Source organism: Centruroides vittatus, unplaced genomic scaffold (genome assembly GCF_030686945.1).
Source record: "Centruroides vittatus isolate TY-2023 unplaced genomic scaffold, ASM3068694v2 contig_680, whole genome shotgun sequence".
NCBI classification, from domain to species: domain Eukaryota; kingdom Metazoa; phylum Arthropoda; class Arachnida; order Scorpiones; family Buthidae; genus Centruroides; species Centruroides vittatus.
The window spans coordinates 3,333,341-3,442,336 of record NW_027122427.1 but is presented as its reverse complement, the minus strand read 5'-3'; the positions used below and the strand labels follow the sequence as shown (position 1 = coordinate 3,442,336).

At 28.4% G+C, this 108,996-nt stretch overlaps 4 protein-coding genes across 9 annotated transcripts; 1 reads left to right on the top strand and 3 right to left on the bottom strand.

The window, feature by feature from the left end:
- Positions 1-21,684: 21,684 nt before the first annotated feature.
- LPCAT (lysophosphatidylcholine acyltransferase) lies at positions 21,685-96,356 on the bottom strand. Of its 6 annotated transcripts, XM_067276258.1 has the most exons (16): positions 96,226-96,336; positions 96,069-96,110; positions 95,790-95,909; positions 77,288-77,396; positions 70,693-70,838; positions 65,572-65,792; positions 60,661-60,834; positions 60,482-60,540; positions 55,705-55,739; positions 51,307-51,361; positions 48,871-48,953; positions 36,825-36,950; positions 35,884-36,034; positions 31,837-31,935; positions 31,573-31,711; positions 21,686-22,094 (listed from the first exon to the last, which is right to left on the bottom strand). In XM_067276258.1, the coding sequence occupies exons 4-16, from the start codon at positions 77,384-77,386 to the stop codon at positions 21,964-21,966; spliced, it is 1,518 nt and encodes a 505-aa protein (XP_067132359.1). In that variant the 5' UTR covers positions 77,387-77,396; positions 95,790-95,909; positions 96,069-96,110; positions 96,226-96,336; the 3' UTR covers positions 21,686-21,963. The 6 variants fall into 6 exon arrangements, with proteins under 6 accessions (XP_067132365.1, XP_067132359.1, XP_067132360.1 ...); XM_067276259.1 differs by lacking the exon at positions 96,069-96,110; XM_067276264.1 differs by lacking the exons at positions 95,790-95,909; positions 96,069-96,110 and having other exon boundaries at positions 21,685-22,094; positions 96,206-96,332.
- Positions 79,328-80,452, bottom strand: LOC136980235 (protein FAM200A-like). Its single transcript, XM_067276329.1, has 2 exons — positions 80,289-80,452; positions 79,328-79,667 (listed from the first exon to the last, which is right to left on the bottom strand). The coding sequence occupies exons 1-2, from the start codon at positions 80,450-80,452 to the stop codon at positions 79,328-79,330; spliced, it is 504 nt and encodes a 167-aa protein (XP_067132430.1).
- LOC136980234 (protein FAM200B-like) lies at positions 80,642-81,196 on the bottom strand. The gene has a single exon (XM_067276328.1). It carries the CDS (start codon positions 81,194-81,196, stop codon positions 80,642-80,644), a length of 555 nt encoding a protein of 184 aa, XP_067132429.1.
- Positions 96,150-108,783, top strand: LOC136980196 (uncharacterized). Its single transcript, XM_067276265.1, has 5 exons — positions 96,150-96,293; positions 100,529-100,670; positions 100,770-100,815; positions 104,867-104,953; positions 108,525-108,783. The coding sequence occupies exons 1-5, from the start codon at positions 96,150-96,152 to the stop codon at positions 108,622-108,624; spliced, it is 519 nt and encodes a 172-aa protein (XP_067132366.1). The 3' UTR covers positions 108,625-108,783.
- The last annotated feature ends 213 nt before the right edge of the window (positions 108,784-108,996 follow it).

Genomic DNA, 108,996 nt, shown 5'->3' with positions numbered 1-108,996 from the left:
AAAGGCAAAATTAAAGTTGGCCATACAGCCTATTATTTGATGGCATATGTTATAAATTTAAATTGGCAAGATGGTCGAACGTTAATGTCAAAGATCTGATTTCCTATAATACATGTATATACCTAATGTGGTCGGGGTATTATTTCTCACACGTTGCCCAAAGAGGATTACTCTTTGGGGCGTAATTGAGACGAGCACATACATCTTTAATATGATAATTATTCGCCTCAATCAATACGATCCAATTCTGATTCCATGTTAATTGGACATCTCTGAAATGCCGCTGAAAGAATTTAACAGTCTTTGAAATACCTAATTTTGTTGTGTCACGAATTTTTAGACCTGTCTTGATTTTTTAACCGAAAAGTAATAGGCATAATGAACAGGCCGTACTCGATAACTCGGAATACTAAGTAAGAAATTGGCTGGAAAACGAAGCTAAGAAGTGCTCTGAGTATCTTTGAACGGTTTGCTGAGTTAGCGAGTTGGATTGATCGTGTGTAAAAATGGCGGATAATATAATCATTATTTATATATATATATATTTAGTCCAGCTCTAGCAGCCTTTTTACAAATTGTAAGACGAGACAAAAATAATGATGTCACTAGTAGAAGATTAGCATAGACAAAACATGCGGGCTGAACTAGTTAGAATTCTAGCAGTGGGAAGAATCAAGAAGTAGTTAGAAACGAGTTCAGATATAAATTACACGAATTAATTTAATTTGATTTTATAGAACATTTAATAATACAGTCTAAGTTAGAGTATTAGTAATTGAACAATAATTTTTATATAGTTTTTCTTCAAATTTAAGAAAAAAAAACAGTCTTTCTAGCTAAATATAGATCATTTCTTTGATTTAAAGTAAAATAATCTGTAGTCATTTGGCAGAATATTTCTGTAGGAAAGAATATCAATTCTCGCAAACGCTTGCCTGTCAAAACATCTTTCTTTCACGTGAGCCTTGTTTTAAGCAAGCCCATTTTGGATTCCATGTCCACAATGGGACAGTCGGGTGGTGAAAGACTGGGCCCGACAAATCCGGAAGACCATCCCCGAAAAATTTCTGGGGTTTATTCACCAATCCAGATTCGAATCCGAGTCCCACAGAGCGGTAGGCTGCTACATTATCCGCTCGGTCACCCGGCCTTTATTTCATTACGTTAATTGCATGTTTCGGGACGTTTTCAATTTTTACGATAATAAACAACGTTGTTTAAACTAGAATATTGCTCAAAAATACAGAGAAAATATTTAACATCCCGGAAATATTCGAAATATTATCAACTTTCTTTCCAAAGCCACTACGGAATATGAAATGTTAATAACCTATTCAAAAGGATTTTCCTCAACCACGTAAATTCAATATAAATCTATTGAGTAATTCGATGATTTCAATTAAACTTAGTTTCTTCGAAATTAAAAGTAAAATGTAACGTGTGAATTACACAGAATTTAAGAACGGTTTCCGTAGAAATACCAAAATATGCAGAAAATTCTTCTTAGAAATCATCGATACATTTCCCAGTGTTGTTACCAATATGTTAATGCAACGATATCTATTGTTACATTCATCGTATCGAATTATGAATTGTTTCTTGAAATATTTTTCTCATTTTGCAACACAATTTCGACAATATTTATAAATGATTTCTTTTAAGCTTTAACAATAATATAAACATTTTGAAATAAATGTATACAAACATCTTATTATAGAGAACCATTGAAGACGTATTTACTACACGGGCCTAAGAAATGTATAGGGTCATATATAAAGGAATTTTCCTTTACATATGAATAAACAGTAAATAATTACAATTATACTTGTGTTTTTTTCTTATCAACGTTATAAAGAAACGACGTTAAGTGGGGATTTACTACATAGAATAGGTTTTGATCCCAGTTTAAATATCAAAAATAAACAATTAAAATAGAAACTTGTTAATATTTTTATGTAGAAGATAACTGAAACTTTAATGAACCTAATTGTATAAACAATGCTGAACTATAGGAAAAATTTAATTCGATAGATTCCATTACAAATAATTAAAAAATAAAATAAAAAAATGGAAGCTTAGAAATCTTGCCATAGTGGAGGATTGCTATCTGAAGTTTAAATTATCTGAAAACTTTTTTGTTTCCGATTAAAATTGCCATAAATTTTGATAATTTTGCACCTCTAAACAGCAACCCTTTTTCAGAAACTCTTAAAAAAAATGCATACAAAATAACCCCAAACAACGGCCATTTTTTACGTTCTCGTCAGTGGCAGTTTTTCAGATGTTTGACAGTGTTAATAAATACTCCTTATTTTAAAAAAAATAATAAGAAACAAAAAGAATTAATCTGTATTTAAAATTATTCTGTGCGGATTTTATATTTTGCTGGAACTATTTATTTAGTAACGCATTTTTTATTAATTATGCTATGCAATTAAATTGTGCATTGTAAGTAATTTATTCTAAAAATTGTATCTTATATTTAGAAGGAAATGGTAAATCTTTTAAGAAATGAGCACCAAACAATAAAATATACTTAACAAAAGAGTATAGAAAAAGACTTTTGAAGTCAAATTAGATATATTTTCTGATTTAGTTGCTTCTAATTTTTCTTACAAAACTTTTCGCATTAGTGGCCATTACCACAGTGGAAAACTACAGTTTTCATTTATTTTTTGTAAGCATCTACAATTTTAAATAAAATAACAGGCTGTTGTATGCCGGACCAATTCATCCTGCCTGTCACTTTGAATGTGCCTGCTATAATTTACCTTCTCCGGTGGTAAAGCACAGCAGGAACACATAAAGTGAAGGATTGATTATTCTTTTAAAACTTATTTTATAATAGGAAGTTAAAAACTTAAATCCTACATCTCTAAGATGTAAAATTATTTAGATACAGTATTTATCTCATTGATAAACAGGATAAATTAAAGTCGGTGGATTTATCTTTAAATGCCATTGTTTCTATACATTTCGTTACGAATTGCATGTATATTTTCAATAAATAATTTAATTAATAATATTTATATACACAATATATGAGTAAAACTAACAAATGTATCGCGTTAATAATATAGGGTTTATTTTAAATAGTTTTCGTTTATAAGATCAATGTACTGCGTTTATACGTCATTTCTCTCTTTTTTCTTTTCTTTTTCAGTGTCATTAAACTTTAGTCATGTATAAATCAATTAGGAAATTTATTATTTTTTCCTAGAAATTAATTTTTTAAAAGTATTTCTTTAAAACACGAAACAGATTGGATTGATGGAATAAGGCATGTTGGGGATTTACCAAAGGGCTTTCCAGAAGAACTTTTCGTGTGAAACTGGCCCCTATTTAGGTGTTAAAACTCGTGAGGAAAATCAGGAAACCAGAGTTAGATTTACGTATAAGTAAGCTATATGGAGCCTCCTATTACGAGGGGTCTCGTTCTATTCTCAAAGACAGTATACACACATTCCCACTATTATTTGAAGGAGGAAGTGAGGCTTGTACGCTGTAGGTTAGGGCTACAAGTCTAAATCCGACTCTGTGGAAAATTTTACGTGGCCAGCTTGATAATTAGGCTCAAATCCACGACCGACACAAAATGATGTATGAATATATAGACCTATACACATAAATATTGTTTTCCTTTTATTTTAAATCTTCTCTTTGGTGATTTCATCTCTTCGTGAATGTTTTGAGTAATCAATACGCATAAAGACGCTTGAATATAAATGACTACTGTATTATCAGGTCAAATTATGCATTTATACTACACATTTTTTGTAGGAATTGTAGATGTGGAATATTGGAAATTTACTATTGTTTTGAGAAAATTGAGTTTTTAATACAATTTTTCTTACGCCGTATCTTTGTTTATATTTTCTTTACTTTGATATTGCGAATGAGTTTCGTTTATATTTTAAAATTATTATGGCATTATATCTCGATGTAGTTTATATACAAATGCCAAAATTAAATCGTGCACTGCTGTGACCCGCAAGAAAAATCACTCCCAAATTTGATAATTTTAAAAAAATTTCTAATAAAATATAGCACTAAATACTAATTGAAAGGTAGAAATGTGGTATGTCCAATATCAAAAGTTATAAATTCCTATATTTGTATAAATTAAAATTATAATGACGTATTTTTTAACATTAATCAGACATCCAAATATAAATTGTGATTGTAAGTTAAATTAATAAACTAGATTACGTCAATAAAAGGACAATCATTATAATTAGGCTACCTAACTAGAATTTTATTTCTATCTATTTATTATATCATTTGTTTAATTATAATACAATTAAATAAACCGCCTGAATATAATTTACTTACCTGAAAATAATTAAATTCTATATCATTCCGATAAAATCCACTAATAATAATCTGTATACAAAAGTATTAAATATGTATTTTCACGGAGAGATAAGAATTCAGACTGTTAAATCGTTAAAGATGCCAGAGAAATGTTGTTTTAACTTAATTTTTTGGCATAACACCAAGATTTTATCGGTAGTAGGCCTAAATCCTCTATATAATTTATTTATACTAGTTTTTAAAATTAACATGCTTTTTTTTATTCTAAAAATTTAGTGATTTAACTTACTATGACTAATAAAGTCACACGACAGCGTGTATTTTTATTAATGAAAGTCAAATTTATGTAGAGAAATCGGGATATTTACCCGTGTTCTCGATTAGTTTGCGTATCAATAAAAATACGTAACGATTTATTGTAGTAGGGTGTCATTGGAATAAAACAATAGTTCAATGAAAGTGAATAAAGTAGAGATATTTCAGGAAGAATAACGGGAAATAAGTAAAATTGTAAGCTATATATTAGTGTCTGTAAAATTAAGAGAACTACAATTATTACAAAAAATCTTTAGAAAAGATTCCTCAAACTATATCAGAACTACAATTATTTAAATCTGTTCAGTAAATCAAACACAGAACTAGTATTTATACGTGGCTGATTTGAATCAAAATCCATTCTTGTCGACTTATTTACTGTAATCGTAATAAATGGCAAGACAATAAAAATTCCATTTTTGCATAGTATATAAAGACATTAATAGAAAATAGTTGCTTACAAACAGGGGCGAATCCTAACGAAAATTTTTTGGGCATGCTGAAAGCTATAATAAGAATAACAGGCACTAAACAATAGGCAGAAACGTTATTTGATGTGAATAAAAAAGTATGGACTAGTATAAAGCCCATTATACCTACACATGAAATATATTATAATGAAAAAGTATTAAAAATTTATGATAATAATTCAAATTTTGTGGGCCCTTGACGCTGAGGACCCAGGGCTTAAGCCCTATTAATCTCTATGTAGATCCACCCCTGTACACAATATATATACAGTAGACCCCTATAACACGGGTTCATATAACACGGATTCTTATAACACGGCGAAAAAATTGCTATCGTGTTCATATAACACGCTAAAAAGAGACTCGTATAACACGGTAAAACGTCATCGCCGACTCGTGTCGCGACAGGATTGGTCGAATCTGGACCAATAGCGGATATTGTACAAACCGTTGAGTTTAAACGAGCACTGGACCTACTAAAAAATATTTATTATTCAACGGCCATAAAAATTATATTTATATTAATGATGTCTCCAAAGTTAAGTTATTTTTCTGCGAAAAATTCGCTGATCAGGAAACACGCGCCCGCCGTTCGATGAGCCGCTCCGCGACGAAAATAAGCTTAAGCAATGGCGTCGTCGACGGTGCGCACTCGATAAGTAATCCTACAATTTTTTGTTTATAGCATAGTTTATATGGACTATTCCCAAAAAGTTATACGTGATTTGGAAATGTTGAGTCAAAGTAGTCTAGAATCGATTAACTTTATGGAAGAAAATTTTTCAAACAGCCGTAGCCCCTAACTGCACACGTGCCGGGTTGTGATTGGCTCATGTATTTAAGTGACTCGTACAACACGGAATATATCTACCGTGTTATAGGGGGGTCTACTGTATGCTGACTGGGTATCGCAAGCTTCCGATACAATCCGCCGTGTTAAATGCTTCGAATGACGTCATGCGCGCGCACTTGTTTGCCGCGGAAAATCTCCACACCAGCAAGCGATCGAGTTCTCGCAAGCATCGCACTGACTTAAAACGGCTAGCCGCTAGCTGCCAATGTGAAAGGAAACTCAAATGATAAAAGAGTTTACACATTAGAATAAATTATTATTGGTTCTCAAATAAAAAATATATTGACAGTCAAAACTTTCTCTTAAGCATGCCGCGCATGCTAAGCAAGCCCAGAGAATTCGCGACCTGCTTTATAAAAGTTTTAAAAGTTGTAATTTTTAGTTTTTGTTATTTGATTCTCCAGCATCTAAAATTCTTTCAAATACACGAGTAAAGCGGCTTTAATACAGCAGGGCAAACTGGAACAAAAGAAACTGGATACGTCATTGGTCTCCAACCAATGACGTATCCAGTTTATTTTGAAACGGGCTTTCATTAGCTTGTTGGGACCAATATAGAGCTGCAATTCTCTAATTGTAGACATATAGATTCTTATTTTGGTCGTCCGTCCTTCCTTAATCTCGAGAACGAGTTATACAGATAAACATCGAGACCAGATATGAAAAGCTTAAGGACCGGATGCCCGATTAACTATTTATGAACTTCCGGTCTAGACCAGAGGTCACGCGATTATTTCAAGTAAAATAATTAAAAGTTACAGCCCAGCATTATGACGATGTCACAATAAGTAATTAATTGTTCGTATTAGTACTAATTTTAGGACTAATCGTTAAAATTAAGAAGTAATCCTTTTTACGAATAATCCCGCGTAATTTATCAAATAATAATAATAATTAAACTGTATTATTATTATTATTTTAACTCTCTCCGCCCTGTGGGCACTAACAGGGTCTCTTTTAGCAAGCCCATTATGGGTTTGACCAGGCCCATAACGGGGCGGCCCGGTAGTGAAGGACGGGACTCTACATATCCAAAAAGACCACCCTCAAAAGATTCCTGGAGAATTTTCCGAAAAATTTTCGACAGTTAGGATTTGATTCCGGGACCCAAGAACGGCAGGCTGCCACTTGACCACTCGCCAGTTTAATTATTTTGGATACTTTAACTATATTTAAAATGATTGTTAAAACGTGTATGATGAATGAACAAAGTGTAATACTGTTTAAGGAAATTGATATTTGTTAATTCTTCCGTATAACAGCACAACTATTTCCGAAACAGTTTTATATCACGAGATACTAAATTACGAAAGAGACTTTGAATAGAAGAGGAAGTTCGTCAAACTATCAATAACAAGAACGAAAAATTGAAACGTATTGAAATTTCTCTACAATTTTTTCTATAATCGTTCGAGTGATATTCAAGAGAAAATTTTCAGAAAATAAATTAGACTATTGTAAAATAGGTTAATCAACGAATCAGAAGATACTACACAGAGTGGCTTTGACCTTAGATGCAACGTTCTTGGTGGCAACGACGGGTAATAGACTGCCACTTTACATTAAGTCGAAACCTTGAAGTCTATTTATCTCATCTACATCTAGATTATTTTATTAACCCATAAGTTTGATATTTAGGCCATTAGATAAGTGAAATAAATTCGTAATGAAACAATCTAGATTTATAATAGTTAAATAAAATCTAAAAAATAGCTAGAGAAGATCGCAGTTTAAAGTGGTAAGTGTAGTACTTAACTCTCAATACAGTGGCGTAGCTAAGAGGGTGCGGTAGGTGCGGTCGGCACCGGGCCCCTGGAAAGCGATAGGCCCATAGGGGCCCCAAAATCACAGGAAAAAAAGACCCAAAAAATTTTTCACGGCAATCAGAACAAAGCAAAATTTGGTATTTGGCTGCTCGAGTTGCTGGGGTCCCTATTACACAGGAGAACAAGAAACTCAACTCTAATCTAGTTATACACTACATAAAACATCACACAAAAATATTTTAGTCCGTTTACATAAACAAAACAAAAAAATACCTAACGTTGCTGTATCTTCGGAACTTAACCTGATTTGTCAAGTTGAACCAATGGAGCTTCTGAATTTTAATCATCGATACAAATTGATCGATTCGGTACCGAATATAGAAATCGGTCTCCGAATCTTCTTAACGATCGGAATTAGTGTTGCAATTTGTGAGAGAATCTTTTCCAAGCTGAAGCTAATTAAAAACTACTTTGTTTGTTTGTTTAGTTATGGCAACGCAACACTTGGGCGATCTGCCTTCCGGGAGGTCTTTTTAAGGGAAACCGGCCCTTATTTAGGCGTTACAGACGTGGAAAAAAACCCGGAAAACTCCACGTGGCCAGCCGGTCCGAGCGATGCGCGAACTACCAGTGTTCAGGGTACGAAGACCGCTTGGCCATTGGTGGGCCTTAAAAACTGCCTGAGATTGACGAACCTAACCATTTTATCCATTGAACATGAAGTTACCGATTTCATCGATTTCGATTCTGTTATTTCTGATTTTGCTAGTCAGAGAGCTCGTAAAGTAAGTTTTTAAAATTTAAATGTATCCTAATATTATTTGTTTTACCTCGCACAAAACGGAATAAATTCAAAAGCCGAAATTTACAGAAAAAATTACTTGTTTTTGTTTGGACGTTCCTGATTACCATTACGGAAAAAGGATACCCCTGCCGAAAATTTTTTTTCAGGGTCCCACAAATCTGGTTCCGCACCGGGCCTGGAAAACCCTAACTACTCCGCTGTCTCAATATAACAATATTTTTATAATTGAAGTTCGAGCCAGGTCTTGAAGAGCTTCTTTACTTTCAGCCAAATAATTATTTATAGTGTACTCAGGTCAGTCTGATCCTTACCATACATTGTCGATTTTTTTTCGGACATTATTTTTTGCAGAATATAATTAGTGTTTTTATTATACACCCATACCTCGCTTTACGGCCTAGATACGTTCCACGAAACTTGGCCGCAAAGCGAAAAGCCGTATAAGGAATCAATTATTCTAATACAAATTCATACAAATTCAATGGGATCGGTTCCAAATTTGTTAAATATATCACATGGTTTATCATTCAAAATGCATTTTATCTTTTTATTTCATTTAAATCAAAAATACATACATAACAAGTACATACATTTGTACATAAAATAATAACAGACTCCAAAAACCAACAATAATCTATAAACAAAAATGAAACAACTTCATGTTACATAAAATATGTGTATGTTTACATACATATTTTTTTAAAAAATGGCTTTAATCTGAAGACGATGAAGAAATGGTAACCTGCAGATCACTGTCGTCATCATTTTTCGCTGGTAAGGATGGGCCTGGCTTACAAAAATTGTCCAACGTTGTTTGTCTTGCCTTCTTGTCTATTTCGTTCTTCAGTGATTTATAACAGCTAATGGCTGAATTAATTCCTCGAGAAACTTTAGCGCTACGTTCGACGTCAGGATCGTTTTCAAGGAGGATGTTTATTCCTTGTTCGAAACTGGAAAAAGCTTTCGACAAATTTTTTGATGTTAGCTGTTTGGATACAACAGGCTCTGTCTCTTCATCAAATGCCGGTTCTGCTTGCAACTGAATGAGTTCCTCATATGAAAGGGGTTCCCTATCAGCTTCAAGTAGATCAAGCACATCACGTTCGTTCAAACCTTCAAAGCCGAGATCATGTGCTAGATTAAAAATTTTTAATTTGTACTTACATACATATGTACAGTACTTACGTACCAAAAATGTCCCTAATTGTTTCCAATTTTTCCAGTTAATGTGTAACAATCAGTAATAAATATGTATATGAAACACTCACAGACAAGTCTAAACCAGCCGCTTTATGAGCACACACTGAATAAGGCTCGTAAACAAGAGGAAATAGCAAAGAGTGTGCATCGAGATTGCGCTTGCGCAAGATTGGCAACATGTAGATATATCGACATCGAAAAAAAGTTTTTTTGCCGTTATAGCGAAACATTTTAGGCCGTAAATCGAAAACGTGCCTTAATTGAAGAGGGCCGTTATAGCGAAATGCCGTATAAAGAGCGGCCGTATAGCGAGGTATGGGTGTAGTTATAGTTTGTTTATGAAAATCTTTACAATGAAAAACCACATTTTGACTTTTGTCATGTTATGAACCACAATATTGAAGTTAAAATCCTTCTAAGAGGTAATAAGAAGCTAATAATTGTGGGAAATGGAAGCAGCGTTGCATTTGCCCATCAAAAATAGACAAAGAATACATGACAGTAAGGACAGAGATTGATATATAGAAACTACACCATTAGGATGTGTACAAATTGTGCTCTATATCCATCATTGTGGGTAAAAGAAAAGTATATTAAATCGAACTAATCCTTCGTTCGTTATGTTGTAGACAACTTTATACACTGAAGCCGTAAGTCCGAAGAAGGATTGGAAAATTACCAATCCGAAATGCATAATGTTAAATAGGCGAAATAAAGAGAACTGTTTTTATCTCGGTCTCTATTAATTGTGCATAATTAAGAAAGACGTGATAAATACTACTATTTTCATTATTAGAAGAAACGTTCATAAATTTTTATTTTTAATTATCATCGAATGGCAAAACACTTAATTTTGAGGGTAGTTGATGAGTTTAAAAAAAAATTGTAAATGTTAATAACGTATATCATCTTCATTAAGTCATACATCTTTCGAGATATGACACATGACAACCATCTATCTCCCCCACCCCTTTAATGTTAAGGAGCTATGATGCTATTAAGTAATAATAAGGAGCATCAAAGCTCCTTACACACAAGTTACCATGCAAAAATTTCGTTTCTTATTGACGCCAACACATACAGACAAGGAATATGTTTTTCTTTTTGCGTTCAGGAAATCTCAAAACGTGGAGATTTACAAAAAATTGAGGATCAAATTTGACACGATTCCAATGGTTTCCCTTGTTATGTATATATAACAACCGGGAAAGTAAAATTAAGAATGTTTAGAAATGCATTTAACTTATCGCTACAGAATATTTTGTCTTGTTTAGAAACGTTTAAATAAAGGGTTAAAGTAAAAAAAATGTCTTGTTATTTACTTTCAAAATTAAAAAAAATAATAGTAATAAGTAGGGTCATTTTGACTCGTACCATCTTAGTTAAGGGTTAAAACTCTTCCTTTACTTTACGCGTATTAGAATATTCTAACTCATCGCCTTTACACAACACAAATGCTCCTTGACTAAAAGGAAAATGGCGGACGTGTATTCAATTTTCCTCAAACACGGAATCGCTTCAGCCACTCTATGTACTATATTCTAGCTCGTTGACTACTTTTAATATTTTCTCAACGACAATATTAAAAAAATCCAGCAGAGTTGCTTAACTTTCCCGGCAACATTTAAAATTTTCGTAACAACATCTGCTACGATTATTTATTAAAAAACTATATAGTTTTAATTATTATGAAATGGCGAAAAGCTTAATTTTGAGAGTAAGAATGAGTTTTTTATAAAAAAAAATCGTAAATGATAACGAGCAAAATCTTTATTAAGTCCGATCTACCTCGAGATATGATATACGACACCCTCGATCATTAAGCACCGAGACTTAATGGCATAGTCCCCTAATACACAAATCCCCCTGCAAAATTTCAGAAGTTTTCGACAAAAAGCACAAGAGTTATTAAGCATCAAACAACACGAACAAAATCGTGTCCCCCCCCACACACTAATATCCATGCACACAAAAAACACTCGATTTTTTTTGCATTTCTGGACGTTTCTAGGAGTCCAAAAATGTAGAAATCGTGGGGGGGGGGGGCATTTTTGAGTAATCGCTCCTTGACTAAAAGGAAAATGGCGGACGTGTATTCAATTTTCCTATATTTATATCGCTATACTTTCCTTCTGTTATATATAAGAGCCAGGAAAGTAATAAACTGAATTTCAAATAAGGAACAAGTTCCAAAAATGGACTGGAATCTAATCTAAATTTCTGTTCCCATATTAGTGTGGAAGAGAATTAAGGCTAATGAGGGAAAAAATAAATAAATAAAATTATTTGCAACTCTTAAAAGTTATGTTCTGTGTATTGCTATAAGTACAGGAAGAATCAAGAAAGGAATATAAGTAACCTATTAGAACACTGGAGGCATTTGTGGCTATATATTCCTAGATAAAAATGGTTGGTTTTTGTATTCCTGACCTATCTGTTAAATTTGTCTAAGACCATTGGAATCATCCTGTAGATACTATTATTTTTTTCAGTGCATACCTGTGATTAAAATTACTTGAATATTTTTTAATTTTGTATTTTTGCATTAAATTTGTTATCATTTTGACAAATAAATAAAATTAAATTTCATAAATACTGTATTATGTGAAAATAGTTTAGTATATTAATCCTTTGGTTTCAAAAATAAAATTATTATAATACTGGGCAATGTAATGTGAAGAGCTGCAAATAAAACTATTAAAATAATATATGAAAAATTAATGAAAGTTCTGAAATCATTGTCTGTAAACTTATTTGATAGATTTGTGTAAATTAGACTAAATCCAAAAGAAATAACTTCATTTGTTGTCAATAATTTTCCTTTAATTTGGGCTGAATTTTACAGAGAATACATTTTCAAGTTTTTAATAAAACTTTTGAATATTCACATCAAAATGCCATATTTTTTAAATATATTTTCCATTATTTCCATAGTGTATTTACAAAAGTTGCATTTAGTTACAATTTCTGTAGTTACAAACAAAATAAATTCCTGTATAAAACTCTTACAGGTTTTTTTTTTTCCTTTTATTTTTAAAAAATCTTTAAGTATATTCTGAAAAATTGCAAGAATAAAATAAAGAGTTATACACATTTATAGTTTTAAGAGTTACCATACAATGGAGACAAATAATCAGATTTTCTTGTTTCTGAAGATTTTCCTATATAAATAGATACTTTATTTTTTGGTATTTTGTATTAAATATACAACAGTACTGAAGATATTTTTATAAATTTTTTCTATGCAAAAATTCTCCCAATATTTTGTTTTTAAATTGACAATTTTCTGTTTGTTTCCTAAACAGCAAATAATGTTAAGAATGATCATATTTTTATATCAAATAATTAATAATAATAACAATTCGCAAAATTACACATCTAAATTAAAAATAAACACTGCATTTTTGTATAAAATAATAAATACAAAATACACTTTACATTAATGCATTTAAAGTTCATAGAGCAACATATAAAATTTTTCCAAATTTTTTTTTTTATTTGAAATTAAAGATAGACATCAATTTCTCTAAATGACAAATTATAATTAATTTCTTTGATAAACTGTTTTCAAATACCCTACATAAATATTACCACTATAAAATTATATATTTTTAATAGTTAATTAATATCAGGAAAATAATAATGACTATTAAATGTAAAATATTCTGCAATTTATTTCAAGACATTTTAAATTTCCATAAAATTGTTTATATACTGTTTATTTATATATAATTAAACAATGAAATCTCAATTTAATGCTTCAGAAAGGAACATGCTTTTAATTACAGAGATGATAATTATAAAGATCCAAATACAATCAAACCTCTAAACAATGGACACTCACAAGAATATACAAAATGGCCATTGTTTAGAGGTTGTTTTGTATGAATTTTTGTCTTAAAAAAAATGCCGACAGTTTAGAGATGGTTGTTACTTAATTAAATAATACATTGACATGGAATTATATTTTTTATATTTGAAATTTAAAATGGTGACGTTATATTTTCAATCTTAATATGGGAGATTATTTTCATTCGAATTCTTCAATTTTATTTTTTTTCACATATTAGATATATATTATAGTGAAAAAACAAATGTCTTTAATCAAACGACAAAATATTAATCCAGTTTTTATCAATTTTTTTAAAAAGTAAAATTTATATATGTATAGAATTTACACTATTCACATGTAAAAATTTCCACATAGTTTACTTTGACACATTGTTTTAATAGCCGATAGAACATTTGAATAAAATATTCATTTTATAAATGGAATGATAAAAAAAGTAAAATAGTTGAAAATAAATACATAAAAATATCAAAATAAAACAACTAAATTGTCTAAATAAAACTATTATCAAAATAAAACATGTAAAAGTGAAAATATACAATCTTTAATAAGTACAATTGTGACCATATAAAACACATTTAAATAAATTACATAATTATATATTAGAAAATAGGAAAAATGCAATTATGCTAAATTGAGATTTCACTGTATTCTTTTATTATTACATTCCTAACATTTAAATCTTTTGCATTTATGAAGAAAGTGAATTATAAAATCATTGTCTAACTTCATTATATTAATGAATTAACATTTTGCCCAAAAATGAAATGCAATTTTTAATCATTATTGTTGAATAATACATCATCTAAATTTAATGGATTGCCATTCGGTGGACCAACTTTTATCCAAACACATTTTACAGGCTAATATGTAAAATCTAAAAAGCCTGTCAAACAATACTTGTAGAAAAATTTTCACTTTACCAAAATATCAAAAATAAAATGATTTGAGAAGTTAAATCTATAATACAAAGCAACATTACAAACATTTTAATTAAAATTTTATTATTTAGAACTCAAAATTGTAAAAACTTAATTTCTTCTGTTTTCCTGTTTGATAAATAAATAGATAAATTAAATAATATAAGTTTGAATTATTTGTTTTCAACCTTACAGAATTTAAAAAACGTTTGAGGAAAGTGTAGTTTATATTTTACAACACTTAGATTTTTAAATAAAATTTTGCAAATAAATATTTTATTTAACAAACATTTGTTTATCAGTCCATTAAACAAAAGATCTACATAAATATATTATAAATATGGACAATCGCTTTCTTTTAAATGTAAAACAAAACACATGACCTATGGTAGAACCATGCTTGAATTCAAACCTTAAAACAAATTTTTTTAAATGATTTGATCTGGACATATTGAGCTCTGTCCCTCATTGCCTGGCCACTTCCATTGTGAATCTGGCCAGTGATCAGAGTTGCCAATCTTAAGGGAGAAAATTATCTGAATGGACATTAACACATTCCTTTCTTTAAAAACCATACTTATTTCATATGCATAAACCCTTAGTTTTTCTAAATTTTTGTGACCGTGTAAAATGTTTAGTCCATCCCGAGTGATCGAGACCCCTAGTTTAAGAAGCACTGCTCTATGTCAAAAAAACCTCAATTCTAGACAGCTCACTAGATGGAAACTACTCTGTAATAAAATATATTAATGTAGTACCTATTTTCTGTACAAGTAGAGGCATAATAGCATTTCAACAAAACATTTATTTGTACAAATTTTCATTGCGCATCAATTTGAGCATTTTGTCAGTTGGTCTAAGAGCGGGTAGCAGTCTCGAAAAGTATGAAAAAGATGTGCCTTATAATTGAGAACGTACAGTAATAGCCAATTTAAGTAAACACCTCCGAAAATTTAGCAGGCTTCTAGCTGAGAAAAAAAGACATGCAATATCAATGAGAAGACAATACCTACAAAAATGGTGGTTACAGATTAAATTTTTTCAATAATCAACAATTATTTTGAGAGTAAGGCATAATTCTGAAATTATCATACAAAGCCTCATTACCATACAGGCATTATCATACATCCTACAGCACCTGAAATAATTTTACAAATACAATGATTATCATACAGATGGCAACCCTGTCTGTGATAGGCATAAAAAATAGCTTCTCAATACCTACAGGACAGTACTGTATTATTTATATTACTGCACCATGGATTCAATTTAAACTAAATTTTATTTATCTATAATGGAAATATTTATAAAAATATATTAAACTGGAATAACTAAACATTAAAATATTTTTAAAAAAATGTATATTTCATAAATGAAAAAATAGAGAGAAAAATCTCTAGAATATGTCTACAGAAAAAATTGTTTTTCCATTAAATAATAATATTTTCATTTTGGAAATGAATGAAGGGTGATATAATTCCAGAAATTAAAAATTACACCTAATTTCTACCTAGAAACAGATATATTATTTCAAAATAATTAAAATTTTCCTTTTTGAATTTTAATTAAGTATTGATATTCATACTTTTTATTTGCTTGCAAAATTATAAAATTTGACAATGATTTTATAATACAATTATCTTCATTTCTGAAACAATTTATTTGAATACAAAAACACATTTTCATTAACATTAATACATCTTAAAATGACTTCATACATGCAGAAAATTCATGAAAAAAAAAAAAGACTAATCACATATAATTATTTTATTACAGTGTACTTATTCAACTGTTCAGAAAATTCAGGTTTGTCAAGTATTGACTAAATAAATAACATAGACTGATTCTCAAAAATCCATATATTAGTGCATATTTCAATGGCAGTCATATTTCAGAGATTTGTCACAAATCCCTACTGATCTGAATCATGTTATTGTAAAATTTATTTGTCATAAATATACTTTTTCAGAAGATATAAATATATTATATAATCAACTTTTTCAAATGATCACTAGCATCAACGTATGTACAGTATAAGAAAATCAAACATCAAAGGCACCCTCAATTTCAAAGATAAACTAAATCAAGTCATTTTTTTCGGTTGTCTGAATTTTTGAGAATCAGTTAAATAATATGCTTTAGCAGCTTTCAAATGCATTACCTAAGTTTAAAAAACTGTTTGTATACTTTTAGTATGATGGTAATCCATACTAAAAGGCTGATAATAGCTGATAATAGCTATGATAATAGCTGGATGGTAATCCAGCTATTATCATATATTACCATATATGATAATAGCTACCAATGTTACATAGATTTCAATGTATGGAATCATGGTGATGATTAAATAAAAATTAATAAGTTCTTAGAATTACTATAAGTTTTGAATTTAACTTCCAATTCACATAATTGTTTTGGTTTGGCATGGTATTCATTGACATTTAAAAATAAAAAAAACATGAATTTTTAGGAAAATAAAACTGCGTCAGTGATAAAATTAGTAATCAAAATATATGACAATCATAAATTACAAAATAAAGTTTAACCATAATATCAATGGTCCAAATTTAAGACCACAGTCTACAAAATTCAACAATTCATAAACTAAAATCAAATATTTCATTGACCTTCAATTAATTTTCAGTAAACTCTAATGAACTTCCTGAAAATCAATCATTTTTATATCAATTGTAATTACCAGTTCAAATTTATTAACCCAAAAGTTAAAATATTTGGCATATTTAAATCCACACAATATTAACATTCAATAACTACACGCTTGAAGATTCCATAATTCATAACAAATTACTATAAATTCTGGAAACTATAAATTCAAATTCATGATTGTAACTTATTATTTTAGATTATAAATTTATAATCTATAAAACGTATTAATATTTAAAATTAATTTAAATAATTTCCATCCGAATATAAATTTTGCAATTAATGTGTTCTATGATTAGCAATGTTAATTTATTTTAGAAAATAGTTTATCATTATGTATTTTAGATCTAACTTATTTCTTAATTTTTAATCCATTCGTCCAATGTTACTTTTTATGTGAATATTATAAGTAATTTTCATTTAGATAGTTGTATAATCATATAATACTGAAAAATATCATTAAAAATCATTCATATTGTATTTCTAAAGCAATACAAAATATCATATGACTAGCTTTGTAAATGTTATCAATGATATTCTACCTCAAAGATAAACGGGAATAAGAACATAGTGCATAGTAACACTTAAAACTTTAAGAGCTGGAAAATTCTGAATATAAAAATTTTTAAATGCAGTAATTATATCGTCGTCGTAACTAATAACCAAAAATATTGTAGGTTTCAATTATCAAGTACATAATCACAATAATTCTTAAAAAATTATATATAATATATATATATTTTAAAAAAATTTAATTTGGCTTTTAAATAATGGCACAATCTTATAAGTTTTACATTATTTTTATCTCTGATCATTTTCTGTATACATATATATATATATATTATATAGAGTTAAAATTGGATAACTATTAATTAGAGTTATTTTTAGAACATTTTCACAGTTTTAATTTATGTTTTTACATTTCAAAAATATGATTTAATTTTAAAAATTATAAATTTCCAAAATAATCTATTTAAATAATATTACCGATCTTATCACAATGTAATTTTTATTTTGGGTTTTAAATACTGACACTTAATTTAATACTGTATTTTAATAAATTTTCGAGCCAATATAAAATATTAATTCACCTCCAAATATTTTAATTTTAACTTATTTTTATAATTTCAATTCTGTGTTTAATGAAAACAAATTAATTTTTGTATTATTGCTTAAATGTTTTTCGAATCTTTCTCAATCTACAGTAAGAAATCATTTGATATTTGAATTTACTTTTTAATTGTTTAAAATTGTTTCTTACTCTGGATCAGGCAAAATCCAAAAATTTAAAAGATAGATAAAAATTTATTATTGCAGTCAAAACTGAAAAATGAATATAAATTAAAATTTACTATTAGGAAGTTTTTTTTATTCTAAAACAAAGCATAAATCTAAAAACGAAGAGACGTGTTAATAATTAATATCGACTAGAATTCCATTGAAATATATAAATAACAATAATTATTTTATATACTCGTACATCAAATAATTAAAATAATAACGTTCATTTAGAGTAAATAAAAATAATACTGTCGTCTTTGAAAGGATAATTTATTTCCAATCACAGTTCTTATAAGGTTTGTTTGAAAATTATATAAAATTTTAAATTTTAAATATGAAATAAGATCATGTAGAATAAAAACCGTTCCTTTCTATATAATTTTTTAAAAGTAAAATCGAAACTTGGTAAATGTATTCCACTGTAATAATTTATTAAAAAAAAAATTGTAAATAGTTAAAAAATAATCAGCAAACATGTAATTATTATTATCCATTATGCTAAAAAAATCTTCAATCATTTCTAAAACAATATTGAGTACTATATATTTAAAAATAATACTAAAAGTAATAAATATTGTATAGTTATATTTTAAGTAAGAATAGTTTATAATTGAATAGTCTGAACTTTGGCACGTCGAGTGTTTAACTAAACATGAGATTCCATTACTAGTTATTCTAAGCTTTTAACTAATATGATTAGTATATATCAGTTTTTTTCAATCTTTAATGAGAATATTTTTAAATGAAATTGATGAATTTAAGTTAATAATGCTTCGAAAATGATATGGTTACTCTTATTTTAATAAGATTAAATCTATGGAAATTACATATAATGATGATGTATTCAAATTTAGTTTTCATAATATTAAAATAAATAAAAATATATTTTTATTCATATAAGTATTTTAGTATATTCTTGTGTATAAAGATATTTTCATATCACTATTTTAGCATATGCATTTGTGTAAGTATAGAGTAAAACTGTGAGGAGTAAATATATATATATTTTTGCCATTAATTGTATTTTTTCTTCTGTATTGAGTAATTATCAAGTTTCATTTTTGCTGTCAGTCATTTTTGTGTAAATTTTTATTTAAATTCATTCAAATAACAGAAATTTAATCCAACCTTTTTTTTTTTATTAAAAATAAATAAATAAAATATTCATTCCATATCTTTATACTATTCATTCATTCTCAAAAATAATTATCATCTTCAGAGCTTTACTACTATAATACAGTATTAATATTTGTACATTTCCAGAACTAACAAATAGCAATTATGAAAGTTTACAAAATTTGGCACTCTTCTAATAAGTTCAAATAAATAAATAAATAAGACTGTTATCAAAGTACCACAAGTCCTCACTTAATGTTGTTGATAGTTTCTTGGAAACTGAAGTGATAAAATGCACAATGAAACCAATTTTACCATAGACTAATTGATATAAATAAGATAAAATTTGGTTAATATTGTTCTAATTGGATCATGTTTGCAAACTCGTGCATTTATTTTCCACTCCATAGAATCAATTTTACTGTTTATAAAGAAAATCTAACGATGATTATTGTAAATGATTACAAATGTAGCTTTCCTCAATGATGTTGTAAACAACATTTAAATGAGGACTTGTTGAATATTTATTTATTTTTTTGATTTTAGATAATAACACTATTTTCCACTACTAGAATAAATCATTACTTGAACACAAACAATTTTCATGATTTAAATATGTATGCATTAATAAATGCAAAATAATTTTATATTTTGCATCTTTTTCTTAAGTATACAATTCAATATATAGACTAAATATACATGACTAAACATTTATGGTTAGTCGGTGATAATTCTAAAAATTTCAAATTCCGAACTTAAATTATCATTTTTAAAGTGGAGATTTTTAAGTAAGTTTATTTTGAATCACACTAATCAATATAAAATAATATCAATTCTATAAACTGTGTTAAATTTATGAAGTACCTTTCTTTTAAACAAACTTTGAGTGGAAAAAGTATGTTAGAAAAAATGATATGGATTCTAAAAATATAAGGTCAAGATAAGAAAACAGACAGAAACTAGAACCAGTAATGAAGAAAGCAACATTAGCAGATTATGCAATGAAAAATAAAGTCAAATACTCAGCTTAAAGATGTCAAATGTTTTTCCATCGTGAGATAAAAAAATTATAGAAATGGTGGCACTGGGAATCAATGAATCATCACAAAATCTTCAAACAAGTGGGCAAATATTTGAGAAGAGTATCAAGAATATAATTAAATAAAAAGGATGAAGATTCATCCTTCAGTACGAGGAAAGACTGCACAAAAACAATCATTAAAGATATATTAGCATATTATAATATTGTTCATATTTATATAATGATTATTATGGTAATGAAAAATGTTTGACACAATTAATAAATATAGAAATATTCAAATATAATATGGACTTTGAGAATGGATGAATAGTCTTGAAGGCACCTAGAACAAAATAAATTTTTTGCTCATTCAAGTACTGTATTTAAAACAAAATGAAAATAATTTGAAAAATTAATCAAAGCAAAATCACAACAAATCAAATACAATTTGTATTTTCTATAAGTACATTTCATAGAATTTAATATATTTTTACGAATCTTATGAAATAAATTATAGAAAATAATAATAAACAGAAATTAGGTACATTTTGAATCTAAGTAATAGTTTAAAAAGGATTTTATCAATTTTGTGCTTTTATTAAGTCTAATTTTTGGTATCTCTTGATTTTCCAAGTGTAAATCAATGATTTGGTGATATTATTTTTAAAAAATTTAATATTAAATATTCAATAAGAGTATAATAATCTTAAAGTTACATAGTACAAATCTGATGTTTGACAAATACAGAATTCAATAAGGCATTTTCAAAGATAAATTCTCTTAAAATTTTACTTAATATTTCAGAGAATCATCTTATTGTTTTCAAAATCTTTCGTGTATAAATATATATTTTATGATACTGTGTAACATTTACTTTAAAAATAAGAGTGATCATATCATTTTGGCTGCATCTCAAAAATGTCTTACAATAAAAATGCAATTTCAGGTTCCTTTTCAAAATTACTATTATATTTAAATTTATAAATCCTTAAATAATAATCATTTTCAAATTATACTCTAGTAAAATCATGAAATTATATTTTGAAATCAAATATAGACATTACCTATATTTACCTAATGAAAATAATTAAATTAATTTAATAATGTGCAGAAATATTTTTTGTTAAAATATTCATACGTTACTTTTCTAAAAAAATTGCAAACTGTAACCTTTTATGCAGATTTAATTATAACAAAACAAATTTCATTATTTGTTTTTACAACTATTTAATAATGTAAATATCAATCATGGAACTGTAATTGCTCATATTTTAACAGTTCATTAAAAATAAAACGGTTAATCTCTATTCTTTGGTTAGCTTTTATAGTACTTGTAAATGAGTCAAAATTCTTTCTTCGAAGTGATGACTAGTCGACTTTGGCTTTATTCAATACCGTATTGTTTGTACATTTATTTGATTCGTTTTCCTCCTTTTCGGCGTTGGTGGATACTTTATGTTGAAGATAGGATTCAGACAAATATAATTCAAATTCTTCTGAAACAGGAGGGAGCACACATCTGTCAAGATTTTGGATAATATTTAAAACTAAAAATGCTCACTGCTTTATGAATCAAATGCTTATCCTTAATAGGACAAACTCATTAAAATGAAGTTTAAAGGAGGTTATTTTATTTGTGATACCATCCTATATAATTTTTTAATTATAAGTATATATTAAAAAATCCTTAAATACTTTTCAAACATTTCTATTTTTCTTTCTATAAAGTTTCTTAAAAAAAAATATGACAAATATTGAATTAAGTATTTTTAAATGTGATGTCATATTTTTATTTTAATGTGCTATTTTTCGTGAAATAAAACAAAATATTAATAAATATGTAAAAAAATATATCATCTTATAAGTTGAAATATGTTGCAAAATTAAAGCTAAACAATTACCAAATTAGATTGGGCTGCGTTACTACTACTAATTATTAAATCCCGAGTAATTTGGCACTAAAGGTAGGTGTTAGGCACCACCTCCTATTAAATTTAATAATTATAATTAAATTAATGATATTATTAATATTTATATTAATAATATCATTTAATATATATATATTATAATATATATTAATAATATATATATTATTAATATTTAATAAATAATTTAGAAAATTCTGGAAGAAAAGAATCGGCCTAGAGTGGGATTCAAACCCCCAATTGCCACTTACACTACCCACATCTTTCATCTTTACTAAATTATTTAATAAATATTAATTTAGTTATTAAATTTAATAAGAGATGGTGCCTTATGCCCACCTCTACTGCCAAATTACTTGGGATTTAATAATTATTAATAGTGGTAATGTAGCCCGATTTAATCCAGTAATTGTCTGGCTTTAATATAATTTATTTACGTGAAATTTGCTTCTTAAATCAACTCTAAAAACTAAACCTTGTGAAAGACTGTAATGATTATTTCTGACAAAATAGTTGTATCGTATTAACAAAAACTTAAAATATTTGAAAAAAATGATTTATGAATTTTTAATTGCCATATGAAAAGTCAAGATTATACAAATGAATGTTAAATTCAATAACACTTCACAGATATTTTTGAATTCTTTGAGCTGATATTATTTATTATAGCTAGAAGAGAAAATGAAAGCTTTCTCTAATTAATAATTAGAGAAAGCTTTCATTAATTAAGAAGCTTCATTTACATTTACAGTATCCTTACTTGATACCGTTTTTGGTTAATGTTACCTATGGTTCCAAAATGACAACTCATCTCTGATTCTAGCAAATAGAAGAAAGGAAACAGTGGGGACGCACATTCTAACCTAACCATAATAATTTTGTTGGTATCATAATTATTAGAATAGGTTAGAACGTGCATCCCCACTGCTTCCTTTCTTCTATTTGCTGGAATCAGAGATGAGTCGCCATTTTGGAACCATAGGTAACATTAACCCAGTTTTTAAATCCATAAGAAACCCAAAGCTGGAACAATAATCAACACCTCAAATAAAACCTATGTACTTACTCCAGCATATGATTCAATAAATGCACAAATGTTTTTGGCCCCATTTAGGGCCTTTGTCAGTTAGTATAGCTATTTCATTAAACTCAATCAAATTTGTAAAAATTTAAAAAAACTTCTCAGATAGCATTCATTCTTCAACCTGAAACACCTAAGACCTGACCATGAAGACTGTTATAATATCAAACTGAACACAACAGGAGATGGCTAATGAATAATAATATCACTCTCATTAGAGCAGACAAATGTAAGACAATAATTGTTATGAAAAGATTGACATATGTCTCATTGCTTCCTAAACACATCAATGACATTCATTGTCAAGTTGCTAACAACAATTTCCTTGTGAAACTCCAAAGATTCAATCATATGGGCATTGCTGCAATTCTGGGTGTCAAAAATACAATGGTCAGCTTCCTGGATATCCCAAGGATATTTTTGTTTGAAAAGGTGCACAAACTGAACCAGCAATTATGCCTGTTATTGATAAAGCCAGATCCCCAATGTTCCTTATAGAAAGAAAAATCCATCACCTGGCTGACCACCTCAAATGGTACATCTACACGATAACTAACTCCATTGATATTATCTCCAAATTGCATGACATTACACTAACTGGTAAAAAACACATTATGGTACTTGACTTTAAATCGATGATCCCATCTATTTGTCTTGAGCCCTGTTTTTTGTGCATTATGGGATTTCCTCTTTCTAACATACAAAATGCATGAAAGTTTCACAAACAAATTATTGAGCTACACACTTGTGTTATACTTTATTTTTCTCCTTTGACAAACAAGTTTACATCTGAAAGCATGGGTATTAAGCCCTCTTTCTGGTGATTTATGTGAATTGGTTCTTCAACTTTTAAAGGGGCAGACCCTGAAAAGCCAAACCTAACATCCAAAACATTTTGGATGTTTTCAACAATGATTACGGCATGACTCTTAACTTAGTATAATATAACAACACAAGGGCACACTTTCTAGACATTGCTATTCAGCTTTCAAATGACAAGGTAACAACTCACACTTATCATAAACCCACTCACCAGTTTTTCTTTATACCATCCAACTTGTCTGATCCTCTGTACTATAAAACCATGGCCTTTAGGGCCCTAGTAAATTAAAATGAATTACACACATTGCATTATCACATGAATACAATCCTTCTCTTATTACTGCACTCAGGCCTGCCGTAAGCAGGCGCGCAAGGCGTGCACCGCACGCAGGCGGCACATTCAGGGGGTGGCAAATTGGTATTGCTGGCAAGCTCAGCGTAGATAGTTGTAGTTAAACAGGGGCAACATAATCGATATTGCACACGGGCGCTCAAACAGCTAGCGGCGCTGCTGACTGCACTCACATGAATTTATGAGTGTGGAACAGCCAATGAGGCACCAACAAATAGGAAGATTACAAATCATGCCATCCTTAATTATGATCATCTACTCCACTGGCTGTGTACCAAAATAGCAAGATTCAAAACTAGCTCTTGGGTATAAAAGAAGCCCACTGTATTATGATTGTTAACTAATGATAAAGATGCTGTAGATGATGAATGGGCCCTGTGTGTATCAAATCCCTTTAAATGATGGCAAGTTCAACAGGCATCTCATTTATATTGGCTCCACATATAGATCCCACGGGGCTAGGATTTGCAATCATGAGTATGACATCTCCAAAAACAGATGTGTCACTATGCTGGCCCAATTCACCTAAGAGCCAGGTATCCCCACATTGGTGAGATGCTAAACCATATAAAAGATCTTGGATCATTATGCACTTCAGATGGCTGAAGCAATAGAGGTTATGGTTTCAGATACAAGCATTAACAGTGATAACTAGTGTGATAACCACAAGCATGGCAGTATATTCTTTTATCATCCTTAAGCCTTAAGAGAATTTTATGTGATTTTACATTAAGTAAATTTTTGTTTTGATCTCCAGTAATTTTGAATATGCATCCCAACCTGTACGAAAACATTCCTTTTAAATTACATCACACCATCAATGGAATGTTCTTGTAGAACACTAAGAACATTTTTAACTTTACAAATTTTGTAGAGTTTGATAGAATGGCTGTACTACCTGAAAAGGTTCCTAAATCAGGCTGAAAAGCTTTGTGTGTTTATTGAGTCATGTGCATGTAAGTACTGAAGCTTCCTTTTAGGTAATTTTTATATCTAATTATTTAAAAAAATTCTAAATACAGTAGTGACAATTATCTGAAAGACATTTCATACATCTGGAATTAGTGCTCTTTGAAGTTTTTAAACATTAACAAATTGTTCATGGTCTTCTATACCTCTGCTATAGAGCTACCTTGTCAATTTTAATTTTACTATTATTTTTATTTTGAATTCAAAGTTTCATCAGTTCTTTGTAGATTCCAATGAAAAAATTGTCTACTTTATTAAAAGTAAGTACAAGTTTTTAATTATTTCCAATCATCCATATCAACTCAGTTACAGAATCCTACCGGGATAAAATCCTGTCATCCTAGTTTCCTACTAAAGGAAAAAATATACCGTATTTTACGGACTATAAGACGCACCTTAATTTTTAAACAATTTTTTAAAAAATAATACGTATAAGACGCACCTGAATTTTGGAGGCAATTTTTTGAAGAAAAAAGTGCGTCTTATAGTCCGTAAAATACAGTATATAGTGTGTTCACTAACACTTATCCAGGTGCAAAAGAATTCTTTTTAGCATTGCATGAGTGTATGCATAGTCTGTGTTACATTAATTCTACAGCAATGTTTACAATAAAATAAATTAATTTGTTCAAAAAATAAAAATAATTAGTTTTATTTTGTAGTAGTATATATGTTAAAAATATCTTGGTCTTGGTGTAGCTGGAAAGCACTTTTGGAATCTATTTGCTGCTTTAGGTGCATTTTATCTCATTTCTTCATAATATATAATCATTTCACAGTATGAATATAAAACAATGCTGCAAAATTGCTCTACCAATTAGTAGACTGCATGACATTGGCTCTATTATACGCACTATGCATCACCACTTGACTTGTAAAGATCACATTTTTAATTTCCATTTTGTTCTTAGGTTTGAGAAATTTATGTATTGCCATAAAACTTCCATGTGATTTATACATAGTTCTTTTTGAATAAATTAATTTATTTTTAGTATAAACAGTACAGAGAAATTAAGGCATCATAAACTATGAATATACTCATGAAATGCTGAAAAAATGTCCTTTATACCATGATAAATGTTAAAATGAACATCCTATATTTTTTCTTTGATAGGAAACTATGATGGCAGGATCTTGTCTTAGGAGGAATTTATCTAATAAGATTCTGTCTTGGTTGGATTTTGTCTGATTGAATTTTGCAATGACATTATTCTTATGCATTAAATTTCCATGCCTTAATTTTATCATCATCAAAATAAAATTAAAATTAATATTTTTGCTTTATTTAAGGTATTTATCATTTTACTCTACCAAGTGTGGTCATTTAACCAAAAAACTTGCTAATCCAAAAGTGTCCTGTTACAATGATTTTGGATAATTGACACTACTGTGTTTTAATGTTTACATCAGACTATTTCCATATTTGTAAATTATAATTTAAAACTTACTATAAACAATAAAAGCAAAATCCTAAACTGTTATCTTCACATTACAGTATTATATATTTTATAAAACAAAACAAACAATTTAAAATTACTTTGGGAATGTATTATTTATTTTCTCTTTTAGATCAAAATCATAAATTTTTTTTATTATAAATAATATTTTCATATTACTAAATTTAAAAAAAAACTACTTACATTATCACAAATGGGAAAATTTTTCAGAATATTTTTAATAATATATTATTATTATTATTATTATTATTATTATTTTACAAAATTCTTCTTAACTATTATTAAAAAAAAGTGTGTCCATGATATTCAGATATTCATTTTATGAACTTAAATATATGTATTTTAATCAAATATGTTTGTTTAATTAAAAATAATTGAGTTACATTAAGATAACTTATTGTGAATTATTTGATGCTGATAATAATTAGATTTGTAGTTACATTTTTTATTAATTATATAACTTCATTAGTTAGTTCAAATTTTTAATGTTTTTGTAATATAAATATAATAATATTATTATATTTTTTTGTACATTTTATTTCATCTTTTTTGTTTAAATTATTGTTAATATTTAATTTTTAAAATTTCTTTGTTATACTTTTTGAAATTTTAATTTTTTGAATTCTATTAAGAATTAAAAAAATCCAGAATGAAATATTTACTAAAGAAGACAAGTACAGGTAGGCCTCCTACAACGCGGTAGATACGTTCCTTGAAAATACCGCGTTGTGGGAAATCACGTTATAAGAGACACCAACTTAATACAAAAACTGGGATTCAGTTCTAAAAAGAGAAAAACTGCCTTTTATGGTGTAACATTTTCATCATTTTTTAAAATTTATGTACATAAAAAGCTTAAATAAAATTCGACATCGTATAAAAACTAAAAAGATTATGATTTCAAGTCAAAATCAAAAAGAAACATAATGTTATGCTCACAAATTCAGTCCAAATCGTCACTTATTACAGTTGTTCGAGAATGTTTGACTGGCCTTATTTCAAGATCTGAGCTTGTTTCATCAAGTTCCACTGCACTTATGTGATCCGTTGCAATTTTTCTGTTATGTGAAAGATAATTCGTTTCTAAATACCCTAAACCGCGTTGTACGAAAATTTCCGCATTGTAGGAGGCCTACCTGTACTAAATTGTAGTCTTACATCTTTTCTGACTATAAAAACAAAATTAAGTCATAGCAAAGCTAATATTTTATTCTATTTATAATAGTTATTATATTATTGTATTAATTTAATAATAATAATAAATTAATATTTCAAAACATTAAAAATTTAAACTAACAAATGAAACTATGTAATTAATAAAAATTGTTACCACAAATCTAATTACTATCAACATCAAATAATTCACAATAATTTGAAAACTAAAATTGTAAAAGTTCTATTGATAATTATTTTTATTATAAAGAACATCAATAATTTATCATAATCTAATTCAATTATTTTTAATTAAATAAACATAATTGTTAGAAAATTATTTATAAACTATCTTTATTATAATAACTAAGAAATTTCAAATGAGGAGAAATTATATTTTATCATAAAAATTACATTAATTTAATTATGACATTCATGTTTTAAAAACTAATACATAATTCCTATAAAAATGCACAAAATTAATATCAATATCAAGATACAATTTTTTATTATTTGAAAATTACGGTAAATTTATTATATCTTAATTTAATACATATATATTTAAAATGAAATGTAACATGCAAAGTATAAAAATCATTTTACATTTATATTTACAGTTTTAAAAAATTCAGTAGTCCATTACCTTTACATGCTTAAAAATGAAAGAAGTGAATGTGAATTAAAAAGAAAAAATTTATATTATTTTTCAAAATTTAAATAAAAATTAAACATTTTAATATAACTTAATAGTGTAGGACTCACATTTGATTAATTAAGCAGTGGCTGTGCAAAATAGCAAGCAAACTTTAAACTAATATTTCATAATAATTTAATAAATATTTTATTTTCTAATCAGTATTATACTTGCAAAATTATTATGATTACATTACTTCTTATTTTTTATACAAATATAAATATAAAAATTATATTTAAAAATTTAATTATATAAAGGTAATTAAACATTGATTTAAAAATTTTGTTTTAATCTGAATTATGCTGATTTGTGATTACAGTCGACTCCGCATAAGTCGACACCTGGATAACTCGTCACTGGTCGGTTACGTAGTAAATTTTTTGTGGTCCCGGCCGACTTACATAGGCATTAATGTTATTAACCTTCTAAAAAACTCGGTTTACTCGACATCGTTTAACTCGTCACCACTGGATAAATCAACATACTTTTTCTGTTTCACACTTTTTAGAATTCTGATAAGTCGACTCCCCTGCTGAAAAATGAGTTCACTCCACACAGCTTATTGTACAGTGTGAACTCATTTTTTCAGGAGGGGCATCAACTTATCAGACGTCAAAAAAGTGTGAAACAGAAAAAGTATGTTGATTTATCCAGTGGTGACGAGTTAAACGATGTCAAGTAAACCAAGTTTTTTAACATTAATAACGTTATTGCCTATGTAAGTCGGCCGGGACCACAGAAAGCTGACTAATTAACCTACAGTGACGAGTTATCCGGGTGTCGACTTATGCGAAGTCGATTGTATTTCATTCCATAATATATTATTTTGAATTTCAATTTTTATAAGGTTATAAATTGATAATGTTTTTTATTATTTATCAAAATTATATATTGCAAATGCAAATTATAACCTGAACTTAATAATTATCAAAATATAGTCAATTGACTATTGTCAAGCTTTGTAATGTAAAATAAATTTTTCTTTGCAATATTTGGTAAATTATTAAAAAATGGAATAATTTAAACTTTATTTTCATGGATAAGGTTGACTGTATTCAAAGATTTTCAGATTAAAACAATTATTTTAGTTTTTCTTCCAATTTATTGAATGAACCATAAGTTAGACACCATAAGAATATGTATGAAATTGCAAATTTAAAATTTTCTAATAAATGAATATAACGAAGTTTTGTTGAATGGTCCTGATTAATAGATTTTATAATCTTAATTGAGGAAATTTTAAATTTTGAAACAAAAATCAAAGAACACCAGTATGATGCCAGGAAGTGGTGCAATTCTGCAGCTCTTTTTGCATTTGAAATTTCAAAGGACAATGTCATGTTCTGTGATGAAGTAAGTATAAACATGTCAATTGAAGATCCTATCACTCGCAAACAGTCTAAAACCATTGAACTTTATAAATGCAGCATAGAAGGTAACTGCATAAATCATTTTGATACCAATGAATTAGCAAACATATGGAGGATGTATTGCTATCATAAAGTCCCCAATGGTGACAATCTTTATGCAAAAGACATTATTTCAAGATATTTGTTCAATGCAAATTGTTACTATTTACTTTATTACCAATTATAATACTTTAAATTTTACAGTTTATTAAGCTGCAATTTCAAAAAATTGTAGACCTATAAATTCCCACTGTTGTCTGTCTGTCTTAATCTTGAGAATGCAGTTAGATAGATGAAATTCAAAACCAGATATGGAAAGCTTAGGGGCAGGAGACCCCAATTAATGTAAATGAACTTCCAATGCAAACCAGAAGTCATGTTGTTTCAATTCAAAAATTTACCCCTGTAAGGAGTTAGAAGACTGCATGACTCTGTTGCTAACAAAAAAAGTAACAAGGAGCAAGCCACTACTAATTTGTGGTAAAGAGCATATATTTTAAATTAAATAAATTTAAAAAATATGAATAAAAATTGCAGTCGGGCATTGTGATAGTCTCACAATAAATAATTGCTCGTTTTTTGATTAATTTTATGTTTGGTAACTTTATATTTAAATGTTAAACATAATGTGACATTGTACATTGCAATGTTCCATTTCATTTATGTTTTGAAGTTAGAACCTGAAGAAGACTCAATAAAAGCAGATGAATACATTTGTTACAATGAAATACTTTGCTAGATTCGCTTGTAATACCATATGAAGTTTGTGCAGCAATTTTGCAAGAACTTGTAAACAATTTTAAATAAATCCATAAGAATGGAACAAAATTATAGAACATTTTATAATGTTGAGATATCATTTCAGAAAAATTGAAGTAATTTTTCTGTATGTTGAGAAAAACTTTAAATAAATACAATTATTTAGTTTTGCTAAATGATTGTTTTGTTTTATTATATTCTATGGTGTGAAAATTATGATTTATTTTAAATATATAATGTATTCAAAATTTAATTAGTTAATGAAATAAATATTGAAAAACTAGTTAAAGTTCATAAAATTATTTACAAAAAAACCAATTGTATTACTATTTGATTATAATAAGTAAAATAATATATAGTTTTAATAACTAGCTTACTGAATGAAACTGTTCCTTTGTGCTCAGGATCTAACTTATGGAAGACTGAAGTTGCAGCTGTTTTTGTTAAACCCAACATTAACCATGCAAATGAACAAAATGACTGAAGATCTATTAAATCATCTCTAGAGCAAAACATCTGAAATTTTCAAATTAAAGAAATAAAAACTTGTTTAAAACATTACTTTTTATAATTATAATTAACTTTATATTTTTTTTAATTATAAAATTTACTAAAATAAATATTTTATGACTTTAATGTACCTTAAAAGCTTGATCTGCTCTTTCTAATATGCTTGTATTAAAATCTAGCATTAAGAGACATGCAATATATATTCTTACATCAATCTTTCCTTCATTTGCCTAAATAAGAAAATGAAAATTTAATATACTCCAAATAATAATTCTTTCATATTATCAATTCTTTGAAAACTAATATAATTTTTAAAATATTCTGCACATACAGCAATAATTTCTTAAATTAAAAATTTTATAATAATCACAAAAACAGATGTTAATAAATTAACTTTTATGTAAACATATAAAGCTTGTCAAACATAATTGCATAAGTACCGTATTTACTTGGGTATAACATGATCTTGCATATAGGATGGAGTGTGACTTTAGAGATAAAAATAAAGAAAATTAGATTTATTAATACAATTCTAATTTTATTTCCTTTAATCACAAATAAAATATTATCAAATGCATGTATTAAGGCAAACGTGGTTGTTTGCCTTAATACGTGATGAATGGAAAACAAAACCAAAACATTATAATGCGCATGAACAGAATAAGCTTATTTTTAATGATTCAGAATGTGCTAACATTCATTAAAAATAACAATTTAACTAATATTAAATAATAATTAAATAATCATTGCTAAATAACCCGTATTTCATTAATTATTTTATAAATAACGAGGAACTATTTTCTGCGGATGAATGAGATGCAATATTGTTTTTAATTGATGGACATAAGATTAAACCAATGAACTAAGGGGGGGTATGTCTTAATTTGTTTACAGTAGGTGCCAACTTACAATAAATAAATTATAGACCTATAATAACAGAATGAACTACATATGGTCCACAGAAATTATTGCAAAAATGCAAAGAATCCTTTGCTCATGCATATAGGATGACCTAGATTTTTGAAAAGTGAAAATGAATGAAAACCTAGTCTTATATGCAAATAAATATGGCATATTATATTGTATTAATAAATACAGTTATTTATAAATATAAGCAGCATTACAGAAATTAATAAAATACATTAAACCACTGTACTAAAATTTAATTTATAAATAAAAAGATATTTTTAACATCACTTTTGGAATTTAAATTTTATTCTATTATTGTATTATTTAAGCAAAAACATAAAATGCAGTCTTAAAAAAAATCACTTATTACTATTGCAGAGTTAATAATTTATCAATTAATTTAAATAGATTTATCAAAAATATAATGTGTTGAGATTCAAATCTTATTCTTGCCAAGTGATATAGTACATCCCCTGTGTTTTAGACCCTTGGGTTACACTAAGGACAGCAATAAATTGAACTAAGTGGTTTTATGTATGCCTTGTGCCTTTGTTTGTATATACTTTAAGTTATTAAACAACATAATGTCATAATTAAAACACTTTTACCACTAGCATGTTAATTTACAAAACTAGTATCAATAGCTTCAAATAATATATTTTAAGATTATAAAATAATAAATCATATGACAAATTAAAGGAAAAAAAATGAAAAACAAGGTAATTTAATTTTAAGTAATAATAAAATAAACCAACAATACAAATATCATTGATTATAATAATTACTCATCGATAGAATAATTTTAAATGCAGTAAAAACTGTAAAAGCCAGAATGTGAATAGGTCAGAAACCAGGATGGAAACTTTGAATATTTTTAAGTAAAACAATTATTACGTTAACCTAACAAATGTTCTCTGAAAGCTAAAACCTGTGAGACATTGACAGAAAGGTAGAAATTGTGCTATTGCAACCCAAATATGGGAAACTATAGACACAAAAGCCAGAAATTTGGGGACTCTGTATTTCTGCTTCAGCACAGTGCAATTTATCAGAAAATAAATCATTTTTTTTAGATGTAAAAAAAAAACACTTATGTTCTCAGTCTTTTGTTTTCTTTTGCATTATTTTGAGCTTTAATTTTTTCCATGAAACTGATGATATAAACCTTCACAAAATTTTTGGGATTGACAAACTAAAGAAGACAATGATGGATATGGTAAAGAAGACCAATTAATGTAAAAGCCTAAGCCCCATTTTTTTTTAATTTTTTCTTTCCCAGTGGGCACTAAGAGGGTCTTTTTAGAAAGCCCACCCTGGGTTTGGTTAGGCTCACAATAGGGCAACTAAGTGGTGAGAGATAGGACCCAACATATCTACCACCCAGAAAATTCCTGGGGTTTTTTTTTTTTTTTGATCCACCTAAATTCAATCCAGGGTCCCTAGAGTGGTAGGCTACCACCTTAACTGCTTGATCAACCAGCCATCAGCAGAGTCTTTATATCTAAGTTTTCAGCTACATAAAGGTTTCAAAAGAATTTGGAAAAGATAAAAAAAACTAAAACTCAAGTGTATGGCAATGAATGCATTCACAATAGGCTAATACCCTGCCTAAAAAATACCACTGATCAAGGCTATGTCATCTGGCAAGACATGCTCACAGTTTATTAGGCTCATAACTAGAGGATTTGATCCCAGGATCCTGACCACTTTTCAGTCCAAAAATTTTCGGGATTAAGTTTTCCTGATCCTGGGATTTTCGGGATTGACATCATTTTAAAAAAGTTGCAAAACAGACTGCATGAAGTTCCAGTGCCCTTAACAGAATTGCTTGCCTATCATTTTAATATAAAATACAAGTTTTATTCCAAGCAAGCAGCACAAATTTACCTAGCGGGCTTGCGATACTTGCTTGGAATAAAACTTGTATTTTGAACTAAAATGATAGGCAAGCAGTTCTCACTAGGTTACCTGGTAATATACTTCATTTTTGTATTTTTGAATTTTCACGGGTGCCAATCAATTTTCTGGCACAGTTGAGAGCACTGTACACCAGAGGTCATGAACCACTCAAAACACAATTTTAATTCACAGATCTTTATTTATTTGCATTTCAAATCAGAGTTTGTACCGATCTTTCCTCAGTATAGGTGTACTCTGACAATTTTGATTTTTTTCTTAATAACCTTATATCAATCACAATAACTATAACCTTTAATATAACCTATAATCTTACATCAATGTAAGGTTTGTACCTTAGTAACCTTACATCAATGTAAGGTTACTAAGGTACAAACTCTGATCCAAAATGCAAATAAATAAAGATCTGCAAATTAAAATTGTCTTCCAAGTGGTTCTTGACCTCTGGTGAATGTTGGATTGGAAGGACATAACAAATTTGTTTATTTGCCTACAAACCCCTTTTTGGCGGTTACAAATATAAAAAAACTTACATTAAAATAAATAATGAATTTTAAACAATTTTGAAATTTGTGCAGATTTTTATGATACACACTTACATGAAATCTTTATAATATGTGCAGACATCATCTGTTACAAATGCAATTTGAATAAATATATGTAAATCATCTTATATATATATATATATATATATGTAAATGTTAACCTTTCAGCAGTGGGAGAGTCAGGTATGGTTCTATCCCTTAGTAGTGGAGAATATACCCGAAAAATTTTTAAAGTATTTTTTCACGCAATTTTTCTCATTTCCGTTTTAGAAAAAGTATTTGTAAACAGTTACGTCTAGTAAAGAAAAGTCTTTTTTTATTGTTACATAATTCATTTTTTATGTGAATTTTTTTTTTGCGGTAGTTTTTGGCTAGATTCTGGTGATATCCCCAAAAGAATTTAACGTATATATACGTCCCTCACCACTGCCACACGATCGCCCTCGACATATATATACGTCCCTCACTGCTGAGTGGTTAATCTCATAAAAGGAACAAGAATCATTTTCAAGGCATTTGTAGATGAGTAGAAAAAAACTGATAAGACTAAATCCTGTCAAGTAGCAGAAAACCTACATGATATGAAAAAACAAGATAGTTCCATAAGTTCCAGCTTTTGCAGACTTTACTGTAATATTTTTTAAATTAGTATTTCGATATAAGATATAAAATTAAAAATTCAAAGAATGTTATCCTGAATCTTCATAAAGATTTTGAAAAATGATTACTTTTATGCTTTATATATTAATATAAAAAAATTATGTAGTTTTGTTATAATTATTAAAATAATATAAATCAATTACTTACTTGATCCATGACATCAAATATATCTCTTAATGTATCTGATGAAGAGCTTTCCAAGAAATGAGAAAATTCTTGAAGTGTACAAATTCTGTTTTCATCTTTTAACTTTAACTGAAGTTTTTTCACTTCAATTCCAATATCTGTGAATTTCAATCTGCTCAAAATAAAGGACAAAACTTAATACTTTTTAAATCTTAATTTTCATTAATTCATAATAATAAAAAAATAAAAATACAGTAATATTGATTTTTACTAATAGTTTCTAATATACATTAGTAAAACTAAGTATTTGTTAATCATGAATACTAAATAATATAATTTTTGCACATTTATAAACTAATATTAATATTTAATCTATCAAAGTTAAAACCATTTGTTTTAATATTTTCTATTAAAAAAATATAATTTTTTATTGATTGTATAAAGTAATCAAAATATTCTTATATAGCTATGAAAAAACTAAGAAAATAATTTTTCTTTTTATATTTTTCAGTACATGTATGAGCAAAAATTATTGTGACATTGTAACAATGCCAGGCTGCAAGTTTTAATCATGTTTTAAATTTATTTAATTTAAAATATATGCTTTTAATCTCAAATTAGTGGTGTCTTGCCACTGTACATCATACTTTTTCTGACAACAATAGAGTCATGCTATTCATCAATGTAACTCCATTCTGGGGAAAATTTTTGAATTGATATAACATGACTTCCAGTGCAAATTGAAAGTTCATATATAGTTAATGAAGGCCTGTTATTGGGCTGCAATTTAAAAATTTCAGTCCAATAAATAGATATTAGATGATAAATTAAATACCTTATATTAATAAATAATTCTCAGTAAGATAAGTATTCATATCATTAAAACAGATCAACTTGGCATGTGAAAATTCTCAATTGTGAAGAAATTAAATAATACATGATTGTCAAGAATTGTATCTTACCCATGTTGATGTCTATATTTCACTAATTTTACCAAAGCAGGTGTCTGAGGTATTTTATTATCACCATTCCATTTTATAAATTTGAGATCATCAAATGTGTAATAGGACACGGGAACACCTAAAGCTCTGAAATAGTTATTTATAAAAATCATATTGTTAGTTATAATTTTAAAAAGATTAAATTGATATTTAATTATCTAATAGATTTAAATAAAATATATTATTATTATTTGCCTTAATCGAAAAATTCTAATTTCAATAGATAATAGCTAATTAAATTTTAGAATTGTAATTATTAATAATGCCGTAATAGTTGAATAATAACAAATTATTATTATTATTCAACTATGGGGGGGCACTCTGCTTGTCATGGCAAATGGTGACTTTTTGACTACACCTGATTTCATAGGAGATTATCTAGTTTATTTCGATTTTCTAGTGTTTGTTTATATAGTGTTTAACTTAAATGTTACTCAATTATTGTTACTAATGGCTGGAATTGAACTGAATCCTAGACCTCTCCAAAAAACTCCAACGAAAAGAGGTACCCCTCCAATCAACTGTATTACGCAATCTTCACTCAATACAAAATCTTTAGAAGGTGAAAATAAGTTGATTTCAGAGTATACTCAATCACAAAGAGGGGAATTGGCAACTTCGTTAAGTGAAAACCTTACTTTAAATCCTGAATCTGTAACTTCAAATCTGGAATCATTAGACCCTTCAACTACAGTCCTCTGGACGAAGATAATTGAACTCATCACTTTAAATAATGAAAAAAAAGAAAATCAGTTTTCTTTTATTTGTAAAGAAATTAATACTATTTATAATGAAATAAGTGATTTTACGGGTCAACTTCACTCCATTAAGATCAGTAATGAAAAACTTGAATCCAAACTTACAAAACTAAGAAGTGAGAAAGAGTTACTTCAATTTAAGATTGACGCACTGAATAATAAATTAAACAATAATAATTTAATAGTATATGATTACTCAAAAATTTTTTCTGATGATGATAATGAGGATATACTGAATTTTTTGAATCATACATTAAAAATTCCATCCAAAATGGACAAAGACATAAAATCAATTTATAATATCCCCAACTCAAAAATTAATATTAAATGCTTAACTTTAAAATTGGTTCAATTGCATAATAATATTATGATGGCCTTTGGAAAGCAAAAGCAAAATAAATTATTGGGTCCATGGCAAAACTTAAATATATCAGCCAATTTGGTTACTGATTCTCAAATGAGGAAAAAAGCTCTATTACCTTATTACATTGATTTAAAGAGTTGAAATGTACAAGTTAAACTATGTAATGATTTTCTTCTAATTAAACAGAAGAAAGTTACATATAGCTTTTTATTAAAACAATTGGTTTATGCAGAGGATTTTTTAGAATATTATATATACTTCATGAATAACTGTTTTCTCCCAATCTCCGGATATAATAAATAATGAAGCCAATAGCAATAAAATTCAGGATAAACCTCAGTTAAAAATTGGGATTCAGTGGGAATTGTAATGGTTTATTGAAAAAAATTGATAATATTGAATTTAAATTTCTATTAAAGAATTTCGATATAATGGGTTTAACAAAAACATGAATGACCTCGATAAAGGATGGATTTTTTAAAAATAATAATGAATTTAATATAATTTTGACAGTGGCCCATAAACCAGTTGACCCCGGTCATCTATTTGGTGGTTTGACTTTATTTATTAAGAAAAAATTGGTGAAATAAAGAATTTGCAGTAAACCAATAATTATATAACAGTCTTAATCCAAATTACGAATTGGGATTTGCAGTTGCCGGAAAAAAGGCTAATTGCTATTATACTAGTGCATATTCCACTGGATCAACTCCAGATTTTACAAGAAGTTTTCAAATTTATTGAAAAATGGATTAATCTTACTTTTTATGTTATAGTAATTGGAGATTTAAATGCCAGAATAGCCCAAAAATGGATATAGAATACGAGGGTCCTAATTTATTGATTCAAAATACCCGTAAATCAAAAAATAAAAAATATAACAAACTAGGAATTCAGCTTCGAATATATGGATCAACTACAACTATACGTATTAAATGGTAGAATAAAAAATGATTTTCCGTCCGAATTTACTTGCTTGACTAATGTGGGATGCTCAACAACTGATTTAATAATATGTTCAGAGTTATTTACAGACTTATGTACAGAAATTCAGGTATTAAATTATGACTTTTCCAACCATTTTCCTATAAGAATGTCAATTCAAATAGCAAACAATCAACAAATTAAGAAGGAATCAATATCACATGAAATAATTCATTATAATTTCCAACAATATCAACTCTTGATTGGTAAAAGAATTAAATATTTATTGAATTACGGTCCACTGGTGGGAATTGAATGATATTTTCGATTTGAATTAGTAATTAAAGAATTTATACAAATATGTAATTCAAAATTTAATAGAATATGCAAATTTAAGAAGCCATGGTTTGATTTGGATTGTTATAAATTAAAAACGCAGAAGAATAAAGCTTTAATGCAATTTAGAAAAAGTAATTCAAATGAATCTCTTAAATATTATAAACAAATAAAAACATCATATTTTAATTTAATAAAAGTTAAAAAGTCAAATTATTTTAAAAAACTACAACAGAGAATGTTAATAAATAGAGATAATCAACTATTTTGAACAACAATTCATAACTTGGAAGAAAACTCACTCCGAACGACATCCAGATATTGATTTTTCTATATGGTCTCACTATTTTAATAGATTTTCAGTCATAGAAAACTTACCATTTAATTATCAAACATCCCAGATGAATGATTTATTGGACCCATTATTTACTTATGATGAATTAGAATATTCAATTGGAAAATTAAAATTAAAAATCAGTGCTAGGACAGGATTTAATTACTAATAAATTTATAAAATTCTTACCTCCGTCCAAGAAGCACTTACTTCTTGATTTATTTAATTATTTTTATAATTCTTTAATTTTCCCACCATCATATAACTCTGTTAAGTTATTAATGATTTATAAAAATGGAAATAGACTATCACCAGAAAATTATCGACCTATCGCATTTTTATCATCCATAAGAAAATGTTTCACATCCATACTTGTGACTCTTTTCAAAAATGGACTACAAATCAAAACTTAAATTCGACATGTCAATTTGCATTTGTTAAATCTAAGGGCATCAAATTGGCCATATTCCTGTTAACTTCATTAATTCAAACTTACCTAATGAAAAAATGAAGAAAAATTTATGCGGCATTTATCGATATAGTTAAGGCCTTCGATTCTGTATATGTTCCTGCTCTGGTTAATAAATTAAAAATATTAGGGGCTGGTAATAAATTTGCTGATGCTATTATGTATCTTTTCTCTTCATATAAAATCAATATTGCATATGGTAATCAATTATATCCTGAATTAATTATATATAAAAGAATTTTACAAAGTGAGCCACTTTCACCATATCTGTTCAACTTTTATATTAATGATATTGACAAGTTGTTTTTAAACGATTCAGAAGGTATATATATATATGTTACAGTAAAAATATTTTACTGTATATATATATATATATATATATATATATATATATATATATATATATCAGGTCAGTCCATAAGTTCGTGCGCATTTTTATGACCTTGAGAAAAATCTTGTTTTGCTGTTAAAAATGTCAGTCTAATGTGATAATTTTTACATCGAAGTGTTAAATTGGATCTCATTCATATAATACTGTTCAGAATTGTGAACATTTCAGTTGTTTACTTTCGTTAAAATGGAAGTAACCGACGAATATAAAAGACACGTTTTATACTTTTTATTTTTAAGTGGTGAGAATGCTACAAATGCAGCCAAAAAAATTAAAAACTGTACATAATCAAATCGTAATTAGTTCAAGGACTGCGCAGAAGTGGTTTGAAAGATTTAGAAACAACGATTTTAGTGTGGAGGATAAGGCTCGTACCGGAAGATCCGTCGACTTCGTCGACGGATCTTCCGGTACGAGCCTTATCCTCCACACTAAAATCGTTGTTTCTAAATCTTTCAAACCACTTCTGCGCAGTCCTTGAACTAATTACGATTTGATTATGTACAGTTTTTAATTTTTTTGGCTGCATTTGTAGCATTCTCACCACTTAAAAATAAAAAGTATAAAACGTGTCTTTTATATTCGTCGGTTACTTCCATTTTAACGAAAGTAAACAACTGAAATGTTCACAATTCTGAACAGTATTATATGAATGAGATCCAATTTAACACTTCGATGTAAAAATTATCACATTAGACTGACATTTTTAACAGCAAAACAAGATTTTTCTCAAGGTCATAAAAATGCGCACGAACTTATGGACTGACCTGATATATATATATATATGTTACAGTAAAAATGTTTTACTGTAATATATATATATATTTATTACAGTAAAAACCCGTTTTTAGTGAAAACGCGTTTTAACTAGTTGAAACTAGTTTTTACTGGATGTCATTGTTATAACCCATTTTGTCTAGTTAAAACTAGATAAAAAGTTAATGTTTGATTTTAATTTTAACTTTTGACATTAGTTAAAACTAATTTTAGCTACATAAATATGTTTGGGAGGAAATAAATAAAGTGATGATTGGGATTAAAACATTTGTATTATTTAATACGATATTTATTGAAAATATTGGTCACACATCTGTGTTATTAACATTAATTAACCCTTTGTCCCTGAAGGCACCGATTGATCGGTACCCTGGCTTTTTAAGCAAAACTTTGAAGGTACCGATTCATCGTTACTTTGGTAAATATTGATTTTTGTAAAATTTATTAACAACAGATATAATCTCGTTCGATATGAAGTGAATAAAGTATAATAATTCATTATATTAGTTGATAGCAGTATAAAATTTTGATTTCAAACAAATGTTTGATATAATGTGCGATAATTTCACAATGAATAAACATACATGCATAAGTGTTATATCGAATTGTACAAAACAATATTCTACATCTTTCTGGCTCAATGCCAGCAAACAACTATGTAACTAGACAATGTTAATTGTCTAGTTACATAATTTGTAACATTTTTCACAAAATGTTACAAATTATCAAGTTTGTGTGTCAGTTCTGATATATATTGTTTTTCTTTCTTATAAATTTTTCTAATAAAATGCATTGAAAAATATCGTATTTAAAACTAAAGATACAGTATTAATAAATGTAAGTGATTTTTTTTCATATAGATATAATGATAATTTGATTTTTGGTGAACTTTTAAAATAATATCGCCTGACTGACCTATATTGCCTTGGAGGGATGGCAAAATAAACGTAAACAAGATGTTGGGGGAAAAGGGTTAAAGCGATACGAAATTCATCATACACTATAGGAATGTGTTAGCTGAATGACCTTGGTCGAAACAGTTTTTACTAAGCCATTTTGTTAAAACCCGTTTTGTTAGTTAAAACTAGTTTTAACTCAAATTCATTTTTGACTAGCAGTAAATTCTAGTTTTAACAATGACATCCAGTAAAAACTAGTTCCAACTAGTTAAAACGCGTTTTCACTAAAAACGGGTTTTTACTGTAACATATACATGGTTGAACATTTCATTATATTTTATATGCTGATGATCTGGTTTTATTGGCCCCAACCAAAGTAACTCTACAACACAAGCTTATCAAAATTAATGACTACTTGAACTCTATATTCCTATCGATAAATATTACCAAATCTAAAATAATTATTTTCAGAAATTACATTAAATTATTAAACCAAGAGAGTTTTTTTATTTAAATGGTCAACCTTTAGAATTAGTTAATAATATAAAATATCTAGGTATGATTTTTAACTGGAATGGTAAATTCCAGATGCATCTGAAATATCTTAATGTAAAAATCAATCAATTAATTAATAATACTCTTTATTTAAGTGCAAGTTTAAAAATTTCGAATTTAAAATTGCATATGACAATGTTTAACTCAATTATTATGCCAGCCATTTTTTATACCAGTCCAATTTGGGCCATTGATCTATTTCATAATTTGGAAAAATATCATATTATATTTTTACACAAATTATATAAACTTGAACGTATAGCACAGTCCTAGGCTATGCTATACGATCAGAAACTAACAGATATCAACTATTCCCATTCTTTATGAAAAGATTAATTAAATTTTATTACCATCTACTAAACACAAATGATGATGATGTTAAATTTTTATATTATGTTATGAAAAATGATAATGTTAATAAAACAACATGGTGCTATATGTTTAACAAAGTTTTACAATCATTTGGAGTATCAAGTACATTATCTGACAATTCGATGGATAACTGGAGACAAGCTTATTCTATACTAATGTATTCAGCTTTTTCACATTCAATAATTGATGACCAAAATTCAATTCTGAACTCAACATATTGACCATGGTATCTGCATACTTTAAATTTTCCTACACAATTGAATATTATTACTATGAATTCAATTATAAATATTAAATGTATTTTAATTCAACTAAGGCTTAACCAATACTCATTAATAATAAATAATACATATATTGATTTTTCAAGAGCCTGTTATTGGTGTGGATCCAACGATTTCTCTGCAATTCACTTATTCGGACTGTATGGCTTTAAAAGACTATCAACAAAAATTTCAAACTTTAGAAATAATTTCTATAAAAAAGAGACAAATTACAGAGCCATATTATGTAATCTATCAAAAACAAATATGTATAAAATTGTCAATTTTTTTACTCAAATTGCTAATGTATTAAAACATTGTTATACGAATTGATTAATTATTTTTATTGTTTATGTATGAATACTACTGTAAATGACTTGTTAATATTTAATGTTATATACATAAAATAATCACTCCCTTGTAACAAGGTTTCCTTATTAGGAATAATGATGATGATGATGATATATAATAATTAAATAGTTGAATAATAATATTAATAACAAAAATAAAATAATTCTGCTTGTAATCTCATCGAGTTCATCATTTTCACAATTTATTAATTCTGTTATAATTTTAACGAGTAACTAACACAAATATAAATATCAAGAAGACAGTAATTTTTGATTAATAAATATTTTTGAATCGACAAATCAGGCTTCAATTTCAGATCCAATGTTATGAACAAAAATTATTTTGAACACTTGAATTCACTATTAAACAATGAAAGTGACATGTGACATCATGCCAAGTATGATTTAAATTTATTAAAAACTTTTAAAATAAAATTTAAGCAATATTTTCCAAAAATATTTAAATTTCAGAAGTGAAATATTAAATAATGTTAACAAAAAGTTAAAATAAAAAAACAAATAAATAGACTAGTTAAAGACTTGGGTTTTTAAGTGATAGCCTTAATCTAAACTCATTTATATGGAATATTATACCACAATTGGGAGGCACATGGGTTTGATACAAGCAATGGCTCTTATAAGATTCATTGGTCTGGATGATTTTGCATAACTCCTCATTTACAGAAATATAACCCATGACTGTTAATTAACAAACCTAAATAAATAGCATAATCAAGTATAAAATTTTTGTTCTTGATAGAAATTATGCACAATTAATTAAAAACAATTACACACTTTCAGAATTATAAATTTATTGTAATATCTAAAATTAAATGAAACTTAGTATCTTTGAAAATAGATAAATAAAGTGAAGTACCACTTACTTCCTAAAAATCTACTTTAATCTATTCAGCACATTAAAAATAAACAGAATGCAAAACTGAGAGTTGTATGCATTTAAAATTATAAGATGTTTCAACATCAGAAAAATTAGATCCAAGAAACCTACAGAATATACTATAAATATATTTTGTACTGTACATGTTTATATTTCTAGCATGTTCTATACATTTGTTGTTTTTAATTTTTTTTTTAACATGGAAATAGTCTATGTTTTAAATTCATATGTTTGATTCTTACAGTTTTTCATTCTTTTTACTAATGTGCTGAATATGGCACAAGTTGAATCAAAAATATTATAAGTTAAATATCTAAAATAATAAATTTAGATTAGTTTTCTTTAAGCAAGAAGTATTTCCTGTTATTTATAATCTTGAAAATATGTGAATTATTTTTATTTATTTATTTATTTATTTAAAGGTGAAGATAAATTTTAAAGCCATCAATATATTGTAAAAAATTAGTGTGTTCATTAATATATTGTGAATTATATCAACTAAAAAAAATTTCAAAATATATTCTTACTACAAAAATCAAGTACGTTTTAATGAAAAATATAATTTATGCATCAAAAAAGCTTGCAAGGACTGTTTCATAACTTTGCTGGCACTCAAACAGGAGGTTAATGAGACCAGGACAGGAAGTACAATCATTTTCAATTATACTATATTTAAATAATAATACCCCATCTGTTATGAGATTTTTATTCAAAATTAATTTTTATATTATTATTATTATTATGTTGGGTTAAGTGAGATATATTCGGTTAACACCGGTGGCTGTGTACTATGCCGGACCAAAGTCAAGGCATAGTAACCAAAACAGAAATTAAAGAAGTGTATCAGTGTGTGTGTCTGTATTGAGGAATTTTCTCACAATATGACATGTATTCAATATAGTGGCCTTCTGTAGTGTGATGTATGTGTTTCTATTCAATTCTAATGTGCCTAGGCTTTTGTGTAGTGTGTGTGGTATGACACCTGTAGAGGAGAGAACAACAGGTACAATAAGCACCCTATCCATCCTCCACAGATGCCTTATTTCCTGGGCGAGTTCTGTGTACTTGCTAATTTTTTCAGTGCATGCGTTTTGTATATTGTGAGTGTTTGGAATGGATATGTCTATAATGTATGTGATTTTATTGTGTTTGTCAATGAGTGTGATGTCTGGTCTGTTGTAGTATATTGTTTTATCTGTGATTATGGCTCTGTCGTAGTACATTTTGTGCGTGTTGTTTTCCAATACTGTCTGTGGAATGTATTTGTAGTATGGCTCGTGGATGTCTACTAATTTGTGTTTCTTTACAAGCTCTTGGTGTATTATATTTGCTACTTGATTATGTCTGTGTAGATAATCTGTCTGTGCCAAGAGCTTGCAACCAGAGGTGATGTGTTGTATAGTTTCTGGCATGATGTGACATTTTCTGCATGTGTCATTTGTGAGTGTTGCATCTTTGAGTATGTGTTTTCTGTAGTTTTTAGTATTTATGACCTGATCCTGTATGGCGATCATGAATCCTTCCATCTCCCCAAAGAGGAATCCCCAAGCTAACCAGCTGTTTGACGCAGTTTTGTCAACAAAATCCTGGGCCAGATCATAAGGATGCCTGCCATGGAGTGCCTTTCGAGCCCACGATTGCTTAATGGTGTCTATGCTTTTTATATGTTGTGTTGTGTCCATATGATGTGGTAAGTTTAATGGTGTGTTATTTGAGTCTGCTAGAGTTACTGCTTTATGTAATTGTGATGTTTCTTGTTTTTTATAGAAAAACTCTCACAGTGACTGTATTTGTTTGTAGTGAAGGTTAACTATGTCAATCAGGCCACGCCCGCCATCTTTACGTGGAAGGATTAATCTTTCTGTGGCGGATTTAGGATGATGATGTTTATGCTTAGTAAGTGTTGTTCTTGTTTTCCTTTGGAGTTGGCTCAAGATCTGTGTGAGTCCAATGTATAACTCCAAAAGAATATGTGAGTACTGGGATGACATATGTGTTTATTGCTTTAACTGTGTGTTTTGCATTTAACTGTGTTCTGAGAATAGCATTTAACCTACTTTGGTATTCTTTAATTAATCTTTGCTTTATTTGTGTATGTTCTGTTAGTTTGGCCTGTTGGAATCCTAAATACTTGTAGAACTCGCCCTCTTCCATGGATTCAATAATGTCTCCATTTCCAAGCGCAAAATCTTCTTTCTTCAGGATTCCTTTTTCTATGTGAACTGTTTTGCATTTATCTAGGCCAAATTCCATTTGTATGTCCTTGGTGTATGAGTGTGTGATTTGTAGGAGTTGATAAAGTTGTTTTTGTGTGGATGCATAAAGTTTTATGTCATCCATGTACATGAGATGTGACAGTGTAAACTGTGTTGTTTTTTCATGTCTGATATTGTAACCATATTGTGTGTTGTTTAACATGTTGGATAATGGGTTCAGGGCTAAGCAGAACCAGAGAGGACTCAAGGAATCTCCTTGCAATATTCCTCGCCTAATAAAGATTTGGTTTGTTTGTATGGAAGTGTTACTAACCCTGAGATGTAGTGTTGTTCTCCAGTGCTGCATAGTGTTTTGAAAGAATGCAATGAGTGATGGATGTATTTTGTACATATGTAGAATATGTAGCAGCCAACTGTGTGGAACACTGTCGAATGCTTTTCTGTAGTCTATATAAGCCATGTGTATGTTTCTGTGTTGTTTGTGTGCTTGCCGTAGAATGACTGAATCTATGAGTAACTGTTCTTTGCATCCCTTGTGATTTCTACGGCAACCTTTTTTGTTGTTCTGTTAGAATGTCGTGTTCTTCAATATGTTTGTATATTTTGTTTGAGATACAGGATGTCAATAATTTGTACAGTGTAGGGAGACATGTAATTGGTCTGTATTGTGTGGGGTCTGTGGTATTGTTGTTTTTAGGTTTCATGTAGGTGATGCCCTGAGTAAGAAAATTTGGCATGTCTTGTGGATTGATGATAATGTGTGTTAGGTGTTTAGCTAGTTCCTGGTGCAGTGATGTAAACTTTTTGTACCAGAAATTGTGAATGTTGTCTACACCAGGTGTCTTCCAGTTGTGTGTTCTGTTGACAGTGTATTGGAAATCGTGTATGTTTATTTCAGCACAGGGCATAGTTGGTATGTTGTGCAAGTTTCTGTTCTCCTCCTCGATCCAGCCTGCATCAGCATTGTGCGTGACAGCACTGGACCAAAGAGAAGACCAATATGTTGTGAGTTCTTCTTCTGTTGGTGTGCCACTGTGCTGTGTATCAGTGTTTGCTTTGTTATTAATTTGTCTGTAAAAGAGTTTTTCATTGTTTGTATATAATTTATTTTGTTGTTTTCGTAGTGTACATGTTTTGTATCGTTTGAGTCTACGTGCTTTGGCAGCAAGTTTTTGTTTTAGTGTATCAATGTATTCTGTAATGTGTGTGTTGTGATGTTCGTGTTTTGTGTGTTTTTATTTTCTTGAAAATGTTTTTGAGCTGTTTCCTTAATTTGGGTGTTATGTTGTTTTTAGTGTATTGTGTCAGCCTGCCTAATTGCTGTCTAATGTCATTTATTTGTATTTCTATTCTTCTCTGCCAGGCAGGCTTGTGATAGTATTGTGTTTTCTGTGTATTTGTCTGTGACTGTACCTTCAGTCCATGGTGTGTCACTACTGTGACTGCCCCAGCATAAACTAATGTATGAATGTCTGCGAGTGTAGAAATTGAATGAATGTAGTGTGGTATTAAGTGAGTGTTTACATAATTTAGTGTTTTTTCTACTTCCTTTGACGTGTTTATTTTTGGTATTCGTGGTCGTTGTGTGGGATCTGTGCCTGTATATTTAGTGAGTGTTTCCTGAAATATAGGTGAGAGCGTATTAACTAAATCCATGTCTATGTTATCAGTGATGGATGAGGAAGTGTCTGTAGTATCATTAGTGGTACTTGTTGTGTGTGTGTTATTATCAATGCTTGTTGCTGGATTATCCTGACAGGTTACATGATCGTCATTAATGTTAGATGTTTCTGTCTGTTGATGTATTTGATCAGCAACCTATTGTTTGATAAGTTCAAGTGTTGTTTGTGGAATAAGGTTGTTGTGTATAATTGTTCTTTTTTGATCAACAACCCTTTGATTATTATTGATTATTATTATTATTATTATAAAAAGACAATGTTAATTTTGAGGATAAGGTAAGTTTTTAAAAAATTTAAATGTAAAAAACTAAAAGGGTCAAAATTTGACTGATCACCACATCTCTATATTATATTCTATAACATCTAAGAACGTAAAATTATAAATTCTAATATATGAAATAATAAAATTTATTACTACTTACTGAGCCATGCAAAGCTTCACATTCTGAGCAAATAGTCTAGGATTCCTTTTCTCAATTTCATTAGGTTTATATACAGGCAAATACTAAAATTGAAATAATGTAATAAGTAAATTATATATGATACTAGAAAACATTTAGAAATTATTTCCCACTATATTAATAAACTCTTCCAATACAAATTTAATAAATGAGTGCTAGAAACAATAAAATAAATTAAAAAGGTTTTAATTAAATAAAAAAACCTTAATAATAATTTGATTACAACTTATAGATAATAAATAATTTGAAGAAATATGTATACTGTTATATAAAAATACTGCAACATATTCTGTAATTACAATTTCCATTTTCCAACAGCATTTTTGGTATTTATTATACATGTTACAAATGTAGATTTACTGTATGTTGCTATATAAAAGTTGTTTAATTTTTTATACTTATTTGATAAAATAGATAGTATGGAAGTTATTTTTCATAAAAATTTTAATAATTTTTGTAATTTATCATAATTATATATACATTTATGGAAGATTATTATAAATATTTTTCATATTTATAATTTTCTTCTAGTTAATTAACATTTTTTTTACATAAAATATTGAATATTTGTATTGATGTTACTGAAATAATTTTCTATGGGATATTTCAAAAAAGATAAATTCATCTGTTAAAAATTTATTTAAAAAAAAAAAAAATTAATGTAAAACTTAGTCATAAAATAAAAATTGTACAGATGACTATAAGAGTATTATAAAAGAATTTAATTTATTTTCTTAAAAAAAAATAAATAAAATAATGATGTAATTCCTGATGATGATTACATGATATAATGATATGACCATATAATAAAAAATAAATACAAATGAAAAAAATTTGTATTATTTTAATATTAATTTTATTGCAACAAAACAATATTTAATAATAAAAACACGAACGATACACTAACAAACAAAAGAGATACAGTAGAGAGTCGTAAATCTAAATCAATTGGGGACTGGGGTTGTTCGGATTAGTGATTTGTTCAGATAACCAATTATGTACGAAAAATTATATTAACCTGTCCGATGTTCAAATTTTTCTCCGTTGCGTGCCGCTTTGTGTTGAATTTTTGTCGATTTTAAGCCTAACGAAAATGTTTATAATAATAATCAAGGCTATTGTATCGATAAAAATTAATTCTTTATTTTGTACAAACAAAATAAATATATTGAAAAATATAAAAACATGAAAATTATAGTTTAAAAGTAAATCTAGTATCAAAAATGTTCGATTCAGCACGACACAGTTCGACTGAAAATCGTTTGAATAACTGGCAATTCAGATTACCAGGACTCGGATTAATGACTCTCTACTGTACTGATAATTTCAGTTGAATTGAAACAACTAGTTGATGAAACATGAAATACTATGCAAGAAGCTATTGACAGGAACTATTAGGAAAAAATAATTAGTGATAACACTTAAAATAGTAGTAATAACTTTTTTGTTAATTTTATGTCCAAATGATAACTTTCAACACAAAAGTATTCTCCATAACATGTCTCTATTTATGATTATATATAAATATGAATAACAAAACAGTTATAAATTCACTATGTTAAAATGTAAAATATAATAAAGTAATTTCAAGATAATTATGAAAAATTTTTATAATTTACCGTATATCTCGGCAGATGAGGTATAAATTTTTGTCAAAGTTTTATAGTTTTAGCATATATCTGTCCTATAAGATGACCCCCAAACTATCAATGGCCTATGAATTTAGTTTAGATCAGCGATCATCATCTGGATAATAACACTGTATAGCTTATATGGAATTATATCCAATTCGTAATTTTTCAAATAAACAAATTTTATTTTCTTGCATCTGGTAGCTCTGCCTTGCTATTGTTGCAAACATTCCCACTGATTTGGGCATTCAGGTAAGGACCTTGATTATTCACAAAAACGTCGTATGGGCTATTCTATTTTGTGCACATACCCTAGTTTCTGCTAGTAAATAATTACAGTTTGTCCGTTTTTGTATAATGGTTTTATTTATATAAATTTCAATCTAATTGTTTTTGTATCTGTCCTATAAGATGACCCCAGATTTTGGGGGCCTTTTTTTTATGATTCAATTATCATCTTATCTGCCGAGATATATGGTAACTTCATTTTTTATTGAAATTTACAGGATAAATAAGGTTTTGGTTACAGTTTTTGCATTTAATTTGTTGATATCTCAAAAAAACTTTGAGATTCAAAAAAAGTTGGAACTTTGAGTTACAAACTAGAAAAGGAAAAATTCCTTCTAAATTTTTTATTTAAAACATCATAAATTAAAAAACAAAACGTTTTATAAATAAAAAGCACTTCCTTTAAGTCTTCATTTCAAGAAAAAAATTTATAAAAAAGCTCTTCATTTATAAAAAAAGTTTCATTTGATATTCTTACCTCAATCTCACAATAACTTCTAAACTGGCACAGTGTTAACCATAACAATTTCAACCTAAAATAAAAGAAATTAAGATTTGAAATATTCATAATTTTATTTTAATGTAATAAATCAAAATTTCTATTTTTTATTATATTTGGATTTCTTATGACTAATGTTAGAGCTGCAACATAAAGCCCAGAAGTAAATTCTTTTTGCTCTGACAAAGTTTCAGCAAAAAGAATTTACTTCTAACAAAAACCCTAAGATGGTGCTATATGGCTGTGGTTCTTGTGTGTTATGTGATTAAATGATCTAGTTATACATTGCTTATGAAAACAGTTACCCGTATTTTACGAACTATAAGACGCTAGGGACTATAAGACGCATCTGAATTTTGGAGACAATTTTTCAAAGAAAAAAGTGCGTCTTATAGTCCGTAAAATACGGTATTTGTTTGAAATGGAAACATCATTGGAACAAGGGGTATGCAATTAAATTGTGTGTATTTAAGGAAAATAGAGTCAGAAACATATGCTGCGCCAGACTTTTTGAGATTAAAATGATAGCATGGGAAAGTGCTTTTGCTGGCACAAAGCATTCAATGAAGAAAGAGAGTTGTGCAACATTGTTCTTGTGAGGGCAGATCTTCAACATCAACAACAGAAATCATGATTTGAAAGTCTGCAATCATCATCAAGGAAGAAAGTAGAGCATCATTACAGCAACTGCTACTGATTCTAAGCATTCCCTACATAAAGCATGCAATCATGCAATCAAACATAAGTACACATTTAGGCCTTACTTGCATTTGTACTCACTGAATTCCAAAACTGTTGACTCCTAAATAAATGCAACATTGAATGATGTGTATGGAACTGAAAGCTAGATTTTGCTTACAAGGTGAAAAAACTTTCTGAAAAACAATCACAGCAGATGAAGCATAGCTGTACTATTATGATCTCATCATAAAAAAAACAAAGCAGTGAATGAAAACAACTTTCTTCATCACCTCTAAAGAAAGCAAAAACTGTTAAGTTGACAGATAAGGTAATGAATATTGCATTCTTTAATCACAAGAACATTCAATTATACAAGCGCTAAGGTGGCTTTTCTTTTTTGCTAGACTTATTATACATTATTATTATGGATGGTGATTATTGATTAACAGGTTACACCTGTTAATCAATAATCGCCATCCATATTTTATCTAATGTCACAACTCCTGCATTTCTCATAATCCAATTGTAACACAAGAGTTGAAAAGGGACATAATTGTCCAAAATGCATACTCGAAAAAATAAAAAGTTTTTCTAAAGCTTGTCTTCCTTTTTATTCATGGTATAATAAGCATAAGAACATTGTTTTCCAGAATTTTTGGAACATGATAATACCATAAATGGCCTTTATTACTCAAATGTCTTATGCCACTTGTGACATTATTTTCAGAAAAAGTGATTACAGTGGAATCATGGCTTCAATTTGCATCATGATAATTCAAGGTCATTTATTATTGTGAGACGTAAGATGTTTTGGACAAACACAACATAGTGTTTGTCCCAAACATCTCACGGTTAGGTGTGTGAGTAGAATGGAGAATGATTACCACAATCATATACAGTAGAACATCAATTATCCAAATGTCAATCAACCAAAATGTCAATTCACTGAAAGCTTTCCAGTCAGCAAATTTAAATTTCTGCTGGTGTTCTGGCGCTGCAATCTTTGGCTATGTCTTGGGCTACACCAATATTATTTTTGTTGGTGTGCGTGTTTTAGCTGGCAGCACTGGCGCGACCATGAGAGGGTACTTGAGGATGTGCCAAGATTTGAACAAATTTCAACATGGGATAGGTTAATATATTTTTTTGTACATAATCGGTTATCCGAAAAATCAATTTTCCAAACAACCCCAGTTTCCATAATTTGGTTTGGATAATCGATGCTCTACTGTACTCCTAATTCTGTTCCATATAACTTTTGGGTCTTTTAAGAATTCAAGAAACTTATGAAACATATTACTTTAACATTTAGTAAATATTAAACATATACAGTCAAACCTGTTTTTATGCGCTCTTTTTATGTGCGATTTTTATTTGTGCGATTTTTTAATGCAAATTTTTAATTTGTGCGGTTTTTTTTGTGCGATTTTTTATTTGTGCGGTATAGTTGGCGACTAGTCTCGTGCGATTCGTCATGTCTCACGTTGACTTATTATAGCTAAATAAACTTATTATAGCATAAATGCACTTATTATAGTAATATTATTGCATGAATATGCGAAAAATGAAATAATTTACTTTTTAAGTCAACAAAACACCACCCGGACAAAAACATGTAAAACAGACGATAGACCAGACGATGCAGTCAAGTGCTGACATCTGTTGTCAATAAATTCTATATCGTACGGTTTTGAGTTATTTTCTATGTGAGACTTTTTTATGCGGTCCCTGTTGACCGCATAAAAAAATATTTTTTTAAATTGTGTTGCGAAAACTATTATTTACAGCCATTCGTGAAGTTTCATGAGATTTTTTTTATGCGTTTTTTTTAATGCGGTCCCTATCCCCCGCATAAAAACAGGTTTGACTGTATATGTTTAATACATGCTATAACATATTTAACTAAATAAATATTAAAATATATAAATACAGTGAGTGATCGGTTAACGAACAGATCAGTTAACAGACACTTTTGCGAAAGATTTTTATGTTCGGACAACGAACACATGATTGGATAACGAACACCTTACAGAACAAACACAAGAAGCAGCGATGTAAAATAATGAATACCGATTGGTCTTCCCTTGTCTTCAGACAACAATTCGAAACTTTTCGGAGTGTGGGAGACGTCGACATCGATGCTCAACATGGTATATACTGATCAGATAGTATTCCTCCAAGCTTTGAAACTCTACCTTGTAATTCCAGCCTTTTATTTTTCTGACAAAAACAATTCTTTTATAGTATTTGCAAGACTGTTGGGCAGGCACTCATTTAAGTTTTGCATCTGTTTTTCTTTTCAAAAGGTGAGAGTATAATAGCAAAGGTAGAGAGTGGGCAGAAAATGCCTAATGTTGATGGACAGTATAGCTCGAACAGGTCTACAGTTGGCCACAGTTCAATCTTATTTAAGAAAGATACAGTATAATCAAGAAGACTCAAGAAGCTAAAGGAGTAACAAAAATCACATCTGAGAAATAAAGAACATTGAAAAGATCATAATGGAACTGATCTGACGACAGAAGAACACCAAGAACTCTTGAATGAAGAACACCAAAAAACTTGGCAAGATATGTTTTCTTCTGAAAAAAAGGATTAATGCTGATATCTTCTATTAAACATCTTTTGAAGACGTGGGAGGATGTCAGAACAATGGTCTTAGAATGGCATCCAAACCAGGTTGAGGCTTGGGGATTTCTACAATTACAATGTTATTAATTATTACTGAAAAATCCTGAAGAAGAGAGAAAAGCAATTGACATTAGATAGATTCTTTAACTCCCTCAAATGGAAAAAACATGACTAATAAAAATGCAAGACTGTATGTATGTATTTTTATTATTACATATAAATAAACGTAGTAAGAAAGTATATTTTTTTATTTTTTGGGATCTCCAGAATGAATTACAGTAGAGAGTCATTTATCTGAATCAATTGGGGACTGGGGTTGTTCGGATAACAGATTTTTTGGATAACCGATTAGGTACGAAAAAATATATTAACCTGTCTGATGTTGAAATTTTTCTCCATTGCGTGTCGCTTTGTGTTGAATTTTCATCGATTTTAAGCATAATGAAAATTTTTATAATAATAATCGAGGCTATTGTAACGTTAAAAATTATTTCTTTATGAAAAAAATAAAAACATAAAAATAATACTTTAGAAGTAAATCTAGTATCAAAAAAGTTCGATTCAGCACGACACAGTCCGACTGGAAAGCGTTCGAATAACCGGCGTTCGGATAAACGATTCTCTACTGTAATTAAATTCCCATTAAAACCTATGGTAAATCGATAATCGGTTAACGAACAATTCGGATAGCGAACAAAATCTTGGAATGGTTTATGTTCATTTACTGATCACCCATTGTATAAATAATATATTAACAAATAATATTTAATATAATATATAAGTTGTTGTTTATGGTTATGTGTAAATTTATTTAATATTAATATAACATTCGAGTGAAATAGCAATAGTTTCTATAGTATAGACATAATGTGAAAAAAATCATTTACTGTATTAAGGATTACTTAATTATGAAAGTTTGGTTTTCATAAAAATTGCTTGTTAAAACAATTGTAACAAATAAAATTGAAACATAAAGCATTAAGCATCTTATAAAATTAGAACTATATAGTTATCAAGCAAAATTAAAATAATCCAAAATGAAACTAGAAATTTTGGCAAACTTACGCTCCAGGTCCTTCCCATGTCCATGTCATTGTATCCTAAAATATAAGATTTAAGATTTAGTTTAAAAATTATGATTAAATTTTATATACCCCATATGCTAATAAGTTCTGATACAAATTTTGTCTTAGTTTTTCATGCATTTGATACATGCATCATTTACATGTATGTGCTGTATTTTTCAAATTCTATGTAAGGTAAGCTGCAATCTTTGTTCTATTAGACATGAAAGTCCTACAAAAAAACTACAGCTTGAGAAAATCTAACTTAGACACAAATACCAGTTAAAAACTTTGATGAGTTTACTGAACTTTGACATTTCCATCCATTTAAAATGTTAGTGTTTAGTAAACTTGTTGAAGTTTTTTAACTGGTATTGGTGTCTGAGTTTTTCTTAAGTATACCCCTTTCTGTGTGGTGGATATATTCCAAAGAAAGCCACGTAAAACAAAAAAAATTGCGTAAAAAAGTACAGCACATGTATCTTGTAGAAAATGCTTGCTAGGATTCACAACTTCAGTGAAATGAAAAAAATAAGCAATTTACAAAAGAAACACTAGGTTTTTTTATTGTAACATCATTTATCATTAACATTATTTGCATGTAAATATAGTAAACAAAAAGGTAGCATATGAAACATAAAATCAACATATAATATTCTCTGATGTACATATAGTACTATACTGTGCTTTAAAAAGATAAACGAATTATTGATTTCAACAAAGAGAAACTTTTTTAACAATAACTCAATTTTCACAAAAAGTTAAATTTATTTCAAATAAACTGTATATTTTGCATAAAAAAATTGATCATGTAAAAAAGAGGATTAGTTTCCTTTTGTCAATTGCATTATTTAAAAATAATGTAAAAATACACTGTAAAAAAAGGATAGGTTTATAACTAGTTTTTAAAGTGGAGACTATTCTGTAGCTTTTTCTTTTTCTTCAAGGAATCAAGAAATCAAAAATTTTCTATCTGCTAAAACCTGGGAATGGTACAAGAAACTTTGCATACCATTAATATTATAAATAGCTCTTTTTCAGGACTTATGTATTATAAAATATGTGATTAGAGAATAACAGATTAATTCCAACCAAAAACACCATACAAATAATCAGAAAAATCTAACCAATGACCTTAGGTTTGTGAATTGGTTTTAAAAATAATCTCTGCACAGTAAACAACTATATAGCTATAGATTAATGGGCAGAAAATTAAAATTCTTTATATAGTAGAGAGTCGTTAATCCGAACCCCGGTTATCCGAATCACCGGTTATCCGAACGCTTTCCAGTCGGACTGTGTCGTGCTGAATCGAACTTTTTTGATTCTAGATTTACTTTTAAAGTATAATTTTCACGTTTTTATATTCTTCAATATATTTATTTTGTTTGTACAAAATAAATAAATAATTTTTAACGATACAATAGCCTCGATTATTATTATAAAAATTTTCATTAGGCTTAAAATCGATGAAAATTCAACACAAAGCGACACGCAACAGAGAAAAATTTGAACATCAGACAGGTTAATATATTTTTTCATACATAATTGGTTATCCGAACAAATCACTAATCCGAACAACCCCAGTCCCCAATTGATTCAAATGAACAACTCTACTGTATTTTGTGTAACCAAATGGTTAATGGAAAGTACTTGATACAAAATATATGGATTTACAATTATAGATTACATGCTTGTAACTTAGTGATTGTAACAGCTCTCCTAAAAAAGTTATTTATAATGCTCAGATAATTAATTTGCATACCATACTATTAAGAGGTAACAACAAGAAACTAGGAAACTAACAGTATTGAGTACTGACTAAGAAATGGTTGTCCAAAGAATAAAAACTTCAGGAATGCTTAAGGCTTTGAAGAGCAATGGCCAATGCCAAAAAAACTGGCATTATAGACAAGACAAACCATTCATCTAGAACTGAAAAAGGATCAAGCTTAAAGCATGGTACCTACCATGTATTGACACAGGCTCAAAAGAAAAAGCTGATTTGCTGATTTTGCCTTTTGCAGAGATACAGAGATGTAAAAATATTCTCTTCATAGATGAAAAATTTTTATTACAAAGAACACATTTAACAAACAAAAATGGCAATGTTTATGCCAAATCAGTAAAAGAGACACCCTTGTATGTATGGAAGTCTCAAAGAGCTCAAAATCCTGAAAGTGTGATGGTTTAGGCAAGATTACTCAACAAGGAAAAGCAAAATTTTATTTTTTATCAACAGGGTTAAAGTGAGTGCCAGGAACTATAAGACAGGGAATCTTCAAGCAGTAGTAGAACAACTAAACTCTGTTCAAAAATCAAATTTGGGCTTTTCAGCAAGACTCGGATCTTTATCCACAGTGACAATACTAAACAGGATTGATTAAAATGTTCCAGGTTTCATTTTAAAGGAAGAATGGCCTGTTGCACCATCTGACCTGAAACAATTAGATTAAGAATAATATGGTTAAATTTCAGCTGAAGGTCTATGTTAAATTCCAAACAAGTACCAAGGCTCTCAAAAACAACCCTTCTGTAAGAATTTTTTTTTGGGCCTTTCCTATGGAAAGCATCCATACCACCATAAAAAAGTGGAGACTAAGGATGAAGGTGAACACTAAACATTAGAAATGCATGTTAATTACCATATTATCTAATAGTTATAAAAAATGTTTGTTATAATATTACTTTTTAATAAACTTGAATTGTATAAGTTATATTTATACCAGAACTTATTGATAGCATACTAGGTGTAAATAAATTAATATCAGTGATCCCATATTTTATTTCAAATGATGCAAATGTAGTATTTGAATATCAAACTCACTCCAACAGTATTTTCTCCTTTTTTTTTTTTATACATACATATCAAAATCTAAACACACATACTGTATTATACACACATACATAGGTATAACTTTCACTCAATACAATAATAAAATAAATAATATTGTGACTATCATTTATTCTATTATTTAAACTATATAAATAATTTTGAAAAATACATTTTAAAATTTAAAAAATTGTCAAAACCAAATTTATGCTTTAAACTTATAAATAGTAAGCCAGTAACTACCAGATTATAATCAGGCTATTGTATTGTAATTACGAGGGTCATTCTAAAAGTAAAGAACGTTTGTCTCTCTAGATATTTTTATTTAAGATAATGAAACAAAACTTATTTTACAACACACATGATACCTTAGCTATTTTTCTGCATAGTCACCATACAAATTTAAACATTTGTCATAGCGTATCACCAGCTTTTCTATGCCTTCTGCACACTCAGTTACTGCCAAGTTCTTGAACCAGTCATTAACGGCCTCTTTCAATTTGTTGTCACTCCATAGTGATTCCCAATCAAAAAAGTCTTCAATTTGGAAAAAAAATAGTAATCACTCTGAGCCAAGTCCTGGCTATAAAGAAAATGTTCAAAAACTTCACACTTAAACTGAAAAAGCAAGTTCTTCGTCAACAAAGCAGCAATAATGCACATCTGCATGTTGCTGGACTTTGAGCCAGGACTTGGCTCGTAGTGATTACCATCTTTTTCCAAATTGAAGACTTTTTTGATTGGGAATCACTATGGAAGTGACAACAAATTGAAAGAGGCCGTTAATGACTGGTTCAAGAACTTGGCGGTAACTGAGTGTGCAGAAGGCATAGAAAAGCTGGTGATACGCTATGACAAATGTTTAAATTTGTATGGCGACTATGCAGAAAAATAGCTAAGGTATCATGTGTGTTGTAAAATAAGTTTTGTTTCATTATCTTAAATAAAAATATCTAGAGAGACAAACGTTCTTTACTTTTAGAATGACCCTCATATTTTAAATTAATTATTAAATAATTTGTCACTAGAGGAGGCATAAAGTGACAAAAGTGCTATCTCTTATTAGATTTAATAATTATAATTAAATTAAATAATTTAGAAAATTCTGGAAGAAAAGAATCGGTCCTGAGTGGGACTCAAATCTGCAATTGCCACTTACTATGTAGATATGTGGCGAGTTATGCTACTGAGCCTCCAGTCCCATTCCAGGCCAATTCTTTTCTTCCAAAATTTTCTAAATTATTTAATTTAATTATAATTATTAAATCTAAATTTAAAATTTTAATATAATCCAGTAGTTGTTGCCTTATTAATTATGTTCCATACATTGGATTAATTAATTATGTTCCATACAGTAATATTTTATAAATTTATAAAATATTACTGTAACTGTAATTGTTGTATTTTTATTTACAAAAGTATAAGATAAATTTCAACTGTAATAACAATTGGAACACTAATTACATTAACAGCTTTGATTTTTCTTTAGGCTACTCTGTCACTATTTTGCAAATAAACAGATTAAAATCTCTAGCAATAAAAAAAATCATATTTAAGCTTTTATTAAGCTTTAATAAAATAAAAAGAGGTCACTATTAATATATAGTCAATGTTCCTGTGATTTATAACAGAAATTTGATTTTTTAAATTAAAAAAAAATTCTCATTAATGGAATTTAATAAAATTTATTTTTATTTTATTCTTTACTGTTTATACCTTAAATTACATGTTGATTTTAAAAAAAAAATCTTAGATTATTCTTAAATTCATATTTTTAAATAAGATTTTAAAATAATTTTAATTCTTTCAAAATTTTATTTATTTGAATTGAGTTATGTGAAATAATTTACAACTGTATTTATAAAATATAAAAATTTGGTAATATTCTACTTTTTAAAATTCTGTTAATATTTTATATATAATGAAAATATGATATAAACATTACCAATTTATTAGGATATCTAATGCAAACTGGTTGAACTGGTACACCTGGATAAAATGCACCTAAAAACAATTTACAAAGAATTACATTATATATACATACGTTATGCATCCACACCACAAAACCTCACACATATATAAATATATATTTAAGTAATCTTGATAATATTCTGCATTATTTACCTGGCTTAAAAGAAATTAAGCATTGTCTGTTAGTACATGTTCCTTCTGGAAAAATTACAATTTGTTCCCAATCATCATCAGATTCAGCTCGTTTCCGAATTTCTTTTATAGTATTTTGACGAGACATTGGATCATTCCTTCGTACATAAACTGGTTGAGTATAATTTATCAATTCTGAAATAAAATATTTAATTTTAATAATGAGGACTTTATTCAACAAATATTAATTTCTAATATAATTATATATTGCATAATAAAACATAATAATTTAAATAAAATTACATTAAGCATACTTTGATATTTCATAATGCTGCATTTAACATTTATCAACACATCTAGAAAACAGTCAATAACTAACCAACTCATAATTCAGTTTATATAATTAAAATATTGAAACTATCACTATATACACACAATCCAATCATATTTTTTAATACCCCAATGTCCGGAAAGTAGCTAATTCAAAGAAAAATAGATAACATTTAAATAATAGGGACATAAATCAACAAATATTTCTGTTTAGACTTCATATATATTTTTTATCATCTTAGCAAAATGCTTTCTTCTATTATTTTATTATACTATGGCCTATTTCCAAAAACTTTTGTATTCTTTAAAATCTCATACAAAGCTAATATAACTCTTTAATTATATGTTTTCCTAATTTTTTTATTTTCAAATGTTAAGTTTTCTATAACATTTGTAAATAATAAACAAATAGTATTAATACTAATATAATATCAAATAAAGTTATTAAAAATGATATAAAATAACAAGAAAAATGCTAAATTCAGGAAACCGAAACAAATTTTTTTAAAAGAATGAAAATGTTTGAATAGACTATCATCAGCTTCAAAATTACAATAAAATTATAATAATGCTATAAATTAATTAAAATATAAAAAACAAAACTAATTAAATCTATATATGTATATTATGGATAAAGTGATTAATACAGGCATTATGAATAATGACCAACAAAATCAGACATTGTAATAAATTTCAATAATTTATCAAATTGACCGGTTATTATGAATACTCATACTCATTAACAGGGGGTGAAGGCTCAGGTCTACTCGACTGGTATTGCCTGAGTGTGAAAGGAGAGATAGATTAAGAGCATAGTAGAAGGTCGAAGGTGAAGGAGAAATGAGATAGAAAAGGAGATGAAAAGGGGTAGTCTCGTGGCACGCACCGGGAGATATAATTAGTTACAATCAAAATAATTTTACAGAAAAAGGTATATGCAGTGTGATACAACTGGTGCCTTGTGAAGGGCAAAGTAGGGTAATCAAATAGGAATAAGAGGACATGTTTGACAAAAGAATAGATACATCACTTCCCGACAATAATTTTCTAACAGAATCCCGACAAAGTCCATTTTACAGTAGGCTGGTCAAAACCGATTTACAGAAACCCCGACAAAGGGGCGCCACGCCCAAGGGAAATAGCCCGGGCAGTGGGGCCACCAGAAGATGAGGCAGAATACAAACTTCATGAGGATGAACTTGCAGAGGTCCCGGCCAAAGTTGACTATGAGGATGTAGAGGCGGTGTCAGGCTGGTTTGCAGTAATGCCGGAGTAGGTCATAAGAGGGAGGTTGCTAACAAAGTCTTTAAAAGAGTTATAAAGTTTTCTGGATGCAAGGAAAACGTTAAGCCTACATGGCCAATGGTGGCCTTCAGCATACACAATTTTCCGTAGGGGTTGGTGGGCTGTTGAATACTTAGGGCAGGTGAAAATTTGGTGAAAAGGTTCATCATTTTCCTTTATGTCACATGTGCAGTTTGGGTCACATTTGTTCAAGAAACGGTGCAGATAGGCCCGAAAATTGCCATGGGCCGTAAGGATCTGCGTGATGGCATGATTTGTACGGAGAAAGTTGTTCTTCATCCGATCATCAATCCGGGGGATGAATTCGTGCGTTAGCCTTCCAGAGTGGCTAGTATCCCACTCCTCCTGCCATTTCTCTATGAGGATGTTGTTCATAGTACTATTGATAGTTGAGGAAGGGATAGCATTATAGTTACACTTGTTTGTGATTTTGTGGGCCTTTTTTGCCAGATCATCTGCTTTATCATTCCCGTAGATATTAGAATGTCCCTTAATCCAGATAAGATTTATTGTCATAGAGGTACTAAGGTTTTCCAAAATTTGTAAACTATTATTAATAATTGGCAACTTCTTGTTGTTGTTCTTTATTTGGTGGAGGGCAGTGCAGCTGTCTGTATTGATGTTGATGGTAGTGCCTTTTAGGTTGTGGTGATTCTTTTTGATGTAGTTTAAAAAAGTCAGAATTGCTAACAATTCGGCTTGGTTAACTGAGCAGTGATTGTTGAGTGTGAGTGCTGATTGCCAGTAGGTATGACTGTTGTTGTCCTTGACGTAGACAGAGGCTCCGACCGCCTTTTCTTTATTATGAATACTGCTATCCTCTAGTCAGGCAAAGTGATAATACGTTGAGGAGTGATCATCCGACATATGCTAGCCAATCAACACTCGCATCTGAGTTGCACATGTGTATTGTGTTTAGTACCGAATTTGGCGACGGTTGCAACTGTTTGTGCTCTCGACGGATTCCTCCAGGAGGGGAGCCGCCGGCAAGCCACCAATTGTTTAACGTCACTAGTTATTTATTCACGGTAGTTCTTGAACACACATATCAATAACTAGTATGTATCAATATCTAGTGATATTAAACAATCGACGGCCTGCTGGCAGCTCCCCTCTAGGAGAAATCTGTTGGAAGCACAAACAGTTGCAATTACTTTTAAAAAAGAACATGTAATCTTTTAAAACTAAGTACCTAAACTAAAATTTTTACCTATGTGCACCATTATGGTGCACATAGGTAAAAATTTTACCATTTAATTAATATAGTTAATAGTACTTAGTTTTAAAAGATTACATGTTCTTTTTAAAATACTTTGAAATAATTCACAAAAAACAAATATTTCTAAATAAAATAAGTGAAGTATTTTTAAAATCAAATGTCGCACAGTTTAAAATTTGGTACTAAATGCAATACAATCAGCAACTCAGAATGTCGATTGGCTAGTGTATGTTGGATGATCACTCCTCAATGTATTATTATCACTTTGCCTGATTAGGTGATAGCAGTATTCATAATGACTGGTCAATTTGATAAATTAATCAATATTTATCACACTGTGTGCTCTTTTTGGTCATTATTCATAATGCCTGATTAATCACTTTGTCTATAACATACAGTCGACTCCACATAAGTCGACACCCCAAGGAGAAGTGGAAATGTGTCGAGTTATCTGATGTAACGACTAAAGAGAAGTTGGAAAAAAACCACAAAACTACAATTAGGAAAATATAGTAGTGCGTTAAACCTACTGTTTAACGCACTACTATATTTTATACTATACAATACAATGTATTGTATAGGCTTACAATACATTGTGTCCTCCATTTACAATTACTCTGTAGATGAAAAACTGAAAAATTTGTCTAGTGTTGTTTGTTTTGAACACTTAACTGTCTCAACTTTCTTTTTCAACGATCATGAACACCTTGAAAACATCATCTTTGCAACTGTCAATTGTTGGCAAGTAATGTCTAAGGATTCTTAATGCCTCTAGCGTGAGAAAATGCAAAATTGGATTCTGGTGTGACGTTGATGTAGATTGTATATTTTCTTTTTGTTTATCTGTTATTATTTTATACATAAAAATACATAAAATGTTAAGGCATTTTTATTAATATGTATATACAGTGAAACCTGTCTATGGCGACCACCCACGGTTTCTTCAAAAAGTGGTCTTTTAAACAGGTGGTTGTCGAATACAAATAGTGCTGTAATACCATATTTCTGTACATATTTTGCGCACTTTTTAGCCATTTCTACTAAACAAAAACTCAAGGTAAGCATTTATAAGCAATTTTTTCAATGATAGAGCTATATTGGTATTGTATTTTTTCTTATCGGATAACTCGATTTACAGGAGTCAAAGATTTTATGACAGATTCAATACCAATAGTTTAAAGATTAATACAGTACTTGCATTTTCTTGATTATAATGCACATTTTCTTTTTTCTGAGATAATTAATTCAAGTTGTTTCACTTTGTTTGCTCCTCAGTTATGTGTATTACGTCACTGATATAAAAGCGTGTGGTATCTCTCCATCGTTTTGGTTTCAGTTAGTTTAATCTTATTTTAACTTCAAAAATACTGTATTTTTTAATTTTTAATATTTTCTTAAGTACAACAAGAAAAATTATTTTTTGCCCAAACAATGTCAGACTCATCTGCTAGTAAAACAATATAATGTTAAATACAGACTCCCAGCCACCCACATTATATGACCTTCAACAAATATAGCTCCCTATGTATTGATTCTGCTTCCAGATAAAGTTATAAAGAAATTTTTAAATAAAAAAGTTATAATCGTAAGCATCAATGAATCCATCTACTAGAATGGCAATCCATCTACTCCTTAAGGCAGGGGAGTAGTATCTTTTGTCTTTTTTTATTCAAAAAACCCTCTCTTGATTCCACTTTCAGATAGAGCTCTAGCATTATCCGGATGTGGCACCAATACATGAAAAGATGTTTTTGTTCACAATTACATAATGTGAGTTACCATGAGTCTGCATTTAACATTACATAGTTATATTTAATTTTTTTTATTTATTTCATATTTTAATTTATTTTTTATTAAGCTTTAGTATAATTATAATTTTCTTGTTTTTTAAATTAAAAAAGTTTCAAATTCATTCTAATAAACTTTTTAATTTCAAAGCTGATAATATTCTTTTAAAAGAATGAAAACATTTCTGAGTAAAAATTTGTTTTGTTTCCCAAATTTAGCAGTTTTCTTAATATTTTAAATATGATACCAAATCCAAATGGTATTTTCGTTAAAAATGATATGATACTTACTTCCAAAAAATGGAGTCTGTTCAGTTTCAGCTTTTGCAACTACTGATGGGCCACCTAACAAAATTACTGGTAAAACATCAAATACACTGGAATGAGGTGCTAAGGTAATAATAGGTGCTTCTTTAGCAGAAGCCTGTTTTCCTTTGATAGTTATCCAATGCCATCCACCCAAAAGAAACATGAGACGTAAGACTGAACAAATGAAAGGTTTCAGATAATATCTGAAATTTATAAAATCAAAATAAAATTATTGTATTTTAATTTATAAATTGAAAATATATTAATCTTTATTATTATCATTTCTAATAATTAAAAAAGAAGATAAATAGGTTTCAGTTGCCAGAAAGTTTTGAAATTAAAAACATTTTCAGATATATGTTGTCATCAGTTTCATTTCTAAATTCTAATATTAGTTTAAATTGAACACATGAGTTTGAAACAATAGAATATTTTATCACATAATCAAGAATGTAGTTAATAAAACAAAAGTTTATGACATTTTCATTAAAAAATTATAAAAACTTTTATGAAAAAAATTTCAAATAATTATATTATATATTTTATATTGTCTGTTTTAAGAGTTATTGCTGAGATTTTAAGCAATTAACTGTAATCTTTTTAGATTACAGTTAATTGTAAAAATGTAAAGAAAGCAAAAGTCAAATTAAAATCATTTATACTAAAAATATGCATGAAATATTTTAAAATATAGGGTGGTTATAATTAAAGTTGCCCTACTCAGACCTGTCTAGAGCCCATTCTCATGGACATATTTTGATGAAACTTGGTATATATGTTATAGAGACCATGGAGAAAAGGAAAATGCAGAAAAATTATTAGTTCGAATTTCTTTTCCCCATGGTCCCTGTAACATATATACCAAGTTTCATCAAAATATGTCCACAAAAACGGGCTCTAGACAGGTCTGAGTAAAGCAACTTTAATTATAACCATCCTGTATAATAATGAAAAGTTTCATAGCTTCAATTTGTTTCAAATAAAAATTCCTGAAAATGATGTAAAAATACTTATATTATAAATATGTTAAAAGTATTCAGAAAATTTTAAATATTCATCTCTAATCATTTTCAAAATAATCTTCAAACAAATTAAAAATAATAATAATAATAATAATGAAAATAAAAAGTAATTCAATGTAATAAACTATGCACAAGAATTAAGTAGGCCTATTTGGCACAATTATCAGGTCAGTCCATAAGTTCGTGCGTATTTTTATCTACAAAAAAAGCAGCAAAAGATTTTAATTAAATTTTATTTCAATCTATAATGTATTCACCATTATTTTGTACAATTTTTTGCCATCTCGATGGTAGCTTTTTAATCCCGTCTTCGTAAAATGATTTCGGTTTTGAATCAAAATATTCAGAAATAGCCTTTTTTACAGTGCAGACTAGTGCAGAGAGAGCATCGTCGTCGAAGTCGACGGATCTTCCCGTACGAGCCTTATCCTCCACACTAAAATCGTTGTTTCTAAATCTTTCAAACCACTTCTGCGCAGTCCTTGAACTAATTACGATTTGATTATGTACAGTATTTATTTTTTTGGCTGCATTTGTAGCATTCTCACCAAATAAAAAGTATAAAACGTGTCTTTTATATTCGTCGGTTACTTCCATTTTAACGAAAATAAACAACTAAAATGTTCACAATTCTGAACAGTATTATAGGAATGAGATCCAATTTAACACTTCGGTGTAAAAATTATCACATTAGACTAACATTTTTAACAGCAAAACAAGATTTTTCTCAAGGTCATAAAAATGTGCATGGACTTATGGACTGACCTGATATAAATAATCAATTAGTCAATTGTTCAAAAACAATAAATTAATAGATTGTATATTGATTTTTTTTATCATATTTGACAGAATCAGTCAATTCTGGTAACTTTTTATTGTATTCCTAGAAGTCTGTAATAATTGGGCAATTGCCAAAGATTGGGGAATGTCTCTGAAAGTTTGCCATAAAATTTATTGTTGTAAAGTGTAGATTTTTATTGTAATTATAAATTTATGTGTTTGATATGATTCTGTTTTAAACCTTCCAAATTTTTTGAATGTAAATTGCTAATATTTTGCATGTAAATAAAATTAATAATAAAAGGTCAACTTACATTCAGGTCCTAATATTTTTCAAAAAATAAAGATTCCAAATTTGGAAGTTAACTTAAGTTTGGTTCATATTTTATGAGAATAGAAAAGAGAAAAGAATGTATCTCTTCTCTTTTCTATTATTCCCTTCCCATTAACATTCATACTTCAAAACAATGAAAGAAAACTAAGCATATATTATTGATACCTGCAGTTTAAACTAAAGCTTTAAACACATATCTGTTGTAAAGTTTTAAAAACAGTACATGTGGATAATTAATTCAAAAAGGAAAGAGAAGAGATTATTATAACCTTATAAAATAAGTTAAGGAAAATGATTCTGAAATAAATTTTTTAATATTTTAAGTAAATTTTAAATATATACAGATGTAAACATAATCTTTATTCAGATTTGATATAATATATAAATGATAAACATGATTCTTCAAAGATAATTCTGTTTTAATTCTAATCATTTCAATTTTATCAGTCTCTGTGTTAAAGGATGCAAATGTGTAAGATATCAGCAAAAAGAAAAATGGAATTCTGTCAACTTTTCTTCCTAAACAACAGAAAACTGAAGTAGGTCACTAGTAATGCATGAAGTGTTGCACACTATTCAGTGTCATTTCTCTTCTCTTTTCCATTCTCATGAAGTATGAACTAGCAGTTATATTTGGGATCAACCTAAATTCAGGCTAATATGGCACATTTCTTATATGATTTTAAATTTATTGTAGAACACCAATGATTTACCTTAGCAGAAACTTGTCATACTTAATACAAACAACACTATAAACACCAAAAAACCAGCAAATAAATACTAAAATTTACTGATACTAATGTTTTCATTTGTTTAAAAAAAGGGAATAAATGTTTTATGGTTATTTTAATTATAATTTAAAATTTATCTTTCTATGTAATTGCATATGATTGCACATCTCAATATTTGTATTTTGATTATGTTTAAATGTTTGAAAGATGTTCTGCTTGATTTTCATTGAATGATGCCTGATAATGTTCATTATAAACAAATGAAAACATTAGTATGAGTAAATTTTAATATTTATATGCTAGTTTTTTGGGGTGTTGTGATGCTATTTGAATACTAAGGATACTGTTTAGACTGTATATACTGAAAATCAGCATAAGCCATCAATGCTAAACATAATTGGTTTTCAATAGAAATTATAAAACATTTTTTAAGTATACATCATCATGAAAAAATTAAATATAATTTAATTACAATTATTACAAACATAAAAACAGAACCAACAGAACTTTTATCAGTGAAATTATGAGGTAATAATGCAAAAGTAAGTTTTTAGTTGAAAATGTTACTATGGTAATGAATGTTTGTGTTCTCTGGAATTTCTTTAAAATTATAAGTGTAAGACTCTTCTCTTTTCTTTCTATATGGCAGTATGATATATTATAATAGTACATAGTATAAACTGTAAATATAATATAAACAAACAAGAAAATTAAAACTTTATAGAAAGAACTGAAAACAAAGCATAAAAATAATATAAAAAAATAAAGAAAAAATTGTATATTTAAATTAAATAACATTCTTAATTAAAAATAATTTTGATTTATTAAAGAAGTAAAACAAGAAGCTAAAGATAATTAGAGAATAATCCAAAATACATTTATTGACTATTACATCAGATTAAATATAGTAATTCAGAGATGGGAATTACTCTACTAGTTTGTATCAGTCTGTGTAAAGTCTTCAATATAATATTTATCTATAAAAAGTAAATCTATGGATAAATAGGCTGATGATTATCATTGCATACAGGAAGTATTATTTTCAGAAAGATTATACAACAACATTTGTTTGTAATGTAATAAATTGATAAATTTCATAATAAAAATACATTAAAGAATACAAAAAAAAAATTGTTTTCATAATCTGTCCTCTCACAGTCACCATTAACAAAGTAAAAGAAAAAAAAACAACACAAATTTTTACTTAAAGAGATAACCTTTTATTTGAGATTGTGAGAGGATAAATTGTGAAGACAAAAAATTTTTCATATTCTTGAATGTAATCAAACATTGACAAAAAAACCTTTAAAATTCAGCTTTTTATTAACTAATCAAATATTTTCGACCATCAAGCTAAAATAATACAAAAGATTCAGGACAAAACACCTTAAATATGCAGAAGCATGGCAAATACACAACCAGGAAGGACAAACAATAAACTTTAGAGAATCGAGTAAAGTCTCAGCAGCATGAAGAGAGAACATAATCTAAATACTTTAGTATGAAAATGGACAAACGGTTAAAGAATTAGGCACAGTTGTGGTACTGTTTTAGTTATTTATTTATGTATTTATTTTATTTTTATTCAGTTATTTATATATCCTAATATATATATTTGTAGTATATACTGTATTTTTATTTACGAGCTTGTGCACTAGACAGCTATGAAAATTCAAATGTGCAATATCGTTAAATGTTTTTCCTCAGGAAGGTCTTCCAAATGGCTGACAACATTTGATTACTTAATGAAAAGCTGCATTTTAAAGGTTTTTTTTTGTCTATGTTTGATTATTATTTAACTGCAGTTTGAGAAGAATGTCTTGAATGTACTTTTACTATGTAAATTACTATCAACCATTTTTAATAATTTTGATATTAAACTGAAATTTATTAAGTATTTAATGTAAAACAAAGTATTTAATTGTATTTATTTAAAACAATATAATATCTTGAATTATTATAATTATTGAGTAAGTATTTCTTTGCTTATCCTTCAACTAAGTTTAATTGACAGATGAATCAACCAATTCATTTAAAATAATCATAAATCATTATTTTTCATATGTTTGACCTTATATTTTAATTTAATCTTTTTCCATATCAGAGGTTTTGCACAATTCATGCCGACAGACCTGCTTATTATTCATAAGAGCTTTCATAGCTATGGAATTATACTTGGCTTAGATTTTAAAATTTTTAATATTTAAAACATTATATATATTATATATTAAGATACCTTCTCCATCCACTCATTGGTTTACTTTTCATGTCTTCTTTAGAAATTCCAAACAAGCCAACAACAGCAAGAAACCAAGCTGATGAAAGAAGTATTAGCATAAGAAGTAATCTAATCGGTAATACAGTCACAGTCATAACCACAACCTGTCAAATATATTTTATAATAATTAAATCATGATATATATTCTGAATATAAACAAGTAATTATTGAAATTAATGTCTGAAACTGATTTTAAATAAAAAATTCACTTCTCAAGCAATATATTTTAACAGCATATTAAATGCTTAAATGAACAGAAATATTTAAAAGTATTAAAAAAATTCAAATGTGTCTAAATATTTACATCTAACTATAATTTTCTGAAAAATATAGTATGAAAAATTAAATTGTATTTTCATAAACAAACCATTGATACTTTTGCTTGAAAATAGAAAAATATTGATGCTTTATTAGATATATACTTTAATGTTTTTAGAAATGAAAGTAAAATATTTTAAAAGTAAATAATGATAATAATTTACTTTCTAAAATATTAACTCATGATTAAATTTCTAGAACTGAAATTAAAAATTATATTTTTAATAATGGCCGTATAAATTTTATAAATATTAATTTTAAATTTTATTACATGAAATATTTTAATAGTAGAGAACAAGACAATTGAGTGGACACATTATCTGATACTCATCTTAAACTGTACACAATTTTATCAAATTTTTCTCTTAAATAATAACTATATAATACAAAAGAATGTCCAAATTATAACTAATATTACAATAGCATTATTTAAGCTATATGTGAGAATCTAGGAGCTGTTTTTCTATAAATTTTAGCAAATGGACGAGTTATAACCACAACCTGATTATTTATTGCTTGATTTATTTATTTATTCCATCTGTTCCAAGCAGATGTTAATTTAACTGTCAACAATCGACCAGTCTTTGACAGAACTAGTCCCTTCCCCACTCTCATCAACCTAAGAAAGTATTGAAAATATGTTATGACAATTAATTGTTAAAGTGTGAGAAAATTGACATTTAACTAAGTCCACGGAAAAATTCTAAAAACAATCGAAAGAAATAAACCTTCTAATCGATTTTGTTTAATTCCCACCGTCCACTGATGACACATTCAGAGTGTCATCACGACCAAACATCTGGTCACGAGACCAAATTCCCGCACCAAAGAGGGATATAACGGCCATGCAAGGAGCATCTGTCAATGCTGTGTCATCGATACTAATTTATTCTTTTTTATAAGCGAGGTCTAACTCACTGAATTTTTTAAATTATTCGAGAGAACTGTGTAATTTTTGTGCTGAGGAAGAATCTGTGAATGCTTGGCATGTTTTGGCTAAATGTGGGTGTCTTAATAGTATTACGTGAAGAAATTTTTGGCTGTGTTGTTTCTTCCAGATCTTTATTTCTTAAAATATTATTGAAACCATGTTATCAATTTAAAGTGTTTTGTTTTTAAAGAAATCTGTTGACCTTTTATTCTAGGGGGCGTGATTCCTCTGCTATAAATTTGGCTTTATTGCCGGTGTTGTTTGCAAGCATCTGTCAATGCTGTGTCATCCATCGATACTAATTTATTCTTTTTTATAATAAATAAGTAGTAGTCAAATGACACACAAATCACAAAATTTTCATAGGATAACATGTATGACATATTCTAATCACAAAAATTTCAATTCCCATTCAATATAATGTATGACACACACTAATCACAAATTTATTTCCATTCAATATAATGTATGACATATTCTAATCACAAAAATTGTTAAGTAAATAATTTTTCGGACTTACCTTTTCAGATTATAAGAACTGCGATTGGTGGGATTTTGATATAAATTAATTTTTAAGATATGTTAGAATTTATTTTAATGCCAGGATCGGTCATGGAAGCATACGGTTTTATTATTACCTACGACGGCAACAGAAATTATTCTGTTTCTCCGCGTTTGTACAAGTCACTCGATAGCTGCATTGCTACGGTAAATAATTTTTCTTTCGATATTCCTGATAATTTTCCTATTGTTTTGCGTTATTTTAAAGTTAACGGAGAAATATGGAAAAGAGATGGAAAATTTGGTTTTGTAATTGTGGATGATGATGGAAGAATTAATGAAGTTAGTAATAATTTATATTATTCATTCGAAGAATGTTCGGATGTTATGAGAGAAGTTTATGTTGAAAAGAATAAAAAGAATATATTAATATTTAGAGAGATAAATTGCGGATTGAGACATTATAAATTTACTAAAGTTCATAAAATCGATTGATATGTATTTTAAACATCCAAGTAACTGTATAATTGCGGGATCATCGCAGCGTGGAAAGACTATGCTAGTAAGAAAAATTATTCATTGTAAAATTTATGAAAAACAGTTAAAGAAAATTTTATGGTGTTATTCTGTATATCTACCATTTTTTCGAGATGAAAAAGATATTACATTTATGTATAGCCTACCTGAATCTGTGCAAGGATGGGATTTAGTAATAATTGATGATTTGATGCACGAACTTAGTTCAAAAATTGCATTCTTGTTTACAACAGAGTCTCACCATTATAATGTAAGTGTGATCTTGATAATGCAAAATCTGTTTCCGAAAAATAGAATTATGAGAAATATAACTTTAAATACTCATTATTTGATTTTGTTTAAAAATAATCGTGATGAAAGTCAAGTAAGTTGTTTGGGAAGGCAAGCTTTTGCAGGAAAATGTAATTTTTTTATGTATGCATATAAAAAAGTGACAGAAAAGGATTTTGGTTACTTGTTATTAGATTTTCACCCTAAAACAGACAAGAAACTTTCGGTGCGGAATTCGTGTTTTCCAGATAAACAAGGTATTTTTTGGATATACTTACCAATAAAATGAAGAACGTAAAGAAAAATTATCATATGCTGGCACTTTTAGCCAAAACTACCCCTTCTCAATGAAGAGCAATACTGAAAGGAGCTACTCCCAATCAAGTTAAAGTTTTGTGCGAAATATGCAATAATTTGCAGAGAGGAAATATACCCGCTAATGTTCATAAATTACAAAAATATAAAAAAATAATTAGAAAATTAAGTGAAAAACACGTCTCTTTTAATACCAAGAAAAAAATTTTGGTTAATCAATCTGGTGGATTCCTTCCCCTTCTACTGGCACCGCTTTTTTCTATGGCAGGAGGATTAATTGGTAAAGTAATAGGAAAAAAAAAAAACAAATGGCAAAACAGATGGCTCTGGTTCCTCCCGAATTGTTAGTGGCGTATCAAATTAAACCTGAAATAAGAATTGGAAATAATATTGAAGAATTACTCGAGAGTACCGATTTATTTGACGATAGTAAAGTTAAATTATTAAGTCAGTTGATTTTGAGATATCAGAGAACAGTCCATAAGCCGAAAGAGCCAGTCAGAGTGTCTGCTGTACGCGATGAAAAACCACCGGAACCACCCGAAGAAAGACCCGACGCTGACGATAACGGTGAGGGCGCATTTATTAAACAAATAACTATATCTGTACCACAGCTATATCAAAAATACATTCCTCATTTAATCGACAAACTGAGACAAAATGATTACAAATGGAATACAAAAGGTGAATTAACAGTTAGGGGCACTCCAGTTGCAGGAAGTCATATAATTGATCTGTTATCCCATTTAATGAGAAATTGAAAAACACTGCTTTCTCCAGTCGGTTTTAACGTGTTTTGGGAAGCTGTAAGAAAGTTAAATTTTCCTAGAGAGTGGATGGTAAATAAAAGTTTGGCAACTCTACCCGAAATCGGCAAAAAGCCGAGATATCAGCCAATACAAGTTGAAAGTCCTGAAGAAATTTTTTCTACAATTTCTCCAAGAGTATTTTACCAGTGGAAAAAGTCATCGAAAAAGAGGAAGAAGAGTCCCGAATGGAGAAACTATTGAAATCAATATACTATAACCCTAAATCTGCATCATTCGGAGAAGTGAGTAAACTAGTTAAAACTTCTAATTTATCAAAATCTACTGTCAAAAAATGGTTGTCTTCTCAGCCCGCTTATTCATTGCATAAGGTGACTATATATGCTATATATGCTAGGTGACTATACCTATTCTCAGAAAGAGAGATTTGGCAACTGTGACGAAATTCTCATTTCTGAAGACTCGTGTGAAAAAGATGACGATAATTCGGGAACCTCTACCTTATCCAATTCTGGAGACAAAAAATAATAAAGAAGGTTTTGCTGACTCTAAATATTATTTTGTAATGGTTTAGGTGATTATTTTGTACCCAAATAATGTACCCAATATATATTGGTTTAGGTGGTTGTAATGTACTCAAATATTTTAATTTTGTACTCAAATAATGTACCCAATTTTCATTTTGTACTCAAATAAAGCAGCAAATAATATTAAAATGTTTATTTATTTCTTTGTAGACAAAGAACCACCCCCAATTGACTGGAAAATTTTCTCATCTTCGTCTGTAAACGAAGACACAATAAGACAATTTCACAACTTTGTTCACTGGGACACAATTAGTCAACGAGGCAATTTATCTCTCCGATTTATTTCAGATTACGCAAATAAATTAAATTGGGAGCATATATGGAAAAATTACAAATTTTCAACCACATTTATTTCAACTCATCTTGATTACACAAAATGGGATTTATTTTGCCAATATCAACAATTAAATGACCTTTTCCTTACAAATTATTCAGACCATCTTGATTGGAATAAAGTCGCTGAATTTCAAACTCTCTCAAATGATTTTATTACCCTTGTCATACATGAATTTGATATAAAAAAACTATTAAAATACCAACAATTAAAAACATCAACTTTACGTAAAATAGAAGGGCACCTAAACTGGATTTTTGTTTCTCGTTATCAAAAACTTGACCAAGACTTTATTGACAAATTTCAAACTAAATTGTCTTGGTGCCACATTATAAAATACCAAAATTTAACCAGGGAATACATTGTTAGCAATCACAAAAATTTATTCCTGTACCTAATGTCAGAAATATGTCTCAGTTTAGAAAAACTGAGAGAAAGATACAATTATTAAATGTTTTACTATATCCAATTTCTCTGTAATGCAAAATAAAAAATCTTTCAAAATAATTTCAGTATTAAATTATTTCAATCACTTCGTGATAATAAAACTTAACTTGCCAAAAAATAAATATAATTTACTTGATAATTTGTGAAATAATTTACTTAGTATACAGATAAATTTTAACACAATTTATATCAACCAACTTATATTTACTTGACAAAATAGTTTAAAAAATTATTTACTCGACAATTTTGTGATTAGTGCTACCCATACATTATATCGAATGGGAATAAATTTGTGATTAGTGTGTGTCATACATTATATCGAATGGGAATTGAAATTTTTGTGATTAGAATGTGTCATACATGTTATCCTATGAGAATTTTGTGATTCGTGTGTGTCATTTGACTACTACTTAAATAAAGTAAACAAAATAAACAATTTGCTTATTTTGTTTACTTTATTTTTTTTATTTATTGGTATTTTCGTATTTTATTGACAGATGCTCCCAAATGTTAAACTTTAAATATTACGTTGTAATTTTAAATCTTAACCTATAATTTAAATGATTACTTATATAATTTATTATTGTATATTTTTGTCTGTAATTTTATGTTCTTTGTATTTAAGCATTTTGTTTTTGGGAGAAGGTATTGCTCCCTGCATCAAGGATTGTATCCAGTATGCATAATAAATAAATAAAAATAAAAAATAAAAATAATGGCCATGTACCCGACCTTCAGCACAGATTTCACCAAGACTCCCTTCCCACTACACTCAAGGCAGATTTCCCCATAGATGAGTGATCACTAACTCCAACGCAATCAGTCCCTAAGGAATATCTTTAAAGTTGTGAATTGTGCAAGTGTTGTCCCAGGCCTCCACAGACAATTTACCACCTAGACTGTAAAGTCCACTACTGAAAAGAGGTATGATGATTAACAGATTGATGTAAACTCTTTCTTAGTCTGTTAGTCCAATAAGCAGAATGCGATATCGTAGAATCTTGTCTCAAGTTTGTAATCTCGTTGTTTGTATTCATTTACTTATATTAAATTTGTTGATTTTTACAATGGTAGCTCTTACTCATGTATCACAGACCCCTATTGGCATGTCCAGGACATCGGCATGAATGAGGACTTAACTGTCCCTGACGTCAGAAAAAAGGTTTAGCGTGTTACTCTCTAAACCCCGGCTTCTCACATATATATGTTACCATGAAAGGCCAAAATTAGAGAATGTCAACATTCTCTAATTTTGATCTTTCACGGTAAAATATATAAACAGCTGGAAAAGTAATAATTGAAAAATAAATAACATTCTTAAGCTATAATTAATTAATAATTGACAATATGTTGTGATGTAAGAAAAGATCTCAAAAAGAAAAACCAAAAAGTTCTTAGAAAAGGCATGTAAAAAAGAAAATCAATATTTGAATTATCTTAAATTATAAAACTATAATTCAATTAAGTTTTTAAAATATTTATTTCTAAATTTAATATTAAATATTTTTGTTCACTTTTATGTAATTTAATGATAAAAAATAAATACCTTTATTTTATCATAAGTTGTTAATTCTAACTTATGTATAAATGGATTCAAAATTTCAGCAGAAATAGCTGTAGCCTCTTCAAAGATATTTGTCGTCATATTAAATGTTCTATATTTAAGAAAACAAAAAATATTATATTATTTCAATAATTCATAAATTATCTAAAGTAATTTGCTTCTGAGATTTTTAAAGCAACATGAAAATATATTTTATAATTACAATTTGTATCTTAAAGTTTTTGTCTGACTTTAATATTTAAATAATTTTTTAAGTATTATATTATATTATATTCTAAAGTGAGATTAAATGTCTGTAGTTATAATAATTATAAAATAAGAGCAGATATACAGTAGAACCTCTATTATCCGGACTAATTGAAGATGAAGGTAGTCCAGATAAGGAAAAATCCGGATAATCGAAAAAAATAATAATTGACAGTGCATATAGCAGACATGGGCAAATGCGGCTCTTTTTGAGTTACATGAGGCTCTTGCTGAGTGTTAATTTCTGTTTTTTATTATATTTATATTATATAATAAAATCACGCGCTTTACCATACTATCCGCCACGACAGTACAGAACTGCGGCTCCCATGCATTTTGCAAAACCTACATTTTGGCTCCCACTGAACTCTTGCTTGCCCACCCCTGGCATATAGTATGAATAATTTTTATTTGTCTAGATTTACATATAGCTTCAATATTAAATTATTTTTTATTAAGAAATTCAATTAAAGATTTTTGTTTAAAGCTAGCTGTTCTTTTTGAAGCTGCTAAATTGCGAATACTTTTAAGACATATAAGTTGTCCTGAGTTACTCTCTTCTTAGCTCTCAAACCACTTCATGGCGACATCTAAGCAACGAAAAGCTTCAGAATGTGTAGGACCAATATCTCTTACTTCGCAAATCTCTTCGTCTTCTCGATCTTGTTTATCTGAGGCAGATATTTCTTTAATTATTTTCTCATCATTCAAAATTTGGAATCTAGGATCATTTGCATCGCAATTTAACCACTCAGTTACATCTTCTTCGTCACATTCGGCACATATTGAAATTTGTGCTATTACTTCCGCAATGTCTCTTATACCACTTTCTACTGTTACTGGAATTTACTAATGGTCTTTTCAAAATTTTGTTCAATGCATTCCATCATGTACGTACATTAACAGTGTCACAATTTGCCAAGTGCAAATCAGCAAATTCGTACAATTTTTGTTTATGTTGAACAATCCAGATAATCGAAAATCCAGATAATGGAGGTTCTACTGTAATATACATTATAATTCTATCAGGTATATAGATTATTATTCAACAAAATAATGCAATTCAATGCAAAATGTTAGTATAAAAAAGTTAAACAAAGATTTATTCATTACATGTAAGACAAATTAAATATAAATTAAAAATTAATAAAAAATTAGCAACATGAGATACGGAATTAATATAGCCAATTAGCAAACAATACAGCTCAAAACAAAATTTGGTTTGGGCTGAACAAAATTTGGTACTGGAAAAATTTGTTGTTATTTGGTTATTTATTGAGATTTAAAACTTCTGATACAAATTATTTTATATACAGTAGAGCATCGATTATCCGACTTAATTGGGGACTGGGGTTGGTCAGATAACTGAAAAGTATGAAAAAATACATTATTAGTATAATGCAGAGGTTCCCAATCTTTTTCGGTTTGCGGCTCCCTAAATAATCAGATTTTTTCGCGGCGCCCTTAATACATCTACGCCCTAAATTTTTTGACTTTCTTCATCTATACGCCCTAAATTTTTGACTTACTTGAAAAATTGGAAAACTTTCCTTTTCAAAAGCGATTATCCATTTAACAGCGAAAAATTAAAAACAGATACTTACTATTTTCCTTGGGATAATATAAAATATCTAATTTCAACTGTTTCGGTAATATCTATATTGAGACTGGACAACCACCATGTGGTTAGGTTAGTTGAAAAATAAATTAAACACGAATTTTAAATTCACAAACAATTTATTGAACGTTTATTGTTGATTAACATTATTAAAATTATTAATGGGATGGATGGGCTTGATGTTCACTACACAACTTCTCAAATCTCGGAATAAAATTGGATATGGCGACCCTCATTTCTTGTTCAACGTTAATTTTCGAGCGATATTTACTTTTTATTACTGCGACTGCCGAAAACCCAGCTTCGCACAAATAGGATGTTGCAAACGGAATTAATATTCGTAGAGCTTTACCACTAAGCAGTGGATATTCCTCTTTTACTGATATCCAAAAATCAGAAAGTTCCATGCTACCAAATTTTAACTTTAAAGTATTATCGCAAGACAAGTCAATAAGAGATTCTTCTTCTAAAGAAGTAAATTCAGATGGAGTCTTGGCTCTAAATGGGTTTTGAATCCATGTAAATTTATCAATATCTGCTTCAAAGTATTTTTCAAACTTTTTTATAAGCTCTGATCAACTTTGATAAGCTTTCTGATTTATAAGATCAACAAAAATGGATTTTATATTGCAAGACAAATTAATTTCATTGGAGGTTACAAACTGGTGCAACAAGGGAAAACAATCACTGATACACTCTTTATTAATTTTTATTTTCCATAGCTGTAATTTTTTTCTGAAAGCTGAAATCTTTTCTGTTTGCTTTAAAATGTGCATATTGCGTCCTTGTAAGGAGATATTCAACGAATTTAACTTTTCAAAAATATCACATAGATATGCGAGTTTAATCAAAAAGTCTGTTTCCACGAAGTGTTTGGCATACTCATGTTTTTCTTCTTCAAGGAAAGCGTATATTTCTTGCCGTAATTGGAACGTACGAGACAATACACCTCCGCGAGAGAGCCATCGTGAGTGGCAGTAGTACAACAAAGATGTGTATTCGGCTCCCATATCTTCACACATTTTTTAAAAAAATCTTGCTTTCAGTGGCCGAATTTTTATATAGTTTACTATATTTACTACACGTTCTAAAACTATATTTAGTGGAGGACTCATATACTTTGATGCCAGTGCTTCTCTGTGAATGATGCAATGGGTCCAAACTGAATCTGGAGCTTTGTTTCGAATAAGCGCCTGCAATCCTCCATAAGAGCCGGACATTGAACGACCACCGTCAGTACAAACACCAACGCACTTTGTCCATTCTAAATTATTTTCAACCATAAATATATTCAGGATCTCGAACAAATCGTGAGCCTTTGTACTTCCAGTAATACTTTTACAAAAGAGAAGGTCCTCAACGATTGAATTACCATCTAAGAACCGTACGTAACAAATCAAGTGTGCATCCTTATTATTATCTGTGGCCTCATTGAGTTGTAATCCAAATTCACTTTTTTTTTAATTTTTCAATTAATTGTATATTAAGATCCTCCCCATGTGCTGAATTCTGCGACTAATGGTATTGTTAAACAAAGGGACTTTTGAAAGCAGTTTTCCCGCCGTCTCGCCAATCATAATGTTTACTAAATCTACAGCAGCCGGTAGAATGAGTTGCTCTGCGATGGTATGGGACTTTTTACACTTAGCAACTCTATATGCAACTTTGTATGATGCTAGCAAAGCATTATTTGGTATTGACATATGTTTAAAAATGCTGCCTTTTTGTTGTTTTAATTCAATTAACTTTTTGGTAAAAAAGTCGCGAGGTCTACCAACAAAGTTAGAATGGTTGGTTTCTAAATGTCGTTTTAACTTACTTGGAAGCATACATTCTGGTGCCAAAACTTTCATACACAACACACACTGTAGTCTCTCCTTATCATTTTCGTTTATTGATGTAAAGCCAAAATCCAAATAACTGTCACGACGTTTTCGCCTCTCGAAACCCTTGCCACTTGTTTCTGGAACATCCTCTCTAGATTCAGCACTATCTTTATTATTCGAGTTTAATAAGAATTTGTCCATTTTTAGGGTGATCAGAAAAATAACTTTTGAAAATTAACTTAACCACCACACTGTTAAGTTAGTCGTTAGTCCAACAAACAAAAACTAATGCAAACACTAAGATGGTGACAACGAATGAACAGAAATCCAACTTGGTACTGCGTTATTCACGCTTAGCGTCTAGCTCCACACCCAAGCTTTAGTGACTAAACCACTAAAGCATGGGTGGGGAAAGAAAACAATGAAAGACTCGAAAGTTGCTAAATTCTTGGAATTTTGTCAGCATACACGATTGTTGGCGCAAAATTTCGAGAATTGGAAATTCCAAGAAAATTGCCGAATTGTTTAATTGAATATTTCGCGGCGCCCTTATGACGGCATCTCGGCGCCGCGGGGAGCCGCGGCGCACACTTTGGGAATCACTGGTATAATGTATTAGGCCTGGTTTAAATACTAGCCTCCCTTTCATGGTCGAGCCAGTGCTGCTAGCTAAAACATGCAAAAATTTAACAAAAATAATATTAAAGTAGCCAAGACATAACCAAATACTGTAGCTCCACATCACTAGCGGACATTTGAATTTGCCGACTAGAACGTGGTCGGTTAATCGGGGGTCGGATAATCGATGCTCTACTGTATTTCATTCTAACTAATTAATGTAAAAATCTTATCGGTTTAAAATCAATACAAATAACTTTTATTAAATTCTCTAATTTTTGACAATATTTAGTTTTAAAAAGCTTAATACTTATAAAGTTTGTGTACTTTTGTTAAAGCGATTACAGCTTTAACAAATATACACAATGTTTATTTTAAACATGTTTCATTTTTAGTTTAAGATACTTTTATGAATGTTTTAATTTTTATTCAAATTACTGAATATTAAAAATGCTGTTAAAGGCTATGATTATTCAATAATTTAAAAACAATTGAAATATTAAAATTCTTAAAATGTTTAAAAGTTATAATTGACTTTCCTAAAAATATTGTCATTTGTTTCAAAAAAAAAAAGGAATTAATTTTCAAAGTTTTCTATATCAGCACATTTTTCTCATAATAATTTATTACTTCAAATATATAAATTTGAACTTTGTTATTGTGTTTTCAGATAGTGTTAAAATCTTATAAATCTAATTTAAATTTTAAAAAAATGATTTGATATTATTAAGAATAGATTTCATTCAAAATGAAAAATAGTTTTATGAAAAACTTTTGTGTTTCACTTGAATTTCTGCCTACATAGACTTACTTCTTAAAAAATGAAATAATTAAATTGTAAAAAAATAACATTTGTTGCTAATATACAATAATAATACTTTATAGCAACATTTAAAAATCTTAGGAAAAAACAAATCTGTAATATCTTGAGCTAAATATATCTAAAAATTTATACACAAGCTATATTGAAAATGTTGCCAAGTATGTTAATTTGGGAATAATGCCATTTTCACCAAAATTTCAATAACAAGCCATTAATATAAAAAAAGTAAAAACAACACAGTGCGGTGTTAACAGTTAACATTGCACTTGGAGTGTTTTTACCTTTTTATGTGATATTTGGCACAAGGTTCAAGCTGTATTGTGCCATCAATATGTCTGTCAAGTAGCATATATTTCTTTAAATGAAATTAGATCTATTATATATGTTGTTTCTAATTAAAATGAAAATAAATCCAAAGTTAAAGAATTTAATATCCTTTCTTAGAAGGAAAACATTTTGCATGGTCCAATGGGTTTGTAACTTTTTAATTTTTCCTACTAGATGACATCTTTTTCAAAATAAATGTTTCTAAATGACAAAAAGTACAGAAGTATATTTTCCATTAAAGTTTTGAATTTTGGCATAGAGATTTATTAATAATTTAATTTTTTTATTTTATATCAATTTTTGTGTTAGTCACAATTTTATTTCAGTCATCAATGACGATATTTATAAATACAGGGTGTATTAAATCCTTATTAATATTATTATTATTATTTAATTAAAAAATTTTATATTAAATAAATTCTGTAAAGAAAATTACTGTCTTTAACATTACATTTTCAATAATGAACACTATCATTTCATAGTTTTATGGGAAATTAAGAGCAAAAGAATTCAAAATTATTTTAATGTAAATATTTTTAAAAAATGAATTAACTATTGCAATGCATTCAATAATGACAAAATTCATGCTTCATGTAAAATAATTTTTCCTGAATATTAATTCACTCAGTCTTTCTTTTTCATTACTGTCTCAAATATAACCCTACCTTAAGAAACATGAAAGCTTTATTTTAGTATTTCTCAAAAGTATTTGACATTTACAAAACATACACTTGAAATGTAAATACTAGTCAAATATCTCCCCTAATTCTGGAATTTCTTGTGAACAACACATTTATAACCTATTTAATACTTCTTGCATGAAAATAATAGAATCAAAATGTCATCTGAAATATCCAATATATTTTTCTATAATGCTTTCAAATTATTTTTATTTATATATAGTATCATTTTTTAAATAAAGGATTATGAAACTTAGCACCGTATTTGTAAATAAATAAATAAATTTCTGCTAATTTCAGGAAGTCATCTTTTTATTAAATAAAAGAAACATTTTTAGTCAAAATCTGACCATCTGCAGCTTAAATCATCACTTTTCAAATAACTAATTGAAAAATGAATGTAGCAAATCGAATGAAGTACTCAGCACTCTGCTCTACATTGCATTTTATTTTAACTAGTATATTGAAAGAATTCATTGTGATAGAAAACAGGTAAATATTTCATTTAAAATTACATTGCAATTTTGGCATTTTTCATGGCATGGTTTATGTATAGATCATGAATACAATTCTATTCATTGTTCACGAAAACCTTCAGAATCAAAATACATACCATTTTTTACATTTCTAACTTCAAGTTTTGTATATTATCCTTCTCGGAATCAAAACAAAAAAACAAAATAAGCTTTTCAAAATATATTCAATAATCTTTATACAGGCATAGTTAAATGTTTCATATGATGAGGAAATAATGGTTTTTACTAAAATTAATTTTAGAAAAATCATTACTTCTTCATAAATTATTCTATCATCCTTTATGACAGCAAACCATAAAAAGCTATTTTTATAGTTTGAAATGTAATTCTACCAAATGCAATTTTAAAGTTTAAAAAACTTTTTATATTTAGTATTATAAATATGAAAATCATCAATATGATCTAAATATAATCATATTAAAACAAAACAATTATAAAATCAATTTTAAAATTTAAATTTATAATTTTATAAAATCAAAACTGTTCTTAAGTTCTATGTCTAGAGAAAAAGCAAATTTAATCCATAATCCAAAACTAATTCCAAAAATATTCACATACAACAATAATTAATAATATTTTGCTTTTGAATTGATTACAGATAATAAATGTAACTGATGTGAAGCAACAAAATTATTTTACTAGAATAAGAAATGCTTTAGTATAACATCATGACTACCATGCAAATGTGAGAGCACAGATGTGCATTCTCACATTCAGATGGTGATAGCATCAAGGAATGTAAAGCAAGAACTGAAAGAAGGACAACAGAGTTGGAAGCATAGCTTCCAACTCTGAACAGAAGAAGAAGAGGAAAGAATAGAAGTACAAAAGAAGTTAAGCATAAAGGGGTTAGCTGGTGTGTTCTCAAATTGAATGCAGCTATATTAGAACTACACTCAAACCTGTTTTTGTGCGGTCTATTTTTGTGCGATTTTTTATTTGTGCGATTTGTTTTGTGTGATTTTTTGTGTGCGGTATATGAATTTCAATCAAATTGGTATACTGCACAAAAATAATTGCACAAAACACATTGCACGTATAAAAGACCGCACAAAAACAGGTTTGAGTGTAGATGGTATGGATTGGAATGCTAAACAGTTTACAAAAGCAGAACGGCAAAGAATGAACTTTTATGACGATGATGTAAAATTTATGAAGAACAAAAAAAAAAGACTTACAAAGCAGATCACACTAACAAGATTATTCTTCAAAGTTACAATCAGGACCCTACCCGTACAATTTCTTCCATTCCTTTGCAGTCATCTCCCTTACCCAGCTACACCTCTACAGCTCCCAATAACCCTACTGATAACTCTTATAACACTAATGACCTTGGACCACTCAGGATTCAACTTTTTGAAGGATTCAATGACTACAATATTAATTTGAATGCCTTTTTTTAAATGAATAAAACTAAGTTTTTGGTACAGTATAACATTTTAATAATTTTTGCTGATTGTATTTTTATGTTCTGTACGCTGTAAGAAATGCAAATTAAAGCAAAGTTACCAAATTGGAGTCTCCTTTAGACTGTTTCTTTATCAAGAATAAATAAAACAATTAAACTCCTCATTTTTTGGCCAATTCCGTTAATGACCTAGTCATAGGAACAGAACTCACGAGGAGTGCCTGTATCATCAATTTTACTGTTTTATTAAATAATCAACAAGTACACTGTATTTACCAATCAAATTACTTTCACTTTTTCCCAAAAATACAGTAGAAGGCCTACTGAAAAGATGTGAACAAAATATCTGAATGCTCCAAAATATCTGAATGCTCTGTGACATATAGTACAGTAGTTATTTTCTATTAAATTTCCTTGCAATAATTTACAAAGATAGAAATGAAGTATATGTGCTACAACAACTATTTACACACAATAAATATCCTAAACAAATTTACTTAAGGAATTCCATAATTTTCCTTTTATTATTCATCTAGATAAACTGATTAGTGTAATTTATTGAGTTAAAATTTTCAAACATTGTACACCTATAAATTCCCACCAGCATTCATCTGTTTGTCTGCCCTTCCTTAATCTTGAGAACAGAGTTAGATAGGTGAAAGGTGAATGAAACCAGATATGGAAAGTTTAGGGTAGGTGGCCCTAAGCTTTCCATATCTAATTAACTATATACAAACTTCTAGTTCAAACCGAAGTCACATTATTTCAATTCAAAACTTTTCGAAAGGAGTTAGATAGATGATTGGCATGACTATTGCTAACAGGGGAAAAAGTATGATGTATGGGAGCAAGACATTACTAAATTTGAGAGCATTGTGACAAATAATTGCAGCCCAGCCTTGTGAATATGTCACAATAAATAATTGCTTGTTGCTAATATACTTTATCAATCAACTATATTTTTATCTACTACATCTCTGCTCAGGAATGGGTTTAGGAGGAGCAGGGTGCAGTTAAACCCCACTTCTGACAGTTTTCACAAATACAGCTGGTTACATCAGGTAGTAAAAAATTTAAGGCATATTGTTTTCTTTCTGATCTCACTCTAACATTTCCTGGATCCACTATTGTCTATGTTTGATGTCAGTCACCAAATCTACCTATTCTCAGTTGGCTAATATAAGATAATTATATTGGTATAGGTTACAAAAATCATTTAACTATTTACTGGTGTTACATTCAATCAAAATAGAATGTATAACTGAACAGCATTATGGTCAAAAATTGTTTATATTATCTGCTTTAATTATTTTAATTTAAATCTTAAACAATTCCAATCATATGACTATACCAGATATTTTTCTGTAACTTTATTATATTATTATTAAAATCAATTATAATTACTATTATTTTTGTTATGTTAATATCACAAATGTATAGCACACCTTAGTCCAGAAAAAAAAAGTATTTTTTGAGAATTGGTAATATATTAAAGTGCTCTAGTCACAGTGATAATAAATAATCACAGATTATATCTGTCAAAAGTTTGATAGCATAGATAACTGGAAATACTTCTCTATTTTCCAGTTGCCCAATCTAAAATCTTCAGAAAGGATTGAAGATCCAAATTATATTCAAAAGCATCATTTTTGAAATAAATTAATTAAATAACTTGTCTAAAATTAGCCAAACATATTATATTTATATTACTCACAAATTCTGGAGGAATCATTCTTCCACACATACAACTATTAACATCAATTTCATATGATCAAAAATGTTCGACAAAGTTGAATTAAAACTTGCTGGTTTTAAAATTAAGGTTAATAGCTGTATGTATTGAAGAGTGTTTTATGACAGTGAAGATACAGATATAATGCCAAAATTAATTTCATAGCTAATCAATTACCTCATCCTAGATTACTATTGATCAATGAAACATTAAAAAACAAGAGCGATGGCCACTATTATTTAGAACAGCTGTGGCATTATTCACATCTGGAGTTTTTACTCAATGTTAATATGTTATGTGCCATCATGACCTGTGCCTATTACCATCAGGTTCTTGAAGATGTATAGAAAAACCAAGGAAAAATGATCTAGTTTAATTAAAAGAGCTATCCTAATTTTGCAGAACAATGTATAACCCTGTACAGCCCACTTGACAACTTGCAAAATCCAGGAACTGGACTGGAAAGATACTGCCACATTCCCTCTACAATCCAGACTATATTCCTATTTTCATTTTTCAACCTCAAAAAATACTTCCTGAGCAAGCAACATTTGATGATACTTTTCAAAAGAATGTCTGATCTTAGTACAGATATGCTGACAAAACCTTTATGCCACTAGTATCCAGGCTAAGTTTAGGCAATGCCCAAAGATATGTTAGAAAGGTGTATTGATGGTTTATTAAAGAGTTGATTCTGAGAGTTTTTCATTCCTGGAGTAAAACAAATTCTGGAAGATTTCACATTTTTTTTAAATCTCAGCAATATAAAAATGCTATCTCCTATTCTTTAGTCTGTTTTAATATATATGCATAAAGTCATCTTGTTAAGTAAATATAAAAGAAACAGGCCTCAATTTGGAAGTCAGAGAATTTAGAAACTTTTGCCAAATTTCATAACTTGCCCGGAAAATTTGAGAGATTTGATAATCCTAATCCAGGCATTGATCAAACTCTGGAATACGTTATATCTCTGAAGAAGGGTATTATGTAGAGAAATAAATTATACTTTTCTTTCTTACTTATTCTTTCTTCATTCTGCCTGTTTCACTTAGTCAAAAGTTCATTTGGCATGAACAACTCTTGTGCATTATATCTTAATGTTCTTTCTTATTTTTGTAATTATAGTTTTATTAAATTCTTTATCAAAATAAAATATCAAGTACTCTCTAAAAGTACTGAATACATCTGTTTGTTGCTGAATTTAGTTGTAAAATATGTATGCATTTTTCTAATATAATCAATAAATATTGTGATATGGGATATAGTAATTGAAAAAAATTAATGAACCTAAAATCTTTAAAAACAAAATACTAAAAACTTATTTATTACAAAAAAATTTACTAATTAAGGATATCTGGAAAAGATAATAAATTCTATTATGATCACTTATCATTGTTCACCTTAATCATTAATTGAGTAGTTTAAAATTCTGTTTTTCTAAATTCTATTTGTTATACATAATGATAATCTAAATTAAACAATTCGATGACATCACTATTAATATTCTTTATTGATATTTTCTACTATAAATTATAGATAATATAATATACAGTCAAACCTGTCTATCTCAAAATCCTCTTTACCTCAAAATTTATTTTTCTCCCTGCATTTTCAGTCTCCATTCAATATATTTTCCATGTCTATCTTTAGAATTTTCTCCCAAAATCTCTATATCTTGAATTATGGACTGAAGTGTCAATGACAAATTCAATGTTCAGTGACTACATTTTGATAGCAAAAACTGTAATTGAGAAACATCTCTTGCAATACAGTACTGTACACAGTTGCAATTAAAACAGTGTTTCTCTGATTAGCTACGAATTTGACTTGCATCTTATTGGTTATTATTCCAAGTGACATGTTATAATGGATTTTAACAAACTTTTCTTGACCAATGTTTTTTTTTTTCTTTTGACAACATTCAAGTTTGTGATGGTAACATTAAGAGAAGCAAATGACTGGTGTGAAAAGAAAGTTGAATATCCTTTCGATTGAAGAAAAAATGAAGATCTTAAATTTTTGGACGGAAATCCTCAGATGAGAAAGAATGAAGTTGCCAAGTTTGTTATTCCATCAAGTACTCTTTCAACAATGATAAAAAATAGAGATTCAGTAGAGAGAAACTTTGAAAACAACAAGAAAAAAGTAAAAAAACAAAATCAAAAATGTTCTTTTCCAGAAACAGATGAATGTGTTAGAAAATGATTTGTGCAATGTTGTGGCCAAGGAGTTCCTCTTAGCAAAATGATGTTACAAAGGAAAGCTGACGATTTTGCCTAAAGACTTGACCATAGTGAATTTAAAGCCAGCAACAGATGATTTGAGAGCTTTAAAAGTAGACACAATATCATCTTCAGGAAACTTTGTAGTGAAAGTGCATCTGTGCCTCAAAAGTGTTTGAAAAGAGTGGACCAAGGAGCTCCCTTCTCTTGTTCAAGGCTACGAGCAAGTGGAAGTCTTCAATGCAGATGAAACTGACCTTTTTTCCAATGTTTACCCAGCAGAAAAGCTATATTCAAGGAACAAGAGTTTTGAGGTGGGAAACAGAGTAAAGTACACATGACTGTACTCTTAGCAGTTAATCAAGTGAAAAACTTCTACCATTGATGATTCATTGTTTTGCAAAACCCATATGTTTCTCAAAAGTGAAATCATTTTCCTATAATGTATAAAGCAAACCAGAAAACTTGGATGACAAGTGAAATCTTCAGTGACTGGCTGTTGAAAGGAATTGACAAATCTAAGGGTTTAAAAAAAAATTATTCTTTTCATAGATAACTGCAATGCTCATTCCAACCTCCCTACTCTAAAAAAAATATCACTATAAGGTTTTTGCCTCCAAACACCACATCTAAGCTGCAATTCCTTGATTAAGGGATCATTTAAAGTTTCGAAATGGGATACAGAAGAGAACTGGTTCAAAAACTTGATGGCAATACCCTTCCCATTATCAATGTTTTGGATGCTATGAGAATGATAGACTATGCTTGGAAGAATGTTACAGAAAAAACAATCAAGAATAGTTTTCTAAAAGCAAGGTTTAAGCAAAGAAATAAGAGGAAGAAGAGGAACAACAACACCATTGACATGATGAAAGACATAGAAACCAATGGCACAAATTCAGAAGAGTGGATAATCATCAAGTATAAACAATCTAGACATTCTATTTGAAGAGTTTTTGGAAGTGGGTGTTCCCTGGTAACATATAAAATGTTAACAGATACAAAGATCATGAAATGTGAGAGGAGTTTCTGACAATGACAAACTAAAGTTATTACCACAAAAAGCAGCAGAAAAGGCGATTGAAATGATGAGAACTTTCGCTGAATTAGTCAGGATGCATTCGCAGCTATTGCTTATCTTCAAAAAATTGTTCAGTCAAAAAAGTCAGTCATCAGAAATTATTATTTTTGCTAATGTATATCAAAAACATTTTATTTTTACCCAATGCAGGTATATGTTGTACAGTACATGCTATTGAATTAATAAAATACTGCACCTCAAATCAAACTTATTACTGCATATGAACCTCTTGATCTCAAAACCTGTCTATCTCAAATTTTTTTTCTCATTCCCCATGAGATTTGAGATAGACAGGTTCAACTATATATTAAAGAAAGTTGTTTCAATGTTTACTTTTTTGTTTTTGAAATTTTTAAGATATTGTAGTGAGTATGGTACCAGTAAAGATCGGTCTCACAATTGGTGAGGGAATGCAAGGGCCGTACAAGAAATAACACTCGAATACTAAGAAGGAAATATTAAAAACTTTATATATATAAAAAGAAAATCGTATAACAGTCAAAATCACTAGTATACTAATTACAAAAATAAAAAAAACCCGCTTATTCTAACAGTATATATACATTATGTAACAATGATGCGTACATGCTGGACGGACCAAATTTCGTTGAATATTGTTCGATCAGAAGAAGAACCTCACAACAGGCATGGCGTACTACACACTCTTATGGGTTATCCCCCTTACCGTAATTCTCTCAGCAACCTTGATTACGCTATGGGTAGACTCTCCTTGTGGATGCACACGGATTTTCCCAAGACCTCAGTCCAGCCACTATCTGTCCTTCCTTGCTTACCTCCCTTGTCCAAGCTTACTCACTCCTGTATCAGTCCGCTGGCGTGCTTCCACTCTGACCCTGGCAAAGTCTCAAGAAACAAAAGGTGCTCCTGCATGTTCGACACTCCTTTTTATATCTTCCCGTCATCCAGGGCTCTTAGCCAGTCACGTGAGGTTGCCGCAACCAACCCCAGACCAACGAGTGTTTGCCGAAGATGGAGGTACGCGGCAACGGAAAGTTTTACACAAAAATAACGCGACAAATGTAGGAATCCAGCGCAAGGCTGATCCCGATACACGCGAGAAAAATAAAGGTAAAAAAAAAATGTACATATACAAATTAAGCACTACAATATTTTCAGTTCTAAATACTGACTAATGTCATTCAATTATTAAAACTACTATAAAATACAGCTCCTTTCTTAGAAAAAGAAAAATGCTTTATAGAAAAAAAGCAAATAATTAATTAAAATCCAAAATGTTTTTAGATCTGTAGACAATCTTCAAGGAAATATAATATTAAAACAATATTTTTTTATTTATCTCTGTGCTCTCCAAATTGCTCCTTATCAAATGGACTAAAAAGTATAACAATGACAATTAAATATGTAGCCTACAAACCCAAATATTTCATAAAACTATAGTATACACACTAAGTGTTTCTTCATTGAAAACCGATAAATAAGCAAAAGAAATGCGAAACAGAATTAATTATAATACAATTAAAGTTTAGAAACAGCACTACAAAAACTATTTTAAAATCCAAACTTTAGGTACATCATTGTAATCAAACATTTTCAAGAAAGTTTAGAATTTTATGCTTTAATATTGCCATTTTATATATTCCAGAATTATTAGTAATTGTTAGCAAAATATTAGTAATATTCCAAAATATCTCCAATTTGAATCCTTTATGCAGTAAATGACACTTTTGTATATTTTGATAATTTGGTAATTGTAAATTAGAATTAATCTTTGTTAATAACAAAAACTTTAGTAAACAAAAGTGGACAGTTGACAATTTTATAATATTTATTATAAAAATTAATTTATTTTTATAATAAATTAATTTTTATAATAAATATTAGAAGAAATACCTGCAAGTTTTTAATATTGTCAATTAACAAATAAATTGACAACATTAAATAAAATAATTGTTCTTATTTAACTATTTGCATGTCAGCTTACTGAAAGTCTAAAACAAATTATTACAATTTATATGAATTTTATATAATGTCATTTATTTGAAAATATGTTCAATCGATTCATCAAAAACCAAACATATAGTGACAAATGCTATATTATCAAATTACCTCTTTACTTAATTATCTAACTGTACAAATAACTAAATAATTTCCTTCTTATGCATCTTAAGATCTTTCTATTTTCTTTTGTAGTTTTTTATATAAAATATTTCTGGGAAAATTTATTCAAGCTACTATACTTAGAATTTTCTCCAATTATGTAATTAGTCATGTACTATTTAAGTTGTTGGCATCTGCTGTATTAAACCACAAAATTCTTAAAACTTTTTATAAATCTCTTTTCCCACATTGTTTATAATTTACTTAGCTTTTTCTCCTTAATTTTGATTTCCTTCTCTAGTTACTTAAACTTTAATTTCTAATGTATCAAACCAAGGATATTAGTGATTCAAATAATCTATAGTAACAAATCAAATACAGTTTCAAAGCAATAATTAAGTTGTTCTATCTCAGTTTTTAAAATATATTTGAAAATCAAAGTTATATTTGAATTTAAGTTAAGATCTAATTACTCACGATTTTACAAATATATTCTCAGAATACAATTAAAGATTTTCTAATGCCTCACCAATATTAAATGTAGAAAAATTTCCTAAGCATGATAAAATAAACACAGTTAACCTGTATTATCTGTGTCCACATTATAAAATTAATGAGTTTAATTTCATAAAATACAATGTAATTTTATAGTCAGAACTCAACATATTTCCATTTTCTTACAATTGTTGTTTCTGCATAATTGTTTTATATATACTGGGTATTTTCTGGGAAAATGAAATTGAACTCCGCAGCATAGATTTGTCTGTTTCGACTTCTTGCGAAAACACAAATGTGGCGATATGCTTCTAACATTCTGTCTAAAGTGGTTTAAAACAGGCAGATTCTGGGATGATATGCATGTCCAATGTCATAACTGACAAAAATATCAAGAAAAAAAAAACTAAAAACACCCACATGTATGGCTAGCAGCCTACCAACTCCAGCGACTGATTAAAACACACACACATGCAGCAGCAAGCCATGCAAATTAAACATCAGTAAAGATAAAGTTAAAATATTATAACAGAGATCAATGTAAATTGACAGCAATCAGAAACTCGATAGACATGTTGCTTGCAACCAGCGATCGGCCCATAGATTATAATTTGATGAACTTTAACCCCAAATATCTCAGCCCAAAGATCAAATTTCAAAATTCCAGCTTTGTCGTGATGCTGGCTTGCCACATTGTACATATTTGCAAAAAATCATGTTTAGTGGTTGTATGGTTTCTTTAAACTTCAAATCACAGACAAAACACTTTCTGACTTATGCAGAGTTCTGCTTAATTAGAATGACAACATATAAAATCTTTGCTTTTTGTTGATTGTGATTGACATTCACTTGAGTGTTGTTTATATTTAAAAAAATTTTTTTAAGCAGATGAAAAGTGTTTATGGAAAAAAGCACTATGTGACCACATATTGATGCCTCCACTTGGGTTGCAATCCTATATTTGGGAATTGCTGTTTTACACTACTGTGTTAATGAGTGTAAAATGATCCAAAGCTTAAAACAGATGTTATAAAATAAAATAAATTGTTAAATAAGATTATCATTTTTGTATACCTTGCATAGAGAATTCCAGCAACATTGTCAAAACTTTTGATTAAAATTTTGACAGATTGCTTTTGGTTAATGTCAGCATTTTTGCCCGTGACACTAGCTTTGTTCAAAATTACGGGTTGAGAGCAGCGCCGTAACTAGCCTTTTATGCGCCCGGTGTGAGTTTCGTAACTATGCCCCAAAACTATGACCCAAAACTTGGTCCAGGTCATTTCTGTGCCCCACCCAGAGTGTGCGTCCTGTGCCTGGGCACTGCTGGCACTGCCCTAGTTACGGCACTGGTTGAGAGCTCTGCATAGTATTTAGAAAAACTTCCATTAATAAAAAAATTTTCAATAACTTCTTTACATGTCAAAATTGCATGATTTAGAAATGATAAATTGAACAAAATACTTTTTTAAATACTTAATAACTAAATACTTAATTGATAAATAAATACTTAATATACTAAATACTTAATTAATTTTAAAAATATTTTTTAAAAATGTAATTTTGAATGAACTTTAAGAAATTTTGAAGTTATGTTTCCATGATTTAAATTATTTTTACTTCTCGTATACTAATAAGAAGTACACTCAAACCTATTTTTGTGCGGTCTTTTTTTGTGCGATTTTTTATACGTGCAATGTGTTTTGTGCAATTATTTTTGTGCAGTATACCAATTTGATTGAAATTCATATATTGCACACAAAAAATCACACAGAACAAATCGCACAAATAAAAAATCGCACAAAAACAGGTTTGAGTGTAAAAATATAAAAACTCTTAACTTGTTATTCCTGAGAAATTTTTTACTTATTGTTTTCTATTCATTATTATTTTTTACTGATATGCTAATAAATATTGCTTTCACTGACTTTTCTAAACATGTGGCTTTAATTTAAAAACAAAAAGATTATATATATATTATTATTATTTATAATAGTTTATATACATCTATTTAATAATTACATAATAATTAAATAGATAATTATGTAATTATTATTAATCAAAATTCCTTGAAAAGCTTCCAAAACATAATTTAAAAATCTAATAAAGTTTAATTGTTTATAAAGAAAATAAGGAAAAAATATTGATAATTGATTTATTTGAGACTATATTTCCTTTCATTTGTTCAACTGTACTGACTGTTTAATTAAAAATCAAAATATATAACATCTGTTTCCTGAAGGAAAATTTATTTTTGCAATAGAAATTTATATAATCAATTTTCAGATCAATATTGATAAAGAATTATTCAATTTAAAATAATTTTAAAATTATATTATCCAGATATTTTTAAGATTTTTATTTATTTTCTCATCTCTTAGATAAGATCAAACACATAAATTACTATCTAATCATAAAAAATTCTAAAAGGACTAATTATGATTAATTGATAAATTTTATGATGCTTATTCTAATTATTTACCGTTATGTGGATAAATATAAACAGGTTACAAACATAAAACATTATGTAACCTTGCTTACAGATAATATAATATAACATTAAATGAATATAAAATTTTATATTGTATGATAATTATCATCGTTTTAAAAACATTAGCAAAATCAATACTTATAGCAAAAACAAGAGAAAGATTGATAAAGGGATGGCTTTTGTACAATGACAGGATTATGATCTTTGTCAATATCGATAAATATGCATGAAAAAGAAATGAAATGAATGTGCCAAATCTTTCGAATGCGTGTTAAATTTGAAATAAGCAAAATAAATCATACCTAAACGTAGAGAATTTTAAACTCCCATACGATATACGACGAGACGTTTGTTGTGATATTCACTGCAGCGATGCTTTGTCCGTTACAAACAATGATACTCGCTGCGATTCTTGTAAAATCCTACTCGAAAACTTGATATATGTAAAAGTAATACTTAATATTTGACGAAATTAATAAAACTATTGAATAATTTATCTCTAGAAATAATTAATAGAGAGAGAAAGAGACTATTTTTATCTATCTTTGCGTATAGAAAATCGATTAAACCAGTGCCCGTACCGAAAATTGCCGGCATATCAGCGTGAATAGAGGAAATAATTCCTGTACGGGGAAGAAAACATCTCTTTAAACGTCTTGAAGATGACGTTAACTCGACGTCATTTAACTAAAGAAAAAATTCGGTATAAACCACTTACGGAGTACGATGAAAATTTACCTTATGGCGGTAAAGTTGTTTTGGCAAAGAAGAAGAAGCCCGACAGCTGGGCAATCGTCGTCTTAGAGGTGCAGTAAATTCTAACTTTACTAAAATTAACGCAATCCCATGTCTCTTTTTCTTTCAATTATATTTTACAATTGTTTTAAATGTATTTACTCAATGAAAATTATTTAGTTAAACATAACAATTATTTAATTTGTTAATTTTATTATACATTTAATGAAATAATAGTGTATATTTCACTTATTAATGCTATTATTTCCTTATTACTCAATTATACGTTCCTAATTATTAAAATTGACATATTTTTATCATAATTTATTATGTTTCGCGATAATAATACATAACGCGCGCAACACAATAAAAAAATAAATTATATGAACGTACATAAATTTTATTTCGATTTTATTTATATTTATTTATAAATAGAAATAAATTTGCAATATATTTTAATATGAAATCGAATTTGGTTAATTAAGATTTAATGTGACTACTTCGTTTAAATTAATTTTTTGAAATTATGTCTTTTAAAATTAATTACAATTGAATATTAGCAAATTATTTATCAAAGTTTAACTTAATGAAATTTATTAAAATTAAATTTTAATTAGTAAAATAATTAAATCGTTTATATATAATAATATATAATATACACAGAACTATGCATTTTTTATTATTATTAAAAATTTTACTTTGTTAATGTCTTCAAACAAAAAAAAACTACCAACATTTAATATAAATAACTTTTAAAAATAAACAATAATGTCTACTTATTACTTAGAATGGTTAATGTTACCTTAGGTGCCAAGATGGCGGCTCATCTGATTCCAGCAAGGCAACAGTGGGACGCACGTTCTAACCTAACCTAACCTAACCTATTCTAATAATTTGGTTGCTAATAATTATGGTAATTTATTAGAATGTGTTAGGTTAGGTTAGAACGTGCGTCCCACTGTTGCCTTGCTGGAATCAGAGACGAGCCGCCATCTTGGCACCTAGAGTAACATTAACCCTTAGGATAATATATATATATGAAAAAAATAATCATTTTTTTATGTATATTACTAATTTCATTCTAATCATAAATTTCATATTTTATGCATTTAATTCTAATTTAATCTGAATGCATTAAAGTAATGCTTCAATATCTAAAGTACAATTTTTTTTAAATTATTTTGGCTGAATACATAAAATTTTAAAATTAAAAACGATTTGTTAATTGCAAGTTATCAAATATGCCATATTAAGTAATATTCAATTCCCCTGTAATAGTAATGTTTCTGCAAGACACTATTACATTGTTGGAAAATAAACATAACTTTTTATTGTCACTCATTATTTTCAATGTATTCCAAATTTAAATATAAGGAAATTATTTCGATTTTAAATATAAATTATCATATATTTTTAGGTTAAATTATAGAAAAGAATTAAACTTTTTAATTAAAAAGTTAAAAATAACTTCAATTTAATTTTGCTAATTATTTCCTTATAAAATGATTTATAAAATCAATACAGTAATAGTATTTGGGAGAGAAAATATTTCCAAAAATGAATTCATAATTGTTCTATAAAAATTGTTTTAATCAAAAACCTATGACTTTTATTAAAAATAATAAATATTTAAAGGAAAATTAAAAATATATTTTATATTATAAATAATAATGTTTGATTTCAATTTTTATTTCTTATAATAATTTTTAAACGAAATTATTTTAATACAAAAAAAATCTGTATGGTATATGCATTCTAGTAATTTGATACACACTTTTTAATTGTATTGTTTCAGCATAATACTGTATTAGTAAGTCGCATTTAGAAAATGAAAATGATATTTATTAATAAAAAATTTATATTTATTTTATTGTAAATGAGATAATCTATTAGATAAAATTACACAAAAATCTAATAATAAACCTGTAAATGCAAATCTTTATAGTATTAAAAATCTGATTTTTAAAATTTAACCAAATTTATTTTTATGACATCTTTAACACGTACAGTTCTCTGACTATTTTTGGTCACAATGATCTTGGTACCCTTGAAAATAGGCTGGAAAGCCCAAAGGTACTATGGTTTAAGTGGAAATATTTTTATTTTCGTCTTCAAAAAAGCAGAGAATTGTACATCTTATAAATTTTGTATGCATATAGAAATCACATTTTAAATATCACTAGAAAATAAATTGATATTTAGTTTCTCAAATATACAATATTAAAAACTGTTTAGCTTACTGTTATATATTATTCATGTATTTTATTTATTATTTTTAACTTTAATACATATTTTTCATCTATATAAAGATAAAAACATAATGTAATATTTCATTTTGCAGATTAAATTTTAGATAATTCAGGCATGCTATGTTTATTCTTGGCTTCATTCACCATGGCAACTTAATACACTACACTTATGTGTAGGCTTACCAGACGTCCCATTTTGACCGGGATTGTCCGGTTTGACAATGTTGTCCCAGTGTCCCGGCCAGTTTGTCATTTTGTCTCGGTTATTTGGTAAAATTTTAAAAGTGCCGAATATACAAGAAGTAAAAATAGTGCAGCCTCAAGTAAAATAGTGATTTGGGAACTAAATAATCCCCTCTGTTACAGTCACTGTTGCCAATCTAAATATTTTGTATCTACATCTAAGTACTTTTAATGTTGTCTAGATATTTTTCCCCAAAATTTACATAGTCATTTTGGGGAGCCTTTATCTCGCGAAGGGTTGCTGGTACAGGCATGACTCCTTTGACTTTTTTGTTCTTATCAATATGCTCTATAGCTCTGTTAAAGTCCCAATCGCGTCATTTGGAGCTAGAATTGTACCCGATTTATTTTGTACTGTACATTAAATTCATTTAATCTCTAAAATGCCAAAAAGAAACCATGTTTTTACTGATGATTGAAAAAAAGTCTGTGATCATATTGACACAGTGAAATATGAATGGTGCTTTTCAGAATATTCAGTAACTCATGGTGTGCATTCAAACATTAAAAATCACTTGAAATGTGTGAAACATAAGGCAAGCAATAGGAACTTTTAAAGAAAGTTCAGACTAGTGATAAATATTAATAATAAGATATGTTTAGTTGAGTTATTAAGAATTGCTTTTAACTTATTGTTTTTGTTAACACCTTCTTTATTCAGACTTTTCAATTATAGGTAAAAATGCTATTAGGCTTTATTTTCTGTTGTGAGTATTTTCTCAAAATTGTCCCATTTTGAGAAAAAAATATTATGGTAAGCCTACTTATGTGTATCCTATGTGCATATAGGAATTATATAATGTGCTCCATTAACAAAAATAATTTCCTTAATCATTTTTTTAAAGTTAATTTAGTTACAAATATTTTTTAAATTAAGAATATAATTTAATTTTTTTTACTTAATATAAAAGACTTTTATATTTAAATTTGTTTAGATTAAAAAACATTAAATAAAATTAATGTAATTATTATTTTATGATTATTTTAACAAGAATTTTATTTTGAAAATATAAAGATGTATTATTTTGTTATTTAGTGTAAATAAAATTTTGTTTTAAATTTTTTCCTGAAACTATCACAATAGTATTATAATTCAATTAATAACAAAAATAACAATTTAATTTTCATAAATAACAACATATTTTTGAGACAATAAAATAACTCACAAATCAGTTATTTAAATTATATTCTTACTTTATAGCAGAACATCTATTTAAAATTAATTATTATTTTATTTAAATTAGTAACTATTAGTGGCTATTTAAAGTTAATACTTATATACCGACAACAATAATACAAGTATTATTTGATCATCTAAGTATTCTTTTATTAAATTTATAAAAATGAGCTTTTCTAATAATAAAATAGTTTCAAAAATGATTTTCAGTTTAGATTTTATAACACTCGTGATAATTAAAATGATTTTATAGTAAAAATTGTTAACATTGACTATGATAAATTGTATGCTAATAATTTTATTAAGCTGAAAAATAATTTAGATTGAATTTGCATAAAAATTTTAAGTAATAGTCATTAAATTTAATGAATAATCCATAGATTTTTTTTTTACTATGATTATTTAATTAATTATTTTGATAATGCATCATTATTAATGTAATAATTTTAAACTAATTTTTCATTTGAATTTGGTATAAAAATATATCATATTTACTGAAACGAATGTTGTATTGCGAATAAATTCAAAATTGTAATATTCGATGAATGAATGGTTTATTAACAAACTTATCTCTTTTACAGTTTTAAAATTTTGTTGTAATTAGGTCTATATTAATAATAATAGATTTATTTAATAGATATCAGCCCTTCTCCTGGTAAGCGGTCTTCTCTACTACACATATTATTATTTTGATCATATGCATTTTCATGTTACTCACTTTTATGCTAAAATTGGCCATTCTTATGCACAACATGCAATTGGGCAAAAATATTTAGATGGTAAGTATCAGTGTTGATGTTATTTTAAAAGTTTTTTAAATTTTTATTAAAACTAAATTTTTAATTCAATTATACATCTATGTTTTTGAATTTTTATAGGCAAAGGAGTTGAAAGAAATCACACAGCTGCATTCCAATGGTTTAGGTGATTTTCATATATAATTGTAATTTATTTTCAAAATAAGTATATTTAAAATTTTTCAATTACCAAGTATTTTAAATATATAAATTTTACAATCTGTTATTAAAAATAATTTATCAAAATTATGTTGACACGCAGTTCTTGTTTTATGCAAGAACTACGTGTCAGCAGATAATGTATAAAATAAATTTTGCGTAAATTTATTTTATACACCCCAAGTACATTGTGCTTCACCCCAAGTAGTCCTGGATGATTGCCTAGACATTTGTGCAATGATTTACAATTAATAGAAAAACATTAAAATGTGTTTAAAATGTTTTACTTTAATGAAAAGCATTTTAGTCTGATGTTTCTGAATATACAAAGCAAAGTTTTATTATAAAAATACATGCAAACCAGGGTGTACACTAACCTAATAAATGAGTAGCATTCAGTAGTTCTAGTTCTCTTTGTTCAAAATGTCAGAATCTGAAGAAGCATATTTATTAATAGCATTAGATTAGAGTATAAATAATTAGAATTACTTTTGCATTCAGCAATTAATCTAATCGAGCCATAAAAACATAAGTCTGTATATCATCTGGAGTAAAACAAGACTTAACTGGTTTTTCTTGTGTATATTCATTGATAAAAAGATTTCATATTCAGATAGAATTGTCTGATTACTACAAAACTCTGTATACCAGCTATGTCTAGACAATCACATAAATTATTACAGATGTGGTCTAATTGCATGTCATGTAATGCCACTAGATAGGCCAACCATCCTTCATTGAACTATAATATCCTCCCATCCTCCTTTTATCAATTAACAATCACACCAGAGGTGGATAAAACGAGTAAATTGCTCTGAGCTCCAAGGAATTAGGAGCCTTATACAATGTTTTTCATTTACTTCCTTATTACTATAGGCTCCCAATGTGTATTTTGCCACAGATCCCCATTACTCTGTTCATAATGTCCATTTTTATTAGGGTAATTTTAATTGTTTGTATTTGTTTAATTTTACTTTATTATCTCCAAAATATTACCAGAACACAACATTCCAATATTTTATGTTTTCTTCTAAAGTACCAATGACTGAGTGCATAAAACCACTGAACACACTGGTAGTTGGTTGTGGGTAGCTGCTTTATCCTCGTAGTAACCCTACAGCAAGAGTGCCTTAAAATCACTATCCTAATATCCTATAAAAAGACTTGCAGAAGCTTACTATGTTCAGAATTTTCAGTATATCTGTTGTTTGGAGGTCTTCAAATACCAGTCATATCCAATGGTGTGCAGTGACATTTGATGATAGGGAAGCTGTGCTGGCCCTGGATAGAATCATTGGAAGCATTATATGATATTTTGGTGTGTAGCATCCACCAATTAATCTGCATGAGGTTGGTGCTCTGTAAAGCGCATGCACAAATGCATATAATCTGGCTGCTTTACATTTGTGGTTCTCAATCATTTTGAAGTTGGGGAACACCTAAAGTAAATAAACACGGGTGACAAGAACATATATGTGTGTTATATTCTCTTGTTGAATCACTCACCATGTGCATATCCTACACATGACAGTAACACATGCCATTGTCAGGACTGTTGTGCCATTGATTTTGACATAATTTGCTGCAGCGTCCATGTTGTTAGAGGGGTATTCGGAGTGTCTGAAGGAGTGGCATGGGTTGTAGATGAACATAGTGAGGTTCTTGATCTGTTTGGCTAATTCTGCAACTTGGTTCTTCAGGGTGGAGATGGCAACAGGGTCATGTTCTACTGCAGTGGTTCTTAACCTTGCTGGAGGTACCGAACCCCATCAGTTTCATATAAGCATTCACCAAACCCCTTTTAATTGGAAAAATAAAATATAATTTTTCAAATTCAAAACATAGGTATAATAGGTGTTCTATTAGGAAATATAGGCATATTTCCCAATAGAACACATGTTATGTAGCATTAGTTTTCGAAACCAATACGGTTTCTACATCACGATGACGTCAGGTGGTTGACCTCCGCCGAACCCCTGAGACTGACTCGCCGAACCCCAGGGGTTCGGTCGAACCCAGGTTAAGAACCACTGTTCTACTGTTTGGATGTGTGCGGGAAGACTAATTCCATTATTTTGTTGGCCATGGCGGACAGTTGTTGGAGTTTTTCATTTGATGCAGCTAAAATGGCCTGTATATTGTGGAGTAGTCTCAAAAGCCAGAGGGATTTCAAGAGATCTTTGCTGAAATGGTTACCAGCCAAGTTGCGCATCCGTGTTAACAGGAAGGATGGATGTTGGTCTCCCAGCTCCAACCCTTGAAGAAGTGTTCTGATTTTGGAGGACTCACTCTCTGAATAGATGTCGATAAGATGACCCTTTAGCATAGCAAATTTATTCTGGTTAGGTGGGTTGACGATTAGGTCATGCACCAAATTTAAAATTTCCGGCTCTACTGCAGCAACAACATGTTTAAATTTCGTGTTGTCGATGGTTACATTGGTAATGGAAAATTGCACTTCTAATTGTGTGAACCATAAACTGGGGTTGCTTTTCCAGAAAGGTGGAGGTCTGATCGCAACACGTGCTATATGATGGTGATCATTGTTATTTTCTGCCTCAGCCATGATTTTAGTGTAGTTGTGGCAGTGTGAAGGCGATTATCCATAAATGATGTGTTGCACACATAGTTCAGCAAGTGGCGAAAGGACAAAGAAAGATGGCACATAAAGGCACATGGCACAAGAACAAAGAAGAATGGCAAGTACAATACCTTTCCATTGAACAGTCGACCATCAATGAAAAAGATCTGTGGTTACACTTTCTGAAGGTCAAGCTGTATGAGTAGACAGTTCCAAAAGAGATGAAAATCCAACGTTTGTATCTGATGCGAATGGATGGAGTTTTCATGTCGTACTGTAGAGTCCTTCATTGGGTAGAGGGCACCATAAATCATATATCATGTTCGGGTCACCAGTTTGTAGCACTACTTTGTACTTGATTAATTATGATACAAAAAAATCAAGGCTACATACAAAAACTTAAATTTATTATGTACATGAGATATGGCATGATTGTACAAGTCGAACATAGAGGCAAGAACACGAGCGTCTAGAGCGAGGTTAGGTCAAAGGATTAGGTTGCCAGTTTGTTAAATTCAGGGGTCCTCCTGGTGGCAACTTTTGGATTTAGGACCAAAGCTGTCGCCACAATACACATAACATAACCTGTCCACTAGGATCAAGGAACATGAGTAGGATGTATGTGCACTACATCCTTAGTTACCCTTTCCACTATCCCTGAGAACACTTCAAACCTCAATGAAGCAAAACTCCTCAATCACCAGGAACCAAAACATGGGAAATATTATTGAAAAGTTAATTTATAGATAAGCTAGAAACTAACCATTTTTTAAAAATAAGCCAGGATGATTAAGTACAAATAAAGAAAAAAATATATTTCTCTTACAGACAATACATATAAAATATGTCTTTTTATCCAGGCGTCCTTTCTCACGCAAAAAATCCTTTTAAAAATTGTAAATTATTTTTTAAATTGTGCTGCCACCGCTAGAGGGAAATATTGGACTATTTTACATTGTGAGGCGGACGAGAAGCCTCAAATGAAAGGTCGACTCCACCGTGGAATTGTCTTATCCCTCAACTGTGTGAGAAAGGACGTCTGGATAAAAAGACACATTTTATATGTATTGTCTGTAAGAGAAATATATTTTTTTCTTTATTTGTAGGAACTAACCACCTCTGTAAAAATGATAAAAATGCTCATTGTCTACTCATCAGTATGGAAGTACATTATATGAATTATGTTGCAACTGCCAACAAAAATGTCAATGTATTCAGTTTATTTTATTTTATTTGTTTTATCTTTTATGTTGTTATTATTTCTATTGATATTTGTATAAATGCTTTTATATTTAAATTGAAATTGCCAAATTTCACTATGTGTGTGTGTAAAAACTAAATAAATTTAAAAAATTTTTCAAACTTGCTTCTCATTAATATTAATTTATTTAATGATATTATATATTATTGAAATAATGATAATTTTATTCTTTTGCAGAAAAGCAGCAGATCAAGGTCATCCCCATTCAAGTTATAATTTGGCAGTAGGTCATTTACAAGGATTTAGAACAGATGTAAAACCTGGGTAGGTTTTATACAAAGTCCTATAATTAAGCAAATTAAAGCAATCTTAATAATTCATAAACAACTTTATAAATTATTAAGATTAATTAAAAAATAGATCAAAAAGCAAATAATTACAATTATTTAGAATGTTTATTTCATTTAAAACGAAACATATTTGTTATTTGCATAAAAGTTGTGAAAGTGAAATTGTATATAAAGAAATTAACATTTGATGAAATGTTCTAGAATAATAAATCATACTCAATATAAAAAATTCATCTGATATTATAATTTCTAATCAAACAGTTTTTTTCCTCCTCTCTATAAAAGAAATTGTGATGCATTGTCTATTTTTAGACTACGTACCACATTTAGACTAAGCATGTTTGATGTTCAAAATTAATGTCAAAGATTTAAGAATTTTTGAAATTAATTTTAAATCCAACTGTTTTGCCAAAAACAAAAATATTTCTGACTTCATTACTTATTGTATCAATTAGTACTGAGATATTTTTTATAGAAGATAAAATGATAAAGCCAGAATCATTAAATTTTTAACAATTGAACAATCAAGTGATGACAAAATTTGTAGATTTAGCTTAGTTGTCAGAATGATATCTTGACAAAAAATTATGGTCACCACATTCTCTTTTGTATATTTTATATAAATAAAACAAAAAAGGCAAATCCTCTGAAATAAACACATAAATGGAACAGTTTATATGCAGAACTGTATTTCATTTTTTTTTACATGGTTTTTTACAGGTTTTCATCTTTTATTTCTTGAAATGATCAAGGAGAAGAAAACGGGGGGGCTATACTTTGACAAATAAAAATTCTAGTCATAAAATAATTTAAATTAGATGTCATCTTTCAATTATATCTAGGACTTAGGAAAGTAATTTAGAAGTCTTTTGTTTGGCCATGCAGAACTGTTGAGTAAAAATTTTTTGTTGTTTTGAAAACAAAACAATTTAGAAGACATGTTAACTTTTAGCCTAATTGCAAAAATATTTGTCTTTGTAATATTTGACCCTACAGCATTATAAGCACATTTGAGCCTTTAGTCTCTCATATTCATTCATTCAACTTAAAAATTAACCCAAACAAATCTGCTGCAATATGTTCATTTATCTGCAATCCTCATCATCTAGCTTTATCCACAGGTAATTGTTGCATACCTTATACCCAATCTGTTAATGATCTTGATATTTTATTTGATGGCAAATTAATATACAAACATTAGATTAAAAAAATAATTAAAGTTATATTTATAATATTAGATGGGACATAATGTGAAGACTGCAGCTCAATCTCTTCAAAAAAATTTTTGCATTTGCTATTGTTTTTATACAGTACAAATTTTCAATCTTTAATTGTTTACTGTTTACTTGTGATGTACTATCCAAGTTAAGATATATAACTGCTGAATTACACAAGATTTTACATATCATATAATAAACTTTCCCTATATTGATTCCACAGAGGTGGCTTACATGAGAATAGGATTTCTTGATTGTTTTTTTTTATTAAATTAACTATTTTGAATGTATAATTTTTATAAATATTTTAATGGTATTATACCTCCAGATGGAGTGGGTCTTCAGGTACAGATTCAAACCACACACAAAACCTCTTGTCTGCATATCTATAGACTAAGACTATGTAATGCAATATTCTTATTTTCTTTGCACTGTTCATTCTTCATCACTTCATCTGAATTTTTTTTATTAATTTTAATAAGTTATGTAAACAAAGGTTTTGCCATATTTAATTTATTTAATATATTGGTATATAAAAATAATTAAAAACTATTTATTTTTAAATGTTTCCCCCCCATTACTTGTTTTTTTTTTGTATCTTTCACTATAGTTCATATTATTGCTTTTATTTTTGAGATTCTTGTTTCGGGACCATGTTCTTTGAACCATTATCTTTTGTAAATTCACTGAATAAATGTATAATAAGTCTTATATGAATAAGAATTAATTAGGGCAAGCTATAAGTTAAGTTTCCAAGCAAGATTTTAATTATTACATTAAAATAAGACTTGAAGTCAGCTAAGTAATTTAGGATTTCATTCAGTTTATTATCCTATAACATATTCTTTTTAGTTTTTCTTACATATCAAATATGTTCTCAGATATGAAATGAATATGATATTGGTTTAAAAAAAAGACTGTGCAATGTAACAGATTTTTGATAAAAAGGTGTATCATGCATATTTTGGTATAAAGCTTGGATGACTCCCACATCAAGTTTTTCAGGTGTTTTGAATAACTGAAAAAATGGAGTCAAGGCAAGAAAATCTGCTGTATTATTCAAATTGCTTTTTGTCTGTTGTCTTATTTCCTGTTTGTGCTAGCGCACTTTACCTACAGACCTTTTCCTATTCAGTTGGATAAGTCCATCTATAGGAAAAGTGCACTAGCACGAAATGTAGGAAAAAAGAAAATCTCTCTTCATTTACTATTCCAATGATATAGCAAGAGTCAGCAAGTCATGAGAAATGTTATTTTTGTTTGATCACAACCATAAAGGGCTACAATAGGAAAAAACAGAAAGTAGTGTCTTTGACTTCCTCTGCTGTCAGACCTGTACTGCATAGTCCTGATTTTCTTGTATTATCACTTCCTAGATTATTAGATTTTTTTCATCAGAATCAGAAGTTTAGTTATAGTGAAGTGAAAAGTCTTAAATGTTTTATTTGAAGAAAAAGGAAAATGATGATGTAAGAAAATATTAATTCTGTTTTTATATTTTTATTTCATTAACTCTACTTTCTATTCACACAAGTGATTTATAGGTCTAAATAAAATCATTGTGAGCTCCTTATTCAACTGTTTTTTTATTACAAGTATTAATATTTGCAACAAGAAAACATGACCTATACCTATATATATATATGTATATATATATAAAATTATATTTTTGATCTAAATTAATCTTTTTGTAAGATTCTAGTCAAAGCATACAAACTTTCTGTCAAGGATAAATTAGGTTTTGTAATATTCATACAAATATATAACTAGGAAGAAAAGCAAAATGTTTTAATTAATTCTTACTGTATAAGTTTTGTATTTTTATTTAAATATAACAATTACTTAAATATTTTCCTTCTTTAATTATAATTATAGAAGGAAATGTCCAAATAATTCAATTTATAACTGCTATTGTTTATTCAAAAAAATATTTTATTTATCATTGATTATTTAGACAATCACCATTCTTTACAAAATAATTGTTTTATTTTGGTAGGGAAAGTAAAACTGTTTATAAAAAATTATATGAAAAAAACAGAATTATTTCTAAAAACATTTTTATATCATTTGCTAATAAATTGGAAACCATTATAAATAATGTAACCATACCTTATTTCTTTATTCTTAGAAAAATTAGGTATATTATTGAATTATTATTTTTAATAATTTTTATTTTTATATTCCTTATTGATTAAACTTTTCAGTAAAGCAATGAAGTCTATTTTTTAAGCTACTGATGCAATTAAATTTTTCTATATTAATATTAAATTAAAAATAATTGTTTTTATATATCTGAGTCAAATATCAGTTTTTAATTAAATATTTCAGAGAAGCACATGATCTCATCAAACATGCTGCTAAACATGGAGTAGAAGAAGCTCACGAAATACTTGAAAAAGTTTGTTCCATTGGCCATTGTGATCACTGATACCAGGATGCCTTTATAAAAATTATTTTTTGAAATAACAAACAATGAATTTTATAGGCCATTGTTATAAAAATAATTTATGTATATTTTGTAATTAGATACTGTTCATGTTCACAAATTGCAAAAGTATTGTATTAATTTTAATTTAACATCTATATAAACTGCATTAATAAATATTAAAATATAAATATTCTTTCATATTTATTAATATATCAATTGAATTTTATTTTGTATTGTTATGTGTACAGTACAGTATGTACTGATTCAAGTATAAAAACAGAATAGAAGACATAAATCATCTATTAATTAAGAAATTACATAGTAACTAATATATCCTAATTAAAGATTTAGAACAAAGTTGTCACATATCTT

What these genes read in the sequence shown, in the direction of transcription:
- LPCAT (XM_067276260.1), bottom strand. Translation starts at nt 77,386, where the DNA reads ATGACGACAAATATCTTTGAAGAGGCTACAGCTATTTCTGCTGAAATT. An exon ending in CCAATGAGTGGATGGAGAAG is followed by an intron (nt 65,793 to 70,692) that starts GTATCTTAATAT and finishes TATAAATTTCAG; the next exon opens with ATATTATCTGAAACCTTTCA. An exon ending in GAGCAGATCAAGCTTTTAAG is followed by an intron (nt 31,712 to 31,836) that starts GTACATTAAAGT and finishes TGAAAATTTCAG; the next exon opens with ATGTTTTGCTCTAGAGATGA.
- LOC136980234 (XM_067276328.1), bottom strand. Translation starts at nt 81,196, where the DNA reads ATGGACAAATTCTTATTAAACTCGAATAATAAAGATAGTGCTGAATCT.
- LOC136980196 (XM_067276265.1), top strand. Translation starts at nt 96,150, where the DNA reads ATGACGTTAACTCGACGTCATTTAACTAAAGAAAAAATTCGGTATAAA. An exon ending in GGGCAATCGTCGTCTTAGAG is followed by an intron (nt 96,294 to 100,528) that starts GTGCAGTAAATT and finishes TTTATTTAATAG; the next exon opens with ATATCAGCCCTTCTCCTGGT. An exon ending in AGAACAGATGTAAAACCTGG is followed by an intron (nt 104,954 to 108,524) that starts GTAGGTTTTATA and finishes TAAATATTTCAG; the next exon opens with AGAAGCACATGATCTCATCA.
- LOC136980235 (XM_067276329.1), bottom strand. Translation starts at nt 80,452, where the DNA reads ATGGTTGAAAATAATTTAGAATGGACAAAGTGCGTTGGTGTTTGTACT. An exon ending in AGAGAAGCACTGGCATCAAA is followed by an intron (nt 79,668 to 80,288) that starts GTATATGAGTCC and finishes AAACCCATTTAG; the next exon opens with AGCCAAGACTCCATCTGAAT.